Below are 144,179 nucleotides of genomic sequence, written 5' to 3'. Positions count from 1 at the left end.
GTAACTAGGGCGCGTGTTTAAACGAGACGGACAGAAGCACGTCTCAGCGCAGTCTTCCTGGTAGTTGTTCTTAGATTGTGTCTACAAGACGTCTCAGTTGTTGACAATAAATGTCAGCAATGATGGTTACACCGCAGGGAAGCAATTCTTAGCACACTACATCGTCGCTGTTCCACAAATGCTTAACATTATCTTTTGTGTAAATGTGAAGGTCTTTGAAAGTGGTGTTGCCGCTTACCCACTCGTTTCTATTCCTAATGCTCGCGCAGAGACACAATTTCTCGTCACCAGTGACGATATAGGATAGAAATGATCGGTACTGTTAGCGAGTCGATTGATGACGAGCAAAAGTATGTGGCCACCCACTGATTCTTGTGATTTTGGCTTAGAACATGCGATACCCATATACCTGACTTTTGAACCTTCACCATTGCTTGAAAATGTCGCACGATGTTGGAATGATTACAGTTCATCACATCTGCCAGGTCTCGAGTACACTGCTGTGAATCATTGTGGATTAATCTGTTTAAACAACCTTCATTAAACACCGAAGGTCTTTCTGAACGTGGACAGTCACTAATATCAAATGATCCTTCTTAGAGAGAGTAAACCATTTTCTTGCCGTGTTATGTCCAGTGGCATTATACCCATGCACTGCTTCATTCTGATGAAGACATCCTTAGAGGTATCGAAAACCAGTTCATGGTGGCAAGCTGTTATTTGCAACCAGTTGCGTGTGATTCCTATGCTGAAATTAATACACGACTGCAGAGAAACAGCCATGTTTAAAACTGACAGAAAAAAATATGTCGAAAATGTTCCGATTCTCCAACTTGGCACCCCATTTTCTACCGTCCACCACTCCACTCACTATCTGAAAATCACAAAATGACAATATTTAAACTCAAACAGGAACAGTGAACTACAAATAAAAAATCACAGTCGGTAAATAAACCCATACCAACTAGAATAGCAAAATGCAAAATAAACGCTACGAACTTTTTCACCAACATAATATTACTTCCCGTTATCATTATTATTACCATACATCATATGCCTACGATTGTAGTAATATTAGGGGCATACAAAAAAAAAAAAAAAAAAAAAAAAACGAACTGGAGGCTATAAAAAGAAAATCGCTGAAGGGATCGTAATCCGATTGCCTACGGAAGAACGTACGGTCCCAAGAGAGCGCTGAGGCGCAGAATTCGCCGCTAGAGGGGCGCGGGCGCACTCCCACGTGAGGACAGAGCGACTGCGTGCAAGTGTCGACCGGCCTCTCCCCTCACGTGGAGAGCACAGCAAGGGTCATAAACCAATTTCACAGAAACTTCGTTCATTGGAAGAGGGATGAAAATAAGCGAAAATGTGATTCGGCTTATGCGTAGATACTCGAACGTTTCTGAGAAAACGGAGGTCAAAGTTTTCGAGGTACTTTATGTGTCTGTTAGCGTGTAAACAAGCCAGTCGAAGCTGTGGCAAAGTGGCTGGCGTCGCGGATTCATACTTTTGCACCCCTTGTACGAAACCCGATTATTACTTTTACTGTTTTTTTTTTTTTTTCTTTCATCTACCTATGTCCGTGGAAGGTGTTTTCCAATGTACAATGAAGCGCCAAAGTATCTGATATAGGTATGGGTATTCAAATACAGAGATATATAAACAGGCAGAATACGGCGCTGCGGTTGGCAACGCTTATTTAAGACAAGTGTCTGGCGCAGTTGTTAGATCGGTTTCTGCGGCTACAATGCCAGATTATCAAGACTTATGCTAGTTTGAACGTGGTGTTACAGTCAGCTCACGAGCGATGGGATACAACATCTTCGAGGTAGCAATGAAGTGGGGATTTTCCCGTACGAGTGTATCGTGAATATCATTCATCCGGTAAGACATCAAATCTCCGACATGGCTGCGGCCGGAAAAAGATCCTGCAAGAATGGGACCAACGACGGCTGAAGAGAACCTTTCAACGTGACAGAAGTGCAACCCTTCCGCAGACTGCTACAGGTTTCTGTGATGGACTATCAACAAGTGCCAGTGTGCGAACCATTCAACGAAACATCATCGAAATGGGCCTTCGGAGACGAAGGCCCACTCGTGTACCCTTGATGACTGCACAACACGAAGCTTTACGCCTCGCCTGGGCCCGTCGACACCGACATTGGACTGTTCATGACTGGAAACATGTTGCCAGGTCGCACGAGTCTCGTCTCAAATTGTATCGAGCGGATGGACGTGTACGGGTGTGGAGACAATCTCATTAATCCATGGACTCTGCGTGTCAGCAGGGGACTGTTCAAGCTGGAGGAGGCTTTTAATGGTGTGGGGAGTGTGCAGTTGGAGTAGTATGGGAACCCTGATACGTCTAGCTACGAGTCTGATAGGTGACACGTACACCTGCATCCATTCATGTTCATTGTGCATTCCGACGGACTTGGGCAATTCCAGCAGGACAATGCGACACCCCACACGTCCCGAATCGACACGGAGTGGCTCTTCTGAGCTTTAAACGCTTCCGCTGCCACCAAACTCCTCAGACATAAACATTATTGAGCGCATCTGGTATGCCTTGCAATGTGCTGTTCAGAAGAGATCTCCACCCCCTCGTACTCTTAAGGGTTTATGGACAGCCCTGCAGGATACATGGTGTCAATTCTCTCCAGCACTGCTTCAGACATTAGTCGAGTCCTTGCCACGTCGTGTTGCGACACTTCTGCGTGCTCGCGGGGGCCCTACACGATATTAGACAGGTGTACCAGTTTCAGTGTATATTGAAACAACTTTGTCCTTATTCGTCTATCAATGGTACGTCTGGAAAATTAATTAAGAAGAAAATAATAAAGCTTGAGAAATTATTTGGAATTGTTTTCGGTGGAATTCCAGTAGTGTATCTTGATTCATAATCAATTGCAAGCGCTAGTTTACGGTTAAGTGATCCGTTGTGTGTGATTGCCGTGAAATTATTGCCAACGTGCACGTCTAGCAATGCTAACAACGTTTCTTTCCCGACAGAGATTACTACGAAGAAATTCCGCTGTGTGCAAACATGCCTTCACGCGATGTTCGTGGTGTCCAGAATTTCTATGTTTTCGAATGTTTTTACGATAGAGGTCGTCGAAGGGAACGTATCAATTCTTTCTAAAGAATAAACATAAGAACAAAATATAAGAATTAATATAATAATGATAAAAGAAGAATATGAGACTTTAAAAATATTGTAACCCTTGAATATATTATTTACATACATATCACACATATTATACAATAAACGTTTGACACGTATTGAAACCCAGTTGTAATTTTACAGTTAATAAAACACCCTTATATCACGTAACTTGATAAGAGACTTTCATGTAGTATCCTTCTACGAACATGGATAGATAAAAGACAAGAAATAAATAAAATAAATACATACAAACAATAATCGGGATTCGACCAGCGGGACTGTACCACCATTTCGGGTAGCAACAAGGCGTTTATATTAGGTCGAATACTTTGACCGTCGTTTTCTCAGAAATGGTCGAGACACATATTCGCTTGAAACGTCCTGGCAGATTAAAACTGTGTGCCGGACCGAGACTCGAATTCGGGACCTTTGCCTTTCGCAGGCAAGTGCCGAGGACGAGGCGTGAATCGTGCTTGGGTAGCTGAGATGGTAGAGCACTTGCTCACGAAAGGCAAAGGTCCCGAGCTCGAGTCTCGGTCCGGCACTCAGTTTTAATCTGCCAGGAAGTTTCATATCACCGCACACTGCGCTGCAGAGTGAAAATCTCATTCTGGAAACACATTCGCTTGTTTTAACTCCTCTTCCACCGAGTGAAATCTCTGTGATATGTGGTTACGACACTTGCCGTGTTCTGCTCATGAGTGCAGAGGCCGATCGACGCCTGCACCCAGTCGCTGCTGAAAACTTGAGAAATGGAGACTGAAAAAGAAGAGAAAAGGGGTATAGTGAGTTTTCTCGCAGCGGTAGGGGTACGGGGAACGGAAATTCATAGAAGAATGGCACAAGTGGACGAGGAGCCCTACATGTCCGTTTACAATGGTCAAGTTGTGGCTCGAGTGATTCTAGGAAGGACGGATATCGTTGGCCGTTGACGCACGATATGGAACACCACACCGCCGTACGGATACCATTGTGCAGCAGACGGACGCTCTCATTAGTGAAGATCGGTGAGTTACGGTGGCAGCTATGGACACAGGCTTCGGACTGAGCATCGTAATTGCAGCAGCGAACATCCAGTGCTCTCTGTACACTAATGCTGTTCTTCGATGAATTGCCGCTCTCCGGACTCCTTCCACGGAATGGAAACGCATTACGCCCTTTGCTCTTCTTTTGAAACAGCCATTTCGCTGTTGTCCATCCTACTCAGTGCAGTGGACGGTCGACGCAGTGCACGTGCGTCTGTGACCCTCTAGCGGCGAGTTTGGAGCCTCAACGCTCTTATAGCGACCCCCCTTCTTCCGTGGACAATGGCACTACGACCCCTTCAGCGGTTCTCATTTTAAAGCCTCCGGCTCGTTTCTTGTTGATTGACTCTGTCAATAACATTCTTATTATTTTTTTCCGCATCCCGTATCTCCACGGGGCAGGCTTGTGAATCCGGATTTGGCAACGTTGGGGGTAGAGGGTTTATTTGTTTTGTTTTGGGGCGTAAAAACAACTAGGGTCATACGCGTCCACGTCAGAACTGTAAAACACGAAGATGAAGAGAAGAGTTACAAACGACTACATGTTAATCCCAGTCGACGGAAGAGAAGGCAACTGAAAAAAGGAACATGGAGAGAGGTGGAAGAGAAGACAGCTAAAAACAGGGACATGGAGAAAGGTCTATAAATTACGCCATAGAGGAACGGAGGTCATGAACTAAAATGGCCTTCGCCATATTGCTACGATGGATAAAAAGTAAAACGCGGTCGTCAGCCCGTGCGTCGTTCGCTAAAACGGCCGATAACTCAATGGAAAACACTAACGAGAACGTGAGTGGTTAAAGAAAGGGCATTCTGGCAGGAAATGGAGGACCGTCAAAGGTTGAGCGCATTGAGTACAAACTGGTGGGGGAGCGCCAGTTAACATATTGCGATGTCTAAAAAGACAGTGCCCGATACGCAACTTAGCTAAAATGATCTCACGGCGAGAGTGCCGAGAGGAAGTCGTCCGAGCCGCAGGGAGAGGCTTAATGACCCGGAGCTTGTTTCCGTGAGAGGAGGACCAGTGGCGATGCCAAAGTGACACCACCTGCTGACAGACGACAACACGGAGATCATCGGAGGGAGTGGAAGAACTGGCGGGCTGAGGTACGAGGACTGCAGCCCTGGCAGCAGAGTCAGCGGCCTCGTTTCCTGTCAGACCGACGTGACCAGGAAGCCACATGAACATCACAGTGGCTCAAGGGTGAGCAAGTGACAGCTTTCCTGGATCCGTTGCACATTGGGATGGACGGTGTACAGCACACGGAGGCTTTGAAGGGCACTGAGAGAGTCGGAGTAGATGACACAATAGAATAGCCTGTGCTGCAGGATGTAATGCATGGTCTAATACAGGGCGAAGAGCTCTGCTGTAACTATTGAGCAGTGTTCCGGAAGCCGATACCGGAAAAAGGCGATGCCAATGACGAGGGCACACCCGACACCATGGTCAGTCTGAGAGCCATCAGTGTAGAGGATGGCTTGGTGCCCTTCCTGTCGGCCACATATTCATCCCAAGGACGAAATTGTGGAGACCTTCTATCTGCGTCAACTGCTATCCCATGTGAAAGTTTGGAAGCGTTTTCGAAAGATTTCCGAGACGTGTAACTGATGTGGAACGTAGGTACCAGCACGTTATTCATCTATAGGGATGTGAGAAACCACCTAAAAGCCAAACAACGTATACGATTTCCGGCATACCGTCCTTTGTCGCTAATCCACTGGGCGGAGTCGGTCCGGGTCTGCTCACCTCCCCGAATAGCTGGAGCGACGTCCTAAAGGGCGCTTCTAACCGAGCAGGTTAGTAATAATCACATTAAAATGAATTAAATATTTTAATATAATAATAATAATGATAATAACCACAGTCATTTGTTTATGCCAGTTCTTACTACAGGGTGGTTACAATTAAACAGGCGATGGTTGAGCCCGTGTAGACGGAAAGCTATTTACCGTATGGGTACCCAACTTTATAGGAGTGATGTCCAGGCTGTGCGATGCAGGAATTGCATTGTTAGGACTGTTACTGTCATGATTGGCCGTTAGGCGCCGATACTGGTACGGCGACGTGGGACTGAAACACAAGCATCAGTGTTCATTACTGCTGCAGGCGTCAACGTGGGTCTGGACAAGGCGAGCAAGAATTTACTATTATTAGTCGACTCAAATATCGCTGCAACAATGAGTGAGGGCGCTTCAGACGGCTTATCGTGAGTTTTTATAATGATATTTCACGAGAACACGCTGAACCACTTGGTAGTATACGCACAACTGTCTTGTAATCATTAACAGTGCAATGTGCTTTCCTTGATCACCGCTGTATTTGTTTACTGTAACGCGACACGTGTTTCTGGTAATGGCCACGGGAGGCCGAGTGCAATAATATCGTGGTCGACAAGTAAAGCTGCTTTACAAAAACAAAACCACCAGCGCTGCTGCTCTTAGCGAGTATCGACGCATTAAAGGAAAACTGAAATGTCGTCTTTCGACAACGGCGTTAAAAAGCATAATCCGTACCTTCGAATTAGAGATCGTGAGAAACTGCGTGGCCACCAAGATCACTAGACTTGGTGATCTGTGATTTCTGGCTGTGTGTTTACCTGAAGGACGGGGTTTGTGAACAGGACGCTAACACGTGTTGGAGGTGAAAGATGAACAAGGCGAGGGAGGTAGCTAACATCCCACCTCAGATGTTTCGGGCAGCAGTAAAGCAATCTCTAGTACGGTTCCAGGCTGTCGTGGATGCAGATAGTCGTCACATTGAACAACGTTTGTAACCAGGGACATAAACGTGGTACGCAATTAACAAATATTGGCCTCTCATGCGAAAATTGAAATGTGTTCCTTTCAATGGTGTATTTGTTATTTCTCATCCGGATGTCCTTACAAAACTTTCCAAAAAGTTTCATGGTTCTACGAACACTGGTTTTTCATGGGGGGCATCTCAAGTAGCCAAAGTATAGTTATTACACCCTGAAAATCGGTGTAAGATATCCAAGGGAATGTAATTGAGAAAAACATAGTATCTCAGAGGCATTCTTCCGGAAATTTGAGAAGAATATGTGTCATACAGTCCATTTAAGATCTATATCAGCAACAATCTCTCCCTCAACATTGGCAGCGTCATATAAAATCAATGTCGCACTGACACTAAAACAGTGAAGAAAGGTCTTCCAGACCGTGGCTATGCAGGCGCGTGAACCAGCGGAACGCTGTTTCTTCCAGTCGTTTCTTTTTATGCTTTGGAAGTCAGTATTTTGGCAATTTCCAAGAATTATTGTCTATCGAATGCGCCAGCGGCTAACGATAAATGCCGAAGATGCGGCTATATGACGATCACAAGACTCTGGTGGCAAATTATGACAAATGTGTAGTGCGTTGCCAGGGGAACATAGTTTATTGTTTTCGTTATCAATAGCAGTGAGTGAAAGCGTTGCTGTTTCGAGTGCCGATAGTCCCACATGGCAAAATCTAATTCCTGGGTTACGTTGAGCGAAAACTTACACCTCTTCCAATACCAATACTTTCATACCTTGAGACTGAGTGGAAAAATTGACCATCCTGATACTCTCTCGATATTTCTGACTGGCAAAGCAAGAGTGTACCCGGGTTGTAGAAGAAGGAATTGCTGCTGAGCTTATACAAGACAAGAAATAGTGCGTAAAGAAGACGTCGCTGACGAGTAAAATAAATAAAATTACTACTTTCATTTGTAATTAATTGTAACACAGTAAAATTTCTTCTTTTGTTGCTCTAGTGAATGCGCAAACAGTATCCGTAACTCGCGCCACCAGAGTCATGCGTTCGACATTGAGTCACACGTTCGATATACATTGTCAAGGGCTCGGGCGCGTTCGACTGGCAGTCATTCTTGAAAATTACTAGTGTTTCTGTTATTTCTCCCGTTTTGAAGATTACCGATTGTACCGGCTGACTCACAAACCGTGTCGGATTTGTTGCTGACAGCAGGTTTGTTGCTGACAGCAGGTATCACAAGCCTGTGAGTGTGCGCCTTTACGTAGCTGGAACGCCACCGGTGAGGCCGAAAGCTCATTCACGTGATTAGGTCCTCACGCAAGCACCCAAAAGGTGCCCTGTGTTAAACATATCTCGTAACTTCTACCAATCCTTGACTTTTGAGAAACTCTTCACTCTCTGAAAGTTAGCAGGGAAATTTGGAAACTGATGTACTTCAAAAAAATAAACGCTTCTACTGAAATGTTGTGTGGGGCGAGGTGCTTCAGGTCACAGCATCTTCTCAGGGAGGGGGTAGAATATGATAAACCGGTACAGACAGCTAGAAATAAAGCTCATAATAGAGTTGATGAAAGAAGTAACATACCTGTTTAAGCTTTCCTTCGATGACTCTCAAAATAACACAGTAATCACTGTTCCTTATTTTGAAAACCTATGACGGCCGTCTACATGTTTTTCCTTACGTCATTCTGTCCATTATACTGCGGAATTATCGTGTACGTACATACAACATTTTAGAGAATTAATGGATACTGTTTTGCCGCCACCTTAAACACTTTACATGCTGTCGTTGCCCAGTTACGCTCTGCGGACTACGAGGACTTCGCTGGCTTGTCTACAATATCAAATGACATTTCTGGCTGTGCTGTCGCTTAGCAACGTTATACCGCCCAGTCAGTACAGAGGTATGCTGTGATGTCGCTTAGCAACGTTATACCGCCCAGTCAGCATAGAGGTATGCTGCGACCATTCTTTCTTTGAACACATCGCTGCCTACTTTTTCAAAGTGAATATCTTTGAAGTTATGTTGGCTGGTCATTTGCCACTATCTGCAGACTAGCATGGGAGTGGCGACGCCTGACATTGAGGAGGTGTGATCTCCTACGTTCTGATGCAGCCGTCGGGTAAGAAGCTGTATGGTATCACTCTTAATTGTTGTAGTGTAGTCAAATGGTTCAAATGGCTCTGAGCACTATGGGCCTAAACATCTGAGGTCATCAGTCCCCCAGAACCTAGAACCACTTAAGCCTAACTAACCTAAGGACATCACACACATCCATGCCCGAGGCAGGATTCGAACCTGCGACCGTAGCGGTCCCGCTGTTCCAAACCGAAGCGCCTAGAACCGCTCGGCCACACCGGCCGGCTGCAGTGTAGTCAGGTGTTTGTTTAGTTTGGTAATGGGATATTGACTAATGTGCTTTTGTAAACAGGTTCTTTTTTGGTAGAGCTACTGCAAGTGACTTAAAAATTTGTGTATCATTGACTAATGACATTTAAATTCAAATTTTTTAGATGTTAATGTTGCAATATCAGTCTCCAGACTCAAATTTAATGAGCTCACCGACGCTTTACATTAACAACATGGCAAATACGAACACTACGCAGTAGTCAAGTTGATATGCTACGTTGATACGAACAACTCGAAGGTCTGATTAACAAGTTCATAAAAAAAGACTCGACAGTCAGATTTGAACTATCTCCTATCCAATTTTTATGTGACATCTCTTATGTACTTGCTCTGCATACACGTGCAGAGTAGTAATAGTTCAGATGGTTCAAATGGCGCTGAGCACTATGGGACTTAACATCTGAGGTCATCAGTCCCCTAGAACTTAGAACTAATTAAACCTAACTAACCAAGGACATCACACACATCCATGCAGGATTCAAACCTGCGACCGTAGCGGTCGCGCGGTTCCAGACTGAAGCGCCTTGAACCACTCGGCAGTAGTAATAGTATTTGTGCTATTGATAGCGATAAGGGGTGGGATAGACACAAGGATGTAACTAGCTTATGGCAGCCGTCCCACAAGGCCTGGCACATTTTAAGTGTCGTGTAGTTTTGGGAAACGCGAAAAAAATGAGGAAAGGCAAAATCAAAGAACAGAAAGCGTCAAGTGGGAATCGATAGAAGAGGAAGGAGGATGGCACGGGTTGCAGAGGCGTGAAGCAGGAAGGAGACGGAGTTGTACGAAACGAAATTATGGCTATGGTTCGGGTTTGGCTGTGCTGAATTCCGTAAGATTTACCCTTTCCTGGTGGAAAGTATTTTCCTGAAGTACGGGAACCATTGCCGTTGTGCCTTATGAGTCAACAGAACGAAAGTTTAAATCGAATTACAGATTTGTACTGAACTGCAGTGAAATGTGAATGACAATATTGTAGCAAGCAGTGCGACATTGGTATATGTGTTGTGATGTGAACTGTACCACACAAACAGCAATTACTTAAAAGTGTACGTTTTGCTCCATTGTAAAGTCGTGTTAATCTGAAACAAATAAACCGGATGGAGGGTTTGAAGGTTAAATAAAACAAGTAATTAAATAAATAAAGAGTGGAAACGGAACATGTTCTAAGTGCCATTACTTTCACAGAATCCGACCTACGATGTTCTCGTTACTCTGTTGCATATCTCTAATCTTGTTTGAAGTGTCAGATTACAGAGAGAATGTGCTGACATTCATTACTAGATAGCGTATAGTCTTCGTGCTAAGTAGTGCTTCCCAATGAAGTTCCAAGTGCCGATCAAGATTCCTCTCCTTTTAGCCTAGGACGGTTTGAAGAGATAATACACGAGTTTTTGGTGAGTGTGCACAGCGTTTTTAGCTACGACAGAAAATTTGAAATTACAGGGAAACGAAGAAAGGTAAGCAAGCCCTTTGTCCCGGAAGATTTACGCAAGATTGTTGAGTTAGCTAAAGCTATGAACTCATTTCAAGTAATTCCATGTAGTTCCAGCGCAAGCAGTTGACTTCTACGATTTTGAAGAGTTGTCGGTGCAAGCGTGTAACATCTCTAAACGCATTAGAATCAGAGTGATTCTTAATCGTCCATCTCAAATAGCTATACAAAGATGTTAGATTGTAATAGAAGAATGGAGAAATGTCATTGTTTTAAAAGAGAAAAGACAGTGGCAAATTTATGCCATGATGAACAGAAAGACCTATTGGCAGTGTTGAAATTTCTTCCTTGACAACAAATAGAGTTTTACAGTAAACTTTGCGACTTATGAGCTCAAGAAAGTTGTTTAAGAAACATAATGTAGCACTGAGATTTTTTTCTTGAATTTAAGTTTGTTGTTCTTCGGAGCAAAAGTGATGTAAATGAGAAATGGTTTTTGTTGATTACAGTCCTACAATTTAATATATTACAGCAGTTTTTCAGTACTTGCATTGTCATAAATAAAACATGGAGCATGAAACAAATTCTTTCGCATTTGCAGTACGAACCAGTTGATTCTCTGGTATGGCACCTTCTGGTCTCTTTAGATACACTTAATGTATGTACAAAAGGAAATACATTATTATCAAATTCTCTTGACAGATTTGAGATTTGTCACTTACAACATTTTAATCTGCTTTTGGTGAGATGTTACCGGGGACTGTAGAGAGAGCACAAAGTCTAAGTTTACCTTAGACCTTAGTTACCACAGTCACGCCACCGGATACAGACTAACTTAATGGCTTAGCCCTTTGGATTTACGAAACGTGATTATCAAGTGTATCCACGTGGTCTTAAGGTCAGTAACAAAGCAACAAGATAATGTCTCGCGGAAGTTAAAGGATCCAAAAATACTCACTTCATTCGCGAAATACTGAATGGAGTACAAGACTCGCAGAAGGAAAAACAAATGCATGAAAAGCGGCTGAATTTGCTTAACGTTATTTTCAAGTATCTCCCAGTGCATGAGACCTAACTAACGGACAAAAACTGGGGCGCTGAGTCCAACAAAGATAAACATTCAATGAATTTTACACTCAAAGGTATAAAAAATTGGGCTAAGAATAAGTGGACGAACAAGAAATTTCTGATGCTTTCAAGTTTACTGGATTCCTGACTTAATACACGCATCGCAACTTAGCCTGAATCTGTGAGAACTAGGAACACACGCTTACCCATCGACGGCAGGAACACTACTCCACTACCGAAGTGTGCCTCTGTCCTTCGTTCAAAGTGGAGACGCGACTGTGTGGGGACGAAACTTGGCTCTCGCCATTTTAACCAATGCGACCGCGCAAAATGGCCGCTTGAACTACACTCCTGGAAATTGAAATAAGAACACCGTGAATTCATTGTCCCAGGAAGGGGAAACTTTATTGACACATTCCTGGGGTCAGATACATCACATGATCACACTGACAGAACCACAGGCACATAGACACAGGCAACAGAGCATGCACAATGTCGGCACTAGTACAGTGTATATCCACCTTTCGCAGCAATGCAGGCTGCTATTCTCCCATGGAGACGATCGTAGAGATGCTGGATGTAGTCCTGTGGAACGGCTTGCCATGCCATTTCCACCTGGCGCCTCAGTTGGACCAGCGTTCGTGCTGGACGTGCAGACCGCGTGAGACGACGCTTCATCCAGTCCCAAACATGCTCAATGGGGGACAGATCCGGAGATCTTGCTGGCCAGGGTAGTTGACTTACACCTTCTAGAGCACGTTGGGTGGCACGGGATACATGCGGACGTGCATTGTCCTGTTGGAACAGCAAGTTCCCTTGCCGGTCTAGGAATGGTAGAACGATGGGTTCGATGACGGTTTGGATGTACCGTGCACTATTCAGTGTCTCCTCGACGATCACCAGTGGTGTACGGCCAGTGTAGGAGATCGCTCCCCACACCATGATGCCGGGTGTTGGCCCTGTGTGCCTCGGTCGTATGCAGTCCTGATTGTGGAGCTCACCTGCACGGCGCCAAACACGCATACGACCATCATTGGCACCAAGGCAGAAGCGACTCTCATCGCTGAAGACGACACGTCTCCATTCGTCCCTCCATTCACGCCTGTCGCGACACCACTGGAGGCGGGCTGCACGATGTTGGGGCGTGAGCGGAAGACGGCCTAACGGTGTGCGGGACCGTAGCCCAGCTTCATGGAGACAGTTGCGAATGGTCCTCGCCGATACCCCAGGAGCAACAGTGTCCCTAATTTGCTGGGAAGTGGCGGTGCGGTCCCCTACGGCACTGCGTAGGATCCTACGGTCTTGGCGTGCATCTGTGCGTCGCTGCGGTCCGGTCCCAGGTCGACGGGCACGTGCACCTTCCGCCGACCACTGGCGACAACATCGATGTACTGTGGAGACCTCACGCCCCACGTGTTGAGCAATTCGGCGGTACGTCCACCCGGCCTCCCGCATGCCCACTGTACGCCCTCGCTCAAAGTCCGTCAACTGCACATACGGTTCACGTCCACGCTGTCGCGGCATGCTACCAGTGTTAAAGACTGCGATGGAGCTCCGTATGCCACGGCAAACTGGCTGACACTGACGGCGGCGGTGCACAAATGCTGCGCAGCTAGCGCCATTCGACGGCCAACACCGCGGTTCCTGGTGTGTCCGCTGTGCCGTGCGTGTGATCATTGCTTGTACAGCCCTCTCGCAGTGTCCGGAGCAAGTATGGTGGGTCTGACACACCGGTGTCAATGTGTTCTTTTTTCCATTTCCAGGTGTGTATATTCTGTTCTGGCAAGTAGCCTGAATGCATCAAAATGGCTTGTGATTCGCCAAAATTTAGGCAGGACGACCTCTTTGCGTCACCAAACGTGCATTAGAGGCAGGTTTCAAAGGTTGGTACTACTACTTGGGATAGTAAATAAAGGGACTTCTTTGGTCTCCACGAGGCAATCAGATGAACAAGCTATGCTTCCAGGCTAAATGGTCTTGGAGGGAAAAGGACCCCATTATGGTTAATTGAGAGGTACTGCAGTTTTAAGAGAATGAAAAAGAAATATCTTCCTTTCATCCTTTTTCACTAAACAGTGTGGTTTTTAGTGTAGAAAATTAAGGACCACAGGGCATGGCAATGCCACGCCAAGAAAATTATAAAGATACCGTTGCAGGATCAGATATTATAAAAATATGAAATCAGTGCAAAATAACGGACGTCTTTCAAAGTGTTGTAAACAAAAACGACTAATTCATTATAAATGGTTAGAAGTATGCACTGAAATGGTCAGAGCTGATGAAAAATTCGAAGGGCTGTAATGTGTATTTACAAGTTTGAAGCGCACAGCTTAGCAGCATTATGGAGCCTGGGAGGGGGGCTGAATGGGGGGGCGGGGCGGAGAGGGGGGGGGCAGGGGGGAGGGAAGGATAGCAGGGTGAGAAATATGTCCTTCCAGAAATTATATCGCAAAAGGATGAGCGAGAGAAGGATGGGCTCTCCTAGGTAACTAACGATGTGGTAGGCTACTGGATACATCACTTCAGATAAATATATAGCGCGGTTACTACATTGTGAGAAAAATGCGTGGACAACAGAGGAAAGTCCGTGTTTCTTGTTTCTTCACAGTCAGTAGTCACATTTGAGCCTAGCTGCTGGCCTTCATTGAAGGGACCAGAGCACTCACGTACTTAACACTTAGCCACCCAACAATCACTGGATCGCTGCTTTCTTACGCCAGTGAAGGACTTATTTATCCAACACACCGTCTCATATTCATCGAGAAGAAATTGCCACCTTCGACTGTTACTGACCAGAGAGGCAGTTTTAAAGATGCATCAATAATTGACACGGAGTCTGTCCGCAGCCACGTATTTACAAGAAGGACCAAAGAACTAATTCCTTTGTCAAGAGGAAAAGTTCGCAGAAAAATACAGAAGAAAAAGAGGAAGTTAAGAACAGTATTTTAACGGTGCGATTTATCTGACGTCCAAAAGGGCAAGGTTATTGGCTTTCATTTTGAAAAACGGTGGAGCCTGTTAGCGTACCACCGTGGTTAAAGTGCACCGTGCATACCGAATGGAGGTATGCGAAACCGGCGCCGAGACAACTATGGTGCAGCACGGGCCGTAGATGACAGGGGTGAACGGCCGCTGCGGGGATGCGTGCGGGCGAACAGACGTGCCAAGGCTGAGCAACTGAACGCCCATATGAACAGAGAGGCTACCAACACTGTCTCCTTAACGGCTGTTCAGCGAATGTTACTGCATATTGTCGTACGCGGTAGGCGCCTAGTTCGTGCACACATGTTGACTGCTGTTCATTGGCGATGAAGGCTGGAATTTGCACGCCAGTATCTCAACTGGACGTCAACTGAATGGTGACAGGTGACCTTTTCAGGTGAGTCTAGTTTTATACTCCATCGGACAGATGGCTGTTGTCGTGTACGGCGTGAAACGCCTTAAAGCAAACACACTGCATGCGTTTTTCGTCTAGGGATTGTTTTTATAGCATACCCTAGGGGGTTCTTGTCATTCTGGAAGGTGAATTGGGTCAACAGAGGAATGTATCTATCCTTGGGAGCCGTGTCCAGTCCTACATCCAGTTTTTTTTCCCCCCTTGGGGTGAGCCGGCCAGTATGGCCGAGCGGTTCTAGGCGCTTCAGTCTGGACCCGCTCGACAGCTACGATTGCCGGTTCGAATCCTGCCTCGGGCATGGATGTGTGTGATGTCCTTAGATTAGTTAGGTTTAAGTAGTTCTAAGTTCTAGGGAACTGATGACCTCAGATGTTAAGTCCCATAGTGCTCGGAGCCATTTGAACCATTTTTTTTCTTGGGGTGATGGCATCTATCAACAGAGCAACACTGCCACACAGTGCGCAGTGTATTTGCGTGGTTCGAAGAACACTAGGATGAGTTTACCGTAGTCCTCTCGCTACCAAGGTCCCCGTATTTAAACCCAATCGAGGATGTGTGGTATCACCTCGATCGGGCTTTTCGCGCCGTGGATCCTCAACCGGGAACCCTAGCTCAGCACTGAAGTCGACATGACTCCACACCGTTGTCGGTATCTTCGAGAACCTCATTGACCCTCTTCCTGCACACTTCGCAGCTGTTCGTGCTGCAAAAGGTGGTTATTGAGGCTTTTGACAGGTGTACCATTAATGCTACTGATCAGTGTTATAGGCGAATGTCAGAGAGAATATGCCAGTTTAAATATTATGGGAATTGCAAAGCTTCCATCAGTGTGACGTTCCACATTAATGGCCTAACTGACAAAAGTAAATTCATTGATAAATATCATCCGAGTGATCGTGTAGGCAAATTTTCTGCGACACTAATCTGCAAAGCATCCGCTTTTGGAATGACGGATACAAAAGAGAATAGATGGACGAGAGGTCATTGTTCACTGTCCCGTCGACAACATGGTCATTAGAGAAGGGGTACATTTCCGGAGTAGGGAAGGACAGAGGAAGAAATCGACAGTGTCTTTTTCAAAGAATCCGCCCCTGCACTTGCCGTAATCGATCAGTCGAAACCAAGGAAAACCTAAATCTGGATTGCCGGTCTGGAAATATAAACAGTCCTCCTCAATGCGAGCGCCACGTCTTACCACTGCGCCATCTCGTTCTGTTCGGTGAACAGAAGCCTTCACGACGAGATGGCCGAGACGTTATGCGGGAGCACCACGTTCGCCGTTGTTTACCTTTACTTGAATGTAGGTCACCTCCACGCTCAGTGTCTCACTGGCCGATACGCAATAGGAGCGATAAGACGTGGGTGCATGAAGTGCGTGTTTTCACTAGCTCGGTAGTAAATGGCGGGTAATTCTGGAGCTGCGGCAGGCAGGTTGCCGCCCACTGGCGCCGTAGTGAGATCCTGGCGCCGGTCCAAGAACTGGACAGCCCAGGGAGTGTCTCACCCTGACTGCTACACTTGCTCTGAGCAAGTGAACGGCGGGCAGTCATCCGACACATCGGCTGCTCAAGCCACAGTGGCAGGAGGAGAGTCACTGCTTGAGCAAATGAACACGTCACGGACATTCCTTACGTCTACTTCTGGTGCTTCCGTGGCGTCACGGGAAGTCTGAATACCAGCACTCTTAGCAATGTGTGGCAAGTGAGGCTTTACGCTGCATAATACTCCGCGTATTTACTCGGGAATGTTTACTGGGTGCTCGGATTAATTCTCTGCACTGCTACACTGATAAATAGGTCTAAATAAGGGTCGCTAGATTTGCTTTCAACCGATAGACAAAGTTAAAATTTTCACTACTACCATATCACTAATAAATATCTTACAAAGCTACAATGGGCACCGAGCGTGGAGGCGCAGTGGTTAGCACACTGGACTCGTATTCGGATGGTTCAAATGGCTCTGAGAACTATGGGACTTAACATCTGAGGTAATCAGTCCCCTACAACTTAGAACTACTTAAATCTAACTAACCTAAGGACATCACACACATCCTTGCCCGAGGCAGAATTCGAACCTACGACCGTAGCAGTTGCGCGGTTCCCGACTGAAGCGCCTAGAACCGCTCGGCCACGTATTCGGATGAACGAAGGTCCAAATCAGAGTTCGGTCATCCTGATTTAGGTTTTCCGTGATTTCCCTAAATCGCTTCAGGCAAATGCCGGGATAGTTCCTATGAAAGGGCTCGACCGATTTCCTTTTCCATTCCTCTCAAATTCGAGCTTGTGTTCCGTCTCTAATGATCTCGGTGTCGACGGGACGTTAAACACTAATCTCCTCCTCCTCCTACAATGGGTATTTAAATGTAAAGGTGACATAAAAAAGGTAAATAAACTGTTTATTACTTTAAAAGTAACGGCCATAACTGATAACACATTTATCCCACTGTAAAACAATGCATTCATGGAAAGATGTTTGCGGATGCCTACGGAACCATGGTAGTGCCCAGGCGTCCAGCAAATCGACGGTCACTAGTGACTTTCTTTAGGGCTCCGAAAATATGGAAATGGCGTGAACAGAGACCGGAACTGCATGATCAATGTGTACGGGCCTCCCAGCTTAACGTCTGCATCGTAATCGAAAATAACCTTGGAAAGATGTGGTCGGACATTATCCTGTAACAGAGAGATGCCATTCGTCACCATTCTTAGGCGTTTCGACTTGATGATGCGCTTGAATTTTTGCAAAGTGTCTACCTATTGCTGTGCTTCCAGAAAGTCATTGAGCAGTGGGCCCTTGAAGTCATCAAGACTGGTGTGTCTCTTGTTTGAAGTAAGCTACAGAAGTTAAGCTGGGAAGACCTTACACATCCTTCAAAGAGTCCCTCCCTCTCCCCATTCGATTCCCATATTTTCGGAGTCCTGAACAAAGACATTCGTGGTGGTCGATTTTCTTCGGACGAGAACGTGCTCGTCTAGGTACATAATGATTTAGCAAAACGCACACATTTTTCCATTGAGACACTGACTTTCTTCTCTCACAGTCGGATAACTTTATTAACAGCTTTCGCTGTTATTTTCAAAATAATAAACAGTTTACCGAATGAGGCAAGAAGTATACTGTTACAAGTTACTTCTTCTCGCACCCACAATGCGTTTCAAAGATTTAAACTTGCATTATCAGGTGGATTTACACAAATACAACTGCCACGTTACACACATCACCTCCCGATACATCGATACGCCGCATGGAACACCACAACCACGTCCCCTCTCCCATATTAAAGAACTAGTACAGGTTTTCTGTGGGCGAGAGTAGAAATGTGCAGATATCAAGGTGGTGTGTTTGGCGCTCAGGGATCTGAGGAGAGCGATAGAACAAGCGAAAATCAGAGGATGAGAAAAATCAAGGTTTAACAGTTGACAGATGCAAAACTCATGTTGGGCCAGTTAATTATTTTGGTCTTTCTTGGAATTTCTAGACAAACAGTAAGCGATCGTCTTCAAGTGACTATACTATTTGGCAAAATCTATAGGTTCCAAGTAGAATGACATGACAAGATCATTACGATGAACAGATGTTCGTAACAAATAATTACGGATTTGCACTACAGGCTTGAGGAAGATTTTCTTGGCGCGTTATATACACTAGTTTTTTAGTTGCAGCACCTACATGAAATGGTTAAAAATAAAATATGCGTATAAACAAAAGTATCTGGTATGGAGATGCACACACAGATATGGTGTGTACTGAGGGAATAAAATAGTCGTAGCAGGCCGAAACCAGCGCAGCAAATACAGGCGGCCGTCCACCCAGGGGCTGTGGCTGTAAGTGACTGCTCCAGGAACTAACAGTCCCTGGTTCTAATCACCCAGTGGGAACACTGCAATAACAAGATTACAAGCAACCATAGCTTGTGCGAAAAATAACAACAGTACCCCATGTGGTAACCAACCCAACCATCAACAGACGGCAACCAGGAACTTCGATTCTGGCGAAGCCGGACTTAAACGAAAACAGAGAAAGTCGGAGTTCTGTGGCAAACTTCCATATAAACATCTACATTTATTGGAACCTTCAACATAAGCGCACTGATCCAACTAGGAACGCTGAACAACCTGATATTAGATACCGATAAACAAAAGATAATGTTACTTGCTCGGCAGGAAACACTTGTAATACAGTGGATTATGGAACCCACCATATTTTCAAGATCAAGACTGAAAAACGTGTCAACAGGAATACTCAACTTCTGCGCATGGCCTTCATGGTACACAAGAAGAAAATGAGTTCACTCAGGGAAGTCACTCCCGTAAACAACAGGCTAATGACAAACCACCTACAGTGCGGAAACAAGAAATACGCCATGATCAACGTACGCCTCCGCACGAATGGAGTCACAAAACGGAACCCAGATCTACAGAGAAATTCTGGACAGCATTAGAGTATCTGGACGCTTATAGAGGAATACTTTCGCAACCACAACACGGCAGAATTCAACAGGAAGAAATGGTTCAGATGGCTCTGAGCACTATGGGACTTAACATCTGAGGTCATCAGTCCCCTAGAACTTAGAACTACTTAAACCTAAGGACATCACACAAATCCATGCCCGAGGCAGGATTCGAACCTGCTACCGTAGCGGTCGCGCGGTTCCAGACTGAAGCGCCAGAACCGCTCGCCCACTTCGGCCGGCTCAACAGGAAGATACGTGGCTACACCCCTCAAAACTTATCCTTCAACAAATAAGATGGACAACTAGCATTAACTAATCAACAGAACTGTGGAGAACTGTCATGTTATTTCACTGATCTCCTTAAATGCCCTGAAACTAAAACAAGATTCTCAGCACAGGACTGCATTTCCACTCATCCAGAATCACTCCCATCTACATGTAAAGAGATCCACAAACATATACTTAAATTAAAAGACAACAGGACATCCAGTGAAGACTGCATCATAGCAGAACTACTAAAGAACCTCGGACGTATTTGTGGGAAGACTGTTATACGCAGAGAAAAAACAACCAGCACACTGATGTGTTTGCAGATTAAAGTACCACATACAAAAATGTCTGCGCTTATACCTGTTACATCCTGTATATATACCTCTTTGCTTTCCATAGTTTGGAAAGAAGTAGTATGTTCCGCAAACATGGGCTCTAAAATGCGTTTTTTAAGACCTATCAGCACATTCTCATCCTTGTTACTGTAAAACACATCTCTTCTATTGAACAAGTGCTCTTAAGGTACACACTTTAGAGCCTATGTTTACTGGACTTTTTTCTTGTTTTGGTCCATAATATCTCCTCTCAAAATATAGAGAGCAAAGAGCTTGCAGTAGAAGAGATGTATTTCACAGTATCAAAGATGAGGAAGTGTTCATAGCTCATAAAGTATGTATTTCAGAGCTCCTAATTACTAGACATTTTTCTTGTTTTGGGTTAGGGAACTGGTCCTCATAGTCTGTAAAGGAAATTTAGTTACTTCGTATACACACAGCCGGGGCGTTAGGGGTATAGGTAAAGACATTGTAATCATTGGTACCCATGTCATAGAGTCAGTTGTTTTTTCTCTGTGTCTAACAATCTTCCCGCAAATACGTCATGCAGTTTACTACTTGATGTTTTGTGCACGGTCGTATCTGCACCACTAAGTGGACTATGCCTACTACTGTAGACTAACATACTGCCCCCAAGCTTCCGCACTTCGACACTGACCTGATGCCCAACGGAACTTAAGCATTAATGTCTTGCTCTTGCCACTTGTAAATACTAACCAGCACAAAGCACACTACTCCAAATGGCTACAATTATTAGTTTGCAAATGAAGTAAAAACTGACGTAATGTTGTTCTGTACACCGTCCTCAGTCATCAATAGAAGTATCTGTACTTATTCCCCTAACACACTGTACCCAGGGTGACAACTATTATATGAAAAGAAAACGTAAATTAGGTTCAAACTGCTGCGCCGGTCGGAGTGGCCGAGGCTCCTCCTTCGTAGGGATCCAGCTCCGTCTTGCATGAACCACATCTTGTCAAAATCATGGTAACTTTGGATCTTGAGGATGAAATCTTCTTCCAAAACCTTCACGTACCGTTAGGTAGCCACCGTTCCATCAAGGAATGTCGCACCGATTATTCCGTGACTGGACATTGCACTCCACACATTCACCCGTTGAGGGTGAGGAGACTTATCAACAGCGAAACGCGGCTTCTCAGTCCCACAAACTTGCCAGTTTCGCTTATTGACGATCCCATCCGAATTAAAGTGCGCTTCGTCGCTAAACCAAACCATATTCACATCAAACTAATTCCCGTCATGTCCCGCGGCCAACCTTGCAGTTAGAATGTCCTAACGCAAACTGTTCCGAAGTTATGACGATTTTGTTTCATATAGCTCAGTCATCCTGTATATACTGCGTGTCTTTCCTAAGAGTCGTCAGGCGCATTTTCTCTGGCGTTTCGGCAGATATTTGCAATTTAGTTTTCGTAATGTGAAGGGGGTGTGAGCAAAAAAAAAATAAATAACTGTTCATCACATCTTACATGCGGCGCCCAGCGTCGACGGAAAGTGTTGGTTTGTTTCCCATTACAAGCAAAATGATTTTAAAACAAAATTCAACGTGGCCATTCGATAGAGCTGTCGCAAATTAGTCTAGTGCGGTATTTGTTTTGTAGATATGTATTAACTGGAATAATAAAACACGGAGAACAACCAGCACTTCAGGAGTGAATGGACAGCGCTGCTATAGGGTGGTAGCAGTGAGCACGGGCCAGGACCCAAGAAAATGGTAATCAAAGGCAAATGCTTAAGTTCACACTTGTCTGTATAAATCCCAACTCCGACTTCAATGTTGTTCGAAGTTCTCATCACCACACTACTTTAGCTGTTCTGACGTCGTCTTGGCGTTAGCTTATGAGGGTAGTGCTATTCATAACCAACACAGTCAATATTACTCTCTTGGATTTACTTTTCTTTGTTATACTTCGTCTTTCAATCATCCTCAAGGGAAGAAATTTAAAGGAGAAAGACGGGGAGCTTGATGGTCAAGAAACGTGACCATTTGTGCGATCTCTGTTCCGGAAGATTGTTAGGTTTAGGTAATGCGTTAGCTGACTATTAGAATTTCCAGGGGCACCGTCATGATGGAAGAAGATGCATATCCTTGTACCCAAAAACCGCTTCCAGTAATGCTGGAAACACGTTTTCAAGAAAGTCTAGGTAATGTAGCCCTGTACGAAGATGCTTGAAGACGACAAGCCCAAACAACTTACTGTGAATCACACCTCACATATACAGAGAAGCGTTCTCGAAAAAGTGTCTCTAGAAAGGCATGTCGGTTTCCGTCGGTGCACCGAAGAGAGTGATTCCGTCACGAGTGAAAGTGCATTCATCGGTATAAAGTACTAATAATATTTCCAAGCGATTTGCAGCTAGCCAACGAAAATTCCTATCGTCCGACTTTTATCTCCTTCTCTGAGGTCTTGAATTCGCAGTAAATGATAAAAATAGAGGCCGTACATAAATAATGTTCTGTATTTTCTTGTACGTGGAACGCCTATACGTGTAGAATTTCTTCGTATGTTTGTTGAAGTACTACGATATATCAACAGTATAATATCTTCTATTTCATCCACACGCTATTAATTTGCTTGTTTAGACGAAATATCACAACTGGGCATTGCGCACTATTGAATCTGGTGCCCTGTGGATAGAAAATGGTCTACCGTATTCTCTGCAAGTAACATGAGCAGCGTTTCCGTTACAAAATCTGTACAGAGTAACCATATCGGCTTACTCAGTATTTGTAAATGTGTGCTTAAACGATACAATAAAACTGGGCAACAAATCACAATTACAGGTGAAAAACCCAATTATGTAAATTGAATTATAACTTCTCAACCTGAACTTCAAAACAAAAATGACAGGCTATAAATAAACCTCTAGCAACAGAAGTACCATCAAACGATATAGGAAGTAATCTCCAACTAATAAAAGGATGAGGCATGCTTTACAGAAATCAAAGATTTTCCGGCAATCGCCAATTGCAAAAATTGACAGTATGTTAAAGCCGTACCATAAACTAACTGAATGAGCTGATGGCTTCTCCCTCACGGGAACAGAAATATTTCTTATAAGGCAGCATATCGAAAGACACGCAGGAAAGCGATGGTAAAATTCTCAAAGGTATCTCAAGACATCTACGTCTTCTGTTATGGACGATGAGAAACTTTATTGTTCAAACAGAAGAGGTAACATGTGCCGTCAAACCATACAAGGAGTTGACTCAATTGCTCGATTTGAGTAACTGGGAAGTGTAAAATAATTCATGGAACATTTTTGTATTCTGCGTAGCATTGACTAAGCTAAAACACATCTCTCATATTAACATATCACCTAAGAAAATTTGGATACGTTGCGCCTTTTCGTAGAATTATGTAGCATCGACAATAATTAATATTTAATGAAATAAAAATACAATACTTGGCTATTTCAATACGTAACCGTTTTAATATAAAACTGTGAAAACAGTGTTAGGCTTTACATCAGAACACTGAATGGTATATACTTGTGAAAGGCACGAAATTCACAAGTGGAGAAAAGGGTAAACGTGATAAGTGTATTAATAAGACAGGGAGGTGGTTTATCACCTCTAATTTTTAGTTATGCATTAGGGAACATAGAAAGAGTACGGAGAAAATCCGTCGATTCTAAGGGTGTTCATCTAGGAAGCAACCTACATGAAATCACCGTAGACTTTTTAGCTTTTGCGGATGACGTGTCATTAATTACTGACTCACCATATAGTGCCAAAGAACAAATCACAGAACTACAGGAACAAGCAAACAAAATAGTACTAAAAATTATGATTTAAAGAAACACATTTCATGACAAATATCAATGATGTCTCTCCAAATCTTAAAATTCGTAACAACACAATATCTAAAACAAACTGTTTTAAATACCCAGGAGAATGGACAACAAACAACACAAAAAAATATAGCCACAGAAAATAAGAGTACATAAAAAGAAATGGGCATTCCAAACGATAAAAAATATGTGTAACAAAAAAGCTTTGTCCTGGAACACACAGATTTAATTTAATCTCTGTCAAGCATTGGTAAGGCCTGAAACACTGTATGTAGCAGAGACACTTAAAATAACAAGATTAGATGATCTTGTAAAACTGGAAGAAGTTGAAAGAAAAATTCTAAAGGAAGTGCTGAGACCTATAAGTAATAGTAATGTTGTATACAAATTGAGATAAAAAAGAAAGGTGTATTGAAAAATGGAAAAGCTAACTGATGGAATGAGAAGGGCGACAACAGTTTTATGGCCACATATACCTAACAGATGATAATGATAACAAACCAACCAAAGATATCTTGAAATTTCTAAACAACTACAAGTTCACGTGCTTCATGGAAATTTAGAAAGATATGAAAAACACAGGAATTAGAATGGACATAACAGTTATCAGAATACTTTTTAGTGAAGCAACGCAAAAGCAGGACTTCAGAAAGGAAAGGGACCTGCAAAAGTTTGAAAGTGCACCCAGGAAGAAAAGGAACGATACTTTCGAATTATAAAGAAAGCCTGGGAGCAACGAAAATTAAACATGAAGAGTGAAAACGAAACTTGATTTATCGTTTGTTCTCTAAAAGGGTTATTCGAACAAACTAATAAATAAATAAATACCCCTTTTATTACGAAGAAGCATGTAAGTGGGCTAAGTGCTGAGACATCCAGACGGATCTATAAAGTGACATCTGTAAAGCTGAGAAAGAGTGGACAAGGCAGCTCAGATTATTGAACACTGAGTGATGCAGGTGCGAAGAGAGGAAGTATCTCGAACATGGTGTAAAGGAACGAAGGACTGTATTGACCAGTCAGAAGACTCAAGCAACTGACATAAAGAATGGAGGAAAACTTTTGTGGCATTTGGACGAAATATGTAAGGCCATGGAACGATAGTTATCAGTTAACAGTCCAGTAGAAAGGTGGAATATTCCATGGAAAAGAGAGATTACCGACAACGGTTTCCTCACATTTTACCAGAATAAGTGACGACGTTAAATATTTTTGGAGGGGCTAAAGTTCAAAGTCTGAGTGTTTAGAATCATCTTTATATTTACGTACAGAAGCTGATAGCGTTTCCACAGCTGCACCAGAGGCCAGTTTTGTTTGAGTTCCGTATCGCAGTCCCTGAGAAGTATCTAATCTGGATTTATTTGTTTCTGGTGTACCCAACTCTTCTTCTGATTGTTTAAGTTCTGTTACATGACGCACGCTTTCACAACAGTCAGTAAAAAGTGTTTTAAGGCGTTTCTTAGTCTGTGACCGCACACAAAAGTTCCCCCATTCTTTCAATTAATTAGTAGGTAAGGTAAGTGAATACAATCATGTACTTTCACTTTCTACTTTAACAAGAAAAAAAAATGGATACGTTTACTGCCAAATACCTATTTTGTTGTCGCTATGATACAATATCGGTATCAAATGTTTAAGAAAAAAAGTAAGGACATCGTGTGTGACACTGTGTTAATACCAGTACATAAGAATTTCACAATACATTTCCACTTAATTTCTGTTTTCACATCTCTTCAGCAACCGGTTCGACACGCCTGAAAATAAGGAACTTCAAAGATTTTTATCGAGGTCTGTATTTTTCCTTTTATTATCAATCCACTCTGCACCTTGTTGTTTTAGATAATTTTTAGAATCCGAATGAACTTCTCGTGTCAGTTATAACTGCCCGCATCTCGTGGTCGTGCGGTAGCGTTTTCGCTTCCCACGCCCGGGTTCCCGGGTTCGATTCCCGGCGGGGTCAGGGATTTTCTCTGCCTCGTGATGGCTGGGTGTTGTGTGCTGTCCTTAGGTTAGTTAGGTTTAAGTAGTTCTAAGTTCTAGGGGACTGATGACCATAGATGTTAAGTCCCATAGTGCTCAGAGCCATTCGAACCATTCAGTTATAACTGTTCACTGGAAACTTGAAGACTGACCCTGTGATTTTTATAGCGTTACATTTTCGGATGGTGTCGCATAGTAAGCAAGTCAGCAAGCGATAGCGAAACCAAGAATCTTGAGAAAAATTTTCATGTTCTTAAATGTAGTACCATTTTCTCTGTGTCTTTCTAATGCATTTACTCGCCGTTTGCTTTAGGAAAATTAGCGTTGATTTCTTCGTTACTCCCAAATATCTTCTCACTCCATTGCTTTTACGACACTCGATGAGAGTATTGCAGAATGCCGGAAACGCATTTGTAACATAATAAGTTGTTGAAGTACTTACAGAAGTATTTTCACGAGTGAGATCCCGCAAAATATTTTATAAATTTTCGTTAAAAAGACGAACTAGAACCGATCGTGGGCTTATAAGATTTACAGGCAAATGAGACAGACCGCAATGCATGTCACCTCACGATATCGTTGTAACAGTTCAGAAAATACTTCATCAAACTGACTATTTTTAATCGAATTCTCTTATTACGTAGATTTTTCAGTCCATATTTTTCACTACAACATACTGTCGGGGATGTTGGTAGAAACGTTTCTTATTTTGCTTAGCCCTATTTCCATATATAAAGAACTAATTTTCCGCCTGCATTATAACGGATTATTTCGGTAGTTATATCTGCAGTATGTTTACGTCCGGTTTGGCATAAGCTAGTAAGACATACACCTGAAGTGCAAAAAACCAGTACACGAAAGAAAGGATTGTTCGACTGTCAATGGAAAGATGCATGTTAATGAGACGAAAAGGAAAACAAATGGACCAGGGAACAGGTTAGACTTCATCATAACGGCAATGAAAACTAAATGGAGTTGGTTGGGACATATAGTCAGGCGATGGTCAATATACCAAAGTCCTTTGCTCGGTTCCAGGAGATAACAATTGACAACGATGACGACACAGTGGAGGGTGTAGATGGCATAAGAAAACATGTAGGTACAACATAAATGAGTGTTACGGAAGAAAGTAACATATGGGAAAATTGAGTTAACAATCTATGCCGTCGTGCTTTCTTCAAAAGGAAGCTTCGAGAAGATTCAGCTAGTATTTTGTCGAGTGAAGTGTAAATATTTTTAGACGTTACCGTTAAGTGAAATTTATGCCATAAGCACATGATGAAATATGTCATTTGGAAATACGGGACCACGTAATCGTCACTTTTTACTACCAAAAAATAACAAAGGATTAGTCATGAAATGAAATTGTGTTCTCCGCCACAGATTTATTATTTTGTGCTAGCCAAAAATATTGCTTTATCCTCTTTTATGTGCTCAAACGAGCCAGTATATTTCGCCAGTGATGCTTGCATGACTTCAAGAAAGCAGATAGAAATATATTAATGGAAAGTCTATTTGTTAACTGTGCTTGATCCAACATCTTCTCGCTAGAGAGTCTTAAAAGTACCTGATTCATGACACGCATTTGTTTATGTAGATTAAATGTTCAGAAACAGGTTCTTAAAATAATCAGACTGTTAGCTTTTTATGGACTTGTGGAAAGATCATCTCCCAACCTACTGGCAAAACAAAAAGTCGTATCACTTGGTTGGTGAGGAGAGTGAGAGGAGGCCGACAGACCTGAATAAAATCTTTAGTTTCCAGAAACGTTAAATAATAAATAAAATTACCCACGATCAGATGAGAAAAAGCGCAGCACGTGGAAAAAAATGTAATAATACTAGCCAACGATCACAGCTCAGTGGTTGAAAGACAGTGGTTCTAAATAGTCCCATCCGAGAGGAGAAAATTAAACCATAGCACAGTTCTACAGGAGAAATTAAAAACAGTGTTTTTCTCTTTTTAACGAAGTATTAGAAAACATTTCTGCCTGTGGTGTTACATTACACGTTACAAATACTCAGTACTGCTTTGAGTCTCAAAAGAGAATATTTAGGCGACCCTAAGCGACAACGAAATTAATCAAATATGTGTTTATTCAACTAAACATATTTTGTCTCACCGTCTATACAATAAATAAAAAATATCTTTACGATAGAGCATGCAGCTATCCTCCATTGAAAAGCTGAAGAAATCCATCCAACATTAGTGACATCGCTTGCGTCGTAGCCAGAAGCGCAAAGAGTACTGCCGCACCTACTTTCTCTTGATTGATTAAGCTGCGTTTCGATGTGTAATCCTCCAACAGCGTCGTGATTAGCGGCTCGCGCCACGATAACAGCGTGTGTAAACTAAGTGACGAAGATAAATCAAACTGGAGAGACTTTCTGGGGTCTCGTGCAAATAGATGGCTGTCACTTGTGAACCGAAGACAAATACTGTAAGTAATAAACACACGGTCTCCAGATTTCGGACGCTGTCTGGGACTTGCAAAAACTGACTTAAGCTCTTGGGGGTAGTATCTGAAATCACAGGTTTTTAAAACAGATTTATTATCCGTCTTGATTACATTTTTTTATTTAATTTAATTTTTTGTTTTTATTTATTTACTTTTTTGTAAATGACTGCTGTTGCTTCCACATCAGCCATCCCCAGACCTTATAGAATCGATCACAAGAGTAACCCTTCCTAGTACCAGCAAAATTTACATGCTACGTGACATAAGGGTGTTTGACATCCTATTCCGTCTTCTTTCGCTAATGTTTGAATATAAAATCCTGTGTTTAACAAGTTGTATACTCTTTGTAGTGGCCTAATGAAGGAGCAAAAAAAAAAAAAAAAAAAAAAGTGGAAGGGCAGAAGAAAAGATGAAGAGAGATGGCGAAGTAGAAGACAGAATAGTCAGAAGAAGAGGAAGGAATAAAAGAAGAAGAAGAAGAAGAAGAAAGTAGAAGAGAGGGAAAGACTACATCGAATTAATATGCGAATGCGGCAGGGATGTACGAGGGCTATTAGGATAGTAAGGTCCGATCGGCCGCGAAATGGAACCCACAGTGCAAATCAAAAATGTTTTATTTGAAACATTTAACTACACGTTCCAGCTACATATTAAGTAGTCGACGTTCGATTTAGACATTTGTCGTTGCGTGGTACCAACTTTCCAATAATCCTTGTCAGAGAAGGCAGCCGCCTGCGATTTCTGCCAGTTGCCTACACTAGTATCTAGTTCGTTGTCTGTACCAAAATACTGTCCACATAGCAAGCGGTTCATGTGAGGAAGAGATGAAAATCAGAGGGAGCTGTTTGGTGAGCGATTAAAACACTTATCAGCGAAAACGCTCAGGAGTCTCTTTATTGCCCCTGCATTATTGGCCTAATTGTCATTCGGAAAGAAACCCATGACGGTTACATTATGTGGGCTACATGAAATCAGGTGAAAGCCATCAGCAGGTCTTGACACTTGGAGAGCGACACTATCTTCTAGGCATCTTTAAGTGTTCACTGTGCACTCTGAACTGAAAAGTGAGGCGATAGACGGGCATACTGGAGACATTGCACAACACATCTGTGCAAAGCTTCGACAAGATCCACTGTAGTTTAAATTCCACGAGTGACTGGTGGCTGAAGAAAATGTAGCCCTCTTATATTTCGCTTTCAAGACAAGAGAATATTGCACTTCGTCTATACTGTGGTCCCAGTTCAGATGTTAATTTTGCCATTGATCTCATTTCTGCTGCTCCTCATTAAATTTCGTTTCTTTTTTTTCAGTTCGTTCCCAGTCCATATTTTGTGATCATAAAATTCCATTCCACTATAATATTGGGAAGAATGGAAAAGAAAATACATCTGTTAGATAACGATCACTTTAGCTGTAGGATATACACACATCAAAAATGTTTTACATCACCTCGGTTCCGAGGGTTCCATAACCTGTATAGAAAATTGGAATAGAGAACAACATAAACACCATTTCCGTCCTTTTTATTGCTCATGAAAACCACACATTGCATGTTGAACCACCATACAGCGAGACCTTCAGAACTGGTGGTCCAGACTGCTGTACACGGCGGTACCTCTAATACCCAGTAGAACGTCCTTTTGCATTGATGCATCCCTGTATTCGTCATGGCATACTATCCACAAGTTAATCAAGGCACTTTGTCCCATTCCTCAACGGCGATTCGGAGTAGATCTCTCAGAGTGGTTGGTGGGTCACGTCGTCCATAAATAGCCCTTTTCAATCTATCCCAGGGATGTTCAATAAGGTTCATATCTGGAGAACATGCTGGCCACTCTAGTCGAGCGATGTCGTTATCCTGAAGGAAGTCATTCACAAAACGTGCACGATGGAGGCGCGAATTGTCGTCCATGAAGACGAATGCCTCACCAATATGCTGCCGATATGGTTGCACTATCGGTCGTAGGATGGAATTCACGTATCGTACAGCCGTTTTGGCGCCTTTCATGACCACCAGTGGCATACGTCGGCCCCACATAATGCCACCCCAAAACAGCATGCCTGAGCGAGGCGTGTTATCGACAGTTCCTGTCTCTCTGTATCTCCTCCATATTCAGGCAACATCGCTTTGGTTCATTCCGAGACGCCTGGACACTTCCCTTGGTGAGAGCTCATCCTGGCACAAAGTAACAACGCGAACGCGATCGAACCACGGTACTGACCGTCTAGGCATGGTCGAATTATAGACAACAGGAACCGTGTACCTTCTTCCTGCTGCAATGACTGGAACTGATCGGCTGTCGGACACCCTCCATCAAATAGGCGCTGCTCATGCATGGTTGTTTACATCTTTGGGCGGGTTTAGTGACATCTCTGAACAGTCAAAGGGACTGTGTCTGTGATATAATATCTACAGTCAACTTCTGTCTTCAGGAGTTCTGGGAACCAGGCTGATGTAAAAGGTTTTTTAATGTTTGTATATTTCTGGTTTTACAAGAGACATTTCTCGCGTTTGGCTTGGTAATTTAACCAAAACTTACAAAATAAAATCACTTTCATGGGATTTCGATATGGAAAAAATTTTCAGCAACTTAAAATGGGTGCAACATATTTAAAATTCTCAGAAAAATAGGTATAAGCTAGAGGAATAGACGTGTAGCATACAAAATGTTCAAGAACCAAGAGGAAACATTAATAATGAAAGACACATGTAATTTTTCTCCCCTACTGCACAATTTGTATATTGACGAAGCCACGGCTGAAATAAAAGAAAGGTTCGGGAATAAGATTTAACTAAAGGTGAAAGAATATAAACAAAAATTAGGAAATGCTAAACACACACACATACTTTATTTCCTCTAAATGACAGTGGTGTATTTGCACCCTAGTGGGGCATAATTTTCTGCCGTTGCCCCTCAATAAAGCATTGAGCTCGTGTTTTTAAACTTACATGACAATGTGATGCCTACCGGTAAGTCGCATGAAAACCATCTCGAAGGCATTGTCTGAAGCAGATAACGTCACGCTAGACACGCAGCATAACTATAAAATCAATTGACGTTACTCTCTTGTGACGCAGATGCCTCAGTTGTGATGCCCGGCGAACACCTGGAAAGACACAAGCCGAGATGGACGTGCCTTCATCCAGCTACAGTGATCTGCACTGGTTGGACCTACTAAAAGATAGATCGCTCTTCGTTTTCTCAGACATGATGATGAAACCTGGGCGGTGCGGAAACTGTTGTGCAACGGAATAACGCGATGAAAAGGATGGGCCCGACATGTAAATCCTGTGGGTGTTAATTCTTTCAAAAAGCATTAGTATCTCAATAAAATGGGGTCCATCTATCTACTGAAAGATCGGTCCAACTTGACCCTGACTTATTACAGAACTTCTGTGTCAAATACGTAACACTGATTTTCGGACAATACGATATCGAGAGCAATAACAACACAGGGCAAATAAAACTGCTAGTGTTTGTGGATAACAAACAATCTAAACTAATGATTGATTCACTCTACAGAGACAGCGAGGAAAAAGGAAGAAGGGAACACTCGTCATCTTACAAACCAATAATTAAAAGAAACGATCAGAGTGACGCAATGATTGCTCCTACCTTGCCAAAGGGCGCAAAGGGTGTCACATGCAGCTACCATAACTAACTAGGTCCTTAATGAGCCTTTAAAAACCTAATCAAAAGTATCGCGATTCCTAAATCTAACTTACAATGAGACCACCTGGCAATTAGATTTTTGTATTTTTTTTAATGTTTGTAATATGAGGAGTCCACAACCCGAGTGTGGGTAGTAGTCTTGCAGGCTTGCTGTGAGACATATACAGGGTGAATCACCTAAAACTTGCCGCGCAAATATCACTAAAATGGAAAGTGCTATTCATGTGTGGTTTTCACAGAATAAATTGGTAGTCAGGGGCTCGATTCGTAAGCCAATGAAGAGATTTAATTATACTTGGAAAGGGTATTTTCGTGAAAACATACACTTTATTAAATGGAACACTGCCTGTTGTCATTAACAAACCATAGGTGGGGTAAATTAGAATGACAGTGGTCATTGTTGCAGGAGTTTACTGCGAGTCGTTGAAGAATACCATATTTTGAGAAGTTCCCACACCGGCGCTTGTACAATACCTGTGGTAGCACTTACTAAATAACAAGTACATACACTAGTTGTGTGGATTCTGACCAGTGACGAAACAACTGACCATCACAGCTTGCGCTCAAAATGACCAGCGGCAGTGGAATTCCAGTCTCGTATGGAACGACTGCTGTATACGTGCTATCATTTCACCAGAGACGTCCGAGCAAGCTGCCGTAATACGTCGCTGCATATTATTTGGTGTAGCTACTATGTCCTTGTAGACAGCGTCTTCCGACTTTCTCCACAGAAAAAATGTCTACAGGCTTCAAATTCGGGGAACGGGCTGGCCAAGGTTCAGGTCATCTGAATTCAGCTAAACAAAATAGAAACGGTTCGTGAAGACATGGTGTAGTACTTCGTGCACTTTTGGCTGGAAATCCATCATGATGGTACCCCAGGTTCCTCCTAGTCTCCAGAGGAACATAAGCTAGCAACCGTGTAAGATGGCCTGTTAGAAGGCTGCAACACTTGTGCTCGTTCAGTGCTCACCTATGGAACATTGGCCTATGAATTGTAGGTTCACTATCCCACACCACACCTTTACACTCTATGGACGCTGACTTTTCATCTGACGAAGCCAACGAAGATTGTCAAGAGACAAATAGCACATGTTTCGGCAGTGTAACTGGCCATGATTAATAGATGTGGTTTCATCACTAAAGAAGATAAGTGATACATCTGGGGTATCCTGTCTTAATGTCCGTGTATCAGAAGTTAGCAAGATTCTCATAATCGTTTCCACGCAGCTCTTGATGGAGACAGATGTGTTAGAGATGGTACCTATGTGAATGGGGAATACATAGGACACCTCCCTGACTCAGGCCACTTCTTCGTGCTGATTTGCTGGAGCTAAAGAGTGCGGATCAACTGCAACAGCAGCAAGAACATTGTAAAAGTTTTTAAATTACTGTTACCAGTCACAAAATTTGTCAACTATTGTATTACTTTTTTATTTAGCGACATGTATCAAGGGTTAAACCTCATCTTCAGGCTAAATGACATTACAAAAACAACTTTACAATGCCATTTAGCTTGAAGATGAGGTTTAACCTTCGGAACATGTCGCTAAATAAATAAGTAATACAATAGTTGCCGGCCGCGGTGGCCGAGCGGTTCTAGGCGCTACAGTCTGGAACCGCACGACCGCTACGGTCGCAGGTTCGAATCCTGCCTCGGGCATGGTTGTGTGTGATGTCCTTAGGTTAGTTAGGTTTAAGTAGTTCTAAGTTCTAGGGGACTGATGACCACAGATGTTAAGTCCCATAGTGCTCAGAGCCATTTGAACCAATACAATAGTTAACAAAGTTTGTGACGGGTAGTGGTAATTAAAAAAAAAAAAACCTTTACGTATTTCTTGAGACAGTCACGGTCGAAAACTAGTCAAAATAGCAAGAACATTAATTTCCCTCTATTCTGTCGTTACTTGTTTCCTTCTGTTACGTTGTCTGTGTGTTACACTACCACTTTCACATAACTGGTTGAAGTGGCTGATAAATAATTGCCGAGATGGTTGACGTCTATTGGCATCTCTTGCCGCATACACCGTACAAGAATGAACTGTATTCTTCCTACACTTACTATGCACCATGAGCATGTCCGCTGTTTTAGCACTGGTAAATCCCACGGTCCACTCACGACCTGCTGCTTGACTGCCACTCACTGACTAACAAGTCACAATGTACTCAACGAACACACATGCACACAGTAAGCAAAAATGTCAACATCGTACCTAGTAACTACGCAGGTTGAATGGCACAAACAAGTGTCGTTGTGGAAACTTTTCACAATACGATATCTCATAAATGACTCGCACTAGAATCATGCAAGAAACACCACTGACTTTTTGGTATACACTACTTTTAGTTTGTTAATATCAGTAGGAACTGTTACATTTAAAAAGTATTATTTAATCTATTTATTGGCCACCAAAAGGTGGGCCGGCCGGAGTGGCCGTGCGGTTCTAGGCGCTACAGTCTGGAGCCGAGCGACCGCTCCGGTCGCAGGTTCGAATCCTGCCTTGGGCATGGATGTGTGTGATGTCCTTAGGTTAGTTAGGTTTAATTAGTTCTAAGTTCTAGGCGACTGATGACCTCAGAAGTTAAGTCACATAGTGCTCAGAGCCATCTGAACCATTTTTGAACCAAAAGGTGGCCCTGACTACCAATCCGTTTTGCGAAAATCGCACATCAGTAGCACTTTTCATTTCCGCAGTATTTGCGGTGCAAGTTTTAAATGATCCACCCTGTATATTAACAATCTAGAAAACAAAATTTTTAGATCTGAAACCCAACTGGAAGATGTTGATGACGCTCTCATTCTGTGGTGCAGAACAACAAAAGAAATAAAAAATCTGTCCAGTGAATTTAATAAATTAAACCATAACATTCAGTTCACTTTGAACATGTATCACTGGATTGTATTAACTATCTTGATTTAAAGCCTCAAATAAAAATGAAAGGCATAACTTCCAAATTTTCTGGGAGCCAACAACTACCAATGTTGTCACTGTTAACTCTTCTTGCCTTTAAAACCAACATAAAAATCGTTTTTCAGAACAATGTTTAACTGCATCCTTAATATCCCAATGGGTACAAATGAAAGACAGAGAGAAACAAAAATTAAACATCATTTGCCTCCGCTAATGAATGGAATACCGTTATAATAGATAAACTAATTCTGACAAAAAATTACACAAAACAATTGCTGAACAACCACCTGTAAACAGGAATACCACATTTTAGGCTACCATTCCTAAAGATGATTTCATACAAAATTTCCAGCTTCTTCTAGACGTAGAACACAGAAATATGCTTCGCCCATAACAAAAAAATACAGAATAACCACTATGAAAGAGTATCGAAAGTCCTCATGTCCAAGGTCCTACATTGGAAATCAAGCTTTGCCACACATCTTGCCCAACACAGTCATTCTGCAAACATCAGAGAACAGAATCTATAAATACTTCATCTTTTAAACAAAGACATGAAAGTTGATCTTCTTGAGGAATCTGAAATCTTTATCAACACAAATACAACATCTGACAACATACTCGATAACTAGACTGAATTGAGAAACAAATTTTTTCCTTCAGAATTTCAAAGACTCACTGGCTCAAAACAGCTAATCAGTCAACCACTCATCACCATGCCCCCCCCCCCCCCTCTATTGCTCTCTTTACATCCTAACTACATGGATGCCAACGTAAATAATCTACTACAGAATAAATCCTGAACTATGTCTCTAAATATCCATGCCTTCTACTGTTAAAATTTATTAATACTCATATACATATTACCTTTAGCTGCAATAATGAAAGACCACTTTTTTTATTCAGCATAAGTTTTGTGTGATTTTCAACTTTTTTTGACTTCTCGTGGTATGTTCATATAGACTGTCATATAAACTTAAGTATAACATATTATTGAGACACTGCTATTTAAAGTGAAAGAGGAATAATAAAATGAAAATATACATGAGTGGTCCATGTCACCTACAGGTGTGTGGGTGAGTGGACCAGTGTACTTGGACAGATGAACCATATGAAAATGGCGGTACATGAAGAAAAATATCAATTAAAACTTTATATTTATCACTGGAATGCATTGCAATGTGCAGGATTATACTACTTTAGTCCAAAAATTTTCATCACTTTATTATAAATCTTGATTGAACTTGGGTCTTTATAATGAGTTGTTGGTTTTGCCCAAGCATCAGCCTGTCTTTCTCTCACCACAACATTTACACTTACTACCAAATACTGACCATCGTGAACAGGTTACATACTGAATCCACCCGTCATTTTTATTAGGTTTTAATATATTTCACCACAGCCAACACATTCATTCTCCTATCATTCATCGAAGTTGTTTTTGTAATCTTCTACAATGTCTGCATTTGATGAACACGGTGATCTATTAGGAGTGTGTTTCTTACTGAGCTTCTTCAGTCTGTTTTTCTCTTCACTAGAGTTTCCATTTGGTATCTTTTTGTGCCCTTTTTCTATTTCTCTCTTTTCTTAGCCCTCTATTCTTTACAATTTGAATATTTTAAGCAGAGGTTAGCCATTTGGTTTCAGTTATTTCCTTCCTCTTAGAATATGTGTTCTTATCAAAAGAAGGACAAGTGACACTTCTTCCAAAACTTTTGTCTGTGTTGTCTTAGGAGCGATCAGTTTTTAGATGGTAATCGTGAAAGTGAAGTTGTGTCAGTGAACGAATTTGACTTGTGCAGATAACTCTGCTTTTTTGATGTGCTTGGGGTCAGTAGGTCTTTTTGTGAGCTTTCAAGTGGTTGGTTGCGCTGTGTGTGAAATGTACTCTTCCGTTTGTTGGCATAGACATATCTTCCGACTAATTCGTATAGTCAGAGACCATGGCCACCTTCACTGTGATTATTGGACATACCTTGAATCTAAATTTAATTCTGCTCCATCTCTATCACATTAAAACAAGTGGTCCACCCTCCTAAATAGCATCGGTCTGGGAGAGATGGACCACTCCTACTTCCGTCTGTGGACAGCGAACTCGGCAGCTCTTTTATATTAGTTTCATGCTACACATTTGTCAAGCTCGCAATAAAAAAAACTAGATCATTGTTATGCAAGCTTTACCTTAAAATTCAAATTATGTAACCAAACGATAAAACTTTTCACCTTATCAGGACAGAGAATGAGAGTTTCCTCCAGAACAAAGACGAAAATGACAGCAACACTTCTGCTAAACGTTTGCTCACAAAAGAGCTTCCTCACAAGCTACGAGTGCTGCTCCCCATCGGCGCATTTGGAAAAAGCCACTGATCCATATCTCCCAGCCTTGCCCTATCTTCTTCTGTTTTTGGGCATTCCTGTTAACACCAGTTTTGATTAAAGTATTTGCCCATAGATTGACAGTATTGTATAGTAATGTAAGGAATGAAATAATGCAGTATATAATTTGAAGTTTCGTTTTTGTTGTATGTAAATGTAAAGCTCAGGTAGAGATAAACAGCTGTAATTCTCTACAAATATTATGATTTTATTTTATTTTATTTTATTTTATTGACGTTCATGTTAGCGCCAGTTTTGGATAAAGTATTTGCCCGTACATCGACTGTATCAGATGCAAACAAAAAAACCTTAGAGAAGACTATATTATATCTTCGTATGAGGATCTTTGTAACAAGCACCATTTGTACAATACACGCTGGATGCTAGCAACGTTTCGTAACTATCGGAATGCATATACACTGAACAGCCAAAGAAACTGGTACACCTGTACCTGTAGTGTACGGCCCCCGCAAGCACGCAGAAGTGCCGCAGCATGACGTGGCATAGGTTCGACTAATGTCTGAAGTAGTACTGGAGGGAACTGACACCATGAATCCTGTAGGGCTGTCCATAAATCCCTAAGAGTACGAGGGGGGTGGAGATCTATTCTGAACAGCATGTTGCCAGGCATCCAAGATATGATCAATATTGTTCATGTCTGAGGAGTTTGCTGGCCAGCGGAAGCGTTTAAACTCAGTAGAGTATTCCTGGAGCCACTGTGTAGCAATTCTGGACGTGTGGGGTGTCGCATTGTCTTGCTGGAATTGCCCAAGTCTGTCGGAATGCACAATGGACATGAATGGAAGCAGGTGGTCAGACAGGATGCTTACATATGTGTCACCTGTCAGAGTCATACCTAGACGTATCAGAAGTCCCCTATCACTAAAACTGCACACGCTGCACACCGTTACAGAGCTTCCACCAGCTTGGGCGGTTCCCTGCTGAGGTGCAAGGTCCATGGACTCATGAGGTTGTCTCCATACCCGTACACGTCCATCCGGTCGATACAATTTGAATAGAGGCTCGTCCAATCAGGCAACATGTTTCCAGTCATCAACAGACCAATCTAGGTGTTGAAGGGCCCAGGCAAGGCGTAAAGCTTTGTGTCGTGCACGGTACACGAGTGGGCCTTCTTCTCCGGAAGCCCATATCGATGGTGTTTCGTTGAATGGTTGCCACGCTGACCCTTGTTGATGGCCCAGCATGAAATATGTAGCAGTTTGCGGAAGGGTGGCACTTCTGTCATGTTGAACGATTCTCTTCTCTCGTCGTTGGTCCCGTTCTTTTTCCGGTCGCAGCGATGTCGCAGATTTGATGTTTTACCTGATTCCTGATATTCACGGTGTGGGGCGGTGGATAGAAAATATTGAGAATTATATTTTATATTATTTGTTGCTGTTCTCTACACATGCTCTCTAACTACAATGTAGGCAACCAGAAGATGATTAGCAAAAATGTGATGTCTGTAATTAGAGTTTACTGTGCCCACTCTGATAGAGAATTTAAGTTATTGACTATTGAAGTTCATTACTCTGAGGATTTAGGATGATGTCTGGAATTTGTAGAAAATGCAGTTAACTATAACAATTTTCGCTATATTCTGAAAACAGTAAAGCGTAAAATTCCAGACAAATGATTACCCGTCTCAGCTATTGTACTATCAGAGCTGTTCAGAGTCTATTGTGCGGATCCTAGTATACCTAGATAACGAAACTGTTCAACAATCGTTATCGATGTAAAAGTTCAAAGTGAATGCGCGCCAAAATTTGATGTTAATACTCATCAAACGCCACGCTTGTAATGGTAGAAAGTCTGTCCTTCAGCGACACGGGAAAATACGACATACGCCAACTGAGAATAAATCACTGGATTCGTTCCGTTATTAACTCTTTACCTCAATGCGAACTCATTGTTAAGTGCATATCGAGTTACATAATACGGCATCCAAGGCTGTTCCTTGCAACTGCACAAACGCGACGCGGCTTCCGACACGGAATGCGCGTTGATATGAATCTAGAAGAGAACTGGGGCCTTACTCTAGCTCGCACGCTCTTATTTATATAGACGCAGTGCGGACCGCCGAAGGCGCAGCCGACAAAATTTGCCTTACTGACTAGCCGCTGGGGCTAGCAGAACACCACTTCAAGTTACTAAATAATTGGTTTGAATGGCTCTGAGCACTATGGGACTTAACATCTGTGGTCATCAGTTCCCTAGAACTTAGAACTACTTAAACCTAACTAACCTAAGGACATCACACAAATCAATGCCCGAGGCAGGATTCGAACCTGCTACCGTAGCGGTCACGCGGTTCCAGACTGAAGCGCCTAGAACCGCACGGCCACACCGGCCGGCACTAAATAATCAATTGCTTCATTCGCTGAAGGCCAATGAAGCTCTTGATTTAATTGTGCAATCAGCACACAGGGAAGTATCTATAATAAAATTCTAATGTGGCTAGGTTAAATACTTTTGGAGAAGAATTATTTTAGTTCTACTGCACGCAGTAGATGAGCTCTGAACTTGTCCTTTGGAGAGACGCTACAGCTATAGTTTTATAGCTATCTTTTTGAAACTTCTCACATCTTTATCATTGTAGCGTATCTCCATTCTACCTAAATCTAAACATCCTAGCTTTATCTAATCACTTACTTAATCTATCTTGCTTCCGAACTTTTAGGACACAAAAACAGAAAATCATGAATTTCAACCAAAATATTACTTTGTGAGATCCAGTATGCTGTTTCCATTAAATTACAATGAAAAAGAATCCGATTATAAATTTTGAAGTTTCTAGCTCCTTCCTGTCGTGCCTATGATTTTTACGTAAAATGTCCAAATTTCGAAAACTGTTGAAGTTATTAAACTGAAACTTAACACATTATTATTTTAGCATCACTCCTGACATGCTATTAATTTTTCAGATTATTTACTTTACTTTAAAGGTATTGTGCAACATTCTTGACGTCATAGCTAGTTACAGTGGACTAGGCTGGCACACAATGGAAAGCATATGAATTTTGTATGGTGTGAATAGGCTGCTTCCCTACAACGGTACACTTGTGAAATGGTCGTACGGGAAAATTCCTACTTCATCACTACCTCAGAGATGCTGTGTCGCATCGCTCGTGCGCCGACTATAACACTAAGTTCAGAGTCACTTAAAGCTTGATAACCTGCCATCTTAGGTGTAGTAACCGATCTAACAACTGCGCCAGACACTTGTTGTCTTATATAAGTTTTGCCTACCTTAGCGCCGTATTCTTCCTGTTTACATATATCTGTATTTGAATTTGCATGCCTATACCAGTTTCTTTGGCGGTTCAGTGTAGATATCCTGTAGAAATTAAGTGATATGTTACTAACTGTTCATTACAATGCAAGTTGATAGATGTATATTAATAACAATGTCGCCCATACGCATGCTATCAGTACAGAATTCATTTCTAGATTAAAACTGTCATATAAACAATATTCATGGAGATATATTAAAGAATGTTCCATCTTCTTGTCACAGAGCCAGCACCAGCATTACACTTTGAACTAGTCATGTAGCTTCCTGTGCACCATCTGAAAATGAGCCTGAAAATATTCGGAAACGGGTTTAGGGCATAAACAAGTATTTCAAAAAAGTGCCTGATTGCAGTATTCTGTATTTATATCAAATATCTATCGCCGAAACCTGTTAGATACTACTGTCAGAAATTAAAAAAAAATCGAGGGTCCACAGTACGCTAAAACAAAGCCGTTTTTCTGACAGGCTGTGTGGCTCTCTTGTAGAACGCTCGTCTGACATGTGGGCTGCACAGGTTCGGTTCTTGGCTAAGATACATTTTTAAACAATGGTGTGTGTTCTACGAGAATTTCTGTGAAGCGTAAAATCTGAGAGCTATTCGGAAGTAAGGTCAGATCGGTCGCGAAGTGGAAACCACAGTGAAAATCAACAAAATTGTTGCTGCAGTTAGCTATAGCTTCTAGCTTCCTGTCTACACAGTTTGTCGTGCCGAGTTAGTTATTTGTCGTAGCATTGTACCAACTTTCCAATAGGCTCGTCATAGAAAAAAGCCGCCTGTGCTTTGCGCCGCTTCTCGACGCTGGTCTGAAGCTCCTTGTCTGTGCCAAAATGTCGTCTTCACAGCTAGCGGTTCATGTGAGCACAGATAAAAATCAGAGGGAGCTAAGTCCGAACTGTATGTTGGTCGACCAAACACTTCCCATCGAAACAACTGTATGAGAGTCTCCTTTGTCCCTGCAGTGTGAGGCCGAGAATTGTCATGAAGAAGGAAACGTATGACAGTTACGTTGTGTGGGCAGCTTGAAATCAGGCAAAATCTCTCAGACGCACTCTTACTTGGCGGGAGAGACTGTCTTGTAGGCGTCTTTACGTGCTAATTGTGCGCTGAGAACTCAAAAGAGCGAAGTGACGCGATCGTCGGGCATTCTAAAGACACTCTCTAACATATCTAAGATAGGCTTCATCGTATTTTGATTGAGGTTTGCGTTTTGAAATCGATCGGACCTTACTATCCGAATAGCCCACAGAAAAAAGTCGGTATCGCTCAGCACTGGTAATCAGTGGATCGCTGTTTCCAGTTTCTTTCGGTTATTTTTTTCTATTTTTTCTCATTCAGTTCGAATACCTAAGTCATTTAAACATAAAAGTCATCAAATATATTCTAAATAACATTTAAAATGCACGTCCCCTTGTTTCTAATTAAATTTTGCCCACCAAAATCTAGTTTTCTTCGCAAACATAAACACATAATTACCGATCTTTTATAGAACATTGTTAATTATCACTGTTAAAATTTTAAAAAGTTACAATTTTTTTCATGTTTAGGTATTTTACGTCCCACTGAAATGCTCACAGAACATACACTATTGTTTAAAAATTTACCAAGGTTGGGAAAAAGAGACGAGCCACGCACGTGGCTCAAATGGCTCTAAGCACTATGGAACTTAACATCTGAGGTCATCAGTCCCCTAGATTTAGAACTACTTAAACCAAATTAACCTAAGGACATCACACACATCCATGCCCTAGGCAAGATTCGAACCTGCGACGGTAGCAGCAGCGCGGTTTCGTACTGAAGCGCCTAGAACCGCACGGCCACAGCGGCCGGCCCCACGTGGCAAGGAAGCGTTCTACCACAGGGCAACGCGGCCAGACGAAAAAATGTCTTTGTTGTAGGATATTAACGGTGACCGGAAAACTTCAAAGTCGATTTTCTCGAAAATGTTCCGAGAGTTGCATCCAATTTCTTTGAAAAATTCATATATGAATTCTTAATTTCACGTACGTTAAAGATAAAAAATACAAAAGTCCGACTCTGGGTGGCCTCTTTGTTAGTCAAAACCTCGTGACTGCCAAACGATTCATATACCTTCTTCCTGGTCGCCTGTACCCCAGATACTCACTATCATTTAAGCTGCAGGAAAAAATAGTGAAGACGACTGCCGACCGAATGGCTACTGGGTATAGTGTCCTCCCTCAGAAATAACCCCCCATGTCCATCCAGAGACACGAAAGGAGCTGCAGAATGAAAATGCTCTCATTGAGCTGTAGAACCTGTTTGTTTTCGCAAAGCTACCGAAGCAGAATGCCCTCGGCAGAGCCGTATCCTCGCTGCTCTCCGCAAAGTTAATGTAAACTATTTTTCGTTCACAGTATAACTCCAATAAGTTCTGTCCAACTGAAATGTTCGTAACAGAACAGATTACCTCCCTCCTTAGGAAAAAAAAATTATCAGCCAGCCTACGGCTTGTGTTTCAAAGTGCACTATTTCTACAAGTTAAGCGCTAAATTCCGACTTTCCACAGGTATCTTTATTTCAACCGTTCCGCAGTTCTCCTGCATCTCTAATTCTTAGTAAGTGACCTGCTATCTTCCACTCTCTACAAAATCTTTAGGGGCAGCCAGTGGAAATCTTTCTTGCGTTTTCTACGACATGATATATTGCTCATCCCGGATAGAGAAGACGTCCTGCTGGTGGCACCTTGCCTCCACAAAGGGAGAAAAGAAATTCTAAAACGAGCTCATCCACTTCTCTTCCCACGAAAAAGATATACATTTTATCTGAAAGTAACGTCCTACTCAGTTGCTTTCAAGGAAGGCTGCCAGCCATGGCAACCAAATTTCTAGAGCCGTGCTCTTATCGAAAACGTGTCGGTGGTAGAAATGGGCAGGATCCTACACAGGGGCAAGTCTCCGTTATGGCTCATTATATCGATGTCTTCAGTTAGAATCAATGGACTTTCATACCGTGCTAATCACTGTATTCAGATAAACCGTATGCGACTGCTAGCAGTCGGTTACTGTCCTAACAAAAACAGACGAGGGCCTACCCGCCATGCACTAGGTCCACTGATCCCTGGCAGCGTCTCTAGAAATGGAGCCGAGCTTTGGTGACGACTATCTTGGAGTCACCAAACCTCTCCTGTCCCTTCCTTCTCTCATTATGCGACCCAGACATGTCGCTACAGAAAAATTTCACACGCAGTAGCTAACGAGTGGGAAGAGGATACTAAAACTGGAATTGATGGCCTCATCGTTGCATCACTGTGATTGCTCGTAATCCGCACTGACATATTTAATCGCTATAAGAATGTCACAGATGCGACAGCTGAATTAAATAAATGAAATAAAAATGAGAAGAGTCAGTTGAGAACAGACTGACATGATCAAAAAGTGTAGGCTTTCACGGCCGGCGTCTTCATTAGCTAATACTGCCAGGCTGAGAGGCCGTAGTCGATATGTAAATCACTGATGTTTCGTTGTCAAATGCAAGCAACATCTTGGACTAGGTGAGTCAACGACTGGCTGCCACGCCACGGAGGTCCCGTTTATATAGGGCGCATAGAGGGCACCACCATACGTCATGTGCGGCAGATCAAGTCTATCTCTGACTAACGTCATTATTCTCGATTTATTTTCAAAATGAAATAATAATTTGCGAACGACTTTTAAGAAAAATGTATAATTTGACGACGAGATACACTGTTGTTGTTGTTGTGGTCTTCAGTCCTGAGACTGGTTTGATACAGCTCTCCATGCTACCCTATCCTGTGCAAGCTTCTTCATCTCCCAGTACTTACGGCAACCCACATCCTTTTGAATCTGCTTAGTGTATTCATCTCTTGGTCTCCCTCTACGATTTTTACCCTCCACGCTGCCCTCAAATGCTAAATTTGTGATCCCTTGATGCCTCAGCACATGTCCTACTAACCGGTCCCTTCTTTTTGTCAAGGTGTGCCACATACTCCTCTTCTCCCCAATTCTATTCAATACCTCCTCATTAGTTTCACAATATATATAAATAAATGACCTAGTAGATAGTGTCGGAAGTTCCATGCGGCTTTTCGCGGATGATGCTGTAGTATACAGAGAAGTTGCAGCATTAGAAAATTGTAGCGAAATGCAGGAAGATCTGCAGCGGATAGGCACTTCGTGCAGGGAGTGGCAACTGTCCCTTAACATAGACAAATGTAATGTATTGCGAATACATAGAAAGAAGGATCCTTTATTGTATGATTATATGATAGCGGAACAAACACTGGTAGCAGTTACTTCTGTAAAATATCTGGGAGTATGCGTGCGGAACGATTTGAAGTGGAATGATCATATAAAATTAATTGTTGGTAAGGCGGGTACCAGGTTGAGATTCATTGGGAGAGTGCTTAGAAAATGTAGTCCATCAACAAAGGAGGTGGCTTACAAAACACACGTTCGACCTATACTTGAGTATTGCTCATCAGTGTGGGATCCGTGCCAGATCGGGTTGGCGGAAGAGGTAGAGAAGATCCAAAGAAGAGCGGCGCGTTTCGTCACAGGGTTATTTGGTAACCGTGATAGCGTTACGGAGATATTTAATAAACTCAAGTGGCAGACTCTGCAAGAGAGGCGCTCTGCATCGCGGTGTAGCTTGCTGTCCAGGTTTCGAGAGGGTGCGTTTCTGGATGAGGTATCGAATATATTGCTTCCTCCTACTTATACCTCCCGAGGAGATCACGAATGTAAAATTAGAGAGATTAGAGCGCGCACGGAGGCTTTCAGACAGTCGTTCTTCCCGCGAACCATACGCGACTGGAACAGGAAAGGGAGGTAATGACAGTGGCACGTAAAGTGCCCTCCGCCACACACCGTTGGGTGGCTTGCGGAGTATAAATGTAGATGTAGATGTAGATGTAGATGTAGTTATGTGATCTACCCATCTAATCTTCAGCATTCTTCTGTAGCACCACATTTCGAAAGCTTCTATTCTCTTCTTGTCCAAACTATTTATCGTCCATGTTTCACTTCCATACATGGCTACACTCCACACAAATACTTTCAGAAACGACTTCCTAACACTTAAATCTATACTCGATGTTAACAAATTTCTCTTCTTCAGAAACGCTTTCCTTGCCATTGCCAGTCTACATTTTATATCTTCTCTACTTCGAACATCATCAGTTATTTTGCTCCCCAAATAGAAAAACTCCTTTACTACTTTAAGTGTCTCATTTCCTAATCCAATTCCCTCAGCATCGCCCTACTTAATTCGACCACATTCCATTATCCTCGTTTTGCTTTTGTTGGTGTTCATCTTATATCCTCCTTTCAAGACACTGTCCATTCCGTTCAACTGCTCTTCCAAGTCCTTTGCAGTCTCTGAGAGAATTACAATGTCATCGGCGAACCTCAAAGTTTTTATTTCTTCTCCATGGATTTTAATACCTAAGCCGAATTTTTCTTTTGCTTCCTTTACTGCTTGCTCAATATACAGATTGAATAACATCGGGGAGAGGCTACAACCCTGTCTCACTCCTTTCCCAACCACTGCTTCCCTTTCGTGTCCCTCGACTCTTATAACTGCCATCTGGTTTCTGTACAAATTGTAAATAGCCTTTCGCTCCCTGTATTTTACCCCTGCCACATTTAGAATTTGAAAGAGAGTATTCCAGTCAACATTGTCAAAAGCTTTCTCTAAGTCTACAAATGCTAGAAAACGTAGGTTTGCCTTTCCTTAATCTTGCTTCTAAGATACGTCGTAAGGTCAGTATTGCCTCACGTGTTCCAACATTTCTACGGAATCCAAACTGATCTTCCCCGAGGTCGGCTTCTACCAGTTTTTTCATTCGTCTGTAAAGAATTCGCGTTAGTATTTTGCAGCTGTGACATATTAAACTGATAGTTCGGTAATTTTCACATCTGTCAACACCTGCTTTCTTTGGGATTGGAATTATTATATTCTTCTTGAAGTCTGAGGATATTTCGCCTGTCTCATACATCTTGCTCACCAGATGGTAGTTTTGTCAGGACTGGCTCTCCCAAGGCCGTCAGTAGTTGTAATGGAATGTTGTCTACTCCCGGGGCCTTGTTTCGACTCAGGTCTTTCAGTGCTCTGTCAATCTCTTCACGCAGTATCGTATCTCTCATTTCATCTTCATCTACATCCTCTTCCATTTCCATAATATTGTCCTCAAGTACATCGCTTTTGTATAGACCCTCTATATGCTCCTTCCACATTTCTGCTTTCCCTTCTTTGCTTAGAACTGGGTTTCCATCTGAGCTCTTGATATTCATACAAGTGGTTCTCTTTTCTCCAAAGGTCTCTTTAATTTTCCTGTAGGCAGTATCTCTCTTACCCCTAGTGAGATAAGCCTCTACATCCTTACATTTGTCCTCTAGCCATCCTTGCTTAGCCATTTTGCACTTCCTGTCGATCTCATTTTTGAGACGTCTGTATTCCTTTTTGCCTGCTTCATTTACTGCATTTTTATATTTTCTCCTTTCATCGATTAAGTTCAATATTACTTCTGTTAGCCAAGGAGTTCTACTAGCCCTCGTCGTTTTACCTACTTGATCCTCTGCTGCCTTCACTACTTCATCCCTCAGAGCTCCCCATTCTTCTTCTACACTATGTGATCAAAAGTATCCGGACACCTGACTGAAAATGACTTACAAGTTCGTGGCGCTCTCCTTCGATTTTTATTTACACCTTTTATTTTTAGTATAATCACCTGAAATTAACATAAAACATATCTCTAGTATGTCCTGCAATAGTTATGACATGTTTTGGTTCAACTTTTTAATCTTTAAAGCAAAATTTTATTTTTTTCCAGGTAGTCTGCATTTTGTTACGTCAAGAATTTGTGCTGGTAATATGGGCCCCAAGGTAGTTTGTATTAAAAAGAAAAAAAATTGAAAAAAAATAATTTTATTCAATTTTTGTGTATAATGAAAGAAAGATTCACTCTGAACATTGTTAATTAGTCTACTGGTGGGATGATTTTCACAGCTTACGCCTAGTCTATTTACAATAGTCACACACATAAGCATCTTTTTCGCATCCACCGCATTCGTTATGAGCCCACATCTCACAGGCTGTGAACTGGACCCAACGTTCACCTTTCGTGTCCTTTGAAAAAACCCCTTCACAAAATAGACATACAGCGTCGTCAACATCTGGGACAGAAACACCAACTTCAATGTCTGGGAGGGATTCTCCCGAATCAAAACCTACACTTGCCTCTTCACCTTCTTCATCTGATTCATGTTCATACACTTACTTATTTCTCCTACTTGTTCTAGAATTTGGTTGTTTTCCATTGCCGCCGTTCTTCACTGTACTGCTCTTTTCTTTTCCGTCTTGTTTCTTCTTAGTTTTCTTATTTTTATTTTCTTCTGCCTCTTCTAGTGCACGTTTATGAAGAGAAAAAATTACAACAGCACAAGTAACGGGTTTAGGGCCTTTGTTTGTCAATTTTCTTTTTGGTCTTGGTATCGGCAATACGTCTTGGGGAGAAACATGACCAAAATGTTATTGGGAAGAGCATCCTGAGGGCCCAACTTCTGCCAAGTCTCTTGCAGTTGGTGTAGTTAATGTCGATGATGTGCCAGGATGAATGCATTGAGCTGATTGACTTGAAGGCTTGTCCTTAGGAGTTCGCCCTTTACAGGCTTTCGGAGCATCTAGTCAGACTCTGAATGTCAATATCTTCAGAGGGAGAAAAGTCAATATCATAAACACTTTGCGATTTACAGGAAAAATTCCTGTGACTCTGAGCCCTGAAATGGATATTTCAGCTGTTTGACAATTCAGGAATGCATTCCCAAGTAGCTCAGCAATATCGTATGGTCCAAGAGGCCTACTGTTGTGCAGCATCCATTGCCTTATGTAGTCACTATAATGATTCTTAAGGGGTCCCATGAAGCTCCTATCTAGTGGCTACAGCTTGTGTGTAGTGTGCGGAGGCAAGCTAACTATTGTAACATAGTGTTCACGAGCTATGTCAATTACGTCAATATTCTTTGTGTGGGTATGGTGGCCATCTAAAATAAGCAAAATAGGATCATCTTTTGATGGCTTTGTTTTAGAGATAAAATGGATTAAACAGTCAGTGAAAAGGTTGCTCTGAATCCAACCAGAGGGATGACACCTACCTACAGAGCCAGGCGGAGCCCCTTTCATCAGTGTATCCGTCATATTTTTCCTGGAGAAAATTAGCATTGGTGGGACGAAAGTACCAGACGCGCTCATTCAGAACACACACGTTACAAGTGATCCTCTTTCAGCTGCAGATAGTGCAACAACTTGCCTTTTCCCCCCTCAGGCCGATGACACGAGAAATTTTGCTTTGAACGTCACTAAGGCCTCACTCGTCTACATTAAAAACTCTGTCCGCAGGATATTTGTAGTTACTGAACGCAGCTTCAAGTAAATTGAAGAAATTGTCGACAGCTTGTTTATTAAACCCATTAGCACGTGAAATAGAAGTTGCGGATGGCTTCAAAATAGACAGAATACTTTTCTGCCGTGACATAAAATGGTCAAACCAAGCTCGATCAGCAACTTCGCCCTTTACAGATGGATGAGGGATTTTATGTCTTGTGCGAAGTTGATAGGCCATGCGCCTGACGTCATTTCTGGTAAGGCCGTAGAACTTAAATTCCATAATGAGAAGATATTTAACCAGTTCGTCTTCAAATCCCTGTGGTAAAACCGGTGGACAGCCCAATTTAATATTAATTATTTCTTCGAACGGTTTATCGATTCGTGAAATCCTTTGGATCGTAGACCGAAGGACAGAGTACACTTTAACCGCTTTGGTTCAAATGGTTCAAATAGCTCTGAGCACTATGGGACTCAACTGCTGAGGTCATTAGTCCCCTAGAACTTAGAACTAGTTAAACCTAACTAACCTAAGGACATCACAAACATCCATGCCCTAGGCAGGATTCGAACCTGCGACCGTAGCGGTCTTGCGGTTCCAGACTGCAGCGCCTTTAACCGCACGGCCACTTCGGCCTAACCGCTTTGTTCAACGCTATTTTTTTTCTCTTTAATAGCTACAATAGCATTTGCCATATTTGCTTTGTCCCACGATTGCCGTTTCGATTTTTTGGGGGTACAAGATGTCTTCGAGGCATCTGAAACATAAAGAGTAGCAATATTTGTAAATGGTCCCATAAAATCTGATTGATTTTACGGGGCCCATAATACCAGCAGCAAAAGGGGCCCATATATCCACCATCGCCATCGTGGGAGAAACAATTTTGCGTATGGTTAGTTTGGTTCGCAACCGACGTTAATTAATGTAAGACGGCATCCCAACAACAAGCCAAATACGTACCTTACCTTAGTTTTACTAATAATGTGTTAGAAATTTGAATTTTCTTCAAGTAAACACAAACCTTTCAAACTTTTGATGACAGCGAAAAAATTCACAGCCAAACTACTCACAAACCATGACAGCTACTACGTCTGCGCAATCTACAATGAAGTTTGGCAACTAGTTCTAGTAGTTCATGTGCTCTCCGCTAAAATTCGTGGCCTGTACTTCCAAATATGTAGGGGGCCCATAATACCAGCAGGGGCCCATTTGTCCACGTTTGCCTCTAATGATGGAATTCAACACGGTGTTGGCCTACACTTAGCCTTGATGACAGCTTCCACTCTCGCAGGCATATGTTCAATCAGGTGCTGGAAGGATTCTTGGGGAATGGCAGGCAATTCTTCACGGAGAGCTGCACTGAGGAGAGGTAGCGATGTCGGTCGGTGAGGCCTGGCATGAAGTTGGCGTTCCAAAGCATCCCAAACGTGTTCTGTAGGATTCAGGTACGGACTCTGTGCATGCCAGTCCATTACAGGGATGTTATTGTCGTGTAACCACTCCGTCACAGGCCGTGCATTATGAACAGTTGCTCGATAGTGTTGAAAGATGCAATCGCCATCCCCGATTTTGCACTTCAACAGTGGGAAGCAAGAAGGTGCTTAAGACATCAATATAGGCCTGTGCTGTGATAGTGCCACGTAAAACAACAAGGGGTGCTAGCCGCCTCCACGAAAAACACGACCACACCATAACACCACCGCCTCCGAACTTTACTGTTGGCACTACACACGCCGGCAGATGACTTTCACCGAGCATTCGCCATAGCCACACCCTGCCATCAGATAGCCACATTGTGTACCGTGATTCGTCTCTCCACACAACGTTTTTCCACTGTTCAATCGTCCAATGTTTACGATAATTACATCAAGCGAGACGTCGTCTGGCATTTAGCGGCGTGATGTGTGGCTTTTGAGCAGCCGCTCGACCATGAAATCCAGGTATTCTCACCACCAGCCTAACTCTCATAGTATCTGCAATGGATCCTGATGCAGTTTGGAATTCCTGTGTGATGGTCTGGATAGATGTCTGCCTATTACACATTACGACCCTCTTGAATTGTCGGAGGTCTCTGTCAGCCAACAGACGAGGTCGGCCTGTACGCTTTTGTGCTGTACGTGTCCCTTCACGTTTCCCCTTCACTATCACATCGAAAACAGTGGACCTGTGGATGTTTAATAGTGTGGAAATCTCGCGTACAGAGGTATGACACAAGTGACACCCAATCACCTGACCACGTTCGAAGTGCGTGAGTGCCACAGAGCGCCTCATTCTGTTCTCAAACGATGTCTAATGACTACCGAGGTCGCTGATATGAAGTACCTGGCAGTAGGTGGCATCACAATACACCTAATATAAAAAACGTATGTTTTTGGGGTTTTCCGGATACTTGTGATCACATAGTGGTCGAGCACTTCATCCGAGAAGAAAACTGTCTGACAACGTTCAGCAACAACAAATGTCAGCTGGGAAAGTTTTTCTTCCATTTCTTCGCAATATTACGGATCGTATTGGGAACGTTCTGGCCAAGTTTCAAGTTGAAACAATCTTTAGACCCACCAAGAATGTTAGTGAGTATTTAAGATCGGCGAAAGATGCACGACACGCCTTAGCAACTGTTGTGGTGTATAAAATTCCTTGTAGCTGTGGTAAGGTTTATATTGGAACAACGAAAAGAAGTGTCAATTCCCGCTTAACCGAACACAAACGGAACTGTCGACTAAGACATACCGACAAATCAGCTGTAGCGGAACATGTTTTTAAAGACGGTGATCATAAAATAAAATTTAGTGAGACGAGCGTGCTAGCCAGGACATCGCATTATTATGCACGCATGTATAGGGATGCAATAGATATTCAGAAAAACTTCACTAATTTTAATAGAAAAGTGCAAGGCTTTAAGTTAGACAAGATATGGCGGTCGACTTGGCACTAACGATGTGACAATTGATTACCTTCAATCGAGAATAATGACGTTAGTCAGAGATAGACTTACACTCGGCCCCACGTGACGTATGGTAGTGCCTTCTATGCGCTCTATATAAACCGGACCTCCGTGGCCTGGCAGTCAGTCGTTGACTCGCCTCGGAAGACGTTCCCCGCAGTTCGCAACGAAGTAGTTTTACAGATCGACCAGGCCTCCCATCCCGGACGTTTTAACTGACGAAGGCTGACATGCTTCAACGTATAACATATCATTTCCTGGACGCACCTACATGTCGTCATATTCATTATTGTACACACTAAAGCCAGTGGAATGCGATCATTCCTTTTTTGGGGGGGGGGGGGGGGGAAGGGGGAGCGGGGTGCTTCATCACTCTTCGGACTGGTTTGATTCGGTCTGCCACGAATTCCTCTCCTGTGGCAACTTTTTCATCTCAGAGTAGCAATTACTTGCTGGATGTATTCCAGTCTCTGTCATCCTCTAATGCAATGCAATTTACGTCTTCCTCTGCAGTTCCCTCTAGCGCTATGGAATTTATTCTCTGACGTCTTAACAGGTGTCCCATCATCCTATCCCCTCTTCTTATCAGTGCTTCCCAGCTTCCCATACATTCAATTCCTCGCCGATTCTGCGGAGAACCTCCTCTTTACTTATCATTTCAGCCCACCTAATTTTCAACATTCTTCTGTAGCATCACATCTCACATGCCTCGATCTCATTCTGGTTCGGTTTTCCCACAGTCCAAGTTTCACTATCATACAATCCTGTGCTCCAAATGTACATTTCATAAATTTCTTTCTCAAATTAAGGCCTACGTTCGACACTAGCATACTTCTTTTCGCAAGGAATGCCCTTTTTTCAGGGCTATTCTACATTTAGCGTCTTATCCCCTCTTCTTATCAGTGCTTCCCAGCTTCCCATACATTCAATTCCTCGCCGATTCTGCGGAGAACCTCCTCTTTACTTATCATTTCAGCCCACCTAATTTTCAACATTCTTCTGTAGCATCACATCTCACATGCCTCGATCTCATTCTGGTTCGGTTTTCCCACAGTCCAAGTTTCACTATCATACAATCCTGTGCTCCAAATGTACATTTCATAAATATCTTCCTCAAATTAAGGCCTACGGTCGACACTAGCATACTTCTTTTCGCAAGGAATGCCCTTTTTTCAGGGCTATTCTACATTTAGCGTCTTACTTGCTGCGTCCGTCATGGGTTGTTTTGCTGCCTACGTAGCAGAATTCATAATCCTCCTAAACGGGTTTTTATCGACGTCTACTTAGGTGGTTTCAGGGCTTGTGTTTTCCACATTGTGGTAGATGTTATCAATCACCATTGAAAAGGAATTTTCGGAAGTTTTGGCAGGAAATCAGTGAGAGCAGGAAATGACCAAGAGAAACGCCTCTATTCAGTTGCTGAAGGTAAAATAATTTCTTAGAGCTGTTTGGAGCTCTCGAAGTCAGGAAACCATCCATCTGTTTGCAGGGTACGACATTAGTTTTGTGTCTTCTGATGCGGAATTTGTGTTTTAATGTGTCTACGATTTCGAAAGTCTAAATTCAGTAATCTCTCGTAATGATCGTTGTTACCTTTCCTGTACAGAAAGAGTATAAGCTTATGAAAACATGCAACCTTGCGTAGGTTGAAAGTCTGCTTAGGTTCTTTCCCATTTTCTGGGTGACTGTTTCGGTTCTGTGGGCGTGTACGTGATCGCTAGGCAGAGCACTCAGATTGTGGAGCCAGTGGAGGGAGTGCTTGATAAAAGTGATGGACATGGCGAGGTTTAATTGAAGCCAATTAAATGACTGTGTTGTTTTTGTACGGCTTTTACCTGTTGGCTTTGAACTATTGTTCCGTTCTCGTTCACGTAGAAGCTGTCAGTGGCAGTTGCTACGAGCCAGATGTACGAATTGCTAGTGATACCGTTTTCCAATCCATTGATAGGATCTCGGAATATTTCTGAAAGTAACTAGACAGGCACAAGGCTTTAATAATTTACTTTGGAGTAGTGAGGAGCTTAACCCCGTCGCGCGGGTCAAAGAGCGGCTGATTTAATTCTGCAGCATTAATTAAGATAAATTCGGGTCTGCCATTAAACATTTTTGACGATATCTGCGGATCAGTGCGTTACGTAATTTGTCTCGCGCTCCGCACTTCTCCACGCTACGCTACGGAAGCTCCTGGAATGTGGTTCAAATGGTTCAAATGGCTCTGAGCACTATGGGACTCAACTGCTTTGGTTATCAGTCCCCTAGAACTTAGAACTACTTAAACCTAACTAACCTAAGGACATCACACACATCCATGCCCGAGGCAGGATTCGAACCTGCGACCGTAGCAGTCCCACGGTTCCGGACTGTCCTGGAATGTGCAACTCTATGTTTTGCTGTAGTGCAAAGTTTGAAAACAGTGTTACTCATCCTTGTGACTACACAGGACAAACTGTTTGTATAACAATAAGCTGTAAAACTGACGCCCATGCGCCGGAGTGGCGTCATAATGAAAGATTTATCCTGGTTATTTTGTTTATTGCTAATAACTGGCTTGTATCTGCATGAGAGACGTTAACGAGAAAAGCGTCTTGGAGAGAACAGATAAGCCAAGAAAAGATCAGTTTGTGGAATTTTCGTTTGTTCGTGCACACATCAAACCGTAAGGCTCTGACTGAATTTTACTGTATTCCACAGTTTTACTCCCAGAAGCTTAGGCAGCTCATAAGTTTTTTTTAACAGTGATTCATTCGATGCAAGACAAATTATTTGCAGTTAATATTTGAGAACAACGAATGATTATCCTTTTTAACTTAGTGTACGTTATGAAATAAGTCTTGAGTAAGCCCTTACATAGAACTCGCCACCGCAAACAGCTTGTATACTGGTGTCCTAAGAGAAACAGGAAACAACATATAGATTTAACTTAAGTATCAAAATTTCAGTCTGCACGAGGTACGGGGAAGGCCATATAGAACAAAGGGTACCGGATTCTGCGCAGAATACTTGAGAATCCGGGGTATGACTGTTTTAGCTTCCTTTGCAATCTGTATTGAATCAAGCTTTCTATTTAAGCAAATATTTTTAGTGGGAACGTTTAGGTAGATGTTGTTTTGTAGAATACACATAAAATTGTGAGAGTATGCATGAAAATATGTAGCGTTTAATCTGCCATTTAGTATGACCTTTTCTGTGGTAGTTTGAACCCTCCAATTTCTTCCAATATACGTTATAATCAGTCACGATTACGCGTACTTAATTTGTCGAAAAGGCATTGATTCCGAAGTGCTTTGGCGGAAAATATATAGAGACGCGTGCAACATCAATAAAATGGCAATTGAATACATCGTTTTAATAAAGGTTAAGTGCAAAGAAATGCAGTTAAAAAGATCAGTTCAGGTTGATTAGTTGAATTTAACATTAAATGAAATTTGTATTTTAGTGAAATTTCAATCACGCAATGAAATAATTTGGTTGCCAGTCCTAAACGGATCATATATTTCTCAGACCGAAAGGTTATGATCAGACTTAAGGTCATGTAACAAACAGATACATATGCGGTGACGATGTCACTCATTAGCTGCAGCCGGCCGTTGTAGCCGAGCGGTTCTAGGCGCTTGAGTCCGGAACTGCACTGCTGCTACGGTCGCAGGTTCGTATCCTGCGTCGGGCATGGTTGTGTGTGATGTTCTTAGGTTAGTTAGGTTTAAGTAGTTCTAAGTTCTAGGGGACTGATGACCTCAGAAGTTAAGTCCCATAGTGCTCAGAGCCATTTGAACCATTAGCTGCATTGGACTAAATTCTCATGTTCAGAGGATCCAAAAACATTTAAGACAAGACCGTTAAGATTATTTCAATGAATGTAAAAGAAAATCAAAAATGAATGGAATACGGCAGTACACGATACAATTATACTTATTTCATGTAGCCTCATCATTATCTTTACTTTTACAAATTTCGATAAACAGACTTTTGAAAATACTAAAACTTAACTCTCATTATTACTTTATTTAAACATTAATCACATCGAAGAAACAGTAAGACAAAATGATAACGTTGCTATACGACAGTCAAGACCTTGATATGGGAAATTTCCAAAAATATAGAAAATTAAATTATATAGTCCGATAAGAAGTAAAATGTTCTATAATTTACTAGATTCAAAAGGTTTAGAAAGTTCTTTTCAATGTTAACTCCCGACGTTCGTCGTTATTGTTGTTGCTGTAATTGTAGTTAACGAATTTAATTAATTAGCAGCAATATGGACTTTCAAGCTCAAGAAGATATATAATTTTATTTACTGGTTAATGTTATTGGCCTCAATGAATGAAGTTTAGCATTCATAATGTGATCTTAGAAACATGGGACAACTGAACATGAACCGTGTTCCAGGTAATAATGACCTGAGATACGATGACTATGAAATTGTAGTTCAAGTTCGCACAAAGTTACATAGTCCAAATCACTCAAAGCACTGGCAAGCATTTTACAGAGCTGCAAGTCTGAAGTGATATAATTTTACAATTTAGGTTGCTGCACGTACGAAGCAGTAGGTCGGCGGCAAAAATGTTCCATAAACTCTGGATGCAACATCTCCGTCTCCAGATGGTTATATTCTTTATATTTGCTATGACCAAACAGCACTCTGACTTTTATTCCTTTTGAATCACCATTATAAGTAAAAATGTGCTGTAGCCTTCGTAACTTGCAATGCCTCTCGTAAACACAAGAAACCGCTGCACACATATTTGCGGTTCTGCAGCCACTCACACTTCCATCCTTACTCTTTCGCAAGCGCTCCACTTCTCTCTTATGGGCTTTTGTTGTCAAAGATCGACTATACACGGCAGATTTCATTTTAACCAGTCAGACAGTTTCTTTGACTCGATACAGTATAAAGTCTCTGACACTGACTGTGTGTTTACTGTAAGGACTTTAGAAAATTGTTTTGAACTGTTTGAGACAATTTTTCATTTAGAGCAAATAAATTTATCATGTTTAGTTTAGAATGCTTACATAATATCGAAATTGATCAGGCATAATAAAGAAATACACCATCTGACAAGAAAAATGAAGCACCAAGAATGGGAGGATGAAACGAAACGAAACTTCACAAGTTGAGAGGGAGTGTGATGTTATTTATGTGATTACAATACCGAGTCAAGTTTACAACGAACTTCGCAGCATGGGTCTCCACCTACAATGGGCTGTTGCACCTTCTGTGCCCTGGATGCATGCGCTGATTCCAATGGAAGGTTGTCATGAAGCCATTGTATCCTCTCCTGGAGCAAACTTGCTCACAACTCTTTTGAATGGATACTGACGCTAGGACGGGTTGATGTCTGAGCTAGTCCCACACATGTTCTGTAGGGGACAGATCTGAGGACCCTCACCTTCACACAGACAGATCGTAGAATCACGTGCCATGTGTGGACGAACATTGTCGTGTCCAAAAACCTCACCGTGGCAGTGTCGCAAAGGAGGATGCAGGATGTCAGCTGTCAGACTTCCCTCAACGTTAAAAAGAAATACCCTGTATATCCGACCAGTCTTGGTGACTACACTAAACACGGACGACACTAATACACTCCGGTGGCCCTTTAGCCTCCCAGTGAGAATTGTAGCCCTTAATAATTTACGTACTCACCACGGCTGTGTACGTACAGAAAATTATTTTGTCAAGCCACTATGCCTTTTGGACGCTTAACTTTTTTGCAGGACAGTGAAAAAAAAAAACACTTTCATGAAAAAGAACAAGGCTAAATAAATCAAAAGTAATTCAGTGTTAGAATTTCACACGTTGCCCTAAATTTCACTTCTGATAATCTTGTGTGTAGTCTTAGATGGGTGATGTGTCTCTTGCCTTAGTCAGCGGGTAGGAAGGAGACAAAAGCACATAATATATAACATTGCGTTTTTCAAGACAAACTTCACGCTGCTTACTTACGTAGGTGATTATATTTTGTCTCTGTGCAGCTCGCCATCTGTTCCAGCAGCGTGGTTAAAAATGTGTCATTTTTCTGGAGCGCAGTTAATTTGAAATGTACTGTAAACTACATGTCGAGTTAAATGGTAAGCTATATCGTCAGATAATCACTGTGTCTGACACCTTTGGCAAATTATTTATTTACAGGATCCTTAATCTTGATCAGTCATTCGCATTGTCCAGCACTGACAGAATTCAGATGTATTTAATTACGCAAGATAAGGTAGGAATTAAAATCCTTGGAGAAGAAATAAAAACTTTGAAGTTGGCCGAATCATTGTAATTCTGTCAGAGACAGCAAAGGATCCGGAAGAGCAGCTGAACGGAATGGACAGTGTCTTGAAAGGAGGATATAAGATGAACATCAACAAAAGCAAAACGAGGATAATGGAATGTAGTGGAATTAAATCGGGTGATGCTGAGGGAATTAGATTAGGAAATGAGACGCTTAAAGTAGTAAATGAGTTTTGCTATTTGGGGAGAAAATAACTAATCATGGTTGAACGAGAGAGGGTATAAAATGTAGACTGGCAATGGCAAGGAAAGCGTTCCTGAAGAAGAGAAATTTGTTAACATCGAGTTTAGATTTAAGTGTCAGGAAGTCGTTCCTGAAAATATTTGTATGGAGTGCAGCAATGTATGGAAGTGAAACGTGGACGATAAATAGTCTATACAAGAAGAGAATAGAAGCTTTCGAAATGTGGTGCTACAGAAGAATGCTGAAGATAAGATGGGTAGATCACATAACTAAAGAGGAGGTAATGAATAGAATTGGGGAGAAGAGAAATTTGTGGCACAACTTGACTAGAAGAAGAGATCGGTTGGTAGGACATATTCTAAGGCATCAAGGGATCACTAATTTAGTGTTGGAGGGCAGCGTGGAGGTAAAAATCGTAGAGGGAGACCAAGAGATGAAAACGCTAAACAGATTCAGAAGGATGTAGGTTGCAGTAGATACTGGGAGATGAAGAAGCTTGCACAGGATAGAGTTGCATGGAGAGCTGCATCAAACCAGTCTCTGGACTGAAGACCACAAAAACAACAAGGTACCACATATTTCGTTACTTTTATTACTAGACGATAACGTATTTTGGTCTTCGCAAAACTGTTAAAAGGAAATGCAGGCATCGAGTAAGTAGTTGTGAGCATTATTCATAGGGCGCTATTTTTGAAAGTATTTTCTGCCTTCTTTAGATTTCATCCAGTCAGTTTTGAAGCACCTCTGTTTGGAAATGGAATACCAGCAATGACATGCACAAAACAATTCCATGTATGAAAACCAGTTTAAACACAGGATAAAGAAACTTGTAGGTGGAACAAATGTCAGTACGCCAAACCTCTGCATCAACAGTCTGAGAATACCGTGATAAACGCCTACTGAGAGACTATACCTCCACGTTATGTCACTCTGGATAATGATGGGTGTAGTGCAATACATATTTTCTTCAAATGATCCAGATTTTCAACAATCGGAAAACTGTCTCAATGTCCGCTAAAAAGGCGACACAGATAAGAAACACATCTTTTTTATTTTTTTCCCTTTCGCTGTGGTTTAGGGCAGACAGACTGACAGTATTTTCACAGTTCTACGAGTTCATTTGAATACAAGAAACAAGTTGCACCCTGTAAATGCGCATCCAAATGTTCATAGCTTGAAAAACAGACGAACAGTGTCTAAAAATGAGCCCCCTCTGACCAAGTAACGTTGCAGTATTACCCATTACTAGATGCTCGAAAACCTGCGAAATGAATGAGTGGCGATAACCTTCAAGCACTATATAATTATTTTATTATAAAAGGCCTCTTAAAATCGTCAGAACCTATTGTGTTAACTTTTTTTTATTTTCCACTACTTTTGATCTTAAAAATTAAGTGACAAATTTTATTGTATTTTTCAGTAGGCTGACAGTTTAGGGAATTCTGATGCTTCTTCCCATTCAAAGAGACAAAGTAGTATCATTTGGGAGAGTTGAAAGGGAACTTTTGGTGCTGTTTCACATTCACAGTGACAAAACTATGCTATAAGTAAAGACTCTAGCAATTTGAAGGGTAAAAAAAGGAGAAGTTGCAAACAGTTCCCAATAACCAGCCGTATTTGCGTGAACTTTATTTGAGTACATGAAACCATATTCACAGAAATAATCTCATTATTAGAGACCGTATTACATGCATTTGCATGTTGAATATGCATCTGTATTTTGGCCCCTTTCACCGGGTACTACGTATTTTAACTAAAAACTAGTGACCATGCATATTTTCTCTCTGTGTTTAAAATATTTTAAAAATTTAGACGGACAGTCTCTAGCTCGATCAAGTTTTGATGTCTCATAGACTGACCGCGACCTAGAATTGCGTGCGATCGCTAACCGAGAGGCCACTGCCTAGTGAAATCATTACAGAAGAGGAGCAGGAACAGGCAGAATCAATGCTCCTGCGCCCACGCCCCCGGTTAATCCCCTCCGCTGTCACACCGTACTCGTCGGCAACCATTAAATTAAACTACGCAAGCTTTTAGTCGCACGTCCATTGTTTCAGTTTAGCTTCCTATTTATTTGCACACAGTTGAACGTGTTTACGACGTGTAGTGTGTAACGTGTTATGCGCCATGCCATACGAAAAAAGAAATGTCGTTTCGTGGATAGCTGACCATCCTGGAACATTTAGATATGACGGAATTGTTTTATATTGACGAGTGTGCGAGAAAAACATTTCCCGCAAAAAAAAAAAAAATAAATAAATAAAAAAAGAAAGTTTCGAATAGACCAGCATACAAGACAATTCTTCATATCGCAGGAATGCAGAAGAAAGGACCACGACAACAACTTCTGACGACAGCAAGTTGCAGTAGCAGGGATTGTCCAAAGGTAACCAAAAAAATTCGGTTTAACATGGATCTACGTGAAGCATTCATTGCAAGCAATATTCCTCTTCACAAACTTGCAAACCCTATCCTCAAAGGCTTCCTGCGCAAATATTGTTTAAATTAAAATATACCAAATGAATCAATATCGCTTAAAAATTAGATACCGACAATTTACGTAAATGTTCTGCAAGAAGTACGCAATGAACTCAAGGCCAGTATTATCTGCATTTCAACTGACGAAACTACAGACACTTGTGGCCATCACATCGCAAATGTTAATTGTTGGTGCTTTAAAAGAAGAGCCTTCTTCTTCCTATTTAGCGGACCGCAAAGACCTTGAAAAAGTAAATCACTCTACGATCGCCAGATATGTGAATGAGGGTATTAAAAAATATTTGCAGAATCTTCTGTAGATGAAAGGGTGTTTGTGTTTATTTCAGATGCAGCTCCCTATGTGATCAAAGCAGGAAAAGCCCTCCGAGTATTTTATACCAAATTGATTCACGTGACGTGCTTTGCGCATGGAATACATCGTCTTGCAGAGGAAGTGCACGTTTGTGAATGTAGATAAACTGATTTCATCCAGAAAGAAAGTGTTTATAAAGCCTCCTGCTTGCATCAAGACCGAAAAAGAAAAATTACCAAATGTGCCTTTACCTCACGAACCAGTGGTAACTCGATGGGGTACGTGGGTCGAAGCTGTGTTGTTTTACAATGCGATGCCATTAGACGGGTAGTAAACGACTTCAGTAGTACAGAGGCTTTGGCAGTTTGCCAGTGCAAGAAAGCTGTTAATGAATCCGATATTGAAAAAATACATTGATGTGATTAGCACTCATTTTTCCCGTATACGTGCAAGTATTAAAAAGCTTGAAACTCAAGGTTCGGCGTTGAATGAATCTATCCAGTTAATGTATAAAATTATTCTAGTGAACTCCTCATTGACGGAGGTATTACCAAGAAACCTTAAAGAAAAATTTGAAAACATTTTATACAATAACTCAGGCTTTGAACCCTTTGCCAAATCGATAGTTTTATTAATGGGACGCGTGACCTTTTACCAGAAACAATAAGTGCCAACATAGCACCCAAGTTCAAATACTGCCCAGTTACCTCACTCAGTTGATGTAGAACGTTCCTTTTCTGAGTATAAAAATGTTTTGAGTGATCGCAGACACAATAGTAGAAAAATGTAAAATAAATTGCAAATAATGCTTTGGTCCAATGGTATTAATCAAAAGTTAATGATGTTCAAAGAAATTCATGATTGTATGTTTTTTTAATGAAATATTACGGTGTTTTTGAGCGTGGACCTCTGCGTGCGATATATCTCGAAGCTTTTCCTGTACGTATTAACTGTTTCGCTGCTACTCACTCGCATCGCATCCTCTTGTTACCGACAACAAACAGCCAAGAAGGAACAATTCTTGAAACACGGTATGCGTCCCCATTTTGCAAATTTTTAGAAAATAATCCCAGAAAAGTCCCCTTCCTAACCTCCACCAGAAAGTATTCAGAAAATGATATCAGCGCCCTGAATGTACCGATATTTTGCGTGGCCTGCCCTCCTCCTCGTAACTGATATGCACAGGTTCGACTTCGAGATATAATGGACGCCGTAAGTACCATATCTTTTTATTATTTGATCTTGCATATTTCGACACTCTCCATGTGTTTTAAACATTTTCATCCATATTTACATGCAAAATTTAAGGTTTTTATGATGCATATAATCCTGTCTATAGTCACTGTATACGAATGCATAGCTTCGCGGCGAAATATACTGATATAATTTTATTAATAATCTCATTAATGACTGAATCCAGGCGTACACTGCTTCCTCCGAAGCAACTCGAAGGCCACGAATGTCCTCCTTCAGGGCTCCAGAAATATGGATATGGCACGGGGAGAGAGCGGGACTATATGGAGGATGTGTAAGTGCTTCCCACAGAGCCTGCAGCGTATTTGGGGGAAAAACCAGCCTCGATTGAGCAGTTCGCATCCAGCATAACTGCAAGAAAAACAGACTGAACACCTCAACAAAATATTGACGACGAAAGAAAAAAAAAGCGCTCTGATCTGTGTATCTGAAGAAGTTAAGACTAGCCGGCATGTAATGTCTTACAGGAGAGTATTTAATTATTGTAAATTTAAACATAAGGCCGACAATAATGACGAGTGGACAATTTTGTCATAGTGTTTCATACCAGGTTAGACGCGAGGCGTATTAAGAAAGAGAAAGTGTGTAATGCGGAGCAAACAATAAGCCGCCAGTCCAAAAAGTTCGAGACTAGGGTAATAAAAAATAGAGGAACATTAAGACGGTAGTTTTAACGCTTCAGGCGTTCTGCATAGTCACCTCCCACTTGCGTACAACGATCCCGCAACTATGTGAAACTGTCAAAAAAGTCCTTCTTTGGGATATTGCTCAACTCGCGCCTCAAGCTGGCTTGAATGTCGATTATGTCGTCAAGGTGTTCATCCTTCACGTGAAATTCCTGCAGTTAACCTTTTGTGGTATTTAATATTGACAACACCAACACTCGTCACTCGTGGTTTTCTCCAGAAATGATTGTCCGGATTTTACATTTCTTTAACGTCGTGGCAGGCGTCAATGAGTCGTTTTTATTTGAGACGCACTTTTCTCTTCTTCAAAACGTTCTGGAGGATGTGTCGCATACTTGGTTTAGAGATGTTGCCCCACTGAGATATGTGACACAAGAACGTTGATGCGCTACAGCTGCACGTCCACTACTTAACATTGCCTGCTCGCAACTGAGTGGTCGAATGGAAATCCGTAGTCTACATTTATTAGTTCAGATTGTTAGCTACCGTATTGAAGTCGCTTATACACTAGGGAATAAAATAATACTCTCTCCCAAAGTATACAGTTATTTGGGGAAACAAAGATATCCTTTGCCTTGCGGTCCAACGTCCAAAAATGGGCGAAGCATCGTCAGTATAGTGAAGAAATTTTATAAGCGGCAATAAACTTAATTAAGGCTAGATCAGAACTGTTGAACAGCTATTAAAACATAACCATCACGAACTGCGATATATCTTTTCTTTGAAATGTAGCTCTTTATTCACTCCACAGGAGGTCTAAAGTTCATTCAGTATTTCCAGATTTCCGGAAGACTTTTGACACCTTTCCTCACAGGCGGCTTCCAGTCGAATTAGTTGTGTATGAATTTCTGTCTCAGTCGTGTGACTGTACTCGTCATTTCCTTCAGAAATATCGCAGCTCGTTGTAAGCAACGGGAATTAACGTAGAGCAACCGAAATGATATCTGTAGAGTTATAGGCCCTCAGCTCTCCTATTATTGTTATTACTATTTACAAGAGACTCTGAGAAGCCCTCTTAGAGTGTTTGCAAAGGGTGCTGTAGGTTACCGTCAAGTAAAATCATCAGAAGATCGAAACGACTTGTATAGTGCAAAAAGTGGAAAATGACAGCGTACAGTAAGAAGAGGAAAAACTTTCAAATGAGTGCTCAAAAAAATTCCTTAATTTTCGGAATCACAATAAATAAGAAAAATTTTAATGTTACAGATTCAGTTAAGTATCTAGAGATTGATAGACAGATCACAGGCCCTGCAGACCACGCGCTGCTTCCACAAACTGCCTCCATTCCTTCCTGTTTTGTGCCTGGTTCCTCTAGGTGTCTTCAATTCCCAGGGCTGCTAGGTCCTTCGCCAGGTCGTCCATCCAGAGCTGCCTTGGTCGTCCAATGGAGTGTTCGGTGTTTTGTTTCCCCGCTAGTGTCATCTTCGCCTGTCTTCCATCTGGCATACCGGCTACATGGCCCACCCATTGTATTCTTTTGCTCTTTATCTTCTGTAGAATAGTTGGTTGTCGCATCAGAAGGTAGATTTCCCCGTTTTTCCTCCTCCTCCATTCTCCGTTATCCCCATATATTCCTCATTACTGTTCTTACAAATATTGATAGTTTTCCCTTTCTCGCTTAGTCATCCTCCATGTTTCTGAACCGTACATTACTGCTGGGCATATCACTGTGTTGTAGATTTTCATCTTGGTGTTCACTGAGATCGATTTAGAGCCGAGCGTCTCTCTGAGGGAATGCATGCATTCATTCACACTGCTTTTCTTCCCTTGATGTCCATTTTTATGTTGTTGTCCGTAGTAAACCAAGATCCCAAGTATTTGAACTGGTGTACTCTCTTGAACCTCTTGCTATTTATCTCAAGAAATTCTTCCTGCTCTTGTCTTCTTACTAATTGCATGAACTCTGTTTTGTCTCGATTCACTTTGAGCCCTACCTTCTGTGCATAATAGTCCATTTTCTGGTAAATTTCTTTCAACTCGTGCATTGGTTCACTTAGTAGTATTATGTCATCTGCATATGCGAGACAATTGAATTTACCGTCCATCTCTACTCCAGCCCACTCCTGTTGCCTACACTCTTTTATTACTTTCTCTAAGATGACATTGAACAGAACACACGAGAGAGCATCCCCTTGTCTGAGGCCTGTCTTAATCTCGAATGTTTCTGATGTGGCTCCTCGGAATCGTACTTGAGATTACAACTACAAGTATCTTAAACTGGATCCGTCACACTGAACGTGCGTTTTCTTTGCAGAACTCCTAGAAGACGCAAAGAGAGAAAATGCACTATTGATACTGCTGTTATTGATGCTACCTTCACTGCATCTGGAGTATTGCTACCTTGTAGGATTGGCAGAGGAGATCTAAAAAGTCTGGAGAATGGCGATCTTGTTCAGTATTATCCCGAAATACGGCAAAAAGTGTCACGGATATGATAAGAGAACTGGGATGACAATCATTAAAGCAAAGGCGTTTCTCGCTGTGGTGTGATCTTTCCACGAAATTTCAGTCTCCAGTTTTCTCCTCCAAATGACAAAACATTTTGGCGACTGCCACCTACACACAAGATATGTGTGTTCAGTTTTTTCACTCGCAATTCGAGAATGGAATGGCCGAAAAATAGTGTGAAAGTGGCTCTGTGCAATCTCCCAAACAATGAAGTGTGATCTGCAGAGTAATCACGTGGATATGAATGTACATGCACAGGAAGATTCCGTTTTTACGTTAGATGAAATGAACGTTGATATTTGAATAATGTACTGTGTTTCTTCTAATATGATATTTTGTCAGCACATAATATTCAGGTGAATGGCTCGTAGCTTATTTGGGACGTGGAAGCAGCCAGTATACTATGACTTCTACTTCTACGAGACAAAGACAAGTAAGCACTTATAAAGACTAACGAAAAGAACTGGAAGGAGATGAGTGCCCATTATTGAAAGGTATGAAAACATGTTTGTTATCCTGAAATAAAAAGTATTTTCCAAACGCTGCGCGCAACGACAGGAAAGTATGGATACTTTTTGACGTGCCTCATTTATTAAAATTTTGTCCGACACTACTTAATATAGGAGAGAAATTTTTTCGAAAATTATATTCATGTTGACCTCATAATTATTCTAAGCGAAAAACGCTACTGAAAGGTCCTGTAAAGCCGGTTGTGCACCTTTCCGTTGTGTTGTTCAGTCTCGATTTAATGTCGAGCAAGTAGAATAATAGTAACTTTAAAATGTGCCATAGCTGGAAATCGCGACTGTTAATGACCTGTGCGAAACAATTACCCATGAACAGCATCGCAGTCGCCAACGGAGAACCGAGTCCGCGTCACCGTTGTCTGCACATGACGTTAGGGGCCCTGAGCAGTGGCAACGTACTAGCCGGGTCTGGCCTACCTGTTAAATTTCTGACGACCTTGTGAGAATGCTTCGTAAATATTCGCTCACTACTCCCAGCGCCAAAATCTGCCTTACAGTACTTTGCTCTCTGACAAAAACCCGAATCAGATTGTTCAAATGGCTCTGAGCACTATGGGACAACATCTGAGGTCATCAGTCCCCTAGAACTTAGAACTACCTAAACCTAACTAACCTAAGGACATCACACACATCCATGCCCGAGGCAGGATTCGAACCTGCGACCGGCCGAATCAAGCAATGGTCTACATGAGTAAATAAATTAATAAAACACTATAGCCGAAATACTCGTCGCGAGAGGTTCCGTTACTGTGTTGAAATTGAAGATATATCCTCAGATATCTGAGTTACACAGTTAACTTTATGATTTGACTAGTTTCGGTGAACTGTGTAGTTGCATAAGACGGTAAAATAAAAAATATAAAGAAAGAAATGCTATAAAATATTAACAGTTTCCACTCCATTTCATCTTCATACGATATTCACTGTGTTTGTAATTGACTTCATCTAAGTTCTGTCCGCTACTTAACGTGTACAAGACAACCTGTAAATTAATGCCATTAATTAAGTGCCACACAAGCAAGCACTTTAACAGGTTGTACTTGGCGGTATTATCGGCGACGCGGCAGCTCATATCATGTACTGATCGGAGTGTATTTTTTTCTTTTTCTAATGGCGACAGAAGCGTGCCGTGTTTAGCAGCGTTAGCGTTAGCTCGGCCGGCGGACGAGGAAAAGGGCAGAAGTGTGAAGGCGGACGCTGTGCCAAGCCGCCAGATAGCGGCGTGTGTGCGTGTGTGTGCAGATAGCAACAGCTCGCTTGCTATGTGATAGCGGTCGCCGACCAGCTTCCTGGAAAGCTGGCGCAACCAGAGGTAGCCAGACGCCGCGTCGCGCACTTCCGCACCTTCCGTCAATAGCGAACGACAGATGCAGCCCGGTTCGCCTACTGAGTTACCACGCTGCCCGCATCACTCGTTTTATTCTCGAGTCGTGACCACGTCCCAAAATCATTGCCCAACAATTCAGAATACTCCAGTGACGCACAAAACTTAAGGACGAAAGTAACTTAGGTGTGATGTGTCAGTGCCAACTAACATACATCGAAGAAGAACCATACATAGAAAGAGCTGCTACCTTACAGTACAGGAGGTAACTGAAAGAAATATGCAATGTGACGAACAGAAATGACACTTTCATTCAAAGACAATAAATATAATGAAGTCACAACGTTTCATGATAATCCCTCGGACATTACAAACGGCGCGACGTGGTTCTTAATAGGGTGTGTAATCACCCGGACGGCAGCGCATGCTCTGCAACGTTCTCCCATGCTGATCGCAAGGTTGTTCTTATAGTAGAATGTAAAGTTCCTCCACTAGCAGCCGCGCGGATTAGCCGAGCGGTCTCAGGCGCTGCAGTGATGGACTGTGTGGCTGGTCCCGACGGAGGTTCGAGTCCTCCCTCGGGCATGGGTGTGTGTGTTTGTCCTTAGGATAATTTAGGTTAAGTAGTGTGTAAGCTTAGGGACTGATGACCTTAGCAGTTAAGTCCCATAAGGTTTCACACACATTTGACATTTGACCTTGACTAGCGCGGTTGAGATCTCCTGGACGCTGTCGATGTGCTGCAAGCGTGCTCGATGGGATTTAAGTCGGGGGAACGGGTAGGCCAGTCTATTCGCCGTATATCCTCTCGTCCCAAGAACTCTTCTACCTGGTTTCTTCGACGCAGTCTCGCACTGTAATCCATTAAAATGAGGCCACGGCCGAATACGCCCCTGAAAATACGCACTTTGGGAAGGACTGACGCTTGTACAGTGTTCACAGGTTTGAAGATCAATAAACCCATGCATCATTATGCCTCCTCCAACAACTAACATCTGGGCCGCTAAAACGATCATTTTCGACAATGTTACTATGTGCATTACGTGTTATTACCTCTCACCATGTGTACTTCTAGTATTCCCTAGCATGATGTTTTGGTAATCTAGATGTTATGGAGTGAGGAGGTTAGGAACCTTTACTGTTCTTACGTTAGGATACTTTACAGTTCTTACGTCGAGTTACGTGGCTATGACAGGTATGCCTGTCCTTTTCGGTATCTTCTACAGTCTGCATTGATGAAACAACAGATCTGGCTACTGGAATAACGGTGTGTTCATGGATCCTTCCAAACCTGATAGCTCCTTTCTGCTATTTTGTCACGTTTTCACGCCGATCTCACTGGCACGTAACACTTGACTGTCGTGCTATGTCAGCAGTGAAGGGTCACATGACCGACTGTTACAAGTTCTACACCAGCGACAGCTATCCAAAGCGACCAGTGCGCTCATTTAAGTGGTTGTTAGTAATATTACTCCGTGGAGCTTCTAATCACATTTTTATGCCTACATCTGTAGCTATACTCTACGAGGCACCGTACGGCGTGGGACGTAGGCAACATTGTGTGACAAAAGCATTTCGTTCTCATCTTATGTCAATCACCAATGGTACGTCGGAATAAATCTCAAACATCTCAAATTTTATCCTTGAGATTGTTATGGGGGACGTAAGATCGAGAAAGTAACATAATTCATACCACTTATTAGAACTTAGCCTCGTGGATATCTGGGAGTAAAGTTCCCCACAATACACATCACTGTACTCGTAGCATCTCTAACTGGAGTGTATTAATAATTTGCCGGCCGCTGTGACTGAGCGGTTCTAGGCCCTTCAGTCCGGAACCGCGCTACTGTTACGGTCGCAGGTTCGAATCCTGTCTCGGGCATGGATGTGTGTGATGTCCATAGGTTAGTTAAGTTTAAATAGTTCTAAGACTGATGACCTCAAATGTTAAGCCCCATAGAGCTTGCAGCCATTTGAATTTTACTTATAATTTTTCTAACGCTTTCAAACTTTCTACAGAAATCCGTGACGAATCGGGCAGCTGTTCTTCAATTCTTGTTACTGCAGTGTGCCAAGAATCACCGATAGACAAGAAAATAGTCTAAACTTGGCCGAACAAAGGTTTTTGTAACCGACTTCTTTGTGGATGAACTATATTACCCAAGTGTTCTTTCCAACAATGTTATTGTGGTGTTTGTCTTCCCCAAGGCTGGATTTATCTTGTCGTTCTTTGTCAAACATCTGTAGAATCCGTATAGATAATTATGGATGCGTGGTAAATGTGGCACATTTAAATTACGTGGCCAAAGGTCTTGGAAAGGGCTGACCATTTCTAACACCTGCTGCGTAGGACGCCTGAATGTTGTGACTAGATGCGGTGCATGGCGCGACTTTAATACATTTGGTGAGTAGCCTGTTACAAACAGATGTGTAGTTAATATGACAGCAAGTCGCGTGTTAATCGAATTTGAACATCGAATGATAGTCACTACAAGGCGCATGGCTCATAACAAATAGGAGATTACACAATAAATAAGGTTTCCGAGGTTAATAGTGTGGATATTCAGTATCGCAGAGACAATGGCTCTTACAAGTCAACCGTGTCTCAGGAGGACCACATACGTTTGACGTTCCCTGGGTCACATGGGGCCATCGACAGTTCGGAAGTGCCGCGAATTTCGATGTGGGACGTTAGGTAACCGATTCTGCCAGAACAGTAAGCCGACAAAAGCGTCACACAAGTTTCAGCAGTCGACGATCGACTTGTATCCCTTTACTGACACCTCGAAATAGACTTCGTGACTAACATGGGCCTGCGAACGTCACCCTTGTACTACAGAACAGTGGCAACGTTTTGCGTTGTCCAATGACCCCAATTTCGACTGTAACGATTTGATGGGTACGTGAGAATGTGGAGTATGATGTGGAATATATATGCCCCATAAAGCTACAGGGGTTGGACAGAAAGCACGGAAAACCAGCTAGAAATACGTACTTGAACATAAATGCAGATGCTAGCCAAGCCAGGCCAGTAGGTAGCCCTGTTGTATTTCACCACCAAAGGCACCTGTGCAAAGTCCTCAACACGTTCCGAGTGGCTGTCGGGCTCAGTACAGTGCCGTGCGTAATCGTGAGTGCATTATTTCGGAGCTAAGTGAACGTGGGCAAATTATTGATGCTCGTGTGAAGGATGATTCGGAGACCAAGGCAACCGAAGTGCTTGGTGTTTCAAGAGGTACCGTATCGAAAAAATCATTTGCTAAGTCACACGTCGACGAAGCAGTCTGTTGAGTAATCGTGACGGACGCTCGTTGAATACAATTGTGACGATAAATGAGAGGGCGACAGCTGCAAAAGTCACTGCAGAACTGAATGTCCCACTTGAAAAAGCTGTCAGCACCAAAATAACACGAAGGGATCACCGTAAGCCGGGAACTGCAAGGCGAGCTGCCGAGTTTACATCCCAAGAGTGAAATATGGCGGAGGTTCGGTAATGATTTGGACAGTCATATCGTGGTATTCTACGGGCACTGTGTTTACTCTGCAAGGTCGCTTTACTGCTAAGGATTACCTGACAATTTTTCCTTACCAGGTCCATCCCAAGTACAATGTTTGGTCTCCATTGGTGATGCCAAAATGACAGGGCCCTTGTTCACACAGGTCGCGACATCCAGCACCGGTTTTTGTGGGCACGAAGATGAAGTGTCGCATCTCCCCTGGCCAGATCTCAATATTATTGAGCCTTTGTGGTGTCCTTTGCAGAGAAGGATGCGTGATCGTCGTCCACCTCCGTCATCATTACATCACCCTGCTACTATTATGCAGAATAAATGGTATAAGATTCCCTTGGAAACCAGGCAGGACCTGTATTTATCCATTCCAAGACGAGTAGAAGCTGTTTTGAATTCCAACAGTTTTCGTACACCGTATCTAGGCTGGGTAACGTGTTGATTTTTTTCCACCCCGTGTACTTGTCAACAAGGTTATGTTTAGCAGGATATGCCTCAGTTGTGGTGTAGGCTGTGTTCGCATTGTCACAGGTGAACTTCACTGTCAAGCTCCACGGAACAAAGACAGGTGCATGTTATGTGAATATTCTTGTAGACCATCTGCATCCCTGGCACCTGGCATTTGAGTACCTGGACGGAGATGCCATGTCTCGACAGGTCAGTGCGACATGTCAGCACTCTTCCTTCGATCGCAGGAAGGTGCCTCGATAAACACTCCAGTGAATTCACTTCCACGTCTTGCACGGATGCCGTACACACTAGGAAGCAGTGGGAGATGGTTCAAATGGCTCTGAGCACTATGGGACTCAACTTCTGAGGTCATTAGTCCCCTAGAACTTAGAACTAGTTAAACCTAACTAACCTGAGGACATCACATATATCCATGCCCGAGGCAGGATTCGAACCTGCGACCGCAGCAGTCGCGCGGTTCCGGACTGAGCGCCTAGAACCGCTAGACCACCGCGGCCAGCAGTGGGAGATGTATCGAATGAGATTTTTCCAGATCGATTCCAACATCTTGTAGAGCCCATCCTTCAAAATGTTACAATATCTTGGGGGGATCACGGAGGGGCGACTCGCTATTAATATCACGTCCAGTACCTTCCCATGAGTAACCGCTCAGTGTGGTACTGAGTCTTTGAGTGTATATACAGAAGTTATATTTAATTTAGGATGAACAACTGGTGTATGTAGTATCACCTAAACACGTTCAGATCCCGCTGCACTATGCAATAATTTTTAACGACGTTATTTCCGTGAATACAACTACATCCTATGTAGTATTAGATATTTTTCTATTTACTGATGCAGTAAATTAATGTTGCCCATTCTAAGCACTACGGCGAACTGTTCATAGGAGTACATTGAGTCCTTAGCTGAAGAGCATCGTACTTAATCTAACATAATGTATAATATTTTATATTTTGGATATTGAAGAAATTACCTGAATGCTGTGCATGTTAATCTTGCTTTTGAGAGCAAACGCTGTTAAAATTACATACTAGCATAGTCATTTCTAAATTTAACGAAAAGATAATAGCATCAACAGTTTCAAGACACTCGTTTATGTAAGAGAAATTATGGGTGTTTGTGAAAGACTCTATGTGCCTTCCCTTCCAAAGACTTAGAAGAATAGCGACGCTACATAGGACTACAAGACTGAGTGCATTAACTCCAAACACTCTCGTAATTGTTTGGAATGAGTGTGTTGTCAGGATATTTCTCGTGTGTCCATGGTAGCGGACATTCAATGTTTGTAAGAAGTAAATGAAAACGTTTATCCTATGTGAAGTTGTGAAAAGTCCTCCTAGATTATATATGCATGCATACAAAAGGTACACGAATGTAAAATAAGATGGTTGGGCTCGAAAGTGAAAACTTTTTAGTCTTTCGCGTAAGTAAAAATGTACCCAAAGTTTCTATCTTCACTCAGATACAGCATGAACCAGTACTCCGTTCACAAACCTTCGGAGGAGTCAGTAAAGGACAAAAATAAGAAAAAAGAGCAATGAGCACTTGTTCATCTTAGCTACTGTGAAACACATCTCTTCCACTGAAGATAGATCTTAATGATACGTCCTAGCTCTCATTTTTCTAGACTTTTTTTTTCTTGTTTTGGTCCTTGCTACGTCCTGGAGAAGTTTGTCGGTGGAGTTCTGATTCAGTCTGTAAAAGATATAAATTTGTGTAATCAGGTCAATCTTTTGGAAATCTCCTGTACAGTATTAAAGGCGCTGCTTACAATTATTGTGTTTCCACTGAAGTAAAAACAAAAGTAATTAAACGGAATTTTTTGCCCAACTCAGATTAAAAAAACTGTGCTTGTATATTCACCCCTTGCCTTTATTCAAGCATGCAAAATAAATACAAGAGAAATAAAAGTACATAAACATTATTCTCTGCCGGCCGCGGTGGTCTAGCGGTTCTGGCGCTGCAGTCCGGAACCGCGGGACTGCTGCGGTCGCAGGTTCGAATCCTGCCTCGGGATGGGTGTGTGTGATGTCCTTAGGTTAGTTAGGTTTAAGTAGTTCTAAGTTCTAGGGGACTATAACCAAACATGTTGAGTCCCATAGTGCTCAGAGCCATTTGAACCATTATTCTCTGACATTAAATATAGTTAAAACAATTGTCTAGAAGCAATGTTGCTGATTAATAAATGTACATGTACACGGTAATGCACTCACTCAGCATACAGTGACGCGCCCAACCGACGCAACTCGCGTAGTATTGAGAACAAACCAGACCCAAACACATGTATACCAGCTGTCAGATACACTTTTTAGTCACATTAATGTGACCACCTGTCGAAAGCCTGAATAACCACCTTTTGCAGGGCGGACGCGCAGGACAGAGTCATGAGTTTCTGAAACGTACCGATAGGAGCCATGCCGACACCAGTCCCATGATCAGCTGCGCTAGGTTTCTCGGTTGAGGATCCGTGGCGCGAACAGCCCGATTGAAGTGATACCACTCATTCTCGATTCGGTTTACATCCGGGGAGTGTTATGGCTAGGAGATTACTGTAAACGCATCCTGGTGCTCTAAGAACCACGTTCGTGCACTACTATCTGATACGTTACATTGTCCTGCTGGTAGATGCTATCGTGCTGAGGAAAAACAAACTGTGTGTAGTGGTGGACAAGGTCCCCAAGGATAGATGCATACTTTGTGTTGATCCATTATGCCTTCCAAAATGTGGAGATAGCCCAGGTAATGCCACGGAAACATTCCCCACATCAAAACACTCCGTCCTCCAGCTTGCATCGTTCGACAACCGTTGCAGTGCATTTTACATCTATCCGACGGAGCGTAACTCACCTAGAAAGCCAGCTGTCGCTACTCAGTGGGCATCCAGTTGCCGTATTGGCGTGCCAAATTCCAGCTTTGGTCGCTAATGAAAGGCAGTCAGCGTGGGTGCATGAACCAGGCGTCAGCTACAGAGGCCCACACACAACAATATTCGCCGAATGGTCGTTAAGGAGACACTGTTGGTAGCCCCTTGGTTCGTCTGGGCGGTCAGTTGCTCAACAGTTGCACGTCCGTTCGCCTGTCTACGTCTCTGCAGCCGTCGTTCACCCCCGTCATCCGTGGCCCGTTGCCGCTTTTGAATAACACCATTTTGCCATGCGTAGTATACTTTAACCACGGCGGCACACGAACAGTTCTCAAACTTTGTCATTTCGGAAATACTTCCACCCTTGCATCGAGAGCCATAATCATGCCCTATTGGGCGTCAGATAAATCACTCCATTTCCGCATTACGGCAGCGCCCTTTCCGCGTCTCCCGGCACATTTCATATACTCTCCATTGCTAGTGCTTCAACCTGCCGTCTGTGAGTGGGTATTGCGCGTTGACTTCGAACATAGGCAGAGGTCAGATTAATGTAACTGGACCGTAAATGAATGCAGCACCTGCTGCGGTTCTCGATGAATTAGGACAAAGCTCAAATGGTTCGAATGGCTCTGAGCACTATGGGACTTAACATCTGAGGTCAGCAGTCCCCTAGAACTTAGAACTACTTAAACCTAACTAACCTAAGGACATCACACACATTCATGCCCGAGGCAGGATTCGAACCTGCTACCGTAACAGTCGCACGGTTCCGGACTGAAGCGCGAAAATGTGCAACATTCGTTAATTACCTTAACAAACAGAATCAGTCTGAGAAAAAGTATTTTGACTGTTAATACAAGTATAAACATTTGTCGTTGGGGATAATATTTTGATTAGAAGACATCCTATACCATCTTTCGTGTTTGGGAGGTAGTTGGGGGAGCAACTTTATTCTTACCAATATCTGAAGAAGTATACACAGTAACAGTCAAAGAATAGTAGTGTGAATTTTTGCACGTGAAGGAACTTACATTATAGTGTATGTAAATGAGTAAAGAAACAGATATTGCAAAGTAAGAAAATGATATACGTAGTCTTTAACTGAATAGTCTAGTGCATTATAGTTATGATGTATTAAATAGACGTCTTTCATATGTAAATGTTAAAGTAGTATATGTGTGTTAATGAAATTATTCTTCACAGACGAGAACTCAAATACATTGCTTTGATGATGTACAGTATAATTTATGTTTCTTGATACGTATTGACAAGTTAATACTTCTCTGTGTGTAAATAAGAGCAGTAGAAAATCTTACTTACTATCCAAAATGTCATAAGTAACATGGTATGAATATGCAGTCCACAAATTTTTGATGCTATAAAGGAGGATGATACTGGATTATATTTATGACAAAATGGAAGTTAATTTTTTGCTTTTTCATGGGTGTTAATGAGATACACTATTTTAAGTAAAGGTAATATGAACTTCCCTTGCAGATGAATTAAGTATGTTATTCGCGTACATGTAAGTTCAAAATATTACCAGTTTATTGAAATAGTAGTTGTAGAAAAGTTGTGAAAACATTCTCAGCTATATGGTATAGAATTGAAGTAGATATTGTCTTTAGTATCAGCGACTCAAATTGCCCAGATTATGATGGATCAGGTAGATTTAATTTTCTCTAAGATCGTTTACCATTTACGCCCAGCCGAAGAAAATCTGTGAAAATGTGTGTAGTATCTAAACCGTCATTACATTTACATTAAAATTTTTCAAACGAGTCCAATACATTGTTAAAAAACTGAGTTTTGGGAAATATATAGAATGAAATTCTGTACAACTTATCTAACACCACAAACAATGCTTTACACGAGCCGTCGAGTTGCAAAGTGCATGACAGTAAATGACAAAATTATAAGAATTGTAACATATGGGAAGCAGAGAACAGGGGTATTTATTACGGACAACCAAATGGACTGCCGCTTCATTATTTTAAATGGAGTGCGGCACATATGGGAAAAATATGCAACTTTACAAGACCTCGTATGTAATACTCAACATGACGCAGTTCATATAGACATACCTGAAGTGCTGTGCCTCATCCAAATGAAACAGGGTAAAATCTCATCCGCGTCACCATAAAACCGCAGAATACTGTGCAAACGCCGAACCATATTGTAAAAGGAAAACGGAAAGGAGTGGACTTTTCTGTGCTTGAAGTTAGTTGTGATTCCCACAAGCGCTGCACTTTTAAGGTAATTTTATCGTAATATCACCTGATTCTTCTTTTCCATATTTAACAGTTTCGTTCAGCTTTATGCGCCGTATTCTGCAATAGGGCAGGATTCACATACTCGTGCAGTAATCTTGTTTTAGCCCATTCGTCGAATCTTTCAACAGCTATCGGTGAATGCCACGATTGTTCCTTAGACCAAGCTGCTTCGTTCCACCGTTAAATAAAACTAGAGCCTGTCCGTAACGATCACAACGCCGACAAGCCATTAAACTTTAAATTTCCTTCATCAGGGTTTACGCTCTGGAGTACAGACCATCAGTAGCATATTTCATGTGACGTGACGCTCTTGTACCGTCAGCCTGTATACTTGTTACGTAATGGGTGATTGCTAACTTTTTTGCATGCGTTATCGCTCTCAGCTATGTATATTTTTTAAAACACGCATGGCTAGACACTAGCATTGCGCTGCAATGATATGAGTGTCTTCCAGTCTTTCAAATTACAGGGTTTTTGATGAATTCTTTTTCACATCAGCCTCAAAGGTTTAACTATTGGGACTGCAAAAGAAGCAGCGGAAGCTATAAAATTCTATTCGACAGAAATAATTTCTAGCATCCTCTGCAATAAACGGACATTAAAGAACTTAATAAGTTGTTATATGCTTCCTACAACTTGCGGTAAGATAGAACTCATGTTGTGCTGAGCTTACTGAGACAAATATGATGATTAGAAAAGTAATAAATACCGACTGAAGGAAGGTAACCGCATACGTCGAGTGTATAGGAAAAATACACTCAGCTAAAATATGTAAATGTAGTTAAGCAGATAGTTGCAAAGGTACCTGTGACCGAGTTTATAACGTTACACGAACACCTTTACGCGTGCTATCAGTTTATTGTTTTCTTCATTTCAGTCACTATAACAGCCTAAATTATGTCTTCAGTTTACCATTCTGAGTAGGCAGCCTACGTTAATCTTCAGATAGAGTTAAAAACATGTACAAATGAGATTTGGGGAGATATTTGTTATCTGCCTAAGAAAGTAACAAGGTTTTTCCTTACGGTGAACTACTTTCAGCAACTGTAAGCAAATCCCTATTCGCGAGATAATAGGAGTATTTTGTAGAAAATTAACTCGTGTTTCATCAGCCATTAATTTCTCTTATACAATAGAGAAACGCTTAGGATATTTCTTCATTCTGAAGCTGACAGTGCAATTGCGTTTTCCAGTATTTACAAGGGATCTGACTCATACTTTGCAAACAGTTTTTATAAAATGACACTCTCACCTTACCTGATTGTTAAGGTTATCTTGCAGTAAAAACAACATTGTACCGAATGCTATTCAATCTTAATAATGAAAAACACCTCGCATTATCTTACGTTCTTTTTTTTAATACTGCTCTGATCTGATCTGTCTATTCTCTGCACATCCGTTCCTTTGTCGGTATATGTAATCTGGAGAAATCCTATACACTTCGGTTATCAGCGAAGGTCACCTTTCCCACGATGCCTTCCTCAATCACACGTGTATTACCGGGGGCACAGTAGCACTCTGTCTGAGCACTATTTGCCTTGCTAGCTTTGATAAGTTTACGTCTCTGCACAAAGACTCATTCTCACGACTTGGAATATACTCCTGAGGGTGTCATAACACACAAGTATTACAATCTCTTCAGTAGCGTTGCAAATTCAGAGCGAACTCGTTTCTAATAATTTTAGCACAACCTCTTGTTTGTGTCGTAAAAAAAGGAATTCCGTGTATATCCCTCTTGATAATTTTCGACATTTCCTGTCATCATATTGTTTTTAGTTCGAGATGTGTTGTTGTTGTTCAGCTTTCCTTACATATGCCCCAATACAAGTCTGTGCACTTTTGTAAGTTTGCCTCCTACGGCTGCCTTCCAGTGCCATGAAAATTATTCCAAAATTTCTTGACATATGTTCTATCACTTTGTCCCGTTCCTAGTTAGTGTTTACCGCAAATTAATTTCTTCACTGATTCTACAACGTACCTTCTGATTTCTCATTTCGTCAGTCCACATCGATTCCAGCGTCTTCCAACAGCACGGCATAAGCTCTTCGATTCTTTCTTTTTCTGGTTCTCCCACAGGTTATGATTCATTTGCATGCAGTGCTGTTTGCGTTCTAGACGTCCATTTGCAGAAGTTCTTTTCTTAAATCTGCTTCTACTCAGTACATTCGTCTTTATTTCTTCTGCTATCACTAATATCCTTTGTTAAGTAGACTGTTCATTCTATCATCTGGTTCTACAATTCTTCCTCACATTCAAACAGGATAGCAAACTCTTCAGCGAATCTTAACATTGATATCGCTTCACACTGAAATTTAATTTCGCCCCCTTTCTTTTATTTCCGTCATTACTTATTCAGTGTAAACATTTCTGTCTTGATCTTCTATCCGTTGGTTCCCTTAGATATTGCAACGCATACAAAAATGTCTGATTATTTCAAAAATATTGCACCATTTTATGTTGTCGAGCACTGTTTCCAGACAGACAAATCCTAATAAGGAATCCTTGTATTTCTTAAGTTTTGGTTCCATTACTAAGTGCAATGTCAGATCTCCCTCTTCGGCGCTTTTACCTTTTTGGAAGTGAACCTAATGGTCATCTGATAGATTCGTAACATTATTTTTCATATTCTGTGTATTATTGTTGTTAGGAACGTGGATGCATGAGTTGTGAACGCAATTGAACGATGTTCTCGCGTTTGCCTGCTCTTGCTATATTAGGCAATGTATTGATGTTATTTACCCGAAACTCCGATGGTACGCCTCCAGACTCATTGATTCTCCACACTAACTTGAACAATATTTGGTTGCCACTTTGACCAATAATTTCAGAGATTCCTGAAGAATCTATCCCCTCTGTCTAGTCTGATCGCAAGTCTTCCGAAGATCTGGCATTCTTTGACACTGAACTCCTTATGTTTTGCAAATCGGCACCAATTTTTCTTCTATCACGTCAATACATACACCCATGCTATATCTGCAGCTATTCTCTGTTTCTAACAGTAGAATTCGTTTTACACTATTAATATTCACTCATTTATTTTTAATTTTTCCCAATTATTTTTGAATTTTTCATATGCTGAATCTACCTTTCCGTTGATCATTTCCTTTTCGATTTCTTCATATTTCTCCTTCAACTATTTCGCTCGAACGCCTTTGTATTTACAATTGATTTAATTTCTAAATGACTTTGAAAGGTCTCTGTTGGATTCCTTTCATGTTTAATTTCTCAAATTTGTTGTCTTTTATGGAATAAATTCCTCTTCTAAATTTACTGTGGCGTTTCTGACTATCTGGGAGGAGACTGAGTAGTGGAACGTGTTACTTTTACACGTAAACAAGAACGATCTCTCACACTACTACACTTTAAAGCACAGTTTATATGTAATTCTTATATGTAATTCATGTCACACAGTCTCATACGGAACCTACATCCGCTTTCTTTTATATACTGTGTATGATAAGATACTGTCATCCCCCTTCCCTTCTGTGTGAGAGGATGAATGATCAAATGTGTTTGTAGCTGCATGCTTGAGGGTAGCAGACAAGGCTGTCTGCTAGAGAACAGTAGGACCAACGTTGAAACAGGTAGCTACGGTTCCTAAAAGCAGAGAGGTTTCCATTCTTAGTATGGTCCGGTCCGTCCCCTGTCATGTTGGTATAGGAAGCTGCCCCTCTGGCGCCTTCCGTTGGTCTTTGTGAGCGACTCTCAGGAGCACGCTGGGTAGTTCAGGGGGAGTCTGGCAGCTGGAGAGTAAGCAGTTGGAGTCCAGTGGTAACGCAGGGCAGTCCAGCAGTTGCAGTCTGGCGGTGCGAGCGTCTGAAGTGGTAAGATCTCCGGCCAAGCGCGTGTCTGTTAAGTCCATAGGACAATGGATTTGTTAAGTTCAGGTTAACTGAGAATTTAATCATTTTATTTCGGGTTAGCTTTAAAATAGCTAAGGTTATCTTTAATTGCAGCGGAGTGTAATTCTCGTGTCCAGTTCAGATTATTTGGCGGTAGTTGCTTTGTTATTACTTTGTGAGTAAAGTGGAACCACGTGTTGGTCAGTAACTCTAAGTAAGATCAATCTTAAATGCAAATGCTTGTGTGATTATAACGTATCGTCTTGAAAAGATTTTGAATATACCAACTTTTCTTTATGTTCAACCCACGTGGCGTGTACTTTGTGAGACCAGTACCACGTGCTTATATAACTGTTTGACCCATCAGGTTAGTAGTAAGACGTTAGTAACCAGTTCGAGGTTTTTCTTTTGTAATTTGCTTTTCGATCGAATGTATTTTTATTATCTAAATTATTGTGGAGTTATACGCTTTCTGTAAATCAAGTTGACCACGTGGAGCATGTGGTGTAATCACCAAAGTAGCCATCAGCTATTCTTCTTGGGAAGATTTCACAAAGATTTAATGTGAATTTAGTATACCAGTGTGTGGTAATTACATGACGGACAGGATTGTGCTTCGAACGGAAATTCTTTGGGTAAAAATTTGAATCTGTTTGTAGTGATTAACTTTCTCTTGCATGCGTTTCAATGTTCTTTGTGTGTTGTTTTATGAATGCAGTGTTGTATCCAGTCTCCCAATCTTGACTCCATATTTTATGTGTTCCGTAATATTCCAATCTCACAGTCTCACAATCGTAAATAAGGCACCAGCTCAGTTATAACTCACGTATAATATGCTGAAATTTCAATGAACAATCTTTAAAATAAATTTGCAAATATAAACTGATTTCTTTCTTTTTATTTAAATTCTCCTTTTTATATAGATATATTACCGGTTGTTGTATGACTGTAAAAGATTATAATCAATGATAGTCTGATTGGTAATGTGGTAAACCTAGACTAGTTACCCAGTCGTGAAACAGTGGCCCAGTAAACGCACGGTTAACTTCTCCCCAGACAGCTCAACGGCTTGTAACCGCTTTCATGGTCTAATTAGCACTCGATTTCAGCATACCAAATTCAAGTCACAATCTTACGCTATTCAGCAAAGCAAATTAGAGTTACAATCTTTCACATGGCGACCCTGTTCTGTGATTCCGCTAGACTCTGGAATCTCTGAGACGTTAGATTGCAAGCGTGTTATAATCTTAATTTTTTTTCCTACAGCGCTCAAACAACTTTTGCGTTGTTTCCGAGCAGACGTTCAAAAAGATTCACGGCGTTGTTGATCGGCGTTGTGTTGTTTGTCTTGTTTTGTTTTCTATATTTGTTTGTTCTATATATGTGTGTTGTTTTTTTTTTTTTTCTCTTCGCTTGTAAATTCCACGGTTTCGAACAAAGATAAAAATTTGTTTTGCGTATGAAAAATTGCGTACTAGGTTGGGTATCTTTCTTGTGACTGTCGTAATTTTTGGGGGACACATTTATTGTGATTAGTGTGTTACGTACTGGGTGTAAATTGCACTAATGCTGACACGTAACCAAGCTAAAAGTAAGCGGTCCGACAACTTAAGCAACATGGACCAAGGGGATAATTTGATTTCCAATATTAACGCGTCGGGCGGTTCCGAAAATGCAATGGGGAATACTTCAGACGAAATGCAAAACAGCACAAACGGGCTCACATCAGAGCCAGAAATTAATTCGCCTCCAAATAACCAAATTGATTTGGCGGAATTCATGAAAGCCTTATTGCAACAAAATAAAGAATTGTTCCGAGAACAAAAAGAATCATCCGAAAAATCGATCCGCGAGCTAGGCGAACAAATGACGCAGAAATCAGAAAAATCTGAGAAATCGATCCGCGAGCTAGGCGAACAAATGACGCAGAAATCAGAAAAATCTGAGAAATCGATCCGAGAGCTAGGCGAACAAATAGACGAAAAACTAATCCAGCAGACAAATAAAGTCGACAAGTCGATGCAGAGAGTGTCCGATGATATCTCACAAAGAATAAACAATCTGGCAAGTGAAATAAAAAGCGATATTATGAAAGAATTAGGCCGAACATTTGAACAGATCGATGACCGTCTGCAAGCGTTAGAACAGAGCAAGCGCAGTGGCGAGGCCGAATCTAAAGAAAGCGAAGAACGGATACTTAGGAATTTCCAAGAGCTGAGAGAACAATGCCAAAGAGATCGTCAGCAGGTACTCTCGAGGGTCCAGAAGGCTGAAACGCATTGTCCCACGGTCGTTAGCAACACAATAGCGGACAACAGTTTAGCGATCCACGCGTTGGAACTGCAGGTCGAACAATTGAAGCAGACTGGGGCGGAGGACAAGAGACAAATAGATGAGAAGATCGCGGCATTAGCGGACATTGTAGGCACGATGAAGCTGACGGAAAGCGAGAACAATATCACACAGGTAGCGGCCGCAGAGACCGAAGAAGTGCGTTCGCTTCTTAAATTCCAGAAGGGACAGTTTGAAGTGAACAGACAGCACAAAGCTGTAACAGGCGATTTACAAGAACGCGTGGCGCATCTGGAAAACCGCATGGCGTGTGATTCCGAACTCGCCAATAGCAATAAAAATAGCCGTACGAACAGTGCAGAGAGGGACTCCGGCCACGAGGGAGATTGTGACGACAGGGAAGAATGTAATTTAAGGGGTAGACATGAAACAAATAGAAACATTCAAGGGCCTCGCCAGGAGGAAATGCGGGGATTTGATTTCAAACATTTCCTTACGGTAAGAAAATTTGAGATATTCCGAAATTCTCAAAAAGGCATACATCCACGAGCATGGCTCGAGCAATTTGAGTTCTGTCTTCCTCCCGACTGGGCAAGTTCACATAAAATAGAGTATATGTGTGGCTATTTGGAAGGCGAACCGGCGAGTCGTATGAGGTCGGCAGCGCGTCACTGCAACTCCACTCGGGAGTTTCGACAAGCCTTTCTCTCCGCCTATTGGTCGGAAGCGGCACAAGATAGGGTCAAACATGGCATAATTATGCTGCCAAATTTGAACCAGTCTGGTTTCGGCAGCCCTGCACGCCTATTCGACCACATGCTGCAGGCAAATCAATTTTTATACGACCCATACGGACCTGCGGAACTAATTAGGATATGCATCACCAAATTGCCGATGCACTTGCGGCACGTCATTCTTGCGGGACGATGCAAAGAGGACGTGGAAACGTTTAAAACGCTTCTCCAAGAGTTGGAATACAATACACCAGAATGCCCGCCTAATCAGGCACAAAGTTATTACGGGGCTCAGCAGCGCGATCGCAGTCGTGGCCGTATTACTAATCAACGGCGTGACTGGTCGTCGCGACGCGAACGAAACAATAATCGAGACAGGCCGTATAGAAACTGGGGTAACAGTCGCGAACACAGATGGAGCAACAGAAATGATAGAGGATGGGGACAAGATCGTGAACGCAACAGGTACGGCAACCAGCATCGTTACTACGATGAACACGGTGGGAGTAGAATTGTAGGCGGAGCCCCACATGATGTCGAAATTCGGCCGGCCAACCCCAGACATAATCCAACAAATGGGAATGAACGAAACCGGCAATGACAAATGATCAGCCCAGAAGGCGCCAATCGGAACAAATGATCGACATGGCAAATGAGTACATAGGATTTATAGAGAGGAGAATGAATTGATTAGTTTAAATTTGTGGCGTATGAATTTTGAATAATATGTTAGTAAAAATAATGATAAAGATATTTTTATGTGATTGATTGAAGTGATGTTGTTAATTTGTTTTCTTTCCTTGTGCAATTAGGATTTAGTTTGATTCAAACGTAAAGATAAAAGGTTTCCTTGTGAACAAGTGAAATGCTTTTTTTTTTGTGTCAATTGAAAAGAGTTGCTCCTGAGAGAAGCAAGATCGTTGCTGAAATTAAAAAAAAAAAAGAACTCAGGGGAATATCCGATCTGTGGATATTATGGGTCTGGCAAACCCAGGTCCCCAGCTGTTAGTAGCCGTGTTTCCGATTTTCTGCTTTCAGTGCTACTATCTACCTATTACTATCCTATATCTGTCAGTATAAATGAGGATCTCTTACTATAGTATGCGTGCTGTATGAATATTTTAAGATAGGAGAACTCTGAGAAAGGAATGAGTAAGTTTGGAATCTTGAAAACAGGATGTGATAATACGATTGTTTAACCAATGGCTTCCCAATATGCGATGATATGTTAATATTGATGATATATGTTTTTTTTTTGTTCTTTATAGCTGAGTACGTAAAGTGTTGCCTGTGGATTGCGTAAGTAGATTGATTCCCTTCAAGGTGAAAGAAGAATTGTGGGTTGTGTAATTTACGTGGCCCTGAAATATTATTGTGGTAGTCAGATACGAGCAGTTTTTCAGCAAATGGAGAATGGAACGGAAATATGGATCCTTTTTGTAGTCTTGATTGATGTTGAGCCAAAGCCCGAAAAATTATTCTGCGTGAATACTTGTCCCAGAAAAGCGACGTTTATGTGTTTTGTGTTTTGCTGATGCTGTGAGCATTACAGCCTACTGTTTTCGCTGGTGCGGGATGCACTGCAGCCTATATGATTTGTACTGAGGAAATTTCCCTCTTGAAGGTAGAGGATGGTTAAATAATTTTGATTATGGGAACGAAGGAAAGCTTGGTTTAAGGTAATAAGGATGAAGCAAAACATTTGTCATTTAAACTACAGGAGGATTCGAATCTTTTGTGTCTGTTGTAAGTTCAATATGTTAAGATGATACTGTTTTACAGAATAGAGGTGACCACAATTTTGCCATTCATGAGAAATGAGTCCAGAATAACCACCATGGGCGAAATAAATGATTTGGAAGCGAAAGGTAACGTAAAGAAGGAACGAAATCGAAGCAAAATGGGTAAGAAAAGTAGTATAACCTGTATAATGCAAATAATTTAACCTTCTCAGAGCCATCTGTGTGATTAATTCTTGTGATAATGTAATTTTTAGATGAAATTTTCTTACTGTTTGATGTGTGAATATATGAGTATGATAAATGTATAATTGCGAGTCTCTTTTCAGGTGTGTGAACTGATATAAATGTTTTTGCGTGTAAATAACCATTGTTCTTTTTACTGTGTATGTTTAAGGAAAGTTTCTACATATTTATCATGTGACAAGACGTATGCCGCGAGCGTCAAGAAGAGTACGAAGTATAAAAAAATGTTGTAGTGGTATAAACACTTTGTTGAAGTAGCATTGAAGTGGCTTGTGGGATTAATTAGTAGTGGATAGAAGTAGAATTTTGAGTAATGCATGTTTATGGGTAGTTAGTTTGTAGAATAGACAACAGGTGTGCATGTGTGTGTGTAAATAACATGTGAACCCCATGCTCTCCTAACCTATACTTGCGCAAGGCATAACCCTATTCATTTTAGTGAATTAATAAGTGGCATTTGATATTAAAACACAAGTGAACCACATTAGTGATGTGGATTTAAATATTATATTGTCAGTTCATTTAATTTTTATTTTTTTACATTGTAAAGTCATTTCACTTTTATTTTTTTTGCATTGTCAAGTCATTTAAATTTTATTTTATTGTCGATTCATCTAAATTTTTTTATTAAAAAAAAAAATTAATTAAGTCTCACTTTGTTCTTAAAAATTGTGAAAGACAATACTAAGTGGTATTATGTATGACATTGTGTAATCACATAAGAATGATGAAAAATTTCTGTGAATGCAGTTGAGAACGTGAAAGCGAACCGACAAAACTCTTAAGAGACAGCGGGAGCAGCCAGCTAGTTGTAAACTGGCGGGTTTCCCAACGGGACACGCTGTCAGCCAGGCCACTTCGGGAGCGCGGCCGACAACAAAAGACCCTACGCCGCAAACACTTTCCCGTATACCTGCAGCTAATGGAGGGCCGCCCCGCGCGACCCTAGCTGAAGGGAATGACCTGAGATGGGCGAGCGGTCCACCGCGCGGAAATCCATCTCCTGGCAACGCACCTCACGCACGCGACCGTGACGAGACGGCTGCGGTGTAACAACACAAAGGGCGTGGAGCCTTTTGACAGGTACTGTCCAAAGAAACTTGCAGACGTCAACGACGCCTATCGACATTTCCTGATGGATGCCTACTGTCAAGCGACAGTAAATCATGGTTCGATGTTCTCTGGTCGCTAAGGGTGGCACACAGAAGAGCCATTAAGTGTCATCCTTGCCCAAGAATATCAACCTGGCATGTCAATAGAGGATACCACACGAATTTGACAATACAAACATGGAACAAAATCGAGATGTACGTGACACAAGAGAAACTTCATGAGAGGGCAGAGACGGCGGGATCGCACGCAACAGATGGACAAAAATCCCTACTGACAGCTGCGGCGACGAACCCCCTCCCCTTATATTGTGCCACGGAACAGTGGAACTAGTGAGTGTATCAGTGAACAGTGATTATACGGTTCTTAGTTCAATGCATATACGTGTGTTTCTGTCACAGAAACTTTGACTCGTGTGTTTTGCAGGGACTCGATTTATTGGTGTTTATTAAACTCTGACTCTTGTATTTTGCAGGTGTTCTATATTTTTTTAAACTTTGACTATTGTATTTTGCAGGTGTTTTATTTATTGGTGTTTTGTTTTAGATGTTGACTATTGTACTGTTTTATTGATCAATGTTTGTTCTTGTGTTATGTATTGGATCTGTGATATTTTGTTTAGAAAATTCATTGCTGTGGCACTGCTTCCTTTATGAGTCAGATAGCTATTCATTCTCATTGGACTGTGATCGATTAGCCTTTGCATGGGGCATATTTATTGTGAGGAACCCCTTAAGGGTAACAATCACACAATTATTGTACTTTCAGTATAATGACACAGTGCTCATTGTTTGCTAACTAACTGAAATATTGTAGAGTGATTAAATTAGTGCCACATAGTTAGGTTAATTCTACAGATTATTAGTTTTATAAGATATAGAATTTTTTTTGCGATAAATACTTAGTAAAACATGTTTTTTTTTGTCGATTTTTTGCTTCTGCGAATTGTGCATTGTAATGTTCTACTTTATGATACTGATGTTATTTGATGTTCTTTTTTTTAATTGCTGTGGCACCTTTGCTATTTTCATAAATTTTGCCTGTTAATAAACAGTCATAAATTTGCCTGTGATCAGTTGGCTCTTGCAATGAGCAAATACTGGTGAACTCCATAAGGGTAACAACCAGAAATTGTTTTCATATCAATGACACAGGAACCATTGTTTTTACTTGCTGACCGATTTAGGTCTACACGACCTTTTAAATAGGTGTCACAGATTGTGTGTTTTTATTTTTCTCTCTTTGAAATTGGTAGATTGTAAAGATGTTGAAATTATTGTGTTTTAGCAAGTAGCTGGTGACCTTTTGCCTTTTTTCTTTACACTTTTGGTTTAAGTAGGGTGTGAGAAGCCTGCTTGGGAATGTCCTAGCATGGCCAGAAAATTCCCTGCACAGTCTTTTCCCGGAGCGTTGGGGTTATGAAAGGTCTCTGTTGGATTCCTTTCATGTTTAATTTCTCAAATTTGTTGTCTTTTATGGAATAAATTCCTCTTCTAAATTTACTGTGGCGTTTCTGACTATCTGGGAGGAGACTGAGTAGTGGAACGTGTTACTTTTACACGTAAACAAGAACGATCTCTCACACTACTACACTTTAAAGCACAGTTTATATGTAATTCTTATATGTAATTCATGTCACACAGTCTCATACGGAACCTACATCCGCTTTCTTTTATATACTGTGTATGATAAGATACTGTCATCCCCCTTCCCTTCTGTGTGAGAGGATGAATGATCAAATGTGTTTGTAGCTGCATGCTTGAGGGTAGCAGACAAGGCTGTCTGCTAGAGAACAGTAGGACCAACGTTGAAACAGGTAGCTACGGTTCCTAAAAGCAGAGAGGTTTCCATTCTTAGTATGGTCCGGTCCGTCCCCTGTCATGTTGGTATAGGAAGCTGCCCCTCTGGCGCCTTCCGTTGGTCTTTGTGAGCGACTCTCAGGAGCACGCTGGGTAGTTCAGGGGGAGTCTGGCAGCTGGAGAGTAAGCAGTTGGAGTCCAGTGGTAACGCAGGGCAGTCCAGCAGTTGCAGTCTGGCGGTGCGAGCGTCTGAAGTGGTAAGATCTCCGGCCAAGCGCGTGTCTGTTAAGTCCATAGGACAATGGATTTGTTAAGTTCAGGTTAACTGAGAATTTAATCATTTTATTTCGGGTTAGCTTTAAAATAGCTAAGGTTATCTTTAATTGCAGCGGAGTGTAATTCTCGTGTCCAGTTCAGATTATTTGGCGGTAGTTGCTTTGTTATTACTTTGTGAGTAAAGTGGAACCACGTGTTGGTCAGTAACTCTAAGTAAGATCAATCTTAAATGCAAATGCTTGTGTGATTATAACGTATCGTCTTGAAAAGATTTTGAATATACCAACTTTTCTTTATGTTCAACCCACGTGGCGTGTACTTTGTGAGACCAGTACCACGTGCTTATATAACTGTTTGACCCATCAGGTTAGTAGTAAGACGTTAGTAACCAGTTCGAGGTTTTTCTTTTGTAATTTGCTTTTCGATCGAATGTATTTTTATTATCTAAATTATTGTGGAGTTATACGCTTTCTGTAAATCAAGTTGACCACGTGGAGCATGTGGTGTAATCACCAAAGTAGCCATCAGCTATTCTTCTTGGGAAGATTTCACAAAGATTTAATGTGAATTTAGTATACCAGTGTGTGGTAATTACATGACGGACAGGATTGTGCTTCGAACGGAAATTCTTTGGGTAAAAATTTGAATCTGTTTGTAGTGATTAACTTTCTCTTGCATGCGTTTCAATGTTCTTTGTGTGTTGTTTTATGAATGCAGTGTTGTATCCAGTCTCCCAATCTTGACTCCATATTTTATGTGTTCCGTAATATTCCAATCTCACAGTCTCACAATCGTAAATAAGGCACCAGCTCAGTTATAACTCACGTATAATATGCTGAAATTTCAATGAACAATCTTTAAAATAAATTTGCAAATATAAACTGATTTCTTTCTTTTTATTTAAATTCTCCTTTTTATATAGATATATTACCGGTTGTTGTATGACTGTAAAAGATTATAATCAATGATAGTCTGATTGGTAATGTGGTAAACCTAGACTAGTTACCCAGTCGTGAAACAGTGGCCCAGTAAACGCACGGTTAACTTCTCCCCAGACAGCTCAACGGCTTGTAACCGCTTTCATGGTCTAATTAGCACTCGATTTCAGCATACCAAATTCAAGTCACAATCTTACGCTATTCAGCAAAGCAAATTAGAGTTACAATCTTTCAACTTACATCGCCGAACTCTTCTCTTGTTGTGTACATTTCCGTATTTCCTTCCTCCATCGATCAGCTGAAGTATTTCTTCCGTTATCTATAATTTCTATTGAGTAACATTGCAATGAGGAGCGTTTTCGGGCATGTCTACGACTTTTCAACTGAACTACCTATTGTGGTATTCGTTATTACAGTATCTGCAGCTTTAGAGAATTTAAAATGCACATTATCATTCCTCAGCACTTTAATACCTCATTTCCTTGCTCACTGGTCTCTCATTATCCTATGATTCTCTTACGCTTCTGCCTACCCATTATCATTGCTAAATTTTGATCTGAGCCTATATCAGTTCCGAGGTATGCCTTACAATCTAATATCTGATTTCGGAATCTCTCCCACACCATAATGTATCTTCCAGTATCTCCTAGTCTTCCAGAAGTATACCTCATGCTCTTGTGTTTTTTAATCGGTGTATTTGTTAATAATAATTGAATAGTCGATTTGTTTTTACTGGTAGCACACAGAATCTTTCTTCTCTCTCATATCAAACAGCGAGTCCGTATTTTTCCGTAACTCTGCATTCTATTTCTTCCCTTGCTACAGCGTTCCAGTCCACATTGGTTACTAGATTTTCGTGTTTTTCTTTTTTTTACGTAACATTTTTTATTCACCTACTTCCTGTCCGTTATCTCGTTATAGTGTGGTTGCCATATCAGCATGTGTATCAGAAGTATAGTTTTTGCGTTGGTTAAGGTTCCTGTTCTGATGAGTAGTGCGTGGTTTTACGTCGCTATGCAAACATGGGTGGTGGGCGCAGAAAATGTCTTCGCAGGCAGGCACGAAGGCTTGAAATTAACGTGGTTAAGCTATCTGACAATGAGAAAGAGAAAGATTTATCCCACCGATAGTGCAACCATTTCGCAGCATATTGGTGAGGCATCCGTCTTCAAGGACGACAATTCGCACCCCCATCGTTCACATCTTTTCAATGACTTCCTTCAAGATAACAACATCGCTCGACTAGAGTGGCCAGCATGTTCTTCTGACATGAACCCTATCGAACATTCCTGGGATAGATTGAAAAGGGCTGTTTTATGGACGACGTGACCCACCAACCACTCTGAGGGATCTACGACGAATCGCCGATGAGGAGTGGGACAACCTGGACCAACAGTGACTTGATGAACATGTGGATAGTATGCCACGACGAATACAGAAATGCATCACTGCAGGAGGACGTGCTACTGGGTATTAGAGGTACCGGTGTGTACAGAAATCTGTACCGTCTCGCTATATAGTGGTACAACATGCAACGTGTGGTTTTCATGAGCAATGAAATGGGCGAAAATGGTGTTTATGTTGACCTCTATTCCAATTTTGTGTATAGGTTCCGGAGCTCTCGGAACCAAGGTGATGCAAAACTTCTTTTGATGAGTGTAGAAATTATAATAAAAACGGCGACATTATTCTTTATTAGTTATTAAAGTTACAAATAATTTACTTGGGAATAATAGTGCAAAACTTCTGTCAAACTGTCACGTTTCATCGTCAAAATCCCGAGATGATTGGAGAGCTCTGCCCCTAATGCTCCAAACCTTCTCAAATGGGGAGAGAGCTGGTGACCTTGCTGGCCAAGGTAGCATTTGGCATGCACATGCAGTAGAAATTCTCGTCGTATGTGGGCGGACAATATCTTGCGGAAATGTAAGCCCAGGATAGCTTGTCGTGAAGGGCAACAAAGTATGGTGTAGAGTATCTTCGACATACCTCTGTGTCATAAGCTTGCCATAGTTGACAATCAAACTGATCCTGCTATGACATGAAATGGCACCCCGGACCATCAGTCCTGGTTGCTGAGCCGTATGGCGGATGACTATCAGGATGGTATACCACTGCTGTCCGGGTCGTCTCCAGAATCATATTCGCTGGCCATTTGGACTCAATTGGAAGGGGGACTAAAGACAATTCTACTACAATCAATGAGATTCCAGGCCAAAGACTTGCCTAAAGACACGCAGGACGGCGGTGGATACCAGCCTGGCACCCATAAAATGGCCTGACAACCAGGAGTTATGGTCTGGGGTGCCATTTCATTTCATAGCAGGACGCCTTTGCTCGTTATCCACGACACTCTTATAATACAGCAATACGCCGACGATAGTCTACCCCCTGTTTTATTGCCCTTCGTGGTAAGTCATCTTGGGCTTACATTTGAACAAGATAATGTTCACCCGCACACGTTGAGAGTTTCTACTGCTCGTCTTCATGCGTGCCAAAATCTACCTTGGCCAGCAAGTTCGCCAGATCTCTCTCGAACTGAAAACGTATGGAGCATTACAGGCAAGGCAGTCCAACCAGCTCAGAATTGTGACGATCAGACGAGTCAATTGGACTGAATTTGGCACGGTATCCAACAGGAGGACATCCAACAGCTCCACCCATCGAGTGCCAAGCCGAATAACAGCTTCCATAAGGACCAGAGACGGACAAACGCATTATTAACTTGCTCAGTTTGTGAAGCTCTTGAATAAATCATCCAATGTTTGCGCGTCTGTAATCATTTGTTTGTCACATCTACCAATTTCCGTCCTGTTCAGAAAATTCTTTCGCGGTGCGTTGTTTTTTGTCTTAGAGTATATGTCTCAATGTCAGTGCAATTTTAGCTGGAGACTGTGTGATAATACTTGATGAATCTCTGATTCATTATCTCCATAGCGAACAAGGAAAATAGACAACTAAGAAGTGTTGCTTTAGACGAGGTGAGCACCACGTGATTCCGAGTGAATCCATGTGATCACAGAAACAACCGGCCACGTGCCTCTCTGTGCGCGTGGTAAGCGAGTGATACGCAGCGAGAGCTAATCACGCGATTTCGCCATGCGGACGCAGTGCTCTAGTGTCCGAGGAGTGTTGTCGAATGAAAGTGCCGGTCAGCGTTTAATTGTTGTGCATGCAGATGGTAACATGAGTTGATCGTATATGATTTAAAACCAAAACGCCATGCTGTCACTCAGACATTGACCATGAAGTATTTTCTTTTTTTTATTCAAGGTGAATCACATTTTATATTTTGACGAAACAAGATATGCAAATGCTGAAATATTTTATAAATTAACAGAACAGAACTAATTTCCGATAGACATATTGTTCATAGCAGGCTAATTTGTAAATTATTATACTCACTTTCTCTTACTGGCAAACCCTTTCGTCCTCAATCATTTGCTGGTGACAAAACATTTGATAATTCATAAGGGGAATGGGGATCACCTTTCTGGAACCATCAATAAGGTGGTGGCGTATAAAAAAGTTAATATGATGATTAAAATCATGCGACAAAGGATTATAAATAAAGTAAATATAATGAATTGAATAAAAATAATCAATAAACTCATTTTGGTAAAGATCAAAAAATTAAAATTTTAGGGTACCTAAAGGGCTTGAAGGGCTTGAACACGCAAGCTCCGGCTTTTCAAGTGTACCTCTTATCCCCATACGCTCTGCCAGTACTTTTTTTTTCCTCTGGTCTTACTTTGATCGTTATTCTCCGTTGTATTTGTTCGCGGTGGACGTCCCATGACACTTGTTCAAGTTCATCCTTTGATCCGTTAACTCAGTTTTTTTTTTATTTCAGCGGGCAACTCTGACCGAACACGCTGAGCTACCGTGCCGTAAAACGCTCTTGGTTTTAGTACAGTATAGTCTACACTCTAGAACCTCACGCAGATTATTTTTGTTGATTGTTCGTAATTTCCTTACTCATTCGCTATAATTTCAGACACTGAAAGTGTCCTACGGGTTTGATTACAATAATGTTCAACCTGTGAACACTTTTCAGTTATCTTCCATAACGCGCGTTATCTGGCGGGACTAATACGACAGTCTGACATGGATAAAATTTTTAAACATCTGTCATTAAACATTCTCCTTTCTCTTCTCTCTCTCTCTCCCTCGTTTTCTCTATGAAATAAAAATACTACGAAGGCACCGGTAATTTAAATTCCCACAGGTGACTAATTGAAAGAGGGCATTTACATTCCATATTAGTATTATGTGAGGGACACTCGTAAACCGATAATAGACCTTGCCAGCAAAATAGACAGAGACCTGCCATGTAAAACACGATAGCGGACTTCGCATTCGGATTTCGAAATTAGATTTTCGCCTTTCGCAAAATGCGTCGCGTGTTAAAGACAGACCGGCACACTTTTAAGAACACTAGAGTGTACGATAGTAGTGCTCGACTTCCCGCTCCACGTTTATAGGGCGCAAACATGACGGAGCGGACTATTTGGTGAACTGTGGTCTAGCGGTTCTAGGCGCGTCAGTCCGGAACCGCGCGAACGCTACGGTCGCAGGTTCGAATCTTGCCTTGGGCATGGATGTGTGTGATGTCCTTAGGTTAGTTAGGTTTAAGTAGTTCTAAGTCTAGGCGACTGACGACCTCAGATGTTAAGTCCCATAGTGCTTAGAGTCATTTGAACTCCTTGGTGAGTCGCTTTGCCGATTCATACTTTTTGTCATTTTTCTGTTGCTTCTGATATTACCCTATATTTGCCTGACTAGAAATTTTCATTGTATTTTTCCATTTCATTTCACTTCACTGACAGCTACTACGAATCTTATAGCTTCCCCTCCGAATTCAGACTTTTGCCTTTCCATGCTCCGACTTACAAGCGTGGTTTATGGGCTAACCAACAGGCCCTTGAACCCAGGTTCGGTAAGTACCAGAGCTAAGATTTTGAACACAAATAATCAGCAAGAGCAGCCGAAGAAATACTGTCACTCAAACTATGCCTACGGACTTTTCAAAAAGAGTGGAGCACCGATTACAGATTTAGTGCACCATGTAGCGCTTGGTGATGAGGCTTACCACACAGTCTTGAATTTCTGCAAGACAAAACGAAACGTTCTGGAACAGCGTTTCCTGTAGCTCAGCTGTCGTAATGTTTCCCGCAAAGTTGTCATGACAGCGGCAGTGGAAACGGGATACATGTCGGTATGGCATTCATACGCTACATAAGCAGCTGTAGGCAAGTTTCGGGCACCGCTTCGTGTACTTATTTCAAATTTTTGAGTACATTGAAAATTTTGCGACTCACTATGTTCACTGTTTTTGTGTTGATAAACATGGAAAAGCACGTGGTACCTACAAAAAATGATGGCAAGGACCAACCAGTCCTCGTTCTGATTGAAGTGGTCTAGAGGATTACCAGAGTCTATGTAAGTCCTCTCCCTCACTCCGAGACAGCCAAAGTTCATTCGGTTCCAGAATAGAGCACCCGGTATTTAGTAACGCTGTTGTCGATCATTTCCGTTAGATGGAATTATGCTTTACGATTACACTTCTCAGCAGCACATCAACGCTAACAAAGAGTTAAATGATTTATGGAAGCATTTCAACTTCAACCCTTATTTTCGTTCCAAGTACTTTCACAGCAGGACAGACGGTTAAAATCTAACACTTAATTACGCTGCAGTTATTGACATTGTCTCTTAAGGTAACGCTCCAGGAGTACCATGACGTCACATATCACGCAGCGTCACCTTATGTCGCCCCAATAGAAGACTTAAGTGACGAATGTGGACGTGCCGATGATTTGTACCTCCGTCGAATAACATTTGAGAACTACTAGCGCGTATCTAGGATGCGCAGGATAAATTTTGCAGATTGCCTCTAAGAGCCCATTACGCAATGCATTCTGAGCTGCTTGTGGAATAAAACAAGAGGTTTCATGTTGAGAAAAGTTATTTTCACTGGAATGTGCAGTAAATGCTGTACACATCTAGCTAAAATCACAGTGCTCCTACATAATTCGCACTTTACACGGTATTTGATAATGCCTAAACACAGAGATCCAATGGAATAAAAAGTGAAATAAGTACGTAAATAAACACACAAACATCGTGTAGAAAACAATAAATCTGGTAAGATAACTAATTTACGTTATATGATTTTTGCAGTATAGGAAGGAAATAATTATTGTGTCTATTGAAATAGATTGATTGTGACCTCTCGCAATAAATTTACATCTAAGGTATTGCGTTAACTAAACATTTATGTGGCAGTTCATTCATGTGCTCTCCAAAACATTTTGTTTCAAAAGACATTCTTAAATTAAGCAGGTGAAGTGCGAGCTTACCAGCCGCTCCCACTTTAAAAGACTTTATTGACAAGGGTCACATTGCATTTGAAATGAAAATCACGAGATGTATGTAACACGACACGCCTTAGTTTTGGGGTCCAATCCGTGTTGAGCATCCGTTAAGACCGGCATAATACATCAAAATATATGATGTTCTCTCGATCACCATGATTCGTCATATATCCAGCGATTCATTGGCTTTGTTTACAAAGCTCTGAACTATTAAAACTAATGATTTTGTAATGATTTTACAAAAAATGGTTCAAATGGCTCTGAGCACTATGGGACTTAACTGCTGAGGTCATCAGTTCCCTAGAACATAGAACTACTGAAACCTAACTAACCTAAGGATATCACACACATCCATGCCCGAGGCAGGATTCGAACCTGCGACCGTAGCGGTCGCGCAGTTCCAGACGGTATCGCCTAGAACCGCTCGGCCACTCTGGCCGGCAATGATTTTAGACATCCCTCTCCGGCTATAGGTACAATTTATATTACAATTAATTTCGGATGGCGAATTTTTGATAAGATGTTCAGCTACATGATGAGTTTTTCAAATTTATCTCAAAATTAATCTATCAACAAAACTGCTCTGTCACATAGGACAGTAACAATTATTATTCTGCACACCACAAACACTATAGTTACGAGCTATAAAATATTTTCATGTTATTTCACTTACTTTTACGTTTAGGTTGTTGTAACATCCGTAAGGTACGGTTAAGCGGCAAAACTTCGAATCCACAAAACATGGGGCTGCAGCAAATAAAAGAAAAATGTGCCATAGTGGAAGTAGATAGCGACTCAAGTAATATATTCGATTGGAACATGCCAGCGCCTCTTCACGACAAGAACTGTGAACAATAGCTGCGTAAGAAGGCGTGGACAGAAGCTAGTAGCGGTTGCTGAGGCATAATACAGTATGGAACATGTCTTGTCTCATGTTACTTAGGCAGATGAAACAGCGCCGGCCGCGGTGGCCGTGCGGTTCTAGGCGCTGCAGTCCGGAACCGCGGGACTTCTACGGTCGCAGGTTCGAATCCTGCCTAGGGCATGGATGTGTGTGATGTCCTTAGGTTAGATAGGTTTAAGTAGTTCTAAGTTCTAGGGGACTGATGACCTAATATGTTAAGTCCCATAGCGCTCAGAGCCATTTTTTAGATGAAACAGCGGTGCACCTTGTGACTTTTACTCAGTTGTTCGAGGTTTTGGCTGTTTACTATTAAAGTAAATAAGTGAAATGTATAGCGCACAACTGATGAATAGATCCACTGACGTTCGATTAAGCTACTGGCTACAAATCATTGAAAACAATCAAAACTCTAAAACATTTAGGAGCAGCCGTTCGGTGCCACCGAAAGTAGGTGACCACATAAAGCAAATAACAGATAAAGCAGATGCTGCACTGTGACACATTGAAGGGATCTTAAGGAAATGTAATTCATCCAGGAAAGAAGTACGTTAGATAAATCTTGTAAGACTAATTCTTGAGTACTGCTCACCAGTGTGGTAATCTTACCAGGTTCGATGAATAGAAGCGAGAGGGAAGGGAAATCCAACAAAGAGTGGGAAGAACCTTCATGGAACCGTTTAGACAGCTCGGGAGCGTTGCGTAGATGCTCAAAAACACCGCTGGCACACGTTACGAGAGAAGCGTTGTGTGTCTCTGAAAAATTTACTATTAAAATTCCAAGTATGGTCGTTCGAGGAATAACAAGGAGAAGAAGAAAAAGGAGAAGAAGAAGATGGCGATGATGACGCCGATGCTAATGCGTCGGTTTTGGGGCACACAGCAGCATCTTCTTAAGTGCCCTTACTAAAATTTTATAAGATGAGTGTTGATAAATGTAGCAAATAATGAAAATCCAACAACAGTTAAAACGAAACTGAAGGTAAAGACGTTCCACTAAACAGCAAGTGGCAGACTGTCTTGACCGAATGTAGGTAAAATAGATAGGAAGATACAAAATTCTTACACTTACACGGTCGAATGACAGCAGTCTTCAGATCTGTATCCATAGTCTTAGAGCTAAGTGAAATACTGAGTGCACTTGAGTGCACACTCTGATTTTATACTATACAAGTTACGATGTTGTTAAAGTTGTGAAAGTTTGTAGCTGTTATACGATGGTTCTTAAAAAAATTGCATGGTCAGATATGTATCAAATTTCTGGCAAAATATATTCAGAAAATGTATTTTTATGAACTGTAATTTCTTGGAAGTTGTGTTCAAATACTATACTCCTCACTGAAAATGTTTTATAAAAACAAAAGTGGAGGAACTGTAGGCAGCTGTGGCTATTTAAAAGTGAAGGTGATGACAGGTTACGTTTTTTGGAAGGGGTGGGGGGTAGGGTGATAGGGGGGTAGGGGAGGGTGACAAATCGTAACCACACAGAACCGAATCCTATAGCCGCGTCTGTGAACTAAAAATGAATTGATGAATGGATGCAGATGTTACGTCGTAAATGTGGTATCGTCCTTGTACGCTCGAAGTGTTGCGCTTTGTTTGTTAAAATGACAACGAGGACAGCAGAACTGAAATACAAACGGCTGTTTGCTCTAGCAAGTCTTATTTCGGCATTTCACAGCCGTCCGGTTGGCTCGCGTGGTGACGAAATGTGTTACGCGGGCTGCCTACCCAGTCTGGCTCCCAGGCGCTGGAGTCTCGTCCAGCCTAACAGCATTCAGGAGCCGGCTTCTTGCTTTGCACACGTGGCAGCTGCGTGCTTGTGGACCTCAGATAAGCACTACATTATTTTGTTAAATAACGTCTGTTACTTTTGACCTACAACTGCAAATGAAGTATTTTAAAAGACTGCGACTATACAACGAAGCTCTTCACGACTTTCTCGCTGTTCCGTTTCCTGCTTCTAGGAAAAATTTGGAAATTTCTGGTAAGGTCTTATGGGACCTAACTGCTGAGGTCATCGGTCCCTAAGCTTACGCACTACTTAATCTAACTTAAACTAAATTACGCTAAGGTCACTACACACACCCATGCCCGAGGGAGGACTCGAACCTCCGAAGGGGGTAGCCACGCGGGCCGTGAAAAGGCGCCTCAGACTTCTTGGCTACCCCGTGCGGCCCTGTTTCTAGGTTCAGTTGTATTTTGTGAGTGCGTGTTTTCATTTGTGTCGAACAGACAAGTAAGGACTAACATGAAGATAGGAGATGCCAGTATTAATGCAAATAAATTAATGTTGCTTTTTGAGAAGTAAAATAACAGAAGATTACGTAAGTATAATGGGTATTAAAAGAAGAGTGGCTTACAGGCCATCAGAAATAAGAATAATTTATTAATAACCACCGAAATTAGAAACAAGAAAAGCTCATCAAAGCATTTATTAGAAACATTGTAAGCTATGTTTGTGATCGGTGGGCTCTGGGCAAGCGAGAAAGAAAGAAAAGAGGAACAACATAGGGAAAAGTGACAAAAAACATACTGAGCTCATATAAAATACAAAGATGAAATACTAAAAGAAATTAAAGAGAAGAGAAAATTGCCTAAAATGATACAGAGAAGGAAAACTATTTCAATTCGGCAGCTAATGTGACGTAAAACATGTTAGTATATAGGAAAAAATCAAGAAGCATGCCCACAGTGTTATCAGTGGAATGAGTTGCAGCAACTACAATCAGTGAGTAAAGATGGTGAAAGACACAGAGGTATGTATACGAAAAATGTGCAGTAATATTTATTTTATTTTATTTTTTAGTGTACAAACTTCTGTATTTTGTGTCTGGTTAATTATGTTCATTGTACTTCAACTGTTACTCTGTTTGTTGCGTAAAGTAAATCAATTCCGAAATTCTCAGCAGTGAATTTGGCAATTAGAACAGGAATTCAGCGTTAGAGAGAGAAATGTGACTCATATTGTATAACGTAGTAATTTGAGAGTCTTGTGTAATCAGTAATCGGCGTTTATGCTCATTTAATATTGAGATGTACTATGGAATTTGACTTTTTCTGTCGGCCTGGGCGGCCGAGCGGTTCTAGGCGCTACAGTCTGGAACCGCGCGACCGCTACGGTCGCAGGTTCGAATCCTGCCTCGGGCATGGATGTGTGTGATGTACTTAGGTTAGTTAGGTTTAAGTAGTTCTAAGTTATAGGGAACTGATGACCTCAGAAGTTAAGTCCCATAGTGCTCAGAGCCATTTGACTTTTTCTGATGCAATCATCTGCAGAAGATTACATTTAATGACTCCACATGACGTATGAAGTTATTTAAAATAGCTGTTTGTAGCAAATCGGGCTGCTTTTGTAAAATTGATTAAGAGCATGCCATTTTTCTGTGTGTCCGTGAGATTTATGAAACTTTTCCGATTTAAACTACTGTCTTTGTGTGAACGAAGACGAGATGGTGGCTCATGCATTGGTAACTCATCTTACTAGTTCTCACATTAATCAGGTTCTTTTAACTTCGGAATCCTTGCGTTTTTACAATCCAGAAGATAAAAAAGACATGCAGTCGGAGTGGGAGAAGCACAGGCTGCCCTGCACAGCAATGTCGCACCGTCACGTGGGTCAAAATGCAACTGTTGGGCTTGAAGCAGGTCTTCCAAAGTTTATCGACTCTCAAAGAATTTCGAGTGAGCACTAGCGTGCTTTTTTTTAGATCTTATTCTTCCTCTTGTCATAAATATGTCCATTGTGAACAGCAAGTCAGTACATTTCATGTGGCTCAATAGCGAAAGGGTCACTTTTCTCAGTATCCTAAACATACCGCTACTGACCCAATTCTTACAATTAACATTCTGTAAGTTACTGGTTTCTTCGGCACACGTAAAGGAATCTCCCTTTACATGCTTACTCTTTAATTGCAGACACTACTCTTTGGGTTTTGTTAACGACAACCTGCCGATATAATTTTGTGGTGGGATTTTATCACAGAGAAATAACATTTGTGAGTGCTGCCAAAGCCAGGTGGAGCTCCTAAACCCAAGTTGCAGTGAATAAAAGTGGAAGATAACACTTCTAGGGACGGGGATTATACAGAAATTAACAGATTAGACACATCCTGAAACAATTTTTTTCTTTTTATTCTACTCTGAGCAACACTTACGTTACCAACTTAAACAAACAGCTATGTACGGTGCACAAATTGTTGTGAGGACGGTGACACCTCGTAGTGCTCATCTGTTCTCCAACACGTTTATTAACTTTTTACAATGAACGTGATGTCAAAACGTATTATAATAAACTAAAGTAAATTAAAGTAAAGTAAAGTAAATTAAAGTAAATTAATTAAATTAAAGTAAAACTAAACGGAAGCTGCAAGAGTTTCGTAAAATTTTTGTCAGCTCTCGGTCGATTACTTGAACAGCATCCGTAAACGTCCATGCCCCTTTCTTATTGAAATTAAGAAATTTAAATTTTGCCAGAGGCTTATAATTGGAGGCTATGACTGTCCAGTTACAGGCGATTTTTATTTCCACGTTGTTAAAGTATGGATTTAATATCCAAAAGGAGGGATAATGAATGTTAAACGATTTCTGAATGATGAGAGTAAGGTGACTAATGGCAAAAACATCTTTTATTAATCTGTCAGTAAAAATTAGTTGCTTATTAGAACTCGTGTACAACTTCCGAGCCACCACCCACCATCACATTCTCAGTGATGTAGTACCAGGAAGAGGAAGCGGGGAATAATGGTCTAAGAAAAAGAGGCTCTATATATGCAACCAGCCATTTTTTTCTAAAGATTTAAGAAAAGTATGACATTGTAACGTGCGTTGTATTGTATCCCTGCTGGAATGACATCTTCGTACCTGCGCGAGTCCAGTGCTGTTGCTTTAGTCATCGATTGTTCAAGCTGTTAGGAAAGTTATTCGTACGGGACGCTGCGCCTATAATTTTGCTGGGAGAACAAATTATGTTTCTAAAACAGTGATGGGGTTAGTATGTCTATGAAGCAGTACTGAAATAGCTACGTGAAGCTCCAACGATGATTTACTCCTCGGAACTGCTATTTTTAAATCAGTTATTTTGCCAGTAGTGCCGGACTAGAGGAAGATATTTGATGCGGTCTGATGTTAATCTGGGACCGAAACTATGATTTTTTTCAGTGGTTCATATCCGTTTCCCAGAATACTTTTAGTTACGCCGCTATTGTGGGGGCTGGCATGAGCCAAATTATAAAAACAAATTTTTGTTTATGCTGAACTTTAGTGCTCGGAAATCTAGGTTCTCTAATGTTATGCAAACAGATTTAAAGAAGAGAACCGCCAGAAGGCTGTTGCTGCGGTGTTCATCGTAGCTCCCCACTACACCAGCATTTTTTTTCCAGTAACGTCTTCGTCAGCATTGTTCAACCAAGGTAGGCAAATTCGCATATTTTTGACTTAGCTGCCTTTAGCTCAACACTTCTTCCAGTCGTTTCCTAATGGGTCGACACCTACTACTGTGGGTCATTTCAGGAGGTCATCATATTACCTGAATGCGGATGCCATAACTCTTCGTTGAATTCATGATGTTTCTCAGTCACGAACTTTCCTAGTTGCAAGGCCGTTTCAGATAAGATTTTTTTTTCTCTATAACGTACAAACTAATAAGTGGAAATAATATTTAGATAGCTAAATGCAAGAAACACTACTCTTTCTGTAGAGTTATGAATATAATTTATTTAGTTATTTGCCAGAGAGTAGACTAACCACTTGTAGCATATGCTGTATTTAAATTAACCGTGTACAAAACAATGTACATCAAATTTCTATCGGTTTAAATTAGCGGGCCAGGAAGATTCAAAGTTTTAGGGGTGGATGGAATATGCTGTACAAATTGGCTAGGTTCAGATGGCTTTTCTTCTGGCAGAAGGTTCATTTAAGTGACCTGTTCAAACGACAACTTATTTTCCTATATGTACAATTCAATGTACCATCCAAATGTCTTTTGGGTGAGATGTCAATGAACCGCTACCTTTTCACATGTGAAATCCAGCCATCTTCTGATGAATCCCTTGATCTATTTGGTCCAGCAGGCTCACATAGCACGCATTTACTGGCAATCAGGTAAACAAATCACTTATATCGTACATTAGAACTACTTAAACCTAACTAACCTAAGGACATCACACACATCCAAGCTCGAGGCAGGATTAGAACCTGCGACCGTAGCGGTCGCGCGGCTCCAGACTGAAACGCCTAGAACCGCTCGGCCACTCCGGCTGGCTAGATGTACCATTCCCACTGTAAATTTTTCATGGAAAATGCCCGAACTCAGTCTTCTGATATGCCTATAGAGTCAGCTTTTTCGTGTTCTTTGAAGCACTAAATCCTGTCTAGTAGAAGGAGGCGTTGCGATCATGTTAAAGTGTAGAGACCACTGTTGAACGCACAGTAAAGAATTACAATTTACTGGAGGGTATTCATGAATGTACATAATGGGCCCATGAGTCCACAGTTAAGATCGGGAAGGGTAAAATATATACAAAGTGTCTCAGGAGAGATGGTAAATAGTTTAGGACATGGCAATATAGACGAGTTCGAATAAAACTTTCCATATAACACATGTCGAATTTTTAGTGATTACAGAGATACAGCTGTTTACAGAGATACGTTTTCACCTCGCGTTCAGGTACGCCATTTGCTACGGGTTTATTCATCGATTGGTCAGTTCTGCCACTACCTTTAAGCACGGTGCACTTACAAATGCTTAGGATGATCATACGGTATTTGTGTACGAGTTTGCAAATGGAAACTCTGCAGGTACTCTACAGAAATGGTAAATGATTTCCTACCACATAATACCGGATTCAAGAGTGTTTATTCGTGTTTTCACTTAACTACGTGACACAGTCGCAATGCCCAACAGTCGTTCATTATTAGAACGCGCTAATTAATGGAGAAGGTTGCAACTACTATTCAGTTGGTTGAAAGTAATCTTTCAATGAACACACCCGCAATTTCTGCACCTACTGACATTCCACATAAAAGAACATGACGCACATTATGTGTGCTTGACCTCTAGCATTATCATTTACAGTGGATCCTACATTTTGAAGGATACGAAGGCAGTTTATTGGAATTGTTTAGTTGGATATTCATTTCTTTTATGTTTACATAAAATTATTACCTATTGCATCTATTGCAATTTTTTCTATCGTATTTTTCTGTATAGTTCGCCTCTTTGTCTGCTTCTCGCTTTGTCGTTCAAGTATTTTGCCTTGCCGCTCGGAGTGGACTTCCTCGCGCCTGGGTGTGTGTGTTGTTCTTAGCACAAGTTAGTTTAAGTAGTGTGTAAGTCTAGTGACCGATGACCTTACCAGTTTGGTCCCTTAAGAATTCACATACATTTGAACATTTATTTTTCCTTTTCCTGTTGAATCCTTTGACTTACCAGGTTATTATTCCCGATTTTGTAAGGTAGTCTGTCGCACCTCATTCCGTCCAGATATCTGCTACATTTTCTTCCATCGTGTTGAGTTTCATTTCTTACGTTAAATGTGTTTAAATTCCTTACTAATGTTGCTGTTTCTTCATCTTTCTACATCTGTACAGCCTTTCACAACCATACGAAATCTCATTTCAGCCACCTAAATCTCACTTTCTTGTTGTTTTAATGATCTCAGTTTCGTAGAGTAGTGAAGGGATGGCTGTTACTTTATATAACTTGATTCGTGCTATTTTTTGTCTCTTGTTTCTAAAGCACTTGTTGCTGTTCTACATATGTTCCTAAACTTTGCTACTTTATTGTTTATATCTTTAAATATTTACAATTAAAATAACCTATTTTTGTTCTTATTGGGTTTCTTCCTATAAAAGTCATTGTCTTTGTGAATATAGTTATATTGTGCTCTTTGGCTGTTGTGCTAGGAAGGTAGATTTCCTATTGCAGGTCATTCTTTTTCACTGCCAAAATTGTGACATCATCTGTGTGATAAGAGTCCAGAGATCGTAGTGCTACACCAATGTCAGCAACTCAAATCGATGCCAGAGACATTAGCGAGGGCTCGCTGCAATCCACAACAACCAATGGGAGGCACTCCAGAAGACCACGCCTCCCTCTCGGCATAGCAGCGCACTCACGCTGAGGTCAATCTAGTTTCGAGCGTGCGAGAGCTCAGTCCAGTTAGTGTCCTCAACTACAGCAGTCAGCATCAACATGCAGGGCAGTGACAGTTGCTAAAGTTTCCGATGAAATGCGCTTTTCTGAATATTGCATTTTCTTCTCCAAGAAAATAGTTTCTTTATAAGGGCTTGAAGCGATACTTTGCCGATCAGTGACAGTTACAAATTATCCAGCTGTGCTATGGAAAAGAAGTGAGCCCAAGCTCAGTAAATCTTTAATTCATGTTGCAATAAAGTGAACGAATAGTTCGTGTGTTCTAGTTTGAAGAGCCTACTCCCGGAGCCGTCAAAGAACGCACTGTTACAGCTCGAGTGGTTTTGTCTGCTCACAACAATCTGCATATAAACACCATTGGTGGGCCTTCTGTTTATTCCGACTTTTGCAATAAACTTGGCTTTTCATTCATACAATAAAGTTTCTCTAAGACAACATATTTAAGAACTAAATTAAAATTATATTAATACCGTCAGCTGTGCACGGGCGTTGATATAGATCAACGGGGACAGGTGACAAATGTGTGTCCCGACCGGGACTCGAACCCGGGATCTCCTTCTTAAATAGCAGACGCTCCATCCATCTGAGCCACCGAGGGCACAGATGATAGTGCGATCGCAGGGACTATCTCGCACACGCCTCCCGCGAGACTCACATTCTCACCTTGTATGTCCACACACTACATTCGTAGTGTCCCACCCCAGCACACTCATTACTCGTGGAAGACGTTCTTCCAAGTCCCGTAAGAGTTCTGGGAATGTGTGTGCGTCCGCACAGAAGAAGAAGGTCATGGCCGGTATCGCCAGAACTATATACTTATATGGATATGGTGTCCGTTCTTTCGGACATGTCAAAAAGAACAGACACCATACCCATATATTTAAGAACTTGTTAAAGTGAGGTGATGGTGGTGCTGTTTGTGGTGGTAGTGGTGTGTGGCGAGGGGGCACAGGGTGAGTGCCAAATTATAAACTTATAAACCCTCTGCCCGCAGAAAGGAACCGTGGCTACGCGCCTGACACAAACAGACTGGCCAAAAGGAGGGGAGTGGGGCGAGAAATGAAAAAGATGGAAATGTGGTAAACCGTGCGCACACGGGGCATATTAATGTGAATCAGATACTGGAGAGCAACTTGGCCCCGCTGGCCGGTGGTGGCAGAACCGTGAAGTCTCTCTCGCGGTGACGGCGTCCGCCGACAGCGCATAAATTGCTCGCCGGCAGCGGCACTGCCACCAGCCCTGGGACGGGGTCCAGGGCCGCAGCCGGAGCTGGTCCCGTAGATGCCAGCAGCTCCAATTAAAGCCTCACAAGTACGGTGGCACGTCGTGAAAGCTGCGCAAGGGCGGCCGATCGGGCAATTTAAAGGAATCCGATCGCGGTTTTTTTGAGCGCCTGGACGGCGGGGAAGGGGAGAGATTTAAAGAGAACAAAGAGGCCGAAGCCCGCCGTCGGCGCGGACTGCCTATATTTGGCGCGCCGTCTCCGCTCTTGATATACTGGGCTACGCCTCACACACTGGTAACGTCCTTGTGACAATAAGAGAGACAAGAACAATGGGATTTTATCGGCCGCGGACGACCTGCATATCAATGCACGAACGTCTGTAGCCATTACGACCGCTATGCTGAATAGCATTGTCTCGCCAGCGCAGAAGGACAGCCGTGCCATATGTAGTTGGGCATTTGAAACCGACTACGCCGGGTAGTGCCTACAGCGAGATGCTTCACGCTTTCCTTTGTCCTCATCTATATTATTTCTCCACTGCCCTGCCGGAAAGTGAACGGTATTGTCCTTGACATAAATCAGCATCGAAGCAGGAGACATTTCAGCTGTTACGAGAGGTGAGGACAACGATAGAAAGACTGCTGTGCTATAGAAAGCATACAAGACATACTTTGTGTAATGACATACATTTATTGGCAGGTAGCAGAATGACTTATCATTCAAATATGTTGCACAATGCACTGGTAGCAGTGATTATACACTGTCGACGCACACTAATGTGACCACCTGTCAGAAACGTGAATAATCACCTTTGGCAGCGCGAGCAACTGCGAGACTTGTAGGAAGACAGTCAGTGAGATTACGAAAGGTACCGATAGAGTTGGGGATTCATGCCACCTCCAGTGTCGTGGCCAGCTGCGCCAGGTTTCTCGGTTGAGGATCCATAGCGTGAACGGCCCGATCGAGGTGGTCCCATAGATTCTCGATTGGGTTTAAATCTGGAGAGCACGGTGGCCAGGGGAACACGGTAAACTTATCCTGGTGCTCTTCGAACCACGCACTTACACTGCGAGGAGTGTGACACTTTGCATTGTCCTATTGGTAAGTGCCATCGTGCTGAGGCGAAAAAAACTGCATGAATGGGTGGACATGGTCCGCAGGGATAGATGCATTATTCTGTTGATCCACAGCTCCTACCAGAATGACGAGATCACCCAGGAAAAGCCACGACAACATTCTCCAGACCACAACCCTCCCGGCTTGCATTCTTCCGACTATTGTTGCAGAGTATTTGGTCTCAGACGGTTCGCGTCTGATGGAGCATAACACGTGATTCATCCGGAAAGGCCACCTGTCACCACTCAGTGGACGTGCAGTTCCGGTGTAGGCGTGCAAATTCCAGCCTTCGTCACTAATGAAGAGCAGTCAGCATGGCTGCATGAACCTGGCGTCTACTGCGGAGGCCCATTCCCAGCAGCGTTCGCTGAAGTGTCGTTGAGGAGAAACAGTTGGTAACACCTAGGTTCATCCGGGCGGTCAGTTGTTTTGCAGTTGCACGTCTGTTCGCCCACACATATTTTCGCAGGCACCGTTCACCCCAGTCATCTGCGGCCAGTGATGCACCACCGTAAACGAATTTTGCTATATTGCGTTTGTCAGTGTCCTCTGGGTATGGGGTGCCATTGATTCATCTCTCCTTCGCGTAGTCGATAATTTGGGCGTGAGGCGTTACATTTCAGATGTATTAAGATGGGTTGCTGTGCACTAACATGTCATGTTTCAACAAGATAGTGCAAGACTGCGTGTTGGCAATGCTGTTCAAATCTATGTGGGCACAAAGGGAGTTCGAGTGTTGCCCTTGCCAGAACGTTTGCTGGATTTCGCATTCACTGAAAACTTCTGGATCGCCGAGAGTCTTGCCAAAAACGATTTACGAACTTTGGCAAGAGCTGATGCAGCTCTTAATGAGGTACTCGTATCTGTCGTTATGCTCAGACCGATTCGACGTTAAGCAATGACAGAGCCACAGTCGCCGCCAGCAAGCAAGTCTGCCTTCTGCATGTCGCAATCTGTATAAACTCAAATCCTGTGCAAAATTACTCATCTATCCTTCCGACAATAAGTAATATTTCGTTATTTCCTACCCTTCTTGATGTTTCAGCTTTCATAGCTATCAGTAAATTTATCTGGATCGATTATATCATACGCGCAAATGTATGTGCTATTGCAGAACTACTCCTACAGATTGACTACCTGACAATACACATATCCAGTGTTCAGTTGATGTTTTTTTTTTCTTTAATGTAAGAATTTTAGTTCTCTACAACAGTCTGTATTCCTGTGTTAAACTACCGTCAAACGGTGTTTCGCGGCTCGATAGTGCTACAGCATTCGCATTGCCGTTGTTTCCTACGTCTAATTTTTTCTATGTGCTATTCAAACAATTATTTACTCGAAATGAACACTTTATAGCAGTAGTAAGGTTACTCATCAGTACCTCATTCCGTACCAGAATCAATGTTAGATGAGCTTCCTCCTCAATATTTCCTCCTTAAACTCCTCCTCTGGGTGTTTCCGCCGCTGTTCTTGTTCGTATATGCACCAAAGCTTTTCTATTCCTGTTCAGTTTGGTTAGAAAGTATACTGCCCTGTATTTCGGCATCGATATCCCTATGTTACCTATTGTAAAACTTATATTGCAGTTACTTGGTTGTAAATTGCAGTGAAGCTCCACATGTTCAATGGTCCTATCTGTCCACAATGGCAGATAACTGTTGCCCGTGTCGCTATTCTGTGTAGGTGGACGTTGTGAGAACCATGTCGAACAATTAAGCGCATCATTATCCTAGTTGGGTTATCCAGGCGCGATTGTCTTGGGGAAAAAAGCTGTTCAAACGGCTACCGGTGGTTCTCCAGGCCTGGAGTTTTAACTTGTTGTTGGGTCTGCTCCAATTATCGGACTATAGCATTAATATCGCAACCTGTCAAATGTCCTGCCGTAAGTAATGAACCAACGGCTACAAAATTTCCTGAAATCTCAGGTTTCTGCAGAAGAAGCAGGTTTTGAGACAGATAAAGGTACTCAAGAGACAATAATAAATTGGAGGAAGATAACTGAAAAATGACGTGAGAGTCATTATTTTTATTTGTTTGCCCTTGACTGTGTCATTTGGGACAATTTGTGGCATGTACCCAATGAGTTTCGCGTACCAGACCACCTAGTATCATTACTAAAAGATCCTTATAATAGTCATACTGCAGCTACAAAGATCGATGGTATGTACGCGGAGATTTCTGATATGACAAATGGAGGCATATGAGGTACCATACCGTCACCTTAGCTCCACAGCATATACGTGACGATGCCACCAGAGGCGCATTGGATGTCTGGGATGATGACATTTTAGTTGGCGGCAAGAAAATCAACAACCTATTGTCTGCAGATGATACCGCCGTCATTGCAAGGAGAGAGAAAGAACGGGGCAATATCCAAGACAATGAAGGTGCGCTTGCTGGAATCACTGGAATCGTTGCTGTTCTCTGTCTTCTTGTACTGGTGCAACACTTGGATTTTGAAAGCTACTGACAAGAGCCGTACTCATGATTTAGAGATTCGGTATTGGTATATGGACTGAAAGCAGAAACAGTGCTTCTATTATGAAAGAATTTACCATCAGAAGAAGTTTATCTTCCCTTATCAGCCAAAGATACATCCAGTTCCTTGGGGTGATAATTTTGGTGAGGCAATCTCGCAACGCAAAACAGAAGGCGGAAGACCATATGGAAGACAGGAAGTAGATGGCTGGATCAAGCGAAGGTGTTATTTACCTATCTCTTTACATTGCATTAAGAAGAGCTGAAGATCTCTGTGGTGGAGACGTCCAGTTGAAGACTCAATTACCGTAAAGCGTGGCTATTTTGCCCTTAGGTGCATAACTTTGCTCCAGATCTGAAAAAAATATTCAGTCATGCCTAGCACTTCTTCTAATAGACATATCAGAACAGTTCTGAGTCTGTCCAACAGTTAGCAGTTTCTACTAGCCCCTCGGTATCTTGTAAATTTTCTGCTAACCAAATCTCCACGGTATTTTCATTACTTTGTTTTACACTTGATTTAGCTTGCAGTGGAACTTATTAAATTGAAAATGAGCACTGCTAACAGATTAATGATTATTGTATGGTTCGAATGTAAACGGGATGTAGGACAGTTTACAGCACTGAAAATCTGAACACTTGTTTCAAAAGTCGCAAAATGCTTGTGAAGCAGTGTCAGATATACGTAAACAACTCAAGAAAAGAAATTGAGACAGTGATTGATTATTGTAGTGATGAAGATCTATTAGAAGAACAAATTTTTGACCAAAGTTTGTACGAAAATTGGGAATCATATAGAAGAAATCAGATGGAAGTGAAGTGTTAGCAGAATCTACAGAGAATGAGGAGAGCCTACCAAAACCAATGAAACCAACCAGTAAGCAGACTGATGTGTTTCTGGCTACACAGAACGAAAATAAACATTATCCTGATGTTACTGGAAGTTATACCGGCTTTGGTGCAACCGAATACTGTGATGCCTCGTGGAAATGGCATGTAATTAAAGATGTTATTCTTCACAAGTAGGGCCATATAGTTGAAGATATAAACTGCTCAAAAAATAAAGCGGAAAAGGCATCTTCTCACTGTCAGAGTTGGTCGATGCTGATGAATTGTTGCACAATATTTTCCTGGTATAATCACTGAAAATTTGATACTCCAAAATACGTAATGAAATGTAGTTATATGAAAACAAAACAACACTGAATGTTTGTTTTTTTACATGTTACATAAAAATAAGTTGCCATACACAGAATTTTTATTATGTATGTCCCTTTATGCCAAAAAGTACATAATGTTGGTTTACTATGGTTCTATAAGATAACAAAACTGATTTTAAAGAGGATACTTTTTTTTGGTTTTTTGTCTTTCGGAACTTGCCCATTGTGTCAGTTAATCACAGGCAATGTCGTACTACAATTGTTTTGACAGTTCAATGGCTAGACATTTTTAAGTTGTACCCAGTACGATGTAACATAGGACTAAGAAAGAAATGATCTGACATAAAATAAGATTTACAATCAAAATATGTGAAAACGAGTAAATAAGACGAAAATAGAACACAGGATAAACACTGGTATTGCACTATAAAAATCGTACTATTAACACGATAAGAAATATTAAATCGTAGTTGGTACACATTTAGGATATTACAAATTTAGTCCACATTAAAAATGTTCATCGTACGTCCTGCGGCATTGTTTCGAAAATTCTGCATAGAGAGCCGAATATTTGTGCTGGTCTATATGTATCATCTAGACAGAATACGAGGATAGTTTACAAGACCCAAGCAGCGTTAACATTTCCTCAAGCTATTATCTTTTCTTAAAATAATGTTTATATTAAGTGGAACAAAGTAATCCGCTCCATGGGCTACTTTGCTCCAATTTTTAAAACATTATAAGATTTCAAAAGTAAATCTTTGGTGTATTTATATGTTACTAGATGGTATTGAAATTGTTTTCGAATAGAATAACTCAATTTTCAGAAATTATTTGTCAAAACTACTATGCGTTACATGATTTGTGCCGAAAAATAATCAAAATTTTACAAAGTAACCCAGCTTTTGGTGAATTGTGGTTTATTTGTCTCATAATGTACATAATATAAATGATTTGATTCAGGTACAGGAGAGACGTCAAAACTGCAGCAAAATTCCACCATAAACACACAACGGCTGATGTTAACGTACGGCATAATAATAATAATAATACAGTTTTGTTATATACACGTACAATAAAATGTAACTCGTAATTAGCATTTGCTCAAATTATCATTTCATCCTCAATGAATTCTTCTGTTGAATAGCATCATTTCTCCCACAGAATCTGCTGTAGACTCGTTTTTAAAATTTATGGCTTCATATTAAATTCGTTTCTGCGCATTAACTTGTTACATATTGTCATCCCAACATACTGTGCAGTCAGTACATATAATTTCAGCTGGTGCGGGGCAGAATAAAATTGTTTTTATTACTCGTGTTTTATGTGTGGTTAAAATGATTCTCCTCAAATAATTTTTGTCTGCTGGGTAGGAAGATTATAATTTCATAAATGTATACGGAGGGAACAGTTAGGATTTGTTGTTTCCGAAATAATGGGTGACAAGATTGTTTGTTGTGCGGTACACATGTAACTGACAATTTTATTTTTCAGTTTAGTATTCGAGAGACACTACTTGTTACTTGAGAAATGAATGAAGAAGTGAGGTCACGCCACTCAGGGACGAGTAAGCTGACTAACGATCGTAATTGACACCTGTAATCTTTTGCACTGGACCGAGTCTGCCCCTCGCCGTACGCGGAGCGGCGCAGCGCGCGAGGCCACCCCGCGGGGCCCCATGCTGCGCCCGCGCCCGCGACCTTCCCTACGGCCCGGCCGCGCCAGCCGGGCACCTGTCGCGCACAGGCTCGCGCGGTAACCGGAGCGCGGCGCGGTGTCTCGTTACGCAGTTTTCGGGACTTTGACGGGCGCGGGGCCCGCCCGGCTATCGACTCGCGCCCGAAACACAAGAACCGCGAGAAATGCCGGCTCGTGTTGCCCCCGCGGCGCTCTTCCTGCGCCGGATCACGCGTCGCTGCGCTGCCCCACTCGCTCGCTATCACCGCCGGTCGCTCCCCTTATCACTTGTGCTCGCAGTACGGCCAGACTGCGGCAGCGTTCTACAGGAAGGCGTAAATTCTCGGGAGAGTCGCGCTGCTGTTGCCGCCTTACGGTGTACCGACTCAGACTAACAAACTTACCTGAGAACTAGACTGCACTGGTAGCTCTAGGAATACATGTACAGTCACACTAATGTGACAACTTGTCAAGAGGCATAATAACCAGCATTTGTTGCGCGAATCAGTGTCACATGTGCAGGAAGAGAGTCAGTGACGTTGTGGAAGGTAACGACAAAGATGTACAGCTCCAGTGCCATGGCAAATTGAACTAGGTTTCTCGATTGAGGATCCACGGCGCGAGCAGTCCGGTTGACGTGGTCCCACAGATTCTCGATTGGGTTTAAATATGGCAAGTTTGGTGGTCAGGGGAATAGGATAAATGCGTCTTGCTGCTCTTCGAAACACACATACTGCGAGCGGCGTGACAGGTTACATCGTCATGCTGGTAGAGCCACAGTGCAGAGGAAAACAATTGTCGTCTAGGGCAGCACATAGTCCCCAAGGATAGATGCATACTGCTGTTCATCCATTGTTCCTTCCAGAATGACGAGATCACCCAGGAAACGCTGCGAAAATGTTCCCTAGACCGTAACGCCTGGACCCTTTCGACAAACGTTGCATGGTGTTTGCGACCTGTCTGATGGAGCATAAAACGTGATTTATCTCAAAAGGTCACCTGTCGTCACTCAGTGACGTCCAGTTGCGGTACTCGAGTGCAAATTCCAGCCTTGGTCGCCGATCAACAGCAGTCAGCATAGGTGCTCGAACCAGTCGCCTTCTGCGGAGACCCATACGCTTCAGTATTCGCTGAACGGTCGTTACGAATATACTACTGGCTGTCCCTTTATTCACATGGGCCGACAGCTGCTCGACAACTGTACGTCTAGTCGCCCCCAAAACATCTCCTCAGCTGTCATTCACTCCAATGATCTATGGCCCATAGTTTACCCCAGTTACCTCGACGCTGGTTTTGAATAGCGCCATATCCCATGCACGGTATACTTTAACCACGGTGGCACGCGAACAGCCGTTTCGTAAGTGCTTCCACCCTTAGCCCTACAGCCAATGATCATGCCGCTTTGCACGTCAGATAAATCTCTCCCTTTCCGCATTATGACAACGACTGCACTGGTTTTCTGCGTCCCCCGATAGGCTTTATTTGACCTCCACTGCTAATGCTATCACTGCCGTTTGTGAGTGGTTATTGCACGATGATGTCGAACGTAGGCTATGGTCTCATTAATGTGACTGGATCTTGTAATACTAAATGTTGGGAAACCAAGGCGAAACGTCTCCAGAAAAAACGCAAAGACATGGAAAAAGAAATGGTCGTCGGAAGGACTGATTCAGCATACAAAATAGTCAAAATACACTCCTGGAAATTGAAATAAGAACACCGTGAATTCATTGTCCCAGGAAGGGGAAACTTTATTGACACATTCCTGGGGTCAGATACATCACATGATCACACTGACAGAACCACGGGCACATAGACACAGGCAACAGAGCATGCACAATGTCGGCACTAGTACAGTGTATATCCACCTTTCGCAGCAATGCAGGCTGCTATTCTCCCATGGAGACGATCGTAGAGATGCTGGATGTAGTCCTGTGGAACGGCTTGCCATGCCATTTCCACTTGGCGCCTCAGTTGGACCAGCATTCGTGCTGGACGTGCAGACAGCGTGAGACGACGCTTCATCCAGTCCCAAACATGCTCAATGGGGGACAGATCCGGAGATCTTGCTGGCCAGGGTAGTTGACTTACACCTTCTAGAGCACGTTGGGTGGCACGGGATACATGCGGACGTGCATTGTCCTGTTGGAACAGCAAGTTCCCTTGTCGGTCTAGGAATGGTAGAACGATGGGTTCGATGACGGTTTGCATGTACCGTGCACTGTTCAGTGTCCCCTCGACGATCACCAGTGGTGTACGGCCAGTGTAGGAGATCGCTCCCCACACCATGATGCCGGGTGTTGGCCCTGTGTGCCTCGGTCGTATGCAGTCCTGATTGTGGCGCTCACCTGCACGGCGCCAAACACGCATACGACCATCATTGGCACCAAGGCAGAAGCGACTCTCATCGCTGAAGACGACACGTCTCCATTCGTCCCTCCATTCACGCCTGTCGCGACACCACTGGAGGCGGGCTGCACGATGTTGGGGCGTGACCGGAAGACGGCCTAATGGTGTGCGGGACCGTAGCCCAGCGTCATGGAGACGGTTGCGAATGGTCCTCGCCGATACCCCAGGAGCAACAGTGTCCCTAATTTGCTGGGAAGTGGCGGTGCGGTCCCCTACGGCACTGCGTAGGATCCTACGGTCTTGGCGTGCATCCGTGCGTCGCTGCGGTCCGGTCCCAGGTCGACGGGCACGTGCACCTTCCGCCGACCACTGGCGACAACATCGATGTAATGTGGAGACCTCACGCCCCACGCGTTGAGCAATTCGGCGGTACGTCCACCCGGCCTCCCGCATGCCCACTATACGCCCTCGCTCAAAGTCCGTCAACTGCACATACGGTTCACGTCCACGCTGTCGCGGCATGCTACCAGTGTTAAAGACTGCGATGGAGCTCCGTATGCCACGGCAAACTGGCTGACACTGACGGCGGCGGTGCACAAATGCTGCGCAGCTAGCGCCATTCGACGGCCAACACCGCGGTTCCTGGTGTGTCCGCTGTGCCGTGCGTGTGATCATTGCTTGTACAGCCCTCTCGCAGTGTCCGGAGCAAGTATGGTGGGTCTGACACACCGGTGTCAATGTGTTCTTTTTTCCATTTCCAGGAGTGTAGCTTTCGGTAAAATAAAAGCAATGGAGTCAAGATTGAGAGTACAAAAGGAATTGCACTGTTAAATGAGGAGGAAGAAGTGAAAGAGTACACTGGATTCCTGTACAAGAGGGAAGAACTGTCTAATGACGCCACAGAAGAAAAGAGAATTAGTTTGAAAGACGTAGGGAGTATACTATCTGTGTTATATTTTAACAGATATGAGGACTTGCGTTCAAATCAGGCGAAAGTCACTGATAACATTCATTTGGACTTTTTGAAGTCCGCACTACCACGAAGATAGCAAGTGGAGGTAAGTACGAGAAACGATAGCGTATCAGCTCATGAATCAAAGTCGACGAGCCGAATTATGTACAGTAGAATGGAAATGAAAACAAAGGATCTATTAGATATCACTAGCTTATCTTAAGGTAAAGTCAAGGCACCAGAGGGGTATTTCTGACGTTACACTTAATAATGGAAGCTAGACTTAGGAAAAAGGAGATACATTCATAGGATTTGTTAGCCTAGAAAAGTGTTCGACAGTGTAAAATTGTGCAAGATATTCGAAATTCTCCGGAAAATAGATGTCAGCAGTAAAAAAAAATACAATATGTACAGGAAACAAGAGGGAGCGATATGAATAGATCAAGAACGAAGTGCTCGGATTGAAAAGGCCGTAAGGTAGGGCTGCAGTCTTTCACCCCTACTGATCAATCTCTGAAGCGAAAAAACTAGGACGTACATAAAGTTTGAACAGTGCACAGTGCATTTAAAATTCGGGCTGAAAGGGTATCAACGATAAGATTCACCGGATAATATTGCTATCCTCACTGAAAGTGAAGAAGAATTACAGGACCTGTTGAACGAAATGAACTGTCTGCGGAGCACATACTGTGGACTCAGAGTAAACCGAAGAAAGATGAAAGTAATGATGACTGGTAGAATTAGAGTAGTAATGAACTTAGCATCAAAACTGGAGATCACAAAGAAGATGAAGTGAGTTGTGCTACCCTGAAAGCAAAAATAACAAATGACGGAAGAAGGAAGGAGAGCGTAAAAGTAGATTAGTAGAAGCGCAAAGCGCGTTCTTGTGAAAAGAAGTGTTCTAATACCAAACTTTGGCCTTAATTTAAGGGTGAATTTTCTGAGAACGTACATTTGGAGCACAGCCTGTGTGGCTCAAATGGCTCTGAGCACTATGCGACTTAACTTCTGAGGTCATCAGTCGCCTAGAACTTAGAACTAATTAAACCTAACTAACCTGAGGACATCATACACATCCATGCCCGAGGCAGGATTCGAACCTGCGACCGTAGCGGTCGCTCGGTTCCAGACTGTAGCGCCTAGAACCGCACGACCACTCCGGCCGGCAGCTTGAGTGGGAGTGAATCATTGACTGTGAGAAAACAGGAAAAGAACAGAATCGTAGTGTTTGAGATGTGGTGCTGCATAAGGATGTTGAAAATCAGATGGACTAGCAAGATAAAAAATGAGCAAGTTCTCCGCAGAAGCAGAGTTCAGAGAAACATGTAGGAAGCATTAACGAGAAGAGACAGGATGACAGGACGCGTGTTGTAAGTCATCAAGGAATAACTTCCAAGGTACATGAGGGAGCTGGGAAGGGTACAAATTGTAGCGGTAGAGAGAGATTAGAATATATACAACCCAAATTGAGGGCGTAGGTTGCAAGTGCTACTCTGAGATGAAGAGGTTGGTACGGGAGAGGAATTCTACGCAGGAGTTCTCTTTTTTTAAAAAATATGGTGTAGTTGGCGGAGAACTACTACCAGTCGGTCATGGTACCAGTCGGTCTTGATAGTGAAATGGTGTACACGTTTATGGAATGAACGCTGCAAGTTGGGTCGACGTGGAGACGCAGTAGAATGGCAGGTAGAAGCTATCGTGTTTGGACATGCCCGTGACCACACCGTGAATCAAGTGGCCCTATCTGCTGGTGTATCAACGTGCACTGTCCAATGTGTCTACGAGGAGTTTGTAACACTCGCACCTATGTGAGACGGTGTGAGAACAGTGATGTAAAAGGCATCCTAACTGACAGGGACTGAGGACGAGTGTCTTGCACTGTCACTGGCAGCCGGTTTCAAACCCGACAGAAATTACTGCTGTTATGGATGCGGGTCCGTTTCAACCAGTTTCCTAGCGAACACAGCGAAGGGACCTGCATGCAGAGCACATTCTGAGTCCCTCGCAAAAGGCCATTGCTCACAAGCGGCGTTTAACGCCACACCTTTCCAGTCGACTCAACAACACAGAAACTGGACAGTAACTGACAGGAGGAGGGTAGTGTGTAGTACGAGTCGCGATTTAACCTCAGGTCCGCAAGTAGATGAATGCACCAACGGCCCAATAAGGCGTATAACCGGGAGTGTGTGTGTGTGTCTGTGGGAGGGGGGGGGGAGTTTAGATCGAGGGTGTTCTGTGATATTTATGGCTGATATTTCGTACCATGACCTGTGTCCACTCATTCAGGTTACAGATAAAATGTAGCAGAATGATCATTTCAAAATTCTCAGTGACCAAGTGTTGCCCTTTCCCCTACATCCTATGTATGTTGTGGACGTTTCCTTCTTTCTAGATTACGGTAGACGGCAGACATCTGCACACATACGTTCCTTGTCTCACGAGCTCTCAGGCATCCTACAGTCTGTCAACTAAATCTCTCAATACCCGATTATGATCCCATAGAAAATGGAACTGATTGGAACAGTGGGTTAAGTGTAGGAATTGATCTTCTCATAATTAATTGGCTCCGCGGAGTCTAATCATCAATCAATGACTTCAGCTGGATTTGGCAAGCATTAAGAACCTTCTTGACTCTCTTCTTGGCCAAATTAAGATTATTATCAAGCCTAGGAGCGGTGTTACTTGGTATTAGTGTTACGTCTCCTGGGAAAAGCTAATTCCTTGTTTAGTGTGGTTTAGTTACGAAAGACTGCATTCATGGGGCCAGTCGATGGTATACTCATCGCTCTTTACAAACGAACATCAGCTCCCCTCCCACGTTATCACAGTGGTTTAGAAATAATAGTTCGATTAACTGGAATAAAGTTTTACGGAATAAAAATTATGTATTGAACAATGTGTTGCAAAATGGCAATAACGGACAGGGTAAAGGATGGTCATATGAGGTAATGCCTGCATGTACACCGCCTGTACGACTCGAAAGAAATGTAAAGTACTTGAATACTGGAACTGCAGAGGCCATAGAGGAAGGGTAGTTGACTAAAGATACTTGTGCGGACATAGAAGCTTGGTTATTTTTGTAAACATTGCTGGGGAAGTCAGCGATCGAAATAGAATATCTGAAATTAATTATAAAACAGTCTAGATCACATAGGCTCGTTTATTGTTTATGTATTTATACCTTGTAATAAATATGTCTTCACGACCTACAATGTTTTATAATTAAGTTCAAAGAGGCATGGTGATTGCGTAGTGTCAGACGGATAATTGAGCTGTAAATACAGCGCTGCAATATAATGAAGCACGAAGCCCCGACTCTATGGGACAGCGTTAATAATCGTGGAACACACACATTTCCGCCTTCTAGCAAGAGCTAAATACAGCTATTTATACAAATAAAAGTATCACTCATGTCAGTACCAGATTTGTGCAGGAACTTCTTTCCGTATTTACATTCCTTGGTCTTATATGGGATAATATTTTGGGGCAACTCAGTAAGTAACATTCTCAGCTAGAATGCAAACCATCAATACTACACGAATGTCATGTAAGTCTTCATTTGAGTATGGAAGGGAGATCAGGGTTTAATGTACCGTAGACGACCAAGTCATTAGAGACGGAGTCCAACTTCAGATGAAGGAAACCGGGTGTGTGCTTTCAAAAGAATCATCCCGATGTTCACCTTAATCTATTAAGGAAAATCACAGGGAATCTAAATGCGAACATTTAACGATTTGTGACTTGTTATCTTGTCATCATCGCACTTGAACTCTCTTTTGAGAATTTTGGTTGACAACTATGCCGCATCCACTCTGTGAATAGAAGAAAGAGAAATGGTGTTTTAAATTATGAGCACAATCGTGATAACTCTTAATAATGCGTACAGTGGTCTGCTACACACATTTTCAGTCGAGTTGAGATCGATTACTGAGAAACAAATCTCAAGAGTTACACTCCTGGAAATGGAAAAAAGAACACATTGACACCGGTGTGTCAGACCCACCATACTTGCTCCGGACACTGCGAGAGGGCTGTACAAGCAATGATCACACGCACGGCACAGCGGACACACCAGGAACCGCGGTGTTGGCCGTCGAATGGCGCTAGCTGCGCAGCATTTGTGCACCGCCGCCGTCAGTGTCAGCCAGTTTGCCGTGGCATACGGAGCTCCATCGCAGTCTTTAACACTGATAGCATGCCGCGACAGCGTGGACGTGAACCGTATGTGCAGTTGACGGACTTTGAGCGAGGGCGTATAGTGGGCATGCGGGAGGCCGGGTGGACGTACCGCCGAATTGCTCAACACGTGGGGCGTGAGGTCTCCACAGTACATCGATGTTGTCGCCAGTGGTCGGCGGAAGGTGCACGTGCCCGTCGACCTGGGACCGGACCGCAGCGACGCACGGATGCACGCCAAGACCGTAGGATCCTACGCAGTGCCGTAGGGGACCGAACCGCCACTTCCCAGCAAATTAGGGACACTGTTGCTCCTGGGGTATCGGCGAGGACCATTCGCAACCGTCTCCATGAAGCTGGGCTACGGTCCCGCACACCGTTAGGCCGTCTTCCGCTCACGCCCCAACATCGTGCAGCCCGCCTCCAGTGGTGTCACGACAGGCGTGAATGGAGGGACGAATGGAGACGTGTCGTCTTCAGCGATGAGAGTCGCTTCTGCCTTGGTGCCAATGATGGTCGTATGCGTGTTTGGCGCCGTGCAGGTGAGCGCCACAATCAGGACTGCATACGACCGAGGCACACAGGGCCAACACCCGGCATCATGGTGTGGGGAGCGATCTCCTACACTGGCCGTACACCACTGGTGATCGTCGAGGGGACACTGAATAGTGCACGGTACATCCAAACCGTCATCGAACCCATCGTTCTACCATTCCTAGACCGACAAGGGAACTTGCTGTTCCAACAGGACAATGCACGTCCGCATGTATCCCGTGCCACCCAACGTGCTCTAGAAGGTGTAAGTCAACTACCCTGGCCAGCAAGATCTCCGGATCTGTCCCCCATTGAGCATGTTTGGGACTGGATGAAGCGTCGTCTCACGCTGTCTGCACGTCCAGCACGAACGCTGGTCCAACTGAGGCGCCAAGTGGAAATGGCATGGCAAGCCGTTCCACAGGACTACATCCAGCATCTCTACGATCGTCTCCATGGGAGAATAGCAGCCTGCATTGCTGCGAAAGGTGGATATACACTGTACTAGTGCCGACATTGTGCATGCTCTGTTGCCTGTGTCTATGTGCCCGTGGTTCTGTCAGTGTGATCATGTGATGTATCTGACCCCAGGAATGTGTCAATAAAGTTTCCCCTTCCTGGGACAATGAATTCACGGTGTTCTTATTTCAATTTCTAGGAGTGTATTTTGTTTCTCGCAGCAATACTGTGAACTAGTGTGGTAAGTGGTTTTAATTCTGGCAGCGACTCACCTTGAAGACTGCCGTACGGTCATCAGCGGAAACATCGGGAGAAGAAGAACTGCCGTCTGGGATGCACTCTCGAAAGATGATGGAATAGGATGCAGAGAATGACATCAGCAGAATCAACACGAACGGTCTTCCTAATAGCCGTCTGGTACAACTAAGCACGTTCCGTGCAATTTAAAATTGGTTACCTTCATGAGTAGACGCAAATACGTATGTGTACCAAATACGTGCTTTGCAAATAAATATGTATCTTGTAATCACCTTCCTTTTCGTATACTGCAGTCTAATAGCTGTAGATGTAAGAGGAATCGTGCCACCATGTATGAATGGTATGTTTAATCTACGCTAATATAGGCCAGTTGTAATGTCATTAATGACTTGTTATATAAATAAAATGTGTATTAACGCCTATAAAAGTGGAAGTTATAATTGTCATTTTTAGTTTTACTATTCCCTTTAAAATTATTTTAATATTTAACAACTGAAAACGTGTTTTAGACTCGTACGTGTCAGCGCCAGAAAAATCGGCGGATATTTGCCGTAGTTCAGTGAAACTGGTATTTTTCGTATGATGCAGCTTTACATTAGGCTTCATGACGTAATTTCAGCAAAAACGCATTTCGGTAGGGCGTTGAATCGCTCACCAAGGAACTGTATGTCATGTTGTTTAATCTTAGAATGCACGTGACCTGAGAGCTTGAGTTAACTGTACACAGCAAACGATTGACTCCATTTATATATGACCGCGGCGCTGTACACAGCCCGATATTTTTAAAGAGTGGCCCTCGGTCACGTAATGTAAATTATCTTGTTGTAAGTTGAATCTGTTACTTCATCTTGTTGTATGGTGGTATAACACATTGTATTTCAGCGGTTCTGAAGAGGCATCTTTTTTTGTCGCGTGAAACATGCAAAATAAAGAAAAAGCTACGCGCGGCTTTTGGCGTATCTACTATTTTCATTTTAACGTGGAGAAAGTATGCGATGAACTAAATCTTTGGTCACACCCCTGATCAAGTAGCACCAGAAGCAGGCATCATGTACTTATCGTCTTTGAGAATGAATGGAAAGAAATTGACTTTCTGTTGCGTCTTGCTTCCCCATGCTATAGACACAGGTCCTTCGGGGAAATTTCTCAATCCCGGATCAAGAGAGCGTCTGGAACATCTATTCACTCCTCCTTATTTTGATAATGATGTTGGCAGAATAAGGCAGCTCATGAGATATTCAAAATCCAAGAAGAGGATAGAACCAAAAGCGCCGGCTTTGAACGGATGTTCTAATCATTAGACAGCGGTTAAGCTGCCGTAATCCGGTTAACAAGCTGATACTTCTAGAAGAGTTCAAAGGCTGAAGTGAACGCTAGAGGGAGTGAGCATTATCACCGCCCCGCTGATGGGACGGCTCGCAGGCTACTGCTGTGGCACGGCCGGCCTGCTATTGTTGTGCTGCAGGTAGGCAGCTCAGAGCTTCGGCGATCTCCAGATTTCCGACAACAGTGGCCCGGCAGCCACTGGCAGCCGGATTAGGGACACGGCTGGCAGTACCAGGGGCCCCACCTCGCCCTTTGTTACTGAAATCACCTCGGACCTACCTGCGCGGTGTTTTTCGGTTTACAATTTGAGGAACACCGCTCTTCAACTGTTGCCACGACTTGACCATGGTTTCCGCTGTGTCAGATTAAATATGTACCCTTCGAAGGTTTCTATCTGTAGGCTCCAGGTTCTCCATTAACCTCTTTGATTTAACCTTCTGCATATGGCGATCATTCAGCTTGACTTCCTACATTCCGCACAATTATAACAAACAAAGGAACAAACGTGATCTAGGCTTGATCGGAGCGTATATATAACTCATTCATGTAGTTTATTTACTTAAAATATAAGCACTGAAATGTACTAATCTCTTGTTACAAGCAGAGCGAAATTTATATGACTGTGCCGGACGCTTTACTCTCAGGAAAATGAGAATGAGTGCCGTCACCAGGAAAAAGTTAAAAATGAAAGAAACTCCTTATACAACAGAGAAGAAATACGTTTTACAATACGTCGACGAATACTAAGCCTACACTCTCCATAAAAAAGAAATAAAAGGATTCAATAGTACTGAATTTACTAATAAATGCAACATAATCATACTTCCATAACAAAAATACTCTTATAAAAATTATCTTATTTTATCTACTTTATTAGCGACTGAAGAAAGCATTATCATAGCTGTTAAGAATACTTGGAATGTAAATATCTAAACTAAAAGTGTTAAGTGATGGTGCTATGTTAGTTCTTGTGCTCGGATGAGGCTACTATCAGCAAAATGTAACTAAAGAAATCAGTGAGATTAGTTAAACATGTTACAACACACAACGCGGTGCAAGAGGGTGATTCAGCTGCACCTACAAATAGGTTTTATGCAACCCGTAACACCTTCAAATAACATGAATAACATCACAAGATTTTCGTACTCTCTCGCTCGCTACCAGAAAACTTTTAGTCCTACAGAAATTATGAACAGGACTTTTTGTAGGAAATGTAATGATGGTAAATTTTATACTAGGATACGTTTTCGCTAGAGGTCGTAGTTTTCGAATTATTCAAGAAAAATGTACAAAACTGAACTTCAAAACTCGTTTTTCTTGAGCAACTTGAAATCCATATCTCAGAACAAAATTTAACTAAATTAAATTTCCTGCAAAGAGATCCTGTTAATTTTCTGTATAGGACTGTTAGTTTGTGTGTAACGAGCGAACAAGTATGAAAACCACGCGCGCGGTTTTTTAAGGTTTTGCAGGTTGTATAAAACCTATCGGTAGGAGCAGCGGAATCACCATGTGTACAAACGTTTTCTAATGAAAATAGTTCCAAAAGTAAAAATTTAGATGTATTTAAGGAGAAAAACAATTTTTGGTGTTACGTGGCACTTAAAAAACAAGACACAAAGTATAAAGCAAGAAGTAAAAAGACAATGGTTATTACCTTCTAAAAATTATTTCATGTTTCTAGAATGGAATTTTCACAGTATTAATCTGCTAGGAAGTTTCATTATTTGATGTGTTTGTAAGTAGATTATTTGAAATGTTTGGTCGATACGATTCCTATTCTTTCATTTCACAGGACAGTGGAGGATTTACCATTGGGCTTTGTCAAGAGCATCCATAACGATTTTTGCTTTGGTTATTATCTGTCTCTATTATCATTGCCTTTTACTACATTATTTTACTGTATTGCGATATTTTCGTAAAAATAATGGTCTCTCATAACGTTGCTTTCAACTTTTAGGTGTGAAACGACACAACAGACAGCTCAGTTTTGGAGCTGCCGTATTAACACTGAAACGACCGCTCGTGACAGGCGAGACTTAATACTAAAAGAAATCTCCAGGGGTGCTTCAACAGACACACTTGCCGCTACTATTCGACTGAGATAAGAAAGTCTTTCGTGCAGCAAGCATATCACCTAGAGATCGCCTTTTAATTACTCTTCGATTTCTACAAACAGTGTTTAGTATTTTTACAACAAATGTAACGCATTTATGTTTACGCCAGCATTAAAAAAAAGTTGAAATTTTAAGAAGACTATATTGCCATTATGCCGCCACTTAACATGAAACAAAGCAATTGGTAAAATTTAGTTTGCAGAGACCAATCAGCAAGTAATCGCGACTAGACGTAAGAAACTGTTTCCACTAACTTGCGGAAGCAATTTCTGGAAGTTGCAGGAAGCTGCGGAAGTAGACTAGCTGGGAGGGTTTCTATGTCAAAGATCTGGTAGTAGTGGCTTCTACAAGCGAGTATCGAGGAAATTTACTTGCCAGTGGATACACACTTTAATCTCCTCAGCCATGGGCTCATATTTTACGAATGAACAGTTTATATTAATGTTCATTGTACTGTTCTGGGATAAAATAAGGTTAAAATACTAAATTTAGAAAATTGGTTCCAGTCACCGAAATTTTAGGACATATTCAAAGTAAGTATTGTTTATGTTAGAAAGTAGCTGAAATATGTGTAATATTCAGAAAATTCGATATTAAATACCCAAAAATTATTAAAACAATGCTACTGGAATGTGAAAGTACAGGGCGTTGCCAAACATAGTCCAAGTGCTACGTACAAAAATATATCGCTTTATTATTGCATGGAAATAAACAGTCACTTATTCAACAGTATAGGGAATATTAGTGTATTACATGTTTCGAGGGCAATGTAGTTCAAAATTACTAAACATATATAGAGATTACATTTATTTCTCGAAGACATGCTAACACTGCTATAAATAGCTTTTTTGGGTAGATGCTGCCACCTACTGGGAATGTGAAGAAACGGAAATAAGTTAACAATTCTCTGTTACTCACTAGACAAGGCTGGACTGAAACGGTGAAGTTTACAACAACATTATCACAATAAAGTGAATACGGTATTATAGTTTAAACTGTCATACTAAAATAGATACTAAAGTTAAGGACTAGAATCAACACATGTTACAATAATAAGACGATCAATACTAGAACATAGTGTAGTTAAACAGCAGAGTTGTCGCTGTTTTCATAGCATTGAGTTGCATCTCAGATGGACGCTATTTTGTAACGAGAGAAGTATTCTTCAGTACTGTACAAAGGTTGCTGTTCTAATATACACAAAATCTTAGATCTAAACTGCTCGATTGGTAATGACTGAATAGCCCAAGGTAGAACATATAAATCACTTTAAGGCCACCATTGAGAAGCTGTTCCGTGTCTTTGTTAATCGAGTTTTTGGCCTGTCTGTACCGTCTTTATTGCGAGTGCTCTTTTGATGAACTTCATTTCTCGTTAAAAAAAATGTTTACAGTGGTCAGTTCTACTGCTTGAGGTAACAATCCTCATTGCTTTCTTTTGCAATAAAAGCTCATGCTTGCAATACGCAGAATGACCCCACAGTAACGTCCCATAGCTAATGTGAATGTGGAACATTATATAGAGGTGCACTGAAGGACATGATATACAGTAGCGGGTGTTTATAATTAAATTGCAGCTACTCACGGAGGTCTAATGCTGGCTGGTAATTATGACAGCGAAACATGGTAGATGTAATGTGTTAACGCGGAACCGATTTAGTTCCAATTTTGGCCATCAGGTATGAATCTGACACTGTCGACGTCTCCAGTGCTCATATTGGTCGAATTGTATAAGCGACGGTTAATAATTCGAGGGGCGTTAAATAACTAACTCAGACATTTCTTTCTCAAAGCAGATTGGTTTTATTCAATATTTCAAAACACAATATTATTCCCTACTCTTTTGGCCACAAAACCCTGGATTTCAGCACAATCTCCGTTGAATGCGATGACCCTACGCCACCTTACTGATAGGGCCTGTGTGCTCGGCGTTGGAGCCAACCTGTTGGTGTGTCAGTAAGCTCTCCATCATCCACGTACTGCTTCCTGCAGAGCGCATTCTTCATTGGGCCAAACAGATGGAAGGTGGAAGGTGTGAGATCCGGGCTCTAGGATAGATGAGGAGGAACAGTCCAGTGAAGTTCTGTAAGCTCTTTCGGGTGTGTAGACTTGTGAGAGACCTTGTGTTGTCATGGAGAAGAAGTTCGTTTGCGCTTTTATGGCGAGGAACACGCTGAAGTAATTTCTTCATTTTCATGAGGGGAGTATTATACACTTCAGAGTTGATCGTTTCATCAAGAGGAAGGTAGAACATCAAACAGAGTAACCCCTTCACAGTTCTAGAAGACCGTCGCCATGACTTTACTATCTGAGGATTCGGCTTTGGCCGGCCGAAGTGGCCGTGCGGTTAAAGGCGCTGCAGTCTGCAACCGCAAGACCGCTACGGTCGCAGGTTCGAATCCTGCCTCGGGCATGGATGTTTGTGATGTCCTTAGGTTAGTTAGGTTTAACTAGTTCTAAGTTCTAGGGGACTAATGACCTCAGCAGTTGAGTCCCATAGTGCTCAGAGCCATTTGACCCATTTTTGATTCGGCTTTCAAGTTTTTCTTCGGAGGGGAGATGGTGCGACGTAACTCCATGGATTGTCGTTTGCTTCCGGTTCGAACCCATGTTCCTACGCCTATGACGATATTCAACAAAAAATTGTCAGGATCAGCCTCGTAACGCGCAAGCAGTTCCGCACGGATGATCTTCGTTGCTCTTTATGGTCTTCCATTAGGCGGCGAGGAAACCAGTGGGCAGACACCTTTCGGTACCCCAGCTGGTGAACGAGAGTGTCAGCACTACCAACAGAGATGTCCAGTTGAGCAGCGAAGTGTCTGATTGCGATCCGTCGATCACCTCGAATGAGAATGTCCACACGTTCCAACTTTGCAGGTGTCATAGCTGTGTGCGGCCGCATGAGCTCGGGCAGGTTTGCACGACCTTGTTGCAATGATGACAGACGTCTTGCCCAACGACTCGTCGTGTTTATGGTCACTGCCAGGTCTCCGTAGACAGTCTAGAAGCGCTTATGAATATCTGCGATGCTCTAGTTTTCCGCCAAATCGAACTCAATGGCAGCTCGATGCTTGGAACGCACCTGCGTTACAGACACCATTCTGAAGGCTACGTTTAGTGTAGCCACCTATCAGAGCCTCATGAAATCGTAAGGTTGAAGCGGGACTATTCAACGAAGTCGCGCAACTAATTCTGAATTTTTTCAACCGAAAGTGGCCGAGAAAAAAAATCTGTTCTACTTCTTATGAACGCCTATCGTGTAATAAACATTAGGGCTTTGATTCAAATGGTTCAAATGGCTCTGAGCACTATGGGACACCTGAGATCATCAGTCCCCTAGAACTTAGAACTACTTAACTCTAACTAACATAAGGACATCACAAACAGCCATGCCCGAGACAAGATTCGAACCTACGATCATAGCGGTCGCTCGGTTCCAGGCTATAGCGCCTAGAACCGCTCGGCCACTGCGGCCGGCATTAAGACTTTCTCACTTCTTTGAAATTTTCTGTCTATGACCGGTTCCTAATCCATTACATGTGGAAACATTTCTGTAAGAATTACTCGCATTCAAGGCCCCAAGATTTGCACCTAGTAACCCAAAGTGGGACCAATTTTTCTCAAGCATAAATTGCATCAGTATTAACGGTTTAGAACATACACCAAGTTTCGCTACCGTACGACAATTACAGCCCACATTAGACCTCTGTGAGTAGCTGTACTTTAATTATAACCACCCGCTATGTGATAGAAACAGGTGTGGTGAGTTTAATTTATTACCTGAGATAGGAAAGAAGTAAGATATGGATGTAGGACACAGATGCTACATGAAGACTGCGGGAGTGAGAAGTGGCGTCAGGGAACCCCACGTTCTTGTGGACAGAAAGTGGGGTGTCACAATTCTGAGACGATGACTTTATACCGGTGAGGTGGAAGCTACTTCCTCCTGGCACTCCGCCGAAACAGAGGTGAGTGAATAACTGGACGCGAGTGTATGGAGCAGCGGGCACGCTTGTACAGTACGTCAATGGGCTGGGCTTGGCTGCTTCCCTGCGGCAGGTAGTGCTGCGGTGCGGTGCGGTGCGGTGCGGTGCGCGGTCCCACGGCGTGGCCGGCTGCCGGGGGGCGGCGGGGGCGGGGGGCGGCGGCGGCCGCATTCCTTCACGTGAGATGAGCGGCCAGCGCCAGCCGCAGCCACCAGCAGCGGCCGTTCTTTGTCTGCCGCCAGCGTGCCGCGCCTCCCGGCTTCCCCCGGTCCGTAAGTAAACCCATCTCCCGTCCGCTCCTCCTCCTGCTGTCCTCCCGCCCTCGTCCTCCTGCTCCTCTTCCTCCTCCTCCTCCTCCTCGTGCTCCTGTTTCCGCTGTTCCGACTCCTCCCAGAGTGCCTCTCGTCGCCCTTGTTTTGTATCACGATTCGGCTTTCACTCGGCTCGGCCTAGTGCGGCCAGTGCCGCGGTGCGCGCCGGGCCGCTAATAAAGTCGGCTATTAGGCGAGGGCCCGGAATGCCAATCAGAGGCCAGTTTACAGGCTCGTTAGGCGGCGCACGCTTTGACGCGCCGACACACGCGGCGCTGTCATCGCTCCTCCCGCCTGACGGCTCGCCTCACACTCCTCGTTTTATTCCTTCCGATCGGATGGCAGTTCGTAGTAGCTCGCGCTGGATATAGTCTACATCTACATCTACATGGCTACTCTGTAATCACACTTACGTGCCTGGCAGAGGGTCCATCGAACCACCTTCACAGTAACGCTCGAACAGTTCCCGGAAGCAGCGAATACCTTTATCTTTCCGTGCGACTCGATTTCCCTTATTTTATTATGATGATCGTTTCTTCCTACATACACTATGTGATCAAAGGTATCCGGACACCTGGCTAAAAAATGACTTACAACTTCGTGGCGCCCTCCATCGGTAATGCTGGAATTAAATATGGTGTTGGCCCACACTTAGCCTTGTTGACGGCTCTCGCAGGCATACGTTCAATCAGGTGCTGGAAGGTTTGCTGGGGAATGGCAGCCCATTCTTCACGGAGTGCTGCACTGAGGAGAGATGTCGATGTCGGACGGTGAGGCCTGGCACGAAGTCGACGTTCCAAAACATCCCAAAAGTGTTCTGCAGGATTCAGGTCAGGGCTCTGAACAGGCCAGTCCATTACAGGGATGTTATTGTCGTGTAACCACTCTGCCATACCCAGTGCATTGTTAACTGGTGCCCGATCGTGTTGAAAGATGCAGTCGCCATCCCCAGATTGCTATTCAACAATGGGAAGCAAGAAGGTGCATAAAACATGAATGTAGGCCTGTGCTTTGATAGTGCCACGCAAAACAACAAGGAGTGCAAGTCCCCTCCATGAAAAACACGACCACACCATAACACCACCGCCTCAGAATTTTACTGTTGGCACTACACACACTGGCAGATGACATTTACCGGGCATTCGCCATATCCACACCCTGCCATCGGATCGCCACATTGTCTACCGTGATTCGTCACTCCACACAACGTTATTCCACTGTTCAGTAGGCGAATGTTTACGATCCCATGCGTCGTTTGGCATTTACCGGCGTGATGTGTGGCTTACGAGCAGCCGTTCGACCATGAAATCGAAGTTTTCTCACCTCCCGCCTAACTGACACAGTACTTGCAGTGGATCCTAATGCAGTTTGCAATTCCTGTGTGATAGTCTGGATAGGTGTCTGCCTATTACACATTACGACCCTCTTCAACTGTCGGCGGTCTCTGTCAGTCTACAGACGTGGTCGGTCTGTACGCTTTTGTGCTGTACGTGTCCCTTCACGTTTCCACTTCACTATGACATCGGGAACAGTGGACCTAGGGATGTTCAGGGGTGTGAAAGTCTCGCGTACAGAGGTATAATGCAAGTGACACCCAATCAGCTGACCACGTTCGAAGTCCTTGAGTTCCGCGGAGCGCCCCGTTCTGCTCTCTCACGATGTCTAATGACTACTGAGGTCGCTGATGTGGAGTACCTGGCAGTAAGTGGCAGCACAATGCACCTAATATGAAAAACGTATGTTTTTGGGGCTTCAACAAAATATTTTCACTTTCGGATGAGAAAGCTAGTGATTGAAATTCCGTGAGAACATCCAGCCGCAACGATAAACGACTTTGTTTTAACGATGTTCACCCAAAATCCTGTATTATATCCTTGACACTCCCACCCCTCATTCTCGGTAATACAAATGGTGCTGCTCTTCTTTGTACCTTCTCGACGTACTCCGTTAATCCTATCTGGTAAGCATCCCACACCGCGCAGCCGTACTCCAGAAGACGACGGACAAGCGTAGTGTAGGTAGTCTCTTTATTAGATCTGTTGCATCTTTTAAGCGCTCTGCCAATAAAACGCTTTCTTTGGTTCCTCTTCTCCACAAAATGTCTGTGTGTTCTTTCCAATTTAACTTGTTCCTAATTGTAATTCCTAGGTATTTAGGTGAATTTGCGGCCTTTAGATTTGATTGATTTATAGTGTATCTGATGTTTAATGGATTCCTTTTAGCACTCATGTGGATGACCTCAAACTGTTCATTATTAAGGGTCAATGTTCGCACCATACAGATATCTTTTCTAAATCGTTTTGCAGTTTATTTTGACCTTCTGATGACTTTACTAGACGATAAATGACAGCATCATCCGCAACCAACCTAAGATGACTGCTCAGGTTGTCTCCTATATCGTTTTTACTAAAAAGGAATACAAGAGCGCCTGTAGCACTACCTAGGGAAACGCCAGAATCACTTCCGATTTACTCGATGACTTTGTCAATTTCCACGAACTGTGACCTCTTTGACAGAAAATCACGAATCCACTCGCATAACTGAGATGATATTCCATAGGCATGCAAGCCACTAGTGAAGCACGGTGTGAAAAGCCTTCTGGAAATCTAGAAATGCAGACTCAATTGGAAATCCCTTGTCAGTAGCACTCAGCACTTTGTGCATTTAAGAGCTAGTTGTGTTTCAAAAGAACGATGTTTTCTAAACCTGTGTTGAGTGTGTGTCAAGAGACCGTTCATTTCGGGTAATTCATAATGATCAAGCACAATATATGTTCCAGAAGTCTGCTGCATATTGACGTTACTGATATGGGCCTGTAACTTAGTGGATTACTCCAATTGCCTTTCTTGAATATTGACGTAACCTGCACAACTTCTCAGTCTTTGGGTACGGATCTTCCAGTCCACATCTTTTTCTTATTTTCTATATCTACATCCACACTCCGCAAGTCACCTACTTCACACGAACTCCACAACTTCCATCTAGTCAACACACAATCTCCACAACTTGCCGCGAACTGTCCTTACAGCCGATTACCAAATTTTGCAACTGGTGGCAAACGTACGATTTTCTCTTCGCCGGCAGGCCCCATTGTAGGGGTGTAAAAGTGTTAAGGGCCCCACTGACGAACGATGGATGGGAACGATCCGTCGAATGGGGGACCGATCGCTTCCTAGATTGCACGTGTGCGGGCAAATCGTAGCGACCGGTCGCTGATCGCTGGTCTCGTGTAAATACCGGCCAATATGATGGATCGCATGCGATTCGCACACGCAATATGGCAGCGTGGCTGGTTAACAGCGGTTTCAGGCGATATGGCTGCCACTCGTTTCTCTAGTTACCAAGCGTTTGCTTCGTTGTGCTTTGCACACGATGAGTAAGAAATTTACGTTAAAATTTGTAGTTATCCAGGGATCAAGAACCACCCTGAGAAGCAAAGAGAAAGCCGGAGTTGCCATTTGTATTAAGTAATAACACAAAATAGCCCTCCAATTTGGCAGTGATTAGCATTTTGTAGCTTGTGCTATAGAAGTAGAACTGATGGTAACTACATAGTAATGGGATGCATCTCATTTCTTTTGTGTTATTTATGGAATAATCATACCCATTATCAACGTTTTTATCTTTTAAACAGGATGACCTTCTGTTATGTTAAGAGGAAATTTTAATTTAAATGTTCAGGGCATGGAGTTATACACTAGTTCCTTGTTACTTCACATAATCTAATTATTCTTTACTCAATTTATAAGAAGGGGTACGTTAAAATCAGTATTGCTACTATTCACAAAATCTACGCCCGCATCTCGTGGTCGTGCGGTAGCGTTCTCGCTTCCTACGCCCGGGTTCCCGGGTTCGATTCCCGGCGGGGCCAGGGATTTTCTCTGCCTCGTGATGGCTGGGTGTTGTGTGCTGTCCTTAGGTTAGTTAGGTTTAAGTAGTTCTGAGTTCTAGGGGACTGATGACCATAGATGTTAAGTCCCATAGTGCTCAGAGCCATTTGAACCATTTGAACCACAAAATCTATACGGACGCAGCGAGTAAACTGTGTAGATTTTAAATACTTTCAGTTAAACAACAGTACTAACAAATAAACATAGCACTTCATTTTCCATATAAGAACTTCTCGACACAGTAATGTTCGTAATACTGACTGCAGTTGGTTGGCAAATCGCTGGTATCTTGGGTGCCAAGGCGAGGGTGCGACTGGAGGCGATATCGTATGTGACGAATCGCTGCGCTCCGTCGCTCGTATGTGGGACCTCTAAGTTAAACAGAATTCTTCTTTCTCTGGCCTTATACTGTATCTTCCCGTGATTTGTCAATGTTAGTGGTAGAGGCAGGTCGGGTGGCCTTCACGTAATCACACTTTCCCTCACAGTTCAGAAAATGTCTACCCCGTCTGTTTGCGCCTCCTGTCATTCGAAATGTTAGTGAATCACGTAACTGAAGCTGGAATTGGATATCAGGCCGGTGTTCACCTAAGTGGATGTGAGAAACCACCTAAAAACCATATTCAGGCTGGCTCGCACATTGGACTTCGTCACTAACCCTTGGGGTACCAATAAAAAATTCACAAAATTGACCTTTGTGATCATAGGAAGCAATGAATACAAGAAGAAATTAACAATAAATAAACAATCGATTGTTTTAAGCTGGTGCGCTCAGTTTGGAACGTAGTGTTAAAATTTTTCAGAAAATTAACCATTATTATCGTAGTAAGCAACAAATACAAGAAGAAGTTGACACAAACTAAACATTGTTTTCAGGAGATAGTCTCACTTATGAAACACTGAGACATATAGTTTTCAACCACCCATAGTTTCACAAGACATATTTGAAAGCAATTTCGCATTTATCCCAGACACAGTCTCAAATCTCGAAACTTTCATGAACTCATAATGCCTAAAATAAGTTACAGTCCTAAATAACAAGGAAATATGAACCTTTAAATTTAAATTTATCCATGTTATACGGATGTTGTTTGTGGTCTGAGGCTGTATTATAAGATTATGTGGAATAATTCATACTGCTGCAGTAACTTTTTACCAATATTTTATTAGCACAACGCATTTCGGCAGCATGCTGCCATCATCAGGTGCATTATACAGTTACTTATACATCAGCTGATAGGGTATGTACATTACTTGTGTGTGCCAGTTAGGTTAAGAATCGAAAATTAACTTGTGTGGAAGGATAAATCTGTTACAGTGTGTACCTTCTGTGAATAGCATGATTAGGTAATAAATTAATACGTTTACTTACATTTCTGTTGGCGATTTAATTTTCTGGCACACAGAGCACAGTAATTGGTAAATCATAACTTAGCATTTTCACAAACATCTGTTTGCAGTTTTCCAAAGAGTTTTAAAATCTAAGATAAACTACTCACAATTTCAAAGGCTGTTAAAATCTTTCCAGAGAGTTATAAAATCTAAGCTAAACTACTTACAATTTCAAACAGAGTAATATATACCCGTAGTGTTGATGAGGACTTTTATCTAGATGTATTGGCAATATGGAGAATGATACATGTGTAACCTCCCCCTCACTTATCGACCTTAATGACAGTGAAAAATTAAACCGCGTGTACCTAATGGAAATTTGGGAAAAGCAATCGTCACCGAAGTTAATTTGTCGGTAAAGAGGGAGGAAAGGGTTACATCTAAATGAAAGGAAAAATGCAAATGAAACTGGTGGAAATTAATTTTGAAAAGGGGTAAAGTTAATAAAGAAAGTAAATGTGCGGCCGTTACGTTAACAATTAACTAGCGGTAATTAGATATTTGAGATTTGGGGGAAATGACGGTCGCCAGTCCTAAGGACAATTACTATAGTAAATGAAAAAGAAAGGTTATTACACATATAACTAGCACTAGAAGCGTGGCAACTGAAGGTTGACACGTGTAGTGTGAAAAACTGGAAGTTTGTCAGAAGTAATAAATTTCGCTACACTCTGACTTAATTTAGCAAAAGAATTAATAAAACCGGAAATCGAAAGTTAATTTAGTGACTGAAGTTAATAGTGATCTTTCTTTCTGAAGCACATCGAAATTCAGTAAAATACGGTTAGTCTTGGACTACCTAAACAATCATTTCAAAAGCTACTTGAATCTACGCAATTTAGAAATAAGAGATTTAACTTTGAACTTGAATTAAATGATTCTGAACAATTAACAATAGTAAAATTTAGTACGTACCAAGCTGAGCTGCAGTCACAGGTAAGCTAAAATATGCTAACAAAACTCGCACTCTTAATTTGTGCTAGTGTAATCTAAATATTGTAGCCAGCTAAGAATACCTTAACTGAACTTTGAAATTAAAGCAGTGAAATCGAATGCTATTACTTTAATGCTGGCGTTTGAATTTCAACGACACTCGAGTTCATTCCGGAAAAGGAAGGGGGCCCTGCTTGGTAATGCAATTGGGGCAATGAGCAACAAATGTTCATGCTAAGTTGCTATAATTATAGTTACGAAAATGGAACAGTTTGAAAAGCTGAGGTCTGCCATACAGTTCTAAAACTTTACGTGCTTCCAGTCTTCCTTGTTGGTTGATTGAAGGTTTGAAGCCGTCGATCGAGGAGGTGGCGACAGTCACTGATTGTCGGCCGTCGCTGTTGCAGAAGCTGGATGTTGGCTCGCCTCCTTCTCGGCACGGTCACCAGGCGAAACGGGCTCTTGATGTGCGCCAGCTAATGCTTCCCGTCCGCGACACCGTGTCAGAAACTATCATAGCAAGTCGAGCGCAATTACATGCTGCCAAACCCCGAAAGCGCGGCAACTCGCGGGAGCGTCACACAACACACCTGCTCCACTCACTACTCCAGGCAGACTCCCCCTGCTCTGCCCGCGCTCCACGCGGCACAGTTCACACTACCAAAGATCCTAAACACTTTGGTTCTCCACACGACCTATCGATGTAATGGTTCGATAGCATAGTTTCCCTAGGCCAGACCCAGCGTAAAAATACAAATAATCTTTACACAACAAACCAATTATACATCGACATAAATGCATATATATACAAATAGTAAAACAATTACAATATACAAAAACACAGAAACGTCATATATTCAGGTAACAACATAAGGAAAAAAAATATAGTACAATAGATGGAAATACGAGGACATGCATTTCCGGCGTTACACATGGATACTTAATGAAAACTATTCTGTCAATGAAATATAAATTTAATGTTGGTGAAGTTTTTGAATAGCAAACATTCTCAGACACACGATGTTAACGTTGCCTTTACAACACACACTGAGACACAATATATACACACAGACGGATATGCACTCACAATCAGGCATCTACAAAATAGTATGTTATACCTGCAGATCCCTCTACATAGGCCAAATTGGGAGACACTTCCAAACAAAATAATAACTGCTTACCACACTAACAATTACAATAGATCAGCAATAGCCACCCACATAAAAGACACAGGCCACCCATTCCGGGATATTGCGAGTGATCTCCATATATTACAGAAGAATAAGGGACACCAAATGGACTTATATGAAGAACTGGAAATTTTCATTCGTGGCACAGCACATGCAGATGTATTATTAAATGATAAGCTTGAAAGTAATAATGTTAACTTCCTCAAAAACTTCTCCAACATTAAATGTTTATTTCATTGACAGAATAGATTTCATTAAGTATCCATATAACATTCCCCATATAGCCAATACATATAGATAAAAGTCCTCATCTTCACTACAGGTATATATTACTGTGTTTGAAACTGTAAGTAGTTTAGCTTAGATTTTATAACTCTCTGGAAAGATTTTAACAGTCTTTGAAATTGTAAGTAGTTTATCTTAGATTTTAAAACTCTTTGGAAAGATGTAAACAGATGTTTGTGAAAATATTAAGTTGTGATTTACCTGTTACTGTGCTCTGTGTGCCAGAAAACGAAATCGCCAACAGAAATGTAAGTAAACGTATTAATATATTACCTAATCATGCTATTCACATAATGTATACACTGTAACAGATTTATCCTTCGACACAGGTTTACTTTTTGATTCTCAACCCCACTGGCATACACAGCTAATGTACATAACCTATCAGCTGATGTATAAGTAACTGTATAATGCTCCTGATGATGGCAGCACGCTGCCAAAATGCATTGTGCTAGTAAAATATTAGTAAAAAGTGACTACAGCAAAATAAATTATTCCACATAAAGAGAACCTGTTAAGGGAGTTATACCAAACAATACTGAATAAAGTTACTACAAAATATCAAAGGAACACATGCTCGATTCATCAATGTTTTGTTTTTATTGTCTAAATTGGAACGTTATATGAATGTACATCTGTGATACGCAAGCTACCGTAGCGGATCCATTTTCCACCACTTCTGATTTATTCGCGAGTGGGACATAGGCAGGAAGACACCCTGTGCATCCCTCCCACGACTTCACCTACTTAATATGGTTTTGCACCCGGAATTTTAGATCCAAAGTCTACGGAAATACAGCGATTACTGCATCTTTATTATTAAAAAAAAGGAGGTCTCAATTGCGTTTAATGTTAAAGTTGTCAGCGCTCTCGCTCAGTAGACCATTACAGACAAACCTGATAATATAAAAACGATTATAAGGTATAGATTAACAACATAAAAAGGGCATCACAGAACAAAAAGTGGGAAAGGAACTTGAATATGTCTTATACGTAAGGCGATGGACACGTGACTCCACAGTAATAGTGCACTGGTAACGTGTCAGTTACAAATAATTAAATAAAGCTTCATCCAGAATTTTTTACGATTTTAAAAGTTAGAATAAGTTAAAATTAAGTGACGGTCAGATATTACTGACGTAAATCTAAACACTATGGGTGTCCAATAACTGTGCACTCATATTATATGAGCTGTTCACTGTTGATGTGACTTCAGTGTCGATCCAGGGCTTTTGCCTCGCTATGTTCTCCTCCTTCGCGACAACGTTCGGCTCCATACAGCTCGAATGATACGGGCAGAACTCGAAAGAAGATTCAACTGCGAAGAGTTCCCGCATCCTCTATATTCACCAAATCGTGGTCCAAATGATTTTTACATGTTCTCCCAACTGAAAGGTAATTTTGGGGGTAAGCACTTCTACATCGATGAAGTCCATCAACAGTGAACGGCTGTTTACGAACACAGGACCCGATCGGGTACTAGACTGGGAAACCTAGTTTCACGTTACTAAAAATGCTTGGAAAAACATGGCGACTATATAGAAAAGTAACAGAAGCGTTTTACAATGTCAACAAAATTATTTCAACATAGTAAATTGTGTGTAGTTTTTTGTTTATAATGTAGGGGAACTTACCTATTGGACGCCGCTCGTGATATGAAAACGCCATCTACATTGTTTCTAGTACTCATCGTGGCGTCGCCAGCTGCTAGTGGCAGAAGCAGGAGAATATCTACATCTACATGGCACCTACATCTATATGATTACTCTGCAGTTTACAATTACATACCTGGCAGAGTGTTCGTCGAACTACCTTCAAGCTATTTCTCTACCGTTCCGCTCTTGAACGGCGCGCAGAGAAAACGAGTGATTAAATCTTTCTCAGCGAAAAAATGGTTCAAATGGCTCTGAGCACTATGGGACTTAACATATGAGGTCATCAGTCCCCTAGAACTGAGAACTGCTTAAACCTAACTAACCTAAGGACATCACACACATCCATGCCCGAGGCGGGATTCGAACCCGCGATCGTAGCGGTCGCGCGGTTCCAGACTGAAGCGCCTAGACCCGCTCCGCCACTGCGGCCGACTTTCTCAGCGAGCTCTGATTTATTTTATTATGATGATCATTTTTCGCCATGTAGGTGGCTACCAGCAAAATACTTTCGCAGTCGGAGGAGAAAGACGATCATTGAAATTCCACGAAAAACGCCTTTGTTTTAATGATTGCCATTCCATTACATGTATCACGTCCGTGCACTCTCTCCCCTATTGCCTGATAATGTAAAACTAACTGCCCTGCTTTGAACTTTTCGATGTCTTCCATCAGTCCCACCTAAAGCGGATCCCACATCACACAAAAATACTCCAGAAAACTAGCATGGTGTCACAAGTTTCTTTAATAGATCTGCTGCATTTTCTATTAAGTTCAACCAATAAATGGCTCTCTTTGGTTTGCTTTCCCCAAAACGGTATCTATACGATCGTTCCAGTTCAAGTTGTTCGTAACTGTAATGCGTAAGTATTTAATTGAGTTCACAGCCTTTAGATTTGTGTAATTATCTTGTAACCGAAATGTAGCGGATTTCTTTTGTATTCATGTGGATGACTTCACACTTTTCGTTATTTACAGTCATCTGTTACTTTTAACACCATACATATATCTTGTCTAAATAATTTTGCAGTTGGGTTTGATCATCTGATGACTTTGAAGGACGTTAGATCATCTGCAAACAATCTAAGAGGGCTCTCAGATTCTCTCCAAAATCGTTTATAGAGACAAGGAACAGTAGAGGGCCTTTAACACTTCCTTGGGGAACACCAGACATTACTCGATGGCTCTCCGTCAATTACTACGAACTATGAGCTTTCAGACAGGAAATCACGAATCAGTCGCACAGCTGAGGCGATACTCCATAGACATGCAATATGATTAGAAGTCGCTTGCGAGCAACGGTTTCAAAAGCCTTCTGGATGTCTAAAAATATGGAATCAATATCACATCCCCTGTCGATAGCACTCATTACTTCGAGAGGATAAGGAACTAGTTGTGTTTCACAAGTACGATATTTTCTGAATCTGCACTGACTATTTGTCAATAAATTGTTTTCTTCGAGTTAATTGAACACAGTATATATTCCAAAATCCTACTGAAAATCGACATTAGTGATATGGGTACGTAATTCAGCGGATTATTCTTACTTCCCTTCTTCGGAATGTGTGTGGCAAGTGCAACTTTCCAGTCTTTAGGTACGGATCTTTCGACGAACCAGCGGTTGCATATGATTGCTATGTATCGAACTGTTTTTACAGCACATACTGAAAGGAATGAAACTGGTATACAATTTGGACCGAAAGCATTGCCATTATTAAGTGATATGAGGAGCTTCACTACACCAAGGCTATCTACTTTTAAGCTACTTATGTAGACAGTTTCTTTACTGTTCAGGTGAGGATGGATGCGACGGTTTCCACCATAATGCATATCGATAGTAGTTGCTGGAACTATGTACAGAACCTGATATGAGACACAGTTTACAAACTGTTGTGATTGGGTCGTCGTGGCGACATGGACGTATTGTAACCTGATGTTCCAGAATATAGAGACTAAAAATATTTCTTGTAGAGCCTATCGTTGAAGTTTGTTGCGAATTTCTTACGCTGAATAAAGATGCCTCTATTGATGCGGGCTGCTCTTCCTTGAATCTTCTCAATATCATCCCCTAATTGTCTTGATATGTGTCCCAAAACGAGGGACGATACACATTAGTCAGACGAGTGTTTTCTAAACGACCTCTTCCGTGGACGAATTACATTCCTTTGGGGTTGTCGAGATAACTCTGTCTGTCTTCCCTGCGTCTGGATTTATGTTGTCGTTCCACCTTAAATCGCTCTGAAGAACGACTTCTGGACGGTTACCGGCAATGGCTGTCACTGTAGTAATTGCTCACCAATCGTGTAGCCAAATAAAATCGAAGCTCTCCGTCTATTAAGACGCATTACACGCTGTTTATTCACTGTGGCGATCGGTTGCCAGTCGTTATACGGAATGCTGAACATTGACAAGTCTTCCTCCCTTTATTAATAATTTTTCAACGAGCTGACGTTCCTCTATCCCACTACGAATTATTTCTGAGTGCTACAGATGCTGTTTGCAGATCGGTTACAAGTAACTTGCTGAGGGAACGTCCTGTCGTACTTGCATGAGGTACATGGGTTGGCCTCATCTGGAAGGTTAGTGTGAACATGGTTCTATTGCAAGTAGTAAGCCCTTGCCTTCTCCGACCTGCGAGCTGACATACCCGTCTAAACATGGGTGGACCTACATGTTAAAGGGAACCACGGTGCTCCTATACCTTTCTTACACCCAAAACCATTACCAGAGGTGGAACAAGTGATAACTGACACATGAAAAAAAAAAAAACTAAAACATTGTAGTCTGCTACTCTCCTTTACCCTCAACAAGAGAAGACGCTACGGGAAAGAGTCACTCTTAAACTTCTGAGGCAAACTTTTCGAGAAACGGCAAGTTAACATTCTTTCCTCCTACATTCACATGTGCAGCAAAAATGATTAAAAAATTGAAGAAATACATACACATTGATATATAAACAGTAGTTTTACAAATGTGTCATCTGTGTGTGGAATAACAGACCACACATTTATAGAACGACATCAACCCCTGGTCTAGTGGTTAACATCACAGCCTCTATGTCGCGGGGTCCTGGGTTCGATTTCACACTGGGTCAGAGGTTATCTTGCCTCGGGGAATGGGTGTTTTTTGTTGTCTTAAATATTTCATCTCATCTTCATCACAAAGACACGCAAGTTGCCCAAGTCGCTTCAAATAGATGCTTTCAACAGGCAGGCGGGATCACAGCCTCACATAGTGTCCTTTGGTCAGTAACATCATATTAATGTGACCACCGCCTATGTTCCTTTGGCCAGTAACATCATATTAATGTGACCACCGCCTATGTTCCTTTGGCCAGTAACATCATATTAACGTGACCACCGCCTATGTTCGACGTTAACCACTCACAGACGGCAGGCGGCAGAAGGCAGCTCTCGCATTTGAGGGTACAGAATTTGTTTTGGGTAGACGCGGAAAACAGCACAGTCGTCGTAACGCGGAAATGGAACAATTTATCTGACGTCCAAACTGCATAATCACTGGTTTTCGGGCCATTTCTGAAACGGCTAAGTTTGTAAACTTAGTACATCCTGAAATGGAGAAAGTATACCATATATGGCAAAATGCCGCTATCCAAAACCAGCGCTGAGGTAGCTGTTGTGCACCGCATGCCTTAGACGAGAGGAGTGAACGAAGGCTGTGGAGATATGTACGGACGAATAGACGTGCAACTGTTGAGCAACTGATTGCCCGGATGAACCAAGGAACTACCAACACTGTCTTCTCAACGACCATTCAGCGAACGTTGCTGCGTATGGGCCTCGGCTGCAGACGCCTGGTTTGTGCACCCATTATGACTGCTGTTCATTGGCGACGAAGGCTGGAATTTGTACTCCAATACCGCAACTGGACATCTACTGAGTGGCGACTGGTAGCCTCTTCAGGGGAATCACATTTTATAGCCCATCGCCCATTTGGATATTGACGTAAGAGGTCAGAAAGCAAACATCCTGCAACAATTATGACCTGGGTGATCTCGTTATTTTCGAGGATACAGTGCATCAACACAAGTATGCACTTATTCTTGGACGCTATATCCACTCCCCCTCCTCCCCCCCCCCCTATATGCAATTTATTTTTCCTTGGAACAGTGAGATCCACCAACAGGACAACAATGTGTCACACAGCTTGCAGTGTACGTGAGTGGTTCGGGGATCACCAGGATGGGTTTTTCGTACTCTCCTGACCACGAAACTCGCGGGATTTGAGCCCAAACAAAAATCTATGAGACCACTTGGATTGTGCTGTAGGCGTCATGGAAACAGTATCCATGTTCCAAGAACCTGACTGACTGTCCTTCTGCACGTCCCGCAGCGACCCGCGCTGCCAGAGGTGGTTATTCTGGCTTTTGACACGAGGTCAGGTTAATATGACTTGACGGTCTATTAGTTGCCTAGTCCCATTTGCTATTTCGCTTTAAGGCTTGAAAGAGATCGTAAGTGCGTTCCAGTGGACGGGCTTGGCAGTCGGCTTGGTCATATACCAGTTTTATAGGCGAGTGTTGCAGTTGGTGTGCATATACTCGGTAGGGAAAGGTCACATAACTGAGAGTAGTGCTATTTTCTAGCTCCAGATCCTGTTCGATGAAAGAGAAGGACGATGGCTAATAGTCGACAATATATTCCGTTTCTTCCCGCGAAAATTTGAAATGATTTTTGATTTTAGACTGAGTATCCTATTTTATTGACGAAGGAGTTGCTAGAAACGAGATGGAGACCGTTTTCAGTAGTCATTTCACAATCTAGTATTAGTATTACTTAGATAATTTCAGGACATTTACTAGTGGCGTAAGAGTACTGATAATCTTAGCGTTATCTCTCTGTACAAAGCACAGGTAGCCTCCCTTATTTAGACTGATTTAATGCTGAAGCAGAACAGAGGAACAATCCTAGTCGGCAATCAAATTTTTTCGAGTACATCTGCAGAGGAAGACATCGTGTAATCTATTTCGTGCGCTGATCACCGGTAAGAATGAGTGTATTCTGACCATAGCTGCAAATGGATTTCGCCCGACGCCACAGAAGAGGACGTCACAGCAGCAACCGTTCGGCGACCTGTCCCATCTTTTAAAAAAAATGGTTCAAATGGCTCTGAGCACTATGGGACTTAACATCTGAGGTCATCAGTCCCCTAGAACTTAGAACTACTTAAACCTAACTAACCTAAGGACATCACATACAGCCATGCCCGAGGCAGGATTCGAACCTGCGACCGTAGTAGCAGCGTGGTTCCGGACTGAAGCGCCTAGAACCGCTCGGCCACAGCGGCCGGCTTCCCATCTTTTAATAAGTTGCTCTATAGAGCTAATTTCTCCCCATTTAGATTACCTATTTTTTCATTATTTACTCGATCCACTCGTCTAATCTCCATCATTCTTCTACAACATCAAACTTCAAAGATATGTTAAAACAGCTATCAACCACTAACGTGACGAAGTTTTCTTTAAAACATATTGTTATTTCTTGCCATTAACCAATTACGAACGTTTTGTTCATCATCAGATAGCTGCATTGTATTTACGCATGTATTTTACTGCGTT

Source organism: Schistocerca nitens, chromosome 4 (genome assembly GCF_023898315.1).
Source record: "Schistocerca nitens isolate TAMUIC-IGC-003100 chromosome 4, iqSchNite1.1, whole genome shotgun sequence".
Lineage (NCBI taxonomy): Eukaryota > Metazoa > Arthropoda > Insecta > Orthoptera > Acrididae > Schistocerca > Schistocerca nitens.
This window is presented reverse-complemented; position numbering follows the sequence as displayed.